General features: G+C 43.2%; 8 protein-coding genes, 1 long non-coding RNA gene and 1 other non-coding gene across 16 annotated transcripts; 6 read left to right on the top strand and 4 right to left on the bottom strand.

Annotated features, from left to right (window-relative positions):
- The first annotated feature begins 2,749 nt into the window (after positions 1 to 2,749).
- On the top strand, positions 2,750 to 5,310 carry LOC139581326 (mid1-interacting protein 1-like). The gene is made up of 2 exons (XM_071410948.1): positions 2,750 to 2,959; positions 3,934 to 5,310. Exon 2 carries the CDS (start codon positions 4,027 to 4,029, stop codon positions 4,519 to 4,521), a length of 495 nt encoding a protein of 164 aa, XP_071267049.1. The 5' UTR covers positions 2,750 to 2,959; positions 3,934 to 4,026; the 3' UTR covers positions 4,522 to 5,310.
- A 26,838-nt stretch (positions 5,311 to 32,148) lies between these two features.
- On the bottom strand, positions 32,149 to 55,671 carry LOC139581324 (BCL-6 corepressor-like protein 1). 4 transcript variants are annotated; one of them, XM_071410945.1, is made up of 13 exons: positions 55,501 to 55,671; positions 43,787 to 43,874; positions 41,198 to 43,659; positions 41,053 to 41,149; positions 40,584 to 40,719; positions 39,997 to 40,479; positions 39,382 to 39,590; positions 38,832 to 39,098; positions 35,415 to 35,581; positions 35,057 to 35,202; positions 34,866 to 34,943; positions 34,453 to 34,615; positions 32,149 to 34,238 (listed from the first exon to the last, which is right to left on the bottom strand). In XM_071410945.1, exons 2-13 carry the CDS (start codon positions 43,790 to 43,792, stop codon positions 33,842 to 33,844), a joined length of 4,611 nt encoding a protein of 1,536 aa, XP_071267046.1. In that variant the 5' UTR covers positions 43,793 to 43,874; positions 55,501 to 55,671; the 3' UTR covers positions 32,149 to 33,841. The 4 variants fall into 4 exon arrangements, with proteins under 4 accessions (XP_071267046.1, XP_071267042.1, XP_071267045.1 ...); XM_071410941.1 differs by having other exon boundaries at positions 41,053 to 43,659; XM_071410944.1 differs by having other exon boundaries at positions 39,997 to 40,476; positions 41,053 to 43,659.
- A 2,191-nt stretch (positions 55,672 to 57,862) lies between these two features.
- LOC139580229 (uncharacterized) lies at positions 57,863 to 63,985 on the bottom strand. The gene is made up of 4 exons (XR_011676007.1): positions 63,837 to 63,985; positions 60,599 to 60,687; positions 60,018 to 60,094; positions 57,863 to 59,554 (listed from the first exon to the last, which is right to left on the bottom strand). It is a non-coding gene; the product is annotated as an uncharacterized lncRNA (long non-coding RNA).
- On the top strand, positions 58,294 to 58,366 carry trnav-uac (transfer RNA valine (anticodon UAC)). The gene has a single exon. It is a non-coding gene; the product is annotated as a tRNA-Val (tRNA).
- Positions 63,986 to 64,242: 257 nt separating the features above from the next.
- LOC139581321 (cleavage stimulation factor subunit 2-like) lies at positions 64,243 to 76,477 on the top strand. 3 transcript variants are annotated; one of them, XM_071410938.1, is made up of 14 exons: positions 64,243 to 64,381; positions 65,805 to 65,883; positions 66,427 to 66,596; positions 66,762 to 66,898; positions 67,089 to 67,208; positions 67,421 to 67,543; positions 67,781 to 67,880; positions 68,640 to 68,699; positions 72,126 to 72,225; positions 74,374 to 74,870; positions 75,069 to 75,193; positions 75,273 to 75,347; positions 75,657 to 75,816; positions 76,343 to 76,477. In XM_071410938.1, exons 1-13 carry the CDS (start codon positions 64,300 to 64,302, stop codon positions 75,777 to 75,779), a joined length of 1,791 nt encoding a protein of 596 aa, XP_071267039.1. In that variant the 5' UTR covers positions 64,243 to 64,299; the 3' UTR covers positions 75,780 to 75,816; positions 76,343 to 76,477. The 3 variants fall into 3 exon arrangements, with proteins under 3 accessions (XP_071267039.1, XP_071267038.1, XP_071267040.1); XM_071410937.1 differs by having other exon boundaries at positions 76,173 to 76,477; XM_071410939.1 differs by lacking the exon at positions 68,640 to 68,699 and having other exon boundaries at positions 76,173 to 76,477.
- A 1,126-nt stretch (positions 76,478 to 77,603) lies between these two features.
- On the bottom strand, positions 77,604 to 87,220 carry LOC139581323 (cytochrome b-245 heavy chain-like). The gene is made up of 13 exons (XM_071410940.1): positions 87,063 to 87,220; positions 86,664 to 86,759; positions 86,299 to 86,409; positions 85,945 to 86,029; positions 84,124 to 84,269; positions 81,957 to 82,138; positions 81,740 to 81,866; positions 81,533 to 81,625; positions 81,184 to 81,425; positions 80,787 to 80,949; positions 80,363 to 80,509; positions 80,129 to 80,253; positions 77,604 to 79,956 (listed from the first exon to the last, which is right to left on the bottom strand). The coding sequence occupies exons 1-13, from the start codon at positions 87,105 to 87,107 to the stop codon at positions 79,830 to 79,832; spliced, it is 1,689 nt and encodes a 562-aa protein (XP_071267041.1). The 5' UTR covers positions 87,108 to 87,220; the 3' UTR covers positions 77,604 to 79,829.
- Positions 87,221 to 88,776: 1,556 nt separating this feature from the next.
- LOC139581320 (endoplasmic reticulum membrane adapter protein XK-like) lies at positions 88,777 to 98,949 on the bottom strand. The gene is made up of 3 exons (XM_071410936.1): positions 97,996 to 98,949; positions 91,544 to 91,803; positions 88,777 to 91,459 (listed from the first exon to the last, which is right to left on the bottom strand). Exons 1-3 carry the CDS (start codon positions 98,343 to 98,345, stop codon positions 90,621 to 90,623), a joined length of 1,449 nt encoding a protein of 482 aa, XP_071267037.1. The 5' UTR covers positions 98,346 to 98,949; the 3' UTR covers positions 88,777 to 90,620.
- Positions 98,950 to 116,813: 17,864 nt separating this feature from the next.
- On the top strand, positions 116,814 to 118,144 carry LOC139581319 (ADP-ribosylation factor-like protein 13B). Its single transcript, XM_071410935.1, has 4 exons — positions 116,814 to 117,055; positions 117,341 to 117,446; positions 117,643 to 117,850; positions 118,038 to 118,144. Exons 1-4 carry the CDS (start codon positions 116,823 to 116,825, stop codon positions 118,142 to 118,144), a joined length of 654 nt encoding a protein of 217 aa, XP_071267036.1. The 5' UTR covers positions 116,814 to 116,822.
- Positions 118,145 to 120,331: 2,187 nt separating this feature from the next.
- On the top strand, positions 120,332 to 123,229 carry LOC139581318 (novel acetylcholine receptor chaperone). The gene is made up of 2 exons (XM_071410934.1): positions 120,332 to 120,595; positions 121,757 to 123,229. The coding sequence occupies exons 1-2, from the start codon at positions 120,476 to 120,478 to the stop codon at positions 122,117 to 122,119; spliced, it is 483 nt and encodes a 160-aa protein (XP_071267035.1). The 5' UTR covers positions 120,332 to 120,475; the 3' UTR covers positions 122,120 to 123,229.
- Positions 123,230 to 123,705: 476 nt separating this feature from the next.
- Positions 123,706 to 137,050, top strand: LOC139581317 (centromere protein I-like). 2 transcript variants are annotated; one of them, XM_071410932.1, is made up of 20 exons: positions 123,706 to 124,000; positions 124,568 to 124,705; positions 124,853 to 124,971; positions 125,147 to 125,254; positions 125,355 to 125,403; positions 125,507 to 125,553; positions 125,893 to 125,982; positions 126,179 to 126,310; positions 127,122 to 127,259; positions 128,501 to 128,621; positions 129,188 to 129,282; positions 129,502 to 129,619; positions 129,833 to 129,897; positions 130,196 to 130,305; positions 130,801 to 130,936; positions 131,189 to 131,313; positions 132,519 to 132,567; positions 134,799 to 135,017; positions 135,485 to 135,526; positions 135,711 to 137,050. In XM_071410932.1, the coding sequence occupies exons 1-20, from the start codon at positions 123,832 to 123,834 to the stop codon at positions 135,858 to 135,860; spliced, it is 2,220 nt and encodes a 739-aa protein (XP_071267033.1). In that variant the 5' UTR covers positions 123,706 to 123,831; the 3' UTR covers positions 135,861 to 137,050. The 2 variants fall into 2 exon arrangements, with proteins under 2 accessions (XP_071267033.1, XP_071267034.1); XM_071410933.1 differs by having other exon boundaries at positions 134,802 to 135,017; positions 135,711 to 136,863.
- Positions 137,051 to 142,961: the final 5,911 nt, after the last annotated feature.

The following is a 142,961-nucleotide window of genomic DNA, read 5'->3' as shown; positions in this document are numbered from 1 at the left end:
AAGGGAGAAGGTCTCCGGAAATGGTCTGGAGAAGAGAGGAGGGGATAGGGTCAAGCGGGCAGGTTGTTGGGCGGCCGGCCGTCACAAGATGCGAGATTTCATCTGGAGAGAGAGGGGAGAAAGAGGTCAAAGCACAGGGTAGGACAGTGTGAGCAGAACCAGCGGTGTCGTTTGACTTAGCAAACGAGGATCGGATGTCGTCGACCTTCTTTTCAAAATGGTTGACGAAGTCATCCGCAGAGAGGGAGGAGGGGGGGGGAGGGGGAGGAGGATTCAGGAGGGAGGAGAAGGTGGCAAAGAGCTTCCTAGGGTTAGAGGCAGATGCTTGGAATTTAGAGTGGTAGAAAGTGGCTTTAGCAGCAGAGACAGAAGAGGAGAATGTAGAGAGGAGGGAGTGAAAGGATGCCAGGTCCGCAGGGAGGCGAGTTTTCCTCCATTTCCGCTCGGCTGCCCGGAGCCCTGTTCTGTGAGCTCGCAATGAGTCGTCGAGCCACGGAGCAGGAGGGGAGGACCGAGCCGGCCTGGAGGATAGGGGACATAGAGAGTCAAAGGATGTAGAAAGGGAGGAGAGGAGGGTTGAGGAGGCAGAATCAGGAGATAGGTTGGAGAAGGTTTGAGCAGAGGGAAGAGATGATAGGATGGAAGAGGAGAGAGTAGCGGGGGAGAGAGAGCGAAGGTTGGGACGGCGCGATACCATCCGAGTAGGGGCAGTTTCACATTTGTTGTTTTTGTAATTTGTAGTGTTCACGTTTATTGTCGTTATTAAACATGATGAACAATAACCGCGCTGCGCTTTGGTCCTCTCCTTCGTCCACAGAAGAAAGCCGTTACACTACTGCCATTCATTCCAATTAGACTGGTTTGGATTTCTCCCTGACCAATATGGCTGCCATTTTGACCCCATTTCAAAACGTTAAGGTTTCATGCCATAACCCCTCTAATAATTTTATTTAAAAAAAAATATATATGATATAACATATTTGTATAGGATGTCTATGGTATTTTAATTTAATTTTCATTTTATATATAGTTTTTATTATTGGAGAAAAATCAGTATACATAAGAAGTATACAAACAGACAATGATAACATATGCTAGGGGGTACAACAAATGACAGATTATACAAAGACCTTAAAAGAAACACATATTGATTGTTTTAACAGCTTTCTTATTAGAAGAATGTATAATGGTCTTAATGTACTGCTCGAATTCCTCATAGAAAACACAGAAGCGTGGTTTTTTATTAGGGAATTTACATTTATGAAAATTAAATTTTGCCATTAGCACAATTAGATTTATAAGGTAAAATTGTTTTTCTTTATCTTTATTATGGTTAAGGAAACCGAGCAGCACATTCTCCCATAAAAAACAAAAGTCATCAAGAATATTAACAATTATAAAACTGTGAATATCTCTCCATAATTGTTTTACATGTAGACAATGCAAAAATAAATGTGAAACTGTTTCTGAATGCTCAACACAAAAAGTACAATAAATGTTAATGTCTTTTTTAAGTTTCTTCAGGTAATAATTCGCAGGGTAATACGTATTGATCATTTTGAAAGAGACCTCTTTGACCTTGTTAATAAGCAAGTATTTGTGTGGTAATAACCAGACTTTTTTCCAACAGATATTAGTGACCACTGTATTCCAGTAATTTGTGACATAAGGAATGGATACAATATCCCTTTGAAATAAAGCACATAATGACCTATTGTTCTGAGGGAGCAAGGAGAAACATATTTTCCCTATTGGAGAGTCAACTGGATTAAGCGAGGGTAAGCCAAGAAGGTGAGGTCTGGCTACACCTCTAAATAACATGAGAGTTCCAGATGGAATAGCATCAAAGACTATGGCGAACTCTCTAGGTGTTACAGGGATATTGTAATGAAATAAAAATTCCTCATAATTGAGTAACAATCCTTCTGCATTAAAAAGTTGAATCACCAGTAGGATATGATTATTGAACCAGTTCTTAAAAAAGAAAGACTTGTTTCTATATAAAATGTCCTTATTGTTCCAAATGAAATACCTATGCGGGGAAAAATTATGTTTATATATTAACGACCACGCTAAGAATACTTGTCTGTGAAAAGCAGATAATTTTGCAGGAATCTTATCAATGTTATAGTTGCAAAGTAACATAAAATTGAGGCCACCAAAACGGGAAAAGATATAATGAGGGATGAAATTCCAAATTGAAGTAGGATTCTTTAAAAAAAATGTGGCCCAATTTATCTTAAAAGTATTATTCAAAGTAGGAAAATCTAAAAAATGGAGTCCACCATATTCATATGAGTTCATAACGACAGATTTCCTAATATAATGTGTACGATTTTGAAAAGTTGAAAAGCACCTGGTCAACCGCTTTACCTATTTTGTTGTCAAGATATAGGGACTGGGCTGCATAAGTAAGTCTGGAGATACCTTCAGCTTTAGAAAGCAATACTCGACCTTTCAAGGATAAATCCCTCAGCAACCAATGGTTCAACTTCTTTTTGTTTTTTTCAATAATAGGTATAAAATTTAAAGAGCATCTTTCCTGTTGATCCTTAGATATGGTAATCCCAAGGTAGGATGTCTATGGTAACAACATTACTGGGCGTCTGTTGCTGACGACAGTTGCAGTTTACTTTACGCCTGCTACGTTAGGTTAGTTGCAAACATGCTCACGAAATAATATGTGGTCTCTGATTGGTTTTTGTCACAGCCAATCATCTTAAAGTTAACGCCCCATTTCCTCAATACTATCCTATTGCACCATTGATAACGTGAAGGGGAAAATATCGTTTTTTTTTCTAGCCGGCGCCCCACACTATAAAGGCTCTAGTCTGTCAGCACTACAACCGAGGAAGTTTATACCTTTCTTCCAGGCTGGTGGAGCCTGAGCAAGTACTGGAATTGTCATTTTCCAACGCACCATCAAGAAAACATTTGCTCAGGTCACCGTTTGATTCAGGTCCGTATTTTGGTTTTAGACAGACTGTTTGTTTCAGATTTTTGCAAAATGGATGCTAGACAAGCGTTTACAGGAAGTGCTATATGATGCTTTGCTGGTTAGTTACATTGTTCCTGCAAAGTGCTTTCGATAGCGTAGGCCACCTTGCTTCGTTTTAGTGCTGACCAGAGCCATATCTAAATATGTCTCTAGTGCAGACGTTATATTCTGTATCTTTAGCAGCCTACGCCATAGCCTACTCTGGGATGCGGTAGTCAGGTTAAAGCTATTTATGAAGTGTATCTTCATTCTGTTCATTCCGCCGTCAACTAGACGACATGGGCTATCTCCTGTTTGACCAGCTGAAATTATCCTGCGCGGTGCACTAACTGCGTTCTCGGTAGGCGGATGCCTGCCTGTTATTTTTATCGTCTGTATTCTGACCAAAAGCCTTTTGTTTTAGTTCTAGGACGCAATTTGCCAAGACACTGATACATCTGGATTAATGTCATACATTTGTTTGGAAAATCCTCTCAAAATCTACGAGCCAGAATGTCGAAATAAAATGTAATTGAACTCTTTACCGGTTGGTCCTTTTGCATGGAGTAATGTGAGACTATGTATCCACAGGAAAGTAAAATTGGGCTACACCAACTTTACAAGACGCTGGTAGTGCGTTCAGACTTATCACCTAAAGCTTGTGCAGTACTGAAGCAAGTATGCAGTCTTCTCGTGCATATATTCCACCTTGTGCGCATTCTTCGGGTGACAAATCTGTACGCACTACTGTTAACAGTGCTTTGAGAAGTCGACGTAATTCTACTTTCCTGTGGCCATAGTCACATTCCTACCCATCAAAAGGACCGGTAAAAATATTTATATTTGGCCTTCTCGAGTAAAATTTACTGATCAAAAACGCTAATTTCTGCAATTTAACGTCGGGTTTTCATGCTAGGATGCAATGTTCTTTGTTCTCATGGTTTCTATTCCCATAGTGACATTTGGCTCCTCAGTCGGCCTTAACATCAAGAAACACTGCCTTACTCCACCTGTTAACTGCAAACCCAAGTCTACCCGAAACCTCTGCAATGATGCAAATTAGCAGTGACCCAGCCAGCAACAAGAACTCCCTCATCAATGTGATGCACCGCTTCATTGCTGCAACCAACAACATGGATGAAACTATCATGGTGCCCAGCCTGTTGAGGGATGTGCCTCTGGAGGAACAAGAGAGCCAGCAGGTTGAGGTGGTGGAGAACAACAATGAGCCTTCCTACCCTAACAAGCAGAGGGACATGTATGAGCACTACCTCCTCCTCAAGTCCATAAAGAACGACATGGAGTGGGGCCTGCTGAAGAGGGAGATGAGCGGCGGGGCCAGCTTCCTGGAAATGGCAGTCAAGCAAGAGGAGCAGCAGTCAATAACCAGGGGGCTCCCTGTCGATGAGAGCTCAGATCTGGAGGGTCAGTTCCACTACCACCTCAGGGGACTGTTTGGTGTCCTGTCAAAACTCACAGTGCAAGCAGACCACCTCACTAACCGCTACAAGAGGGAAATCGGAGGTGCTAACTTCATGAGATAGGGTCACATCTGCCTGAACCTGGTCTGCTTGACTCAAACAGTGGTGTCATGAAAGACCTCTTGCTCCTAGAGCAACAGAGTTGTGGACTGACCAGAGCAACTACCTTAGGATTCAAAGAAATCATGTCTTGAGTAGTAGCACTCCACCCCCCTCTGTCACTTGCTTCCCAAACCTCCACTAATCATAAATGTATACCAATCTGACACTTGCATATGTTCCTGACTAAGGTCATATCTGATTCTGTAAACAGTGGATTGTAAGTTCATCAGGTTGACATTTTATGATTATTGGCTGTTAGAGTTTTCTGATATTGTATTTGGAGTCTAGTTGATGCATGGCTCTGGTAGATGTACAAACTTCCCATAGTCTTCATTTCAAATCCAAACATTAATTTGTGGATTCACATGTATGTCAGTGGAACTGAATGTCTTTAACTGTCTCGAAGGTTTGACTAGGAGTATTTGGAATGCTGGTTGTTCTGTCCCTCCTTAAAATTTAAAGGACACTTTAATGTCTGTGCTTGTTTTAAGCGCCTTTATATTTCAAAAAATAGTTCATCGTATTGCTCATGATGAAACACATGGCGTGCCTTGAATTTTTATAACTCAAAGTCCTGCTCAGATGCCCCCTACGGTTTGGTCCACATTGTTTGAATGGCAACCTACTTTTTTTTTATTTGTGAAACTTCTGTAACACCACTTAATTTCTATGTATTGTCCTTGGATATTTCAATTTTTATATTGGGCAGAAATGCAGTACAACTAAACAAATAAACTTCACTTGTTCAAATTTGTGTTGCAATGTCTTTAAACCTCGGTGTATTGATTGAGTAATTGCCAAGGGTCTGTGTATACCTTTTTCATATCAGCCCTGGTTTATATAATTGTCTATATGTTTTAATGCATGATCTCACTTGTACTTTCTGTTGCATGTTCCTGGTAGGAATGTGAGGGTGACGTGCTCCAACATGAGCACTGATTTGTCAGTGCAGTACAATTGCATGATGCACTTTAAATCCACTACAGGCTCCTTGTGGGTGGAAGATTGGGCAAGTCTTGGCATTGACTTACCATTATGAAAGTGGTAAGAGCCCTGGCACTTGCCCTAGAGAATACCTTGGGTAAAAAAATAAAACCACTTGACAGTCAACAAAGATTGTCAATATTTTGGTAATATTTAGATGGGGAAAATATGACTTTCTTGCTTTGAGTTTGTAGTTTAATCCCTTAGTGATTTCTCATGCAAATGATGGGAACATTTCTGCTGAAGTGGACCAGGTTAAGGAAATTGAGCTTTATAATGGATTTAGTGCTTTTTTATGCCATGGAGTCAATATGACCGCTTTAATGAGTTCATGAACTTTGGTATACACTACAAGACCGACAGTATGTGGACACCTGCTTGTTGCACATCATTCCAAAGTCATGGGTATTAATATGGAGTTTTTCTATAACAGCTGCCACTTCTGGGAAGGCTTTCCACTAGATGTAGGAACATTTCTGCAGGGAGTTGCTGATGTTGGGCGATTAGACCTGGCTTGAAATCGGCGTTCCAATTCATCCCAAAGGCGTTCGATGCGGTTGAGGTCAGGGCTCTACATGCCAGTCAAGTTCTTCCACACCGATCTCGATAAACCTTTTCTGTATGGCCCTCGCTTTGTGCACGGGGCTGTGTCATGCTGAAATGGAAGGACCTTCCCCAAACTGTTGCCGCAAAGTTGGAAGCACATAATTGTCTAGAATGTGATTGTATGCTGTAGTGTTAAGATTTCCCTTCACTGGAACTAAAGGGCCTAGCCCGAACCATTATTCCTCCACCAAACCGTTGTTGCTCCTAGATTTTTCCACTTCATAATAACAGCACTTATAGTTGACTAGGTAAGAAATTGAATTGTTGGGATCCTATGACGGTGCCACGTTGAAGATAACTGAGCTCTTCAGTAAGGCCAGTCTACTGCCAATGTTTGTCTATGGAGATTGGATGGCTGTGTGCTCGATTTTATAAACCTATCAGCAACGGGTGTGGCTGAATAAGCAGAATCCACTAATTTGATGGGGTGTTTTACACTTTTTTATATATATATTGTGTATGTTTTTCTTTTTCCACAGTTAAACTAATAGCTGAATGTTTAAAAAGTAGGCTACCTCATAAGCCACTATTCAGCTAGCAATTGTTCAACCTGCACATCACATTGTGGGCATCTAGGTTGATTGAGCAGAGATCTGAATAATAGGTAGCTTGCAGCTATAAAGAAATAAATTAACATGGAATTTACCATAAATCCACGATAAGGTTTTTGACTTATCATTCAGGACACCATTCTCAAAGCTCTAAATCAATAACATTTACTTTCAGAATTTTCTTCAGAAAATATGGGTCAGTAAAGTAATTAACACTAAGCCATTAATTGCAATTATTTATAAAATCAACAGATAAGATCTGAATCTATGCATGACATGCATATCAAACACAAATTATAGCGTCCTCAAATGGCCATCTCCCATTCCCACCAGTCATCACTCTCTCAACCCCTCCCCTTAGCAACAGCTCCACCAACAGCAGCCAATAGGCTAACAAAGCTTTTTTTCTCTTTCAAAGGCACAGCAGTGATTAAAACATGGCAGAGTGGAGGACGGAGAGGGACAGGAGGGGTGAAAGAGCACTGCTCCAAGGGCAGCTCTGACCCAACACCAAGCACTTGGGGATGAATACGAGAGCACAGTTGTGTAAGGCTGGGTCCCTGAGTCGTCTTTGTAGATGCTCTCAATGTAAGCCGGGAAATATCCAAACAACAAAATCGCTGTAGCAAAGTTGGTCAATCTTTCAGCCCACTCAAGTGAACTGGGTTAACCACCAATTGTGGGACAGCTGGTCAGGCTCTTGATATGAATGGAAATTGGATTTCTACACATTACGCCCCACAACTGTTGGCTATCAGAGAGGATAAGTTGTCTGTGAGCGGGAGACACAGTTTAGCACCATTTATTTATATAATCAATGGACTGATCACTCATGTAGAGATTCTTTTTGACCTTTATCTGTGGAGCGTGACTGGATTAATCCATTGACCTTTATCTGTGGAGCGTGACTGGATTAATCCATTGACCTTTATCTGTGGAGCGTGACTGGATTAATCCATTGACCTTTATCTGTGGAGCGTGACTGGATTAATCCATTGACCTTTATCTGTGGAGCGTGACTGGATTAATCCATTGACCTTTATCTGTGGAGCGTGACTGGATTAATCCATTGACCTTTATCTGTGGAGCGTGACTGGATTAATCCATTGACCTTTATCTGTGGAGCGTGACTGGATTGATCTAAACAAAATGGGGTTAATTTCTTATTCAGTCAATTCAGGAAGAGAACCGAAATTCAATGAATGAATTGAAAATTACTTTAATGAATTGAAAAGGATTTTTAATAGCATAAATATGTGAATACCTTTTCCTAAATGGAATGAGGCCCATATAGTCACGTTGTTATGCACTGATCGTTGGGACCACCTACAGTGGCTTGCGAAAGTATTCACCCCCTTGGCATTTTCCTATTTTGTTGCCTTAAAACCTGGAATTAAAATTGATTTTTGGGGGGTTTGTATCATTTGATTTACACAACATCCTTAGCACTTTGAAGATGCAAAATATTCTTCATTGTGAAACAGACAAGAAAAAAAGAAAAAAACTGAACTTGAGCGTGCAGAACAATTCACCCCCCCAAAGTCAATACTTTGTAGAGGCACCGTTTAGTATCTTGGGGTATGTCTCTATAAGCTTGGCACATCTAGCCACTGGGATTTTTGCCCATTCTTCAAGGCAAAACTGCTCCAGCTCCTTCAAGTTGGATGGGATCCGCTGGTGTACAGCAATCTTTAAGTCATACCACAGATTCTCAATTGGATTGAGGTCTGGGCTTTGACTAGGCCATTCCAAGACATTTAAATGTTTCCCCTTAAACCACTCAAGTGTTGCTTTTGCAGTATGCTTAGGGTCATTGTCCTGCTGGAAGGTGAACCTCCATCCCAGTCTCAAATCTCTGGAAGACTAGAAGAGGTTTCCCTCAAGAATTTCCCTGTATTTAGTGCCATCCATCATTCCTTCAATTATGACCAGTTTCCCAGTCCCTGCTGATGAAAAACACCCCCACAGCATGATGCTGCCACTACCATGCTTCACTGTGGGGATGGTGTTCTCGCGGTGATGAGTTTGCCCAGACATAGCGTTTTCCTTGATGGACAAAAAGCTCAATTTTAGTCTCATCTGACCAGAGTACCTTCTTCCATATGTTTGGGGATTTTCCCACATGCCTTTTGGTGAACACCAAATGTGTTTGCTTATTTTGTTCTTAAAGCAGTGGCTTTTTTCTGGCCACTCTTCCGTAAAGCCCAGCTCTGTGGAGTGTACGGCTTAAAGTGGTCCTATGGACAGATACTCCAATCTCCGCTGTGGAGCTACGCAGCTCCTTCAGGGTTATCTTTGGTCTCTTGTTGCCTATCTGATTAATGCCCACCTTGCCTGTCTGTGAGTTTTGGTGGGAGGCCCTCTCTTGGCAGGTTTGTTGTGGTGCCATATTCTTTCCATTCTTTAATAAGGGATTTAATGGCGCTCAGTGGCATGTTCAAAGTTTCAGATATTTTTTTATAACCAAACCCTGATCTGTACTTCTCCACAACTTTGTGCCTGACCTGTTTGGAGAGCTCCTTGGTCTTCATGGTGCCGCTTGCTTGGTGGTGCCACTTGCTTAGTGGTATTGCAGACTCTGGGGCCTTTCAGAACAGGTGTATATATACTGAGATCATGTGACACTTAGATTACACACAAGTGGACTTTATTTAACTAATTTTGTGACTTCTGAAGGTAATTGGTTGCACCAGATCTTATTTCGGGGCTTCATAGCAAAGGGGGTGAATACATATACACGCACCACTTTTTTTTCCCTTCACTTCACCAATTTGAACTCTTTTGTGTATGACCATTACATGAAATCCAAATAAAAATCTATTTAAATTACAGGTTGTAATGCAACAAAATAGGAAAAATGCCAAGGGGGGTGAATTCTTTTGCAAGACACTGTAAATGTCTTCAGAAACTATACAGTGAAGGGGTGCAATCACACTCATTACCTCTGAGATTTGTGTAGGCTTCCCATGGTCTGGTTATGATACATTTCACCATGGTCTGTCAGCAATTTGCGGTAAACGATTATGAACCGAGAGTCGAGTTTAAAAATATCTGCAATATTTCTACATTTGACCAGTGAGTGTCCAACAAATGCAGCGACTGTTGAATCCAGTGACTGTCCAAATCCAAACAGGAGATTCATCATGATAGTGTCAGCTAAGAGTTAGGTATTTTTAGTAACAAAGCCATCTATCTATAAGTAACCCCAAGAAAATTGGCTAGATGTCCTTGATACTCTACCCTTGATACTGGTGTCGAGGTTATGGAGATGAGTGATTCTCAAACTCTCTCTCTCTCTCTGTAAAGGGGAATGGACACAGTGCAATGTGACCAAGGGGGAATTGGATGGGGGTGCGACTTCGGCGGACACGTGATAGTGTCAGAGTGTCTGTGTTGCAAGACCACCCTGAATATCTATGACTGGTGAATCTGCTGCCCATGCCGTGGGCCAGCGTGCGACGACGTGATCACTGAGACGAGACTTGGCAGGGAGCGGTTCAGTTGACTGGCTCATCTCAGCCAGCTGCCCCGGCCGTGCCTCCTTTGCCCTTCTGGCAGTCGCTGACGACGGTTGTTCAACTGTTTCAGCTGGCACGGGCTAGACATTTAAAAGCAAGGTAGCACTTATTTCTTAATGCCAGAAATGCATATACAGTGCCTTTGGAAAGTGTTCAGACCCCTTGACTTTTTCCACATTTTGTTATGTTACAGCTTTTTTCCAAAATGTATTAAATCGTTTTTTCCCCTCATCAATCTACACACAATATCCCATAATGACAAAGCAAGAACAGGTTTTTAGAAATGTTCAATCATTTATAAAAAATAAAAAACTGAAATATTATATTTACATAAGTATTCAGACCCTTTACTCAGTACTTTGTTGAAGCACCTTTGGCAGAGACTACATCCTCGAGTCTACTTGGGTATGACGCTACAAGCTTTGTACACCTGTATTTGGGGAGTTTCTCCCATTATTTTCTGCAGATCCTCTCAAGCTCTGTCAGGTTGGATGGGGAGCGTTGCTGCACAGCTATTTTCAGGTCTCTCCAGAGATGTTCGATCAGGTTTAAGTCCGGGCTCTGGCTGGGCCACTCAAGGACATTCAGAGACTTGTCCCGAAGCCACACCTGCGTTGTCTTGGCTGTGTGCTTGGGGTCGTTGTCCTGTTGGAGGTGAACCATCGCCCCAGTCTGAGGTCCCGAGAGCCCTGCATCAGGTTTTCATCAAGGATCTCTCTGCACTTTGCTCCGTTCATCTTTTCCTCGATCCTGACAAGTCTCCCATTTCCTACCGCTGACAAACATCCCCACAGCATGATTCTGCTACCACCATGCTTCACCGTAGGAATGGTGCCAGGTTTCCTCCAGATGTGACGCTTGGCATTCAGGCCAAAGAGTTCAATCTTGGTTTCATCAGACCAAAGAATCTTGTTTCTCATGGTCTGAGAGTCTTTATGTGCCTTTTGGCAAACTCCAAGCAGGCTGTCGTGTGCCTTTTACTGAGGAGTGGCTTCCGTCTGGCCAATATCATAAAGGCCTGATTGGTGGAGTGCTGCAGAGATGGTCGTCCTTCTGGAAGATTCTCCCATCTCCACAGAGGAACTCTAGAGCTCTGTCAGAGTGACCATCGGGTTCTTGGTCACCTCCCTGACCAAGGCCCTTCTTCCCCGATTGCTCAGTTTGGCCGGGCGGCCAGCTCTTGAAGAATCTTGGTGGTTCCAAAATTCTTCCATTTAAGAATGATGGAGGCCACTGTATTCTTGGGGACCTTCAATGCTGCAGACATTTTTTGGTACCCTTCCCCAGATCTGTTCCTCGACACAATCCTGTCTCGGAGCTCTATGGACAATTCCGTAGAGATTGAATATGTCCGTGAACACATCAGCCAGCTGGTCTGTGCATGCTCTGAGGACACGGCTAGGGATGCCATCTGGGCCAGCAGCCTTGCGATGGTTAACACGTTTAAATGTCTTACTCATATTGGCCACGGAGAAGGAGAGCCCACAGTCCTTGGTAGTGGGCCGCGTCGGGGGCACTGTATTATCCTCAAAGTGGGCAAAGAAGGTCTTTAGTTTGTCTGGAAGCAAGACGTTGGTGTCCCTGACGTGGCTGATTTTCTTCGTGTCTGAGCCGTTGAATTGTGACTACACTTTGTCTCTATACTGACATTTCGCTTGTTTGATTGCCTTGTGGAGGGAATAACAACACTGTTTGTATTCAACCATATTCCCAGTCAACTTTCCATGGTTAAATGCGGTGGGTCGCACTTTCAGTTTTGCGCGAATGCCGCCATCTATACACGGTTTCTGGTTAGGGTAAGTTTTAATAGTCACAGTGGGTACAACATCTCCTATGCACTTCCTTATAAATTCACTCACCGAACCAGCGTATAAATCAATATTATTCTCTAAGGCTACCAGGAACATGTCCCAGTCCGCGTGACCAAAACAATCTTGAAGCGTGGATTCCGATTGGTCAGACCAGCATTGAATAGTCCTTGTCACGGGAACATCCTGTTTGAGTTTCTGCCTATAGGAAGGGAGGAGCAAAATGGAGTCGTGTTCAGATTTGTGGAACGGAGGGCGGGGGAGGACCTTGTATGCATCACAGAAGTTAGAGTCGCAGTGGTCCAGAGTTTTGCCATTACCAGTGCTACAATTAATATGGGGATAGAATTTAGGTAGCCTTGTTCTCAAATGTGCTTTGTTAAAATCCCCAGCTACAATAAATGCAGCCTCATGATATATGGTTTTCAGTTTGCATAAAGTCCAGTGAAGTTCTTTGAGGGCAGTTGTGGTATCAGCTTGAGGGGGGGATATACACGGCTGTGACAATAACCGACGAGAATTAAATTGGGAGATAATATGGTCGGCATTTGATTGTGAGGAATTCTAGGTCATGTGAACAAAAGGACTAGAGTTCCTGTATGTTGTTACAATTACACCATGAGTCGTTAATCGTGAAAAATTTCAGACAAAGGATCCGCATCGGGAACGTCGTATTCCTGGTCGTAGTGCTGGTAAGTTGCTCTGATATCCAATAGTTCTCTCCGGCTGTATGTAATAACACTTAGGATTTTCTGGGCTAACAATGTAAGAAATAATACATAAAAAAACTAAATACTGCAAAATTTCCTAAGGACTAGAAGTGAGGCGGACTTCTATGTCGGCGCCATCTTGTACCGCCCCAATAGGTCCACAGACGATGCAATCACCATCACACTGCACACTGCCCTATCGCACTTGGACAAGAGGAATACCTATGTAAGAATGCTGTTCGTTGACTACAGCTCAGCATTCAACACCATAGTACTGTCGTGTCTTTGACTATGCCAGATTGATTGCTATGACATGCTATTCTATAAAATAATTTCTCCGTAATTATTATCACCTGATTGAACTAAATCATGTAAATATTAATTAACTAGAGAGGGACACCACGAAAGAATATTTATAGAGCTGTTATCTTTCGAATAAACTCTTAAAGATTTTGTAATATTTTACTGAATAGCCGTCACATTAATCGTCATTTTATTCAGTCTCATCTGAAAGTTGTAAGTCCTTGATTATCTGCAAGAATCCTGGCTAACAAGTTGAATCAGCAATACAAAATTGGGTTTAATTATTTATTTACTAAATACCTAACTAATCACACAGAATCACACATATACAATTAGATCATAACTTGATCACAAATTACGTCATACAGAAAACGTCCCTAGCGGGCGGAATAGATATGACAGCTTGTTACACAAAGGGAATGGGCTGAGTCTTAGTGAAAGAGCGGGAGATTGGAACATAGGCGAGCTGTGCTCTCGTAAATCAGTATCTGATGCATTCTAAATTACCACCCATTTGAGAAAGAAAATGCAATACATATTTACTCTGAGCTGCGCTTCAGTAGGTTGGTGGTAGATGGAAGAATGTATCGCCAACCCGAGTCCTCTGTCCTTTGGAGAATGTCTCTGGTTGTCACGGGATACTTTGTAGTAACGTTGTGTGTGGAAGACGGGATACTCGGACTGTCCTTCCTAACCTGCGTTTGTAGCAGCTGTTGCCAACTCAACGGCTAGGAGATATCACTTCTGTAGTGAACACGAGTTCAAAGTTCATACCATTCACAATCAAAGTCCATGCTGAGGTTGGCCTAGTTCTGTAGTTATTGTCTGAACCATCTTGACATCGGATCGTCATCCAAAATGTACCCGGAACAGGAAGTTACATTTTTGTCACTGGCTTTATATAGTGGAGGTAGAGGGGTGTGTCTGAAAAGTCTATTACCCAGGTCTCTTCACAGGGGCGGGCCCCTGGTTGAGCAGAAGCCAAATTTATGAAAACACAGATCTCTCATTTGGATGGTAAAATTACATTTCACCTCTTCACAAACAATGTCATATTCAAACATTTGAATTAAACAACAATTCCATGTGAATCCGATACCTCTGACGTTTAGACTTTTCACAGTAGCGTTTATGTCATTCTATCATTGATGAGAATGTGTCAGAGGGCAACCGAACTGACATAATATACCTTAAGTACCACCGCATATGTACAGTTGGTTGGATTACCAGAATATAGTTCATTTCCCCCAACTTCTGATGTTACCCAGAATCTCTATGTTAACCCATGGGTTTCCTTATGTCACATCAGTTATAGTGGGGAGAGAGAAAAAGGGGGAAAGAGGTATTTATGACTGTCGTAAACCTACCCCCAACCCAACGTCATGACAGTACCCTCCAAGCTCATCATTAAGCTTGAGGGCCTGGGTCTCAACCCCGCCCTGTGCAATTAGGTCCTGGACTTCCTGATTGGCCGCCCCCAGGTGGTGAAGGTAGGAAACAACATCTCCACTTCGCTGATCCTCAACACGGGCCCCACAAGGGTGCGTGCTCAACCGCCACCTGTACTCCCTGTTCACCCATGACTGCGTGGCCATGTACGCCTCCAACTCAATCATCAAGTTTGCAGACAACACAACAGTGGTAGGCTTGATTACCAACAATGACGAGACAGCCAATAGGGAGGAGGTGAGGTCACTCGGAGTGTGGTGGCAGGAAAACAACCTCTCACTCAACGTCAAGAAAACAAAGGAGATGATCCTGGACTTCAGGAAACAGCAGAGGGATCACCCCCCTGTCCACATCGACGGGACAGCAGTGGAGAAGGTGGAAAGTTTTAAGTTCCTCTGCGTACACATCACGGACAGACTGAAATGGTCCACCCACACAGACAGCGTGGTGAAGAAAGCGCAACAGCACCTCTTCAACCTCAGGAGGCTGAAGAAATTTGGCTTGTCACATAACACCCTCACAAACGTTTACATATGCACAATTGAGAGCATCCTGTCCGGCTGCATCACCACCAGGTATGGCAACTGCACCGCCCATAAACGCAGGGCTCTCCAGAGGGTGCTGCAGTCTGCACAACGGATCTCCGGGGGCAAACTACCTGCCCTCCATGACACCTACAGCACCCGATGTCACAGGACGGGCAAAAAGATCATCAAGGACAACAACCACCAGAGCCACTGCCTGTTCACCCCGCTACCATCCAGAAATCGAGGTCAGTACAGGTGCATCAAAGCTGGGACCGAGAGACTGAAAAATAGCTTTCATCTCAAGGCCATCAGACTGTTAAAGAGCCATCACTAACACAGTGAGGCTGCTGCCTACATACACTTGAAAGGATTGGCCAGTCACTTTAATAATGGCACTTTAATAATGTTTACATATCTTGCATTACTCATCTCATATGTATATACTGTATTTTATACCATCTATTGCATCTTGCCTATGCCGCTCAGTCATTGCTCATCCATATATTTATATGTATATATTCCATTCCTCTAATTAGATTCGTGTATATTAGGTAGTTGTTGTGGAATTGTTAGATTACTTGTTCAATATTGCTGCACTGTCGGAACTAGAAGCACAAGCATTTCGCTACACTCGCAATAACATCTGCTAACCATGTGTATGTGACCAATTTGACCTCATGACTTGTTTTTTTCTCTGATATACACTGTCAATTGTGGGACCTTATATAGACAGGTGTGTGTATTTCCAAATTATGTCCAATCAATTGAATTGACCACAGGTGGACTCCAATTAAGTTGTGGAAACATCTCAAGGATGATCAATGGAAACAGGATGCACCTGAGCTCAATTTCGAGTCTCATAGCAAAGGGTCTGAATACCTGTGTACAGTGGTTTGCGAAAGTATTCACCCCCTTGGCATTTTTCCTATTTAGTTGCCTTACAACCTGGAATTAAAATAGATTTTTTGGGGGGGTTTTATGATTTGATTTACACAACATGCCTACCATCCCTAACTAGAACATTTTCCGACAAGATAGAACTGCCAAAGGGGGCGGAGTTGCAATCTACTGCCTAGATAGCCTGCAGAGTTTTGTCTTACTATCCAGGTCTGTACCCAAACAATTCGAGCTTCTACTTTTAAAAATCCACCTTTCCAGGTAGAAGTCTCTCACCATTGCCGCTTGCTATAGACCACCCTCTGCCCCCAGCTGTGCCCTGGACACCATATTTGAATTGATTGCCCCCCATCTATCTTCAGAGCTCGTGCTGCTAGGTGACCTATACTGGGACATGCTTAAAACCTCTACCGACCCCCCCCTCCCGGATCCGGGATCATCCTCATCAAAAAAGCTGACTAGCATAGCCTAGCCTAGCGCCACAGGGATATCATATAATATAATTTCATGAAATCACAAGTCCAATACAGCAAATGAAAGATAAACATCTTGTGAATCCAGCCAACATTTCCGATTTTTAAAATGTTTTACAGCGAAAACACAATATATATTTATGTTAGCTCACCACAATAGCCAAACACACAACACAATTTTTTCACCGCAAACATAGCTTTCACAAAACCCACAAATAGAGATAAAATTAATCACTAACCTTTGAACAACTTCATCAGATGACAGTCTTATAACATCATGTTATACAATACATTTATGTTTTGTTCGAAAATTTGCATATTTATAGGTATAAATCGTAGTTTTACATTGTAGCCATCATCACAAATAGCACCAAAACAGCCAGAATAATTACAGAGAGCAACGTGAAATACATAAATACTCATCATAAAACATTTATGAAAAACACATGTTGTACAGAAAATGAAAGATAAACATCTTGTGAATCCAGCCAATATTTCCGATTTTTTAAGTGTTTTACAGCGAAAACACAACATATATTTATGTTAGCTCACCACAATATCCCAAAAAAAAACGCAATTTTTCCACCGCAAAGGTAGCTTTCACAAAACCCACAAATAGAGATAAAATTAATCACTAACCTTTGAACAACTTCATCAGATGACAGTCTTATAACATCATGTTATACAATACATTTATGTTTTGTTCGAAAATGTGCATATTTATAGCTACAAATCCTGGGTTTACATTGTGAATACGGCGCCAAAATGCACCAAATTGTCCGGAGAAATTTTGGACAGTCACGTAATCTAACCAAAAAACTCATCATAAACTTTGCTAAAAAATACATGTTGTACAGCAAATGGAAGATACACTGGTTCTTAATGCAACCGCTGTGTTAGATTTAAAAAAATAACTTTAGTACAAAGTACAGCATGCAATAATCTGAGACAGCGCCCAGCCATTCTCCGCCATGTTGGAGCCAACATATTCCACAAAAATACGAAATAACATCATAAACATTCTCTTACCTTTGATGATCTTCCATCAGAATGTAGTGCAAGGAGTCCTAGTTCCACAATAAATCGTTGTTTTGTTTTAGAATGTCAATTTCTTCTGTCGAATTAGCAACTTTGGCTAGCATGGTGGAGCACACATGTCCATGAACTCTTGGCGCATGGAACGAAAAATTCCAAAAGTCACAATAAACGTCGAATAAACTGGTCAAACTCAGTTGAAAATCAATCTTTATGATGTTTTTCTCATATGTATCCAATAACGTCCAAGACGGAGCATTTCGTTGTGTCTACCTAACGCATTTCAGAAAAGAATATGGTGCTCTCTGGTGCGCAGCTAAATACTGCCAATATGGCGGACCTGTCACTCCAAAAGCTCTTATTCGGTCTCACATCAAGCTAGACACCCCATTCAACATTCTACTGCCTGTTGACATCTAGTGGAAGGCGTATGAAGTGCATACAGATCCATCAATATAAGGCAATTGAATAGGCAAGGCCTTACACAGACACCCATTTTCAGAATTTTCACTTCCTGTTTGGAAGTTTGCTGCCAAATGAGTTCTGTTTTACTCACAGATATAATTCAAACAGTCTTAGAAACTTCAGAGTGTTTTCTATCCAATAGTGATAATAATATGCATATCGTATGATCTAGAACAGAGTACGAGGCCGTTTAATTTGGGCACGATTTTTTCCCAAAGTGAAAACAGCGCCCCCTATTAAGAAGAATTAACACCCCAGCCATCCTACAATCTAAGCTTGATGCCCTCAATCTCACACAAATTATCAATGAACCTACCAGGTACAACCCCAAATCCGTAAACACGGGCACCCTCATAGATATCATCACTGCCTCATTGCCTGCATCCGTAATGGGTCTGCGGTCAAACAACCACCCCTCATCACTGTCAAACGCTCCCTAAAACACTTCAGCGAGCATGCCTTTCTAATCAACCTGGCCCGGGTATCCTGGAAGGATATTGACTTCATCCCGTCAGTAGAGGATGTCTGGTTATTCTTTAAAAGTGCCTTCCTCACCATCTTAAATAAGCATGCCCAATTCAAAAAATGTTGAACCAGGAACAGATATAGCCCTTGGTTCACTCCAGACCTGACTGCCCTTGACCAGCACAAAAACATCCTGTGGCGTACTGCATTAGCATCGAATAGCCCCCGTGATATGCAACTTTTCAGGGAAGTTAGGAACCAATATACACAGGCAGTTAGGGAAGCTAAGGCTAGCTTTTTCAAACAGAAATTTGCATCCTGTAGCACAAACTCAAAAAGGTTCTGGGACACTGTAAAGTCCATGGAGAAGAAGAGTACCACTTCCCAGCTGCCCATTGCACTGAGGCTAGGAAACATTGTCACCACCAATTAAATCCACTATGATTGAGCATTTCAATAAGCATTTTTCTACGGTTGGCCATGCTTTCCACCTGGCTACCCCTACCCCGGTCAACTGCCCTGCACCCCCCACAGCAGCTCGCCCAAGCCTCCACCTTTTCTCCTTCACCCGAATCCAGATAGCTGATGTTCTGAAAGAGCTGCAAAATCTGGACCCCTACATATCAGCCGGGCTAGACAATCTGGACCCTCTCTTTCTAAAATGATCTGCCGAAATTGTTGCAACCCCTATTACTAGCCTGTTCAAGCTCTCTTTCGTATCGTTTGAGATTCCCAAAGATTGGAAAGCTGGGATCGCGGGATCACCCTCCTCTTCAAAGGGGGAGACACTAGACCCAAACTGCTATAGACCTATATCTATCCTACCCTGCCTTTCTAAGGTCTTCGAAAGCCAAGTTAACAAACAGATTACCAAACAGATTACCGACCATTTCGAATCCCACAGTACCTTCTCCGATATGCAATCTAGTTTCAGAGCTGGTCATGGGTGCACCTCAGTCACGCTCAAGGTCCTAAACGATATCATAACCGCCAACGATGAGAGACATTACTGTGCAGCCGTATTCATCGACCTGGCCAAGGCTTTCGACTCTGTCAATCACCACATTCTTATCGGCAGACTCAACAGCCTTGGTTTCTCAAATGACTGCCTCACCAACTACTTCTCAGACAGAGTTCAGTGTGTCAAATCAGAGGGCCTGTTGTCCAGACCTCTGGCAGTCTCTATGGGGGTGCCACAGGGTTCAATTCTCAGGCCGACTCTCTTCTCTGTATACATCAATTTGTATTTATTTTACCTTTATTTAACTAGGCAAGTCAGTTAAGAACAAATTCTTATTTTCAATGACGGTCTAGGAACAGTGGGTTAACTGCCTTGTTCAGGGGCAGAACAACAGATTTGTACCTTGTCAGCTCGGGGATTCAATCTAGCAACCTTTCGGTTACTAGTCCAACGCTCTAACCACTAGGCTACGCTGCCACCCCGCTTTTTCAAACAGAAATTGGCATCCTGTAGCACAAACTAAAAAATGTTCTGGGACACTGTAAAGTCCATGGAGAATAAGAGCACCTCCTCCCAGCTGCCCACTGCACTGAGGCTAGGAAACATTGTCACCACTGATTAAATCCACTATAATTGAGCATTTCAATAAACATTTTTTTACCGCTGGCCATGTTTTCCACCTGGCCATGCTTTCTACATCAATGATGTCACTCTTGCTGCTGGTGATTCTCTGATCCACCTCTACACAGACGCCACCATTCTGTATACTTCTGGCCCTTCTTTGGACACTCTGTTAACTAACCTCCAGATGAGCTTAAATGCCATACAACTCTCCTCCCGAGGCCTCCAACTGCTCTTAAATGCTAGTAAAACTAAGTGCATGCTCTTCAACCGATCGCTGCCCGCACCTGCCCGCCCGTCCAGCATCACTACTCTGGACGGTTCTGACCTAGAATATGTGGACAACTACAAATACCTAGGTTTCTGGTAAGACTGTAAACTCTCTTTCCAGACTCACATTAAGCATCTCCAATCCAAAATTAAATCTAGAATCGGCTTCCTATTTCGCAACAAAGCATCCTTCACTCACACTGCCAAACATACCCTCGTAAAACTGACTATCCTACCGATCCTCGACTTCGGCGATGTCATCTATAAAATAGCCTCCAACACTCTACTCAACAAATTGGATGCAGTCTATCACAGTGCCATCCGTTTTGTCACCAAAGCCCCATACACTACCCACCACTGCGACCTGTACGCTCTTGTTGGTTGGCCCTCGCTTCATACTCGTCGCCAAACCCACTGGTTACAGGTTATCTACAAGTCTCTGCTAGGTAAAGCCCCACCTTATCTCAGCTCACTGGTCACCATAGCAGCACCCACTCGTAGCACGCGCTCCAGCAGGTATATCTCACTGGTCACCCCCAAAGCCAATTCCTCCTTTGGTCGCCTTTCCTTCCAGTTCTCTGCTGCCAATGACTGGAACGAATTGCAAAAATCACTGAAGCTGGAGACTCATATCTCCCTCACTAGCTTTAAGCACCAGCTGTCAGAGCAGCTCACAGATCACTGCACCTGTACATAGCCCATCTGTAAATAGCCCATCCAACTACCTCATCCCCATAATGTATTTATTTATTTATCTTGCTCCTTTGCACCCCAGTATCTCTACTTGCACATTCATCTTCTGCACATCTATCACTCCAGTGTTTAATTGGTATATTGTAATTACTTCGCCACCATGGCCTATTTATTGCCTTACCTCCCTTATCTTACCTCATTTGCACACACTGTATATAGACTTTTTCTACTGTATTATTGACTGTATGTTTGTTCCATGTGTAACTCTGTGTTGTTGTATGTGTCGAACTGCTTTGCTTTATCTTGGCACAGTCGCAGTTGTAAATGAAAACTTGTTCTCAACTAGCCTACCTGGTTAAATAAAGGTGAAATAAAATAAATAAACTTTGAAGATGCTAAATATTTTTCATTGTGAAACAAACAAGAAAAAAGACAAACAAGTGTGAGTGTGCATAACTATTCACCCCCCCCCCCCCCCAAAGTAAATACTTTGTAGAGACACATTTTGCAGCAATTACAGCTGCAAGGCTCTTGGGGTATGTATCTAAAAGCTTGGCACATCTAGCCACTGGGATTTTTGCCCATTCTTCAAGGCAAAACTGCTCCATCTCCTTCAAGTTGGATAGGTTCTGCTGGTGTACCGCAATCTTTAAGTCATACCACAGATTCTCAATTGGATTGAGGTCTGGGCTTTGGCCATTCCAAGACATTTAAATGTAAAGCCCAGCTCTGTGGAGTGTACGGATTAAAGTGGTCCTATGGACAGATACTCCAATCTCCGCTGTGGAGCTTTGCAGCTCCTTCAGGGTTATCTTTGGTCTCTTGTTGCCTCTCTGATTAATGCCCACCTTGCCTGGTCTGTGAGTTTTGATGGGCGGCCCTCTCTTGGCAGGTTTGTTGTGGTGCCATATTCTTTCAATTTTTTTTGTAATTAGTAATGGATTTAATGGTGCTCCGTGGGATGTTCAAAGTTTTGGATATTTTTTTATAACCCAACCCTGATCTGTACTTCTCCACAACTTTGTCCCTGACCTGTTTGGAGCGCTCCTTGGTCTTAATGGTGCCGCTTGCTTGGTGGTACCCCTTGCTTAGTGGTGTTGCAGACTCTGGTGCCTGTCAGAACAGGTGTATAAATACTGAGATCATTTGACAGATCATGTGACACTTAGATTGCACACAGGTGGACTTTATTTAACTAATTATGTGACTTATGAAGGTAATTGGTTGCACCAGATCTTATTTCGGGGCTTCATAGCAAAGGGGGTGAATACATATCCATATGCATTTTTTTGTTTGTTTTTGAAACAAGTAATTTTTTTCATTTCATTTCACCAATTTGGAATATTTTGCGTATGTCCATTACATGAAATCCAAATAAAATCCATTTAAATTACAGGTTGTAAATCAACAAAATAGGAAAAATGCCAAGGGGGATGAATTATTTTGCAAGGTGTTGTATGGGCTTAAAATAAGATATATAGAGATGAAATGTATTCAGTTTTGAGTTTGCATCCCAATATTACACTTTATATACATCACAGAAGACTGAAATATAAAAAAAACCTTGGTATACAGTAGAAACACATGATCATGTTTATTAATAATGAAATTATGACAAATATTAACAACGTTCCACCCATGAGGCCTCTAGTTCATTTAACTGAAGGAAAGGGGTACACACTATTATTGCACACAGAGTCCATGAAAGTTATTATGTGACTTGTTAAGCAAATGTTTACTCCTAAACTTATTTAGGCTTGTCATAACAAAGGGATTGAATACTTATTGAATGAAGACATGATTTGATTAATAAAACAAAATGTCTAAAAACATAATTCCACTTTGACATTATGGAGTATTGTGTGTAGAAGAGTGACAACAAAAATCTCAATGTAAGACAACAAAATGTGGAAAAAGCCAAGGGGTGTGAATACTTTCTGAAGGCTCTGTATATATCTGTTGGGGTCCATTATCTTCTTCCTGGACTTTAACCACACGGCCACACAGACAGGTGTCTCAGATTACAATCTTTACGAGGTAGAGTAGACGAATGCATGGCCAAATTAAATGGATGGCCTGACCTGGATTGGTTCTGAAGGTCAGATTTTACACCTAGAGGCCGTTACTGAGTTGCAAAGCAGTGGTGTCTATCTTTAACTGATTGGCATGGCCACCACACCTCTGGCCTGTTTCTGGTTTTATCAGCTGCTTGCTCAGGTAGGTCCCCGCCTTGCTATGGCAACAGTGCTGCTCCAAGAGTACACACTTGCATACTGAATGTGTTTGCTTGAAACGTACTGGCACGTCTTAATGGAACTTTGAAGTTCACAGGGAGCAAAGAAACAAATCAGGTCTTTGGAGTACATTGGTCAACCAGCAAGTAAACAGGTCATTCTAGTTGTAAGTCATGTTTAGTGTTCCTGTGTACTGTAATGTATACAGGCAGACTGTCTACTCTTAGTGTTGCCAGGCATTACCATTACGTAAAATAATTTAGCTGGTTATAGAGTCAGTGACACAACAGCCCTGGCTTAGCCTTACAATACTCTGTCTTGTACTGCACAGTCTTATGAGAACCAGCATGCTCTATCAAGTCATTACTAACATTCCTGGCAATGGGAACATCTCGTAAAGGAAAATTCCACCCAAAAACTATATTTTGGTATTTGTTACATTAGTCCATTGTTGACATAGTCCCAAATGTAAATGTCAAAATGCATAATACGGGGATGATTTCTGTATTTTGAAAGTTGCATATCTTGATTGCTGACAAGCAAAACATTTTGGGACTATGTCAACAATGGACTAATGAAACAAATAACAAAAGACAGTTTTTGGGTGGACTTTTCCTTTAAATGGTGAATAGAGGAACAAGTTAGCATAAAATATAGCCAGGAAAATTGCAGGGCATTTCCCTCCCTTACAAGAGTGGATAGTTTTTCAGAAAGTCCATTCTACAAGTTATTCATCTGGATGATATCTTTAGCCATAAAAAGAGCCTGTCGTTGAGCAATGCACAATGGAGAACAATAACCATAAAATGACTTTTTCCTGTTAATGCATTTCAAGCCTTTATGCTCGAAATTGACTGGTAATTGTCTCAACTATCAGATTATGTTCATCAATTTAGCTAACTATGCATGTTGGTTGGTGATACAAAATAAATTCTGCGTAATAATGTTAACTCATGAATTGCTCAGAGATCTCATCTACTGTTATGCGTTCCTCAGTAATCAATATTTTTGTGTGGCATATTTATTTTTTTAAAGCAACCCAGCTAAGGTGTGCTTCCTGATTTGATTTATTTCATTCATGCTTGCAGTCGACAAGACTGATTTACATTTAGACAAAACACAAGATACTACATTCAAATACTTCCTTCAGCAAGTCAAGCAGCAGAAAACGGTCTACTTCATCGGTAAAAAGGTGGAGAAGGCCGTATTTGCTAGACTCAGATTGGTTCTAAATCTTTTGTTCTGGCAGCTTGGGAGGCAGCTGTGGAGTCGGGAACACTATGTTCTCCATTTGGGCAGATGCTTTCACACTGAGCTCCTTCAGCGCCCAGCCATGCCCCCAAATCCCCTCCCTACTCTCCCTCTGCCTTGATAGGAGCTGGGCTGGGCTGTTGTTTTATTTATTTTAGCAAAAAAACGGTATTGTTGGTTAAGGGCTTGTAAGTAAACATTTCACGGGAAGGTTTACACCTGTTGTATTTGATTTGAGTCGGTGAGTAGGAGCTTGGCCTCTCCCCTGCCTTGGACAGACTGAGCATGATCAGTATGCCTGCTCTGTGCAGAACGTATCAGAGCGGAGTGTTGGAGATTATATAACAGGCGAGTGGGCGTGAAGCCCAGCTGGCTATGCTAGGGGCCAGTGTCTGACACAGAGTGTCTCTCACAACATACTGGCAGCCCACTCAGTCCTGTGCACAATGACGGCCCACTCAGTCCTGCACACACTGACGGCCCACTCAGCCCTGCACACACTGACGGCCCACTCAGCCCTGCGCACACTGACGGCCCACTCAGCCCTGCGCACACTGACGGCCCACTCAGCCCTGCGCACAATGACGGCCCACTCAGCCCTGCGCACAATGACGGCCCACTCAGCCCTGCGCACAATGACGGCCCACTCAGCCCTGCGCACAATGACGGCCCACTCAGCCCTGCGCAAAATGACGGTCCACTCAGCCCTGCGCACAATGACGGCCCACTCAGCCCTGCGCACAATGACGGGCCACTCAGCCCTGCACGCATTGACAGCCCACTCAGCCCTGCACACATTGACAGCCCACTCAGCCCTACTGCTCTATCAGCTTCATCTAATTAGATCAATAAAATATCCATGTTCTCACTGGTATTGTGTACCTACGTTCATCCTATGTCAATTCTGTACTGCATGTGAGGTAAATATACCAGACTACAGTAGATACACATGGAATGTATTCTGCTGTTTAAACTCATTATTTTTTGGTATTTCCCAGGGTTATCTTTGCCCATCACATACAGTATATCATTAGCACAAATGTCTTTGTTTTCTACTAGGAATCAGCTTACAGTAATTGTCAGGTAAGTGTTAAGCATCAGTTTCTCTGGCCTTTCAACCCCCATGTAGAGGAGGCTTATTCTCAGTGACAGAACCTGGGGGATGCACAGACAGATTAATTGGCTGAGTTCTCCACAGGTCAGTGCTTGCATCCATCACTGGTGGGGCAATTTCATTTAATCTGATCTGCAAAACAAGGACAACACAATAGCAACGTGTGTGCTCTGTGCAAGTCAGTGACTCCACCATGAACTCTCCAACAAGACCTGAATTCTCACTGCACCCTCACTTTTCCCCTTGTAAGATAATCCAAATAGGTCATCAAGGGAAGAGTTGTATTCTAGTCCTTATATTCTAGGAAACACAATCAAGTCATTTAAAAGATTTAAACCACCATGAATAGGTTAGCTATTAGAGAATATAATGCTATAAGTAGCAGGTGAGATTTTAAACAAATGTGGGCAATTTGCTCCATCAATACGTGAATGAAATACAGTTCTAAAGTTCAACAGTGTATCTGTGATCCATGACCTGCTGGTGGTGTGTTGTAAAAATGTCTAGACTATAGACAGTCAATTGCCACGTGCACAGTAGGCTATCTGAATGCAATAGTCTGTCCAAGGCCGGTCAATTACAGTATGAAATCTGATGTGGAAATATATGTGACATGCCGTTACTCTCCCTCCTGAGTCTCCTGATATATTTAGCCCTCCGGAGCTTAGAGTATGTGTCCGTTAAGTCAAAGATACTGTTGCCGCAGATTAACTAGCTAGCATTGGAGGTCAGAGTATTAATACCTGCAATGATGAGCAACAGTGTCACCTGTGCATTGCTCAGCATAACTGTATAGTACAGATGTAGGATCTTAATTTGATTACTCTTTTGTTGCTGAGAATTTCCCTGCACAACAGGAAATGCAAACTTGCAGCGTATTTGAGGTTTAAAAAGGCTTCTAAAGACTTTGCCCTAACTAAAAATGTACCAACCCTTACAAAAAAAGTCCATTAATTAAAATCCACATAATAATAAAAAATTCTAGTTGCTGTAGGATTATTTCTCTGCTGTTGCAAACGGTCTCAAATTCAAGATCCTATATATGTAGTTGATACTCTATAATATTAAATATTTCTGAAACAATGAGGGTGATGGACAAGATGCTTTTTATGCTTCCATATGGCCTATACCTGTCTGGAAGTTCAAAACAACCCCTTCATACAAACCCTTAGATGAAATGGCAAAAGATTAAAGTGATGTTACAGAGGTTTTGTATAATTTTTGCCAGGGGTTTTGAAAGTAGCCCTCACAAGCTAAAACAGGTCCCTGAAATTGTCCACAATTGTGTACAACGTCATCCATTTCATATGATATGTTACATCCTGCAAAATGGTTATGTAACAAATGTGTAAGTGCTTAATGAGATAGTTCACCAAAATTACAAAATTACACCTTGGCTTCCTTACCGTGTAAGCAGTCTATCTATGTACAAGGTATGACAGCAATTCATGCTTTGGTTTTATTTCCCTGCCACTGTTTCCAAATGCTAATGTTTTAGCATTTGTGGCACAAATCCCATTCAAATTATGGGACAGATATTAGCATTTCTTGCGCATACTGTCTAAATCATCCGAAAGTATATAAAGTTGTTTGTGAAACTAAACCTAAGCATGGATTGCTGTCATACGTTGTCCATAGACTGCTTACAAGGTAATAATATGTAATTTTGAAATTTAGGTCAACTACCCATTTAAGATCCTGTTCAATCTCTTTAAGTATATTTTTAATTGGAATAATTCGTCATGTAATACATAAGAATAAGACAGCAATACGCAATTGCATTAGAAATCATGAGTCAAGGAATAATTTTGACTACAAATAGAACTTTCACTCATGTTCTCGTTTGCTAGGTTTTAACTTTCACATTCATGTTCTCAATTGCAGACTGGTAGAGTAAAATGAATGTCTGAAAACCAAAGAGAACTGTACAGTATCTTAATTAAAGTGTCTGCTCTGGCATATTTAAGATTCTGGGCAACATAGAGTGGTTCTCAGCAGAGTGATATGGTAAGTCGTTTTGAATAGGAAACGGGTGAAAAGGGAGTATCTAGGCTGAGTTCTGGAGACAAGCCAAGTGAATGGGACTTCCCCTTTGTGGCTTTCAAAGAAGACTGTTGCATAACCCAATGCTTGGTGAAAAAACTAAAGACAACCTCCTTGAACCTTGAAAAAGGAGGCAAAAGGGAAGGATGGTTTGGGTAGAGGAACATTTGGGGCAAAAATATTTTCTTCTAGTGTGGAAAAACATGCAAATGTTTCTGAAGGAATGGACAACAGGGCGCAGTTGCAGAGAAAGACTCCTAACATTATAATATTGTTCGCAGAGGTAACAGTAGAGTGAGTGTGTATGTTTTAAATGTAGTTAATACATAACTAATTTGTGATCGCCACACCAATTGGAAAAAGAACATGGGACCAGAGCCCTGTCTTTTCCTACCAGCAATGACTTTGCTGATAACTTCTTTAATGAGGAAAAATGTACTTACTATGACTGTGATGTGTGGTTGTCTCACCTTGCTATTTTAAGATGAATGCTCCAACTGTAAGTCGCTCTGGATGAGTATGTCTGGTAAGTGACTAAACTGTCAAATGTAATGTAAAGTGTTATTTTGATGAGTTTTTGATATTACCAACTGTTTTCTTAGTTGGAATCTCAGTTTAATTCTGAGTTTGAATATAAGTAGAAATTAAACAATTGCATTGATGTAACAGTCTGTTGTCTGCCTCCCCCTAAAGCTTGACTCATGTATCCCATCATCTTCTGTAGAAAAGCTATTTATTCTGCATGTCCTTTTGTGTCAACAAGGTCCGCATACAGGAACAATGCAAAAACACTGTGCCCTCTGCGCTCTCCATTCTTCCTCTTTACCATGTTACTCAGTCAGTTGGTCTTTGAGAGACTTGCCCTTGTTTTAAACCAATCAAAATCCACAGCCTTAAAACAGCTGGCCAATGAATGCAGCAGGATCCCAGGGGCTCGGTGAATGGGTGGTTCTCAAATCTGAATTCATGTATGTGTGTCATGAGGCTCAATTTACAGGGCTATAAGCAGCCGAGCCTTCCAACCTTGTCAAAACATTCAAATGGGTGTGATTTTTGACATCCAAATGACATATTTTTTATAATAATTTCCACAGTATGGCTTGTGTAAATAATTACAGTATGATTGTACAGAAAACCCCTTCAAATATGTTTTGAGCAGCTAAAACAACATATCACACATCATCATATCATTGCATGTACCCCAAGAAGCCTAGACTAGGGTTAACTCTTAATATCTGTAAGGAACGTACATTCTAGAAGGAATTGACTGATTCTAGCTCTGCCAGACTGTGAGTGCCTAAAAATGCTGAACTGTAGTAACCTTGGGGGTTGCAAAGAGTACTTAATGTACAATGGGGCCCACAAGGGCTGGCTCTTTTGGTATGTCCGTGTGTCATGTTTCAGCCACGCTGGTTGCTAAATCTGTGTGTTGAACATGTACACGCATGACATGTAGGCCTAGGCTTTCAATTCTGTTCCATATTATTATGATTGGTGTGTCTTGTAATTTATTTATATCTTGTAAAGATTATTTCATGTCTTCATGAAATATGCTATCGTGGCTTAATTGTAAGTCAATATTTCCTGTATTACATACTTGGAAACCTAAACAGGATGACATCCAGGAGGCTGTCAGCCGCTCCAGGCTTTTGGAAAAGCACGCTTGGAGACTGTGAGATGAACACGTGACATGACATGAAGCTATTAACGGGCAGCTATACCCTGTTACTAGAAAGCTTCCAAGCAAACATGATATATATAACTATTTACTTTCTGAAAAAAGTAAGACAGATCAGGTGAAGGCACACATTCAATTTATAGAAACACTGTCTCAATTGGCTATCCTATACTTTTGATTTCGGGGATCCCCCATTCTGCTACACCAGGGTTCTAACCAAATAATGTAAGAGCGCTGCGCTAACTTGTGGACTGGCTGCGCAACTGCGTCACTTTATTTATTATAATAAAATGCCATTTTTTGCACGATGTATTCAGCAGCACCACCTTGTTAAAAAATCCTGGGGAGAACCCTGTACACTAATGACAGAGTTAAATTCAGCCTATGGGACAGCTCCAGTCCGATCATTCTACACTGAACAAAAATATAAACGCAACATGCAATAATTTAAACAATTTTACTGAGTTACAGTTCATATAAGGGAATCAGTCAATTGAAATAAATTCATTAGGCCATAATCTATGGATTTCACATGAATGGGTAAGTGCACAGCCATGGTTGGGGCTGGGAGGGCATAGGCCCACCCACTTGGGAATCAGGCCCAGCCAATCAAAATGAGTCTTTCCCTACAAAAGGGCTTTATTAGAGACAGAAATACTCCTGTTTCATCAGCTGTCTGGGTGACTCGTCTTAGATGATCGGGCAGGTGAATAAGCCAGATGTGGAGGTCCTGGGCTGGCGTGGTTACACGTGGTCTGCCAAATTCTCTAAAACACCGTTGGAGGCGGTTTATGATAGAGAAATTAACATTAAATTCTCTGGCAACAGCTCTGGTGGACATTCCTGCAGTCAGCATGCCAATCTGTGGCATTGTGTTGTGTGACAACAATGCACATTTTAGAGTGGCATTTTATTGTCCGCAGCACAAGGTGCACCTGTGTAATGATCATGCTGTTTAATCAGCTTCTTGATATGCCACACCTGTCAGGTGGATGGATTATCTTGGCAAAGGAGAAATGCTCACTAACAGGGATGTACAGTGCATTCGGAAATTATTCAAACACCTTGACGTTTTCCACATTTTGTTACGTTACAGCCTTATTCTAAAATGGATTAAATCGTTTTTCCCCCGCATCAATCTACACACAATACCCCATAATGACAAAGTGAAAAATAGGTTTTTAGAATTTACTAGACCCTTTACTCAGTACTTTGTTGAAGCACCTTTGGAAGCGATTACAGCCTCAAGTCTTGGGTATGACGCTACAAGCTTGGCACACCTGTATTTGGGGAGTTTCTCCCATTCTTCTCTGCAGATCCTCTCAAGCTCTGTCAGGTTGGATGGGGAGACCTATTTTCAGGTCTCTCCAGAGATGTTCGATTGGGTTCAAGTCCAGGCTCTGGCTGGGCCCCTCAAGGACATTCAGCGACTGGTCCCGAAGCCACTCCTGCGTTGTCTTGGCTGTGTGTTTAGGGTTGTTGTCCTGTTGGAAGGTGAACCTTCACCCCAGTCTGAGGTCCTGAGAGCTCTGGAGCAGGTTTTCATCAAGGATCTCTCTGTACTTGCTCCGTTCATCTTTCCCTAGATCCTGACTAGTCTCCCAGTCCCTGCCGCTGAAAAACATCCCCACAGCATGACGCCCACCATGCTTCACCATAGGAATAGTGCCAGGTTTCCTTCAGACATGATGCTTGGCATTCAGGCCAAAGAGTTCAATCTTGGTTTCATCAGAAAAATAATCTTGTTTGAGAGTCTATTAGATGCCTTTTGGCAAACTCCAAGCGGGCTGTCATGTCCCTTTTACTGAGGAGTGGCTTCCGTCTGGCCACTCTACCAAACCTCATAAGGATCGGACACCTTTTTCAATTTTCGCCTAAAATGACATACCCAAATCTAACTGCCTGTAGCTCAGGACCTGAAGCAAGCATATGCATATTCTTGACACCATTTGAAAGGAAACACTTTCAAGTTTGTGGAAATGTGAAATGAATGTAGGACACTATAGTACATTAGATCTGGTGAAAGATAATACAAAGAAACATCTCAAGGATGATCAATGGAAACAGGATGAACCTGAGATGAATTTTGAGTCTCATAGGAAAGGGTCTAAATACTTATGTAATTAAGATTTTTCTGTGCTAGAGCACGATGAGCCAAGTAAAGCCCCCCTGGCCAAACCCTCCCCTAACCCTGAAGATGCTGGGACAATTGTGCGCTGCCCTATGAGACTCCGGGTCTGTAGTAACGCCTCAAGCACTGCCTTAGACCACTGCGCCACTCGGGTAGCAATGTTATGCAGAATTTGAGGAGAAATGTGTATTGAGCAAATATCATTAACAGCAGCAGAAAATACAAGTATTTTCAATTGTGAAAAACAAATCCCAGTTAAATAAGTGGTGCTACACCACGCGAGCAAGACGGCAGGGAATTGACGCACGTAGGCTTATACACTTTGCACCCCTCCGGCTTTACAACGTTATGGCACAAGACTGGGTCACTGGTTCCTTCTTGTGGACATCCCGTCCTTATCACCGCACCATGTTCGGGTTTGAGTCATGCTGTGTACCTTTGAATCTCATATGAAGATGGACATTTCCTTGACAGTGCAAATTCTGCACGACATTTCAGATTAGGTAATCTCTATTTAGGCTGTAAAGGTTTTATCCGTTAGTGGTCATCATGGGTATTATATAACTAATGATAAGATTGGATAGACTACATACATACCTGACACTGATGATCTCTTCAAAAGGTTGATTTATCACCAGTCTGAGTATTAAGATCAGCTAACATCTGTCTGCCTTCAGCCTTACATAATACGGTTTACAATGTAAAAGGTTTCGGTAACCGTTATCTTAAAGAGCACAGAGCAACCGACTGTAAATAGAATATGCTTTCTGATGAGCCTAATGAATACCCCACAAACAATACTTCACAATCATGCTTTATTCTGGTTGATTTAAAAATAAAATAAAAATTGAATAGAAGGTTAACCTGTTTTAACAGCACTCACACAAGCAGTACATTGTCCTCTTCTCCAGACTAGATGTATTCCACTTTCTTCATCATAGGTAATGAAACTATACTTTTTCTTTACATTTCTGTCACTTCATCTTAATTAAATATAATTTATTGGTTTTAACTTCAAACAAAAACTTCATTGATTGTCAACACAAATTCTAGCTTAGCACCAGTACAATAAAACTGTACTTTTGCTTGTTAAAATACTGTTTGCAATAAGGGGAGAAAAAAAAACATCTCAGGAAGGATAAAGGGATCCTGAATTGTACATTTCAAATGAAGCACCAACCATACAAAGCAATTTTTCATAAATTGTTTGTCAGATACACAAGAGGTCAAATATATTAATGACTATTAAATTAAACACAAACAACAGTGTAAATAAAACACACGCCACATAGCACGTTGGAGTCCGCCCATAGCCCCATGAGGAGGACAGAGGAGGGATGAGCAAGGCGCAGTAAAACCATACCTATCCTATCCCTCCTGTGAGTCACTCTTATGCAGCAAAGTGAAGGGTGGCAGTCAGAACAGAGGACGCTGGTCTCCCCACAGATGCTATGTGGCACTTCTATTCCCACTCCCATCATCTGGTAAGCAGGAGGAGGGAAGAAAACTTCAGGGACACCTTTCCATCTGTTGAGATCTGTAAACAAGTATTCATTCTCAAGTTCAACTAAATCAATCCATGATCTGGGGGTAAGAAGCCTACAGGTAGATGCTTGGTGAAATCATGTGCACTGCAAAATGAAAGACAAAAGAAAAGTAACACAAATCGAATGGCCATCTACTTAGAAACTTGAGAATGCTGTGTGGTTGAAATGGATCACTGTGGTTCTATGGTTCTGTTAGCTGGGCAGATTGTGTGTCTGTGTGTGTGGGTCCGTGGTCTCTTCTCTGTGGGTCTCTGGGTCTCCCATTTTAACAGAGGAACCATCTGGCTCTGGGGCCTTCCTGCCACTGTTAGCTGGCCTGGCTGTAAGCCTTTTAGCTGCACGCAAGAGTTCACCGAGATAAAAACCTTGGATTATCTCCCACCGAAAAATATTATCTTTCCTTCAGGAACAAACAAACTGAACAAAACCACAAAAATAAAATCCTAAACATAATCCATCCCTTGCCACACGAATACATTAATACCAAATGTGATCACTCTGATGGCAAGATATACATATAGTACCATATACATACAGAATCATAAAAAAAGATCTTTACAGAATATTTCTTGGGTCCTGAAAAATACCTACAGATTGGAACCTGAAATCTGCTCTCCAGCACCGAGCACCCACACCCATCCTCAAGGTGGTGCTGCCTTGACCCCCATTTCTCCTCAATGTGGAAGTCCCAGGTCATTAGTGAGGTGTGTTCTTCCCAGTGGCGTAGACCAGTGGAGGCTGCTGAGGGGAGGACGGCTCATAATAATGGCCGGTAAACGGAGCAAATGGAATGGCATTAAACACATGGAAACCATGTGTTTGATGCATTTGATACCATTCCACGAATTCCACTCCAGCCTTTATCACGAGCCCACCCTCCCCAATTAAGGTGCCACCAGCCTCCTGTGGCGTAGACATTGTTTGGTATTACCATACCACAACCACCATTACAATGGCTGCAGCCTCCCAACATTGTTAATTTTAATCTGCTGCTTGTGGGAGGTTAGGGTGAGACTGGGGACGTGTAAGGGAACAGTTGGGATGTGTGAGGGGCTGTGAGAGAGCAGGGGGGGCTCCTCCTCCCCCTCGTCCTCCTGTAGGATGTGAATGGAGGAACCCAGCAGTCCCTGGAGCTCGGGGACACAGCGGACCAGCTCCACCGGCCCCTCTCCCTCTTCCTGAGGCTGTGCGGAGGCTGTGCTCACCTGGCTGACAGACACCTGCCTACACATCTCTGTTCGCGCCAGGCTCACCACCTCCAAGTGCGGGTACCGCGCCCGGAATATCCGGGAAGACATCTTCAGCCGCTTCAGGACGTCCGTCAACAGGAACCAATTGCAAAAGCTGTCAGGGACAAACGCAGGGTTGGTATAAGAACTAGCTGAGCCTATCCAACAAGCTGATAGCTGAAGAGCGGTTTGAAGGATTTCAAAAGGTGCTTCGGGGTTTAAAATAGTAAGAAACAAAAAGCCCTAGATTATGGGTGGAAAAGCTGGGACTGTGTGTGTGTGTGAATGATTGTGTTGACAGGTGATTTTCTGCTCTGGTGTTGACTCACCCCTGGGTTAATGACACTTGGACATGGTAACAGGGTAAGAGGGGCTCCGAAGAGAATTCAAACATGAGACAGTCCCTATCAGAGTCTCTCTCCTTCCTCCCCTCGTCCTCCTCCTCCTCCCGCTGAGAGAGCAGGAAGTCCCAGCATGCCTCCTGGCCATTCTCTGAAAATGTAGTGACGTGAGCTCAGGACGGCCAGGAGAACTTGATTCACCTTTGTTCTAAGGACTATAAGCCTCTTGTTTCACCATGTGCTTAAGGCTCCCCCTAGTGGACTGTCCTGTTCATACCAACCACACTACGCATTATATTCACGGCATATACAAGTCATAGCACAGATAAGAGTGGATACATAGCAGTGGATGCAGAGGTCAATGGTGAGGAAAAGAATCCAATCAAACTAAGGCTTTTTACCAAACACGGAGCTGCTGTAGAAGTCCCATGGCAGACTGGGGTCCTGGTCACTTCTCCCCTCCAGGTCTGTGAAGTATTCTGAAACAAAGCAGATCTAGGGTCAGATTAAAACTCCACCAAGCACACCTCTGTGATGTTCAGAAAAGGACAGACTGATGTGTGTCACAAGTGAAGATGACAGGTTAGAGTACCTTTGAGGAAGGTCTTCATGCTAGGGCTCTGGGCCAGTTTGACCGCCGTCTGTCCGGAGTAGGTAGCCAGGGTGGGGTCAGCCCCGTGGTTCAGCAGCATCCACAGCTCAGGTAGGTTATCACTGGCTACTGCGTCATGGATGGGCCTGAAAATATACAATAACACGTGTTACTTTCCTCATTTCATCAACATACATATCAACTGCATTACAACGGATCTCATATAAGCCAAGCGTGAATGTCCAGAATGAAAGTCCTTTATTGCAGGCATAACCCTTCAGCTCAGGAGTGTATGGCATACAATATGCTCTCCAAGTCCGAGCCCTTATTAAGTGTTCAGAAGTCATTAGACGCCCACCGTGTTCCGTCCTGGGCGCTGCAGTTGACGTCGGCCCCGTGTTTCAGCAGCACCTGGACGATGTGGCTCCAGCCTCGAGAGCACGCCTCGTGGAGAGCCGTGTAACCTGCGTTGTCACGCCGATTGACCTCCCGCACATCTTTTTCCAGACAGTAGAGCACCACGTCCTGCAGGAGGGACAGCAGGGGTTTAACATCACAATAAATATATATAATATATATATACACTGCTCAAAAAAATAAAGGGAACACTTAAACAACACAATGTAACTCCAAGTCAATCACACTTCTATGAAATTAAACTGTCCACTTAGGAAGCAACACTGATTGACAATAAATTTCACATGCTGTTGTGCAAATGGAATAGACAAAAGGTGGAAATTATAGGCAATTAGCAAGACACCCCCAAAAAAGGAGTGATTCTGCAGGTGGTGACCACAGACCACTTCTCAGTTCCTATGCTTCCTGGCTGATGTTTTGGTCACTTTTGAATGCTGGCGGTGCTTTCACTCTAGTGGTAGCATGAGACGGAGTCTACAACCCACACAAGTGGCTCAGGTAGTGCAGTTCATCCAGGATGGCACATCAATGCGAGCTGTGGCAAAAAGGTTTGCTGTGTCTGTCAGCGTAGTGTCCAGAGCATGGAGACGCTACCAGGAGACAGGCCAGTACATCAGGAGACGTGGAGGAGGCCGTAGGAGGGCAACAACCCAGCAGCAGGACCGCTACCTCCGCCTTTGTGCAAGGAGGTGCACTGCCAGAGCCCTGCAAAATGACCTCCAGCAGGCCACAAATGTGCATGTGTCAGCATATGGTCTCACAAGGGGTATGAGGATCTCATCTCGCTACCTAATGGTAGTCAGGCTACCTCTGGCGAGCACATGGAGGGCTGTGCGGCCCCACAAAGAAATACCACCCCACACCATGACTGACCCACCGCCAAACCGGTCATGCTGGAGGATGTTGCAGGCAGCAGAACATTCTCCACGGCGTCTCCAGACTCTGTCACGTCTGTCACATGTGCTCATGTGCTCAGTGTGAACCTGCTTTCATCTGTGAAGAGCACAGGGCGCCAGTGGCGAATTTGCCAATCTTGGTGTTCTCTGGCAAATGCCAAACGTCCTGCACGGTGCTGGGCTGTAAGCACAACCCCCAGCTGTGGACGTCGGGCCCTCATACCACCCTCATGGAGTCTGTTTCTGACCGTTTGAGCAGACACATGCACATTTGTGGCCTGCTGGAGGTCATTTTGCAGGGCTCTGGCAGTGCACCTCCTTGCACAAAGGCGGAGGTAGCGGTCCTGCTGCTGGGTTGTTGCCCTCCTACGGCCTCCTCCACGTCTCCTGATGTACTGGCCTGTCTCCTGGTAGCGCCTCCATGCTCTGGACACTACGCTGACAGACACAGCAAACCTTTTTGCCACAGCTCGCATTGATGTGCCATCCTGGATGAGCTGCACTACCTGAGGCACTTGTGTGGGTTGTAGACTCCGTCTCATGCTACCACTAGAGTGAGAGCACCACCAGCATTCAAAAGTGACCAAAACATCAGCCAGGAAGCATAGGAACTGAGAAGTTGTCTGTGGTCACCACCTGCAGAATCACTCCTTTTTTGGGGGTGTCTTGCTAATTGCCTATAATTTCCACCTTTTGTCTATTCCATTTGCACAACAGCATGTGAAATTTATTGTCAATCAGTGTTGCTTCCTAAGTGGACAGTTTAATTTCACAGAAGTGTGATTGACTTGGAGTTACATTGTGTTGTTTAAGTGTTCCCTTTATTTTTTTGAGCAGTGTATATATATAAATAACACTTGTCTTTTCCTGCTAGCACTGACTGATCAATTTTTTGTTGTTGATTGATTTTATTATTATATTGTCCTGTATCTTCAGGATGCCCAGCACACTTGGACTTATAAGACACTGTATTTGCTGTGGCAAAAATAAATAAATGAAGTCTATTTATGTTCACGTACACTACATGGCCAAAGGTATGTGGGCACTTGCTGGTCGAACATCTTATTCCAAAATCATGGGCGTTAATATGGAGTTGGTCCCCACTTTGCAGCTATAGCCTCCACTCTTCTGGGAAGGCTTTCCACTAGATGTTGGAACATTGCTGCAGGTACTTGCTTCCATTCAGCCACAAGATCATCAGTGAGGTTGGGTACTGATGTTGGGTGATTAGGCCTGGCTTGCAGTCAGCGTTACAATTCATCCCAAAGGTGTTCGATGGGGCTGAGGTTAGGGCTCTGTGCAGACCAGTCAAGTTCTTCCACACCAATCTTGACAAACGATTTCTGTATGGACCTCGCTTTGTGCACGGGGGCATTGTCATGCTGAAACAGGAAAAAGCCTTCCCAAAATTGTTGCCACAAAGTTGGAAGCACAGAATCGTCTAGAATGTCATTGTATGCTGTAGTGTTAATATTTCCCTATACTGTAACTAAAGGGCCTAGCCCGAACCATGAAAAACAGCCCCATACCATTGTTCCTGCACCAAACTTTACAGTTGGCACTATGCATTCGGGCAGGTAGCGTTATACTGGCATCCGCCAAACCCAGATTCGTCCGTCGGACTGCCAGATGGTGAAGCGTGATTCCAGCCAACGCTTGGCATTGCGCATGGTGATCTTAGGCTTGTGTGGGGCTCTTTGGCTATGGAAACCCATTTCATGAAGCTCCCAACAAACAGTTCTGGTGCTGACGTTGCATCAAGAGGCAGTTTGGAACTCGGTTGTGAGTGTTGCAACCGAGGACAGACTTTTTTTTACGCACTACATCACTCTGCCGTCCCGTTCTGTGAGCTTGTGTGGCCTACCACTTAGCGGCTGAGCTGTTGCTGCTCCTAGACGTTTCCAATTCACAATAACAGCACTTACAGTTGACTCTGGCAGTTCTAGCAGGACAGAAATTTGACCAACTGACTTGTTGGAAAGGTGGCATCCTATGACGGTGCCACGTTGAAAGTTGCTAAGCTCTTCAGTTCGGGCCATTCTACTGCCATTGTTTGGCTATGGAGATTGCATGGCGGTGTGCTCGATTTTATACACCTGTCAGCAACGGGTGTGGCTGAAATAGCCAAATCTACTAATTTGATGGGGTGTCCACATTCTTTTGGCCATGTAGTGTACAACATACTGATTTTGCTGATAACTATTTAATTGAAAATGTCTTTACTATGATGACCATGATATATAGTATAACTAGCTATCTTACGATGATTACACTAACTAACTGTAAGTCGCTCTAGATAAGAGCGCCTGCTAAATTATTCAAATGTAATGTGTGATAAAGTGAAACATCATTGGGTTAGGTCTGGTATGGGGTATGGGGCCCACCACACCGGAGTAATGGTAGGGGGAAAAGCGCTGAGCATGAATGCAGGCAGGTGATTGGGTGGAGCAGCAGAGCAGTACCTGGTAGCCCAATCGGGCGGCTCTTTGTAGCAGAGTCTCCCCGGCGTTCTTGTTGACAATGAGCCGGCGAACCTCTGGAGGAACAGGTCTGCTAGGGGGAGACTCTAGTACCCCTCCCCTTCCTGAGGTCCCCTTCTTGCTGGGTGGAGGGGAGGACGAGCACTTAGGGGTAGCCTGGAGGCCTGCTGGTTTCTTAGCGTCGGGGCTGTCATCATCCGTTGCCACAGAGGCAGGGCGCTTTCCCAAGCTGCAACGTTTGGTCTTGAGCTGGTTAAAAAAAAATATATTTTGCAGGGTAATGAGAAAGTAATGTGTGACGGAGAGTCACAGCAAGGACGAACGGCCTCACACTCTGCGCTGGAGGAAATCAGCTGCCAGAGCACCAAAAAATTTAATATGTTGTAGTAACGATTTGCGCCACAAGGGGGAACCATGAGCTAAGCCTTTAGGCTCATAACAACACACTATATCTCACAACAAGGATCTGTTTGGCAGGAAACACAAAGTTCAGACCTATGGCCTCTGCGATGGATGCCGCCGAACTTCCTACCTTCTTGGGCTCATCTGTGTCACTCAAGTGCTTGCTCTTGAACTTCCTCTTCCCAGAGGGTTTGTCGCTGGGCTCTGGGGAGGCCTCTCTCTCCGGGCGCCGCACCGACCCTGAGCGGGTGAACGAGGGCCTCCTGGGATCAGGCTCTGGGCTGGCGCCACGGCAGGTCAGAGAGGCACTGAGGCGTGGGTACATGGCAGCCGTCAAATCTACAGAAACACAGCAAATATTTACTCAATGGTTCTAAGCAGTGTAATGGATGTTATTTAAACATGTTGTGTACCGACAGACTAATATGAAGCTACAAGACAAGAAAACAATGAGACCAGAACCAAAGCCCCATCACATTAAACATGCCTTCCATCTCTCATGAAGTGTGCCATGCAAAATAAACGGTGGGTTAACAGCACTTTAAGGATATATGGATGTTTTAACATAATAAGCTGCAAATAGCGGGAAGCTACTGCATACGAAACCAGTTACACTGTATACAGTTCTATTCAGTCATTCAACTCGTACCAACTTTGCCTTGTGTAAGGCCCACTGTGATATTAAAACCACATCCAGACAAACCTGCAGCTGCTTCTATTTGTTCCATTTCCAGGTGAACAGTACCTGATTCAGATTGAGTGCCCTGCCTGGTGGTGACAGATCTCTCCTCCCCCTCTCCGTCTCCATCCCTGTCCTTCCCAGTGATGTACTCCCCATTCTGGTATTTCCTGTTCCGGCAGCGGGACCGTTTCTTGTGTTTGAGGGCGTCTCCCTCAGTGCTGGGGGCGGGTCTGGCCTTGCCCTGGGCAGCCTTCTCAGGCAGGGGGTTGGTGCGCGGTCTGCCCCTGGGCCGGCGGGCAGGCTGGAGAGGAGGGGCTGTAGGGGAGTGGGGGAGATTTTGGGAAGGTGGAGGACTGAAGCCCCAGTCGTCCAGCCAAGCCTCATCACCCCTCCGTCGGCCCCTCCTCAGCCTGGGGGTGGAGCTCTCTGAGCACGCTGGCTCCTTATTGGGTCTTCCAGGACTGCTGAAGGAGACTGGGATCTCAGAGCACTGGGGACTGGGGAGAGGACTACTCCCATTACCTGTGAAACCTACTTCAAAACCTACTGCAAAACAACGTGGACAGAGGAATCATAATAAAGAATTTGTGATTAGATCTTTGGCTGATGTAGTATGTGAAGTTCTAATCTATCAGAAGAGACAGAAATACCTGGTTTGTTGTGAGCAGTCTGCTTGTTATCAGTGGGGCTGCTCTTCTCCCTGCTAGTGTTCTCTCCCTCCTCCCTGTGTGGGGATGGTACAGCCAGCGACAGACTGTGCTCCAGTACAGGTGCACATGGCTTCTTCTGTGGCAACACACAAGGGACAGAGTGAGAGCACTAAATGGGCCATTCAGGCAATTGATCGTAAAGCTTTGATGGTAACGGAGAGCATACGGATTGTATAAGCACTGAATTGCCTTTGTATTTCAATCAGTATACTTGAATCATAATACAGACAGGTAAGTTGATGGGTGGTTGATATTTCACATATTTTTTTCAATTCTGCTTCATTATAAATGCAGACAAGTGTGTGAATGTAATACCAACAAAAGAGAATAATGTCATTGTACAACACATAATCAAAACAACACACCTTGATGGAATTGTAAATATTACAAAAGCAGAATAACAACTTACCTTTTTGGGACGTGGTTCTTTCTTAACTGGAGTGGTCTCCTGGCCTGGCTTTTTCTTCACTGGCACCACAGCCATCTTTGAAGGGTCCAGTGATGACCTTTTCTTCACTGGCACCACGGCCATCTTTGAAGGGTCCAGTGATGACTTCTCCTTTGCCGGCTTCCTTGGACTAGGGGGCTTCTTCTGTTTGGTGAAGGCAGCTTTTGGTTTGGTGGGAGACTCCTCCTCTCCTCTAGTTCCATTGGTCTTCTTCTCCACCTCGGCTAACCCTGCACACTGGCCAGTGAGGATGGATAGGGCAATCCCCTCCAATTTAGCACGGGGATCGAGACCAGCAGTAGCCTTACTCTCCTCCTTCACTGTTCCTCCCTCCAACTCCTGGGCTAATTTGCTGGCCATCCTGTTTCTGTTAGCTGAACCACTACTTCCAAAGGCCTGTATCTCTTTTCCACCTGCCTGCTCCCCCAGTTTAACATGTTTCTCAGAGCTCTTTTCTCTGCACTCAGAGACACCCGTTTTCTCAAGTTTGTTCATAACTTGTGTGGAATACCCTTTAGAGGAAAGTGTCTCTTTGTTCTCCACAGATCTGATTGGTGGACATCCAAAGGCAGCAGTCTGACGGAACAATGTGTCCTGGCCCATTGTGTGGGAGCTCACCACAGCCTTTCTGGATGCCATAGGCGATAGATGGCAGTATCCCTCGCCGGTCAATGCAGTGGTCTCTAGAGCTTTTTGCTTCACTATGGACTCAAGGTTGGACAGTGGGGACATTCTGGACAGGCTTTGATGGGCACTCTGAAATTTGGGACCTTCTGAACCTGTGGCCCCCTTGACTTTGGGAGTCCCTTGACTGATCTTTCTTTGAACAGAAGCACCTTGGTAAGGAAGAAGTGGTGGTTGCTGCCATAATGGCTTGACGACAGTGAGGGAGTATGGGATTGCTGCTTTGACACTTGCAGATTTCTGATAAGAGTGTGAGTTGGTAGAGCCGGGCAGAGCTGTGGAGAAAGCCCCCTTAAAGGGACAGCTTTGTGTTACAGCTGGGCTGGTACTGTTAGGGTGCTTGATAACATGAACGTGCTGGTTGCTCTTCGTCATGAACAATGCCTTCTTTCCCCTTGTGGCCAGGTGTTCCCCTTGGTCAATGATAGAGATAGTCTCCTGTCTAGCGAAAGTCTGGAACTCGTCCTCAAAGGACCCCTTCCCATCTTTGCTACGTAGGGTGGAAGCAAGTATGGGGCTGGCCACACCTACATAGGTTCCTGGGAGGTTATTAATAGGGCCTTGAGAGCAACCTTTGACCCAGGATGATTTGGATTCCAAACCCTGGTGATTTAGGGGCCTGATGCTCTGCTTTTGATAAGCCCCATTTCTGTGGGTGTCGGGTAGGATTGGGTATGGCCTCTTTGGATGGAGGGCAACTTTCTGACATGCCTCGTTATGGAGATGCTCTGTGGTGGCAACTGTGTTTGGAGGGTCTTTGACCGCTTTTGGCCTCTTCGACTTGGCGGACAGGTCGAGGGGCACGTCCCTTGCTTCAGTCGGGCAAGTGACCGCATGGTCCTTAGCAGCAGACGAAGCCTTCAGTTTTAGAAAGCCTACAGATATCTTGTCTGCACTGCGGTGCGGAGGGCCTTTCTCCACATGGTTCAGCAGCCTGCCCTGAGTGGTGATGCTGGCCAGTGAAGGGCCACAGCAGATGGCAGCGGTGGGAGACAATGTGAAGAGGGGTGGTGGGGCAGAGCCTAATGCTGGGAGAGTGATAGTGGGAGAGGCCACCACTGAGGCGATGGAAGATTTCTGCTCCCCTCCAGCTTTGGAGCTCTTGCTACTGGACGTCGACTTACATTTGAGTTTGTGTGTTGCGGTGGGTGTTTTCTTTTCAAGCGCTGGACTTCGACCCACTGAGAAGTGATATGGATAGGTCCGCAGCAGTGGTGCCACGCCAGCAGCTGCGCTTTGTGGTTGACTCCCCTTCTGAAACTGGCTGCCTGTGGCTTCTCGCAATGCTGCGATCTGACCCAACGCGGGTGGAAGAGTGATTTTGCAGAGTGGGGATGAAAAGTTAGTGGAGGGAAGAAAAGCAACAGGCTGGCCTGGTTTAAATAGTGTTGAGCACTGAAAACCAGCTGGAAGACCAATCACTGGCTGGGTCTGAGTATGTGGTTTCTTATTGGACATCACACTGCTGTGACTTGGGTTAACTGGGTCCTCAGGGCTGTTCTTTGTACCACACGGCCACTGATGTGTGGGAACGACCCCAGCACCATCAGCCTTGGGTTTAGGGACCTCTGATCTCTTCTTGTCGGCTCTCTTGTCAGAGCTAATGAGGGGAGGGCCTGACGTTGGAGCATTGTTGTGTTCTTGCGGGGGATGGACAACTGGGCAATGGTTGAAGTTGCTAGGGTCTGAACAGACGTTGATCTGCGTTTTACAGTCTGTTGCTGCAGTGGTCTTATTTGGCTGACTGAGGAGCACATCTCCTCTGAGCTCAGGGGGCAGCGTCTGAAGGGGATTCCCCACCATGCTCGCAGACACTTTAATGGGAGCACCGATCTCTCGGCTCACCGTGCTTCCATCCCCTACATTCATTGGAGTGGGATCCACCTAGATAACAAGAAAGGTACATAAAGCCCATGTTCACTGCTCATGCAAATATCTCTCAGGTAAAGCACCATAGCATAATCTGTGAAGCTTACAGTTCACTCAGTCAGTGATCAGGCACAACAATTACCTGCATATGCGTTTTCTTAACACAACATTTCTTAGGTGTAGTTGACCTCAGGTCTGCAGCAAGGTCTTCCTCTGTATAGGATGCTATGCTGTTGAATGAGCATATTTTCATTAACATACAACAAAGCTGTAACTGCATTAGATTATAAAAAACAATGTCAAACATTCTGGAAAAGAGACAATTGTTCAGATATTGCATTAATTTTCATCATGGTAACATTGGCTCAATACAACCAATGGCTGATTATTTTTAGCTCATGAGTCTGGTCATAGAAGAGGTTAGAAAAAGATTAGTAACCTTGTAGTGTTGCGAAACCGTTTAGCCAGCCTACTGCTAACACTACCAAATATTCATAAAAGTAGTACACATTTATGTTAAGTTGGCACATTTAGGCTAGACATAATTGTTTAACGATTTTCGGGGGATTTGTTGAGAAAGTGCTTGATTGTTTTCTATGTGTAAAGGCTTGCACACGCATCACACCGAATGTGGCTGTAGCGTTCGTCTGCCGATCATTCAGCGCATTTAGGGACCACCCGCTGTAGACGTCTGACTGCCGACACTGAACACACTCAATTCGCAAATTACATTCAGAGGTGCTAAGTACTCTCAGCCAGCAAACGCTATTGGTGTATCTCAGCCCAAAGAGAAGCTTGATGACGAGAGATGTCACTGTCCTCAGTGACACACTCCAGGAAGGCTTGGATAAAAATATACGTTATATATTACTTTACGGTATGTTATTCTTATAAAGAAAAATGCAATATTGGTACAAGGCATATTTGCCAATAACTTTCACTTACTCTATATTTATATTTAGTAGTTCAGCTATGAGTATGCCTATTTGCATGAACATAAGAACATTGGCGTTGATGTTCTGCCCTCTTAACTCGGGCCGGGATGATACCAGTATCATAAAACTCGTTAGTATCGAGGCAAGGAAACAACGAAGCAGATTTTACTTCTTTAGGAGAACAGCCCTAATGTTGGAAACAAACATCATTATGTTGTCATCCAGAGTGACATGTATTTATTTTCCAAGCTACAGCACACAATATTTTACATACAGTGGTTTTATTTTTTTTAAATTCCATGGAAAGAATATTGCAATACTGGTATTGTCACAACCCTACTCTTAGCCAAGGAAAATTGGCACATATTGCTTTAAAGATGGAAACCATATTTTATGACATCTCTCACAGTTCTCCTTAGTGTTGAACGGATGGACTCGGTCAGTGCGGACCAAGTCATGCATGCTGCAGCACAGTGGACTGTCTGAGACCACAGAGAGAAGAAGAAACATGGGAAGCAGGTAGCGGTACCATTCTGAAATCCCTATACCAAACTCATTCAAGCGGCCTCAACCCTCAAACCATTTCCAGCTCATTTAAGAAATCAATCCAAGAGTCAAGGGGAAGAGAACCTGAGGAATAACGTCATATAATGTAATTCAAATTCTTAACTACAGATACTCTATTATCAAGAATGAATCCTATAGTTGATACATCTCAAAGCACGGGAGAGTAAAGAAGACTCAAAATTCAAGTCTAGCTTATGTTTCCCTGCCATGATGCCCACATTCCAAAGTAAAGAGAGCAGTTAGCAATGACATCTCATCAGATAGGCCAGGAGACTGTAACAAGGGCCGTAGACATATGTGAGGACCCCCCCCCCCCCCGAAAAAAAAAATATATACAGTACCAGTCAAAGGTTTGGACAAACCAACTCATTCAAGGGTTTTTCTTTATTTGTACTATTTTCTACATTGTAGAATAATACTGAAGACATCAAAACTATGAAATAACACATATGGAATCATGTAGTAACCAAAAAAGTGTTAAACAAATCAAAATACATTTTAGATTTTAGATTCTTCAAAGTAGCCACCCTTTGCTTTGATGACAGCTTTGCACACTCTTGGCATTCTCTCAACCAACTTCACCTGGAATGCTTTTCCAACAGTCTTGAAGGACTGAGCACTTGTTGGCTGTTTTTCCTTCACTCTGCAGTCCAACTCATACCAAACCATCTCAATTGGGTTGAGGTCTGGTGATTGTGGAGGCCAGGTCATCTGATGCAGCACTCCATCACTCTCTTTCTTGGTCAAAAAGCCCTTACACAGCCTGAAGGGGTGTTGGGTCATTGTCCTGTTGAAAAACAAATGATAGCCCCACTAAGCGCAAACCAGATGGGATGGGGTTACGTTGCAGAATGCTGTGGTAGCCATGCTGGTTGAGTGTGCCTTGAATTCTAAATAAATCACTGAGTGTCACCAGCAAAGCATCCCCACACCATCAGACCTCTTCCTCCATGCTTCACGGTGGGAACCACACAAGCAGAGATAATCCGTTCACCTACTCTGCGTCTCAGAAAGACACGGCAGTTGGAACCAAAAATCTCAAATTTGGACTCATCAGACCAAAGGACAGATTTCCACCGGTCTAATGTCCATTGCTCGTGTTTCTTGGCCCAAGCAAGTCTCTTCTTCTTATTGGTGTCCTTTAGTAGTGGTTTCTTTGCAGCAAATCGACCATGAAGGCATGATTCATGCAGTCTCCTCTTAACAGTTGATGTTCAGATGTGTATGTTACTTGAACTATGTGAAGCATTTATTTGGGCTGCAATTTCAGAGGCTGGTAACTCTAACTTATCCTTTGCAGGAGAGGTAACTCTGGATCTCCCTTTTAGTGTGGACCTCATGAGTGTCAGTTTCATCATTGCGCTTGATGGTTTTTGCAACTGCACTTGAAGAAACTTTCAAAGCTCTTGAAGTTTTCCAGATTGACTGACCTTCAAGTCTTAAAGTAATGATGGACTGTCATTTCTCTTTGCTTATTTGAGCTGTTCTTGCCATAATATGGACTTGGTATTTTACCAAATAGGGCTATCTTCTGTATACCACCCCTACCTTGTCACAACACAACTAATTCCACAAATGAACTTTTAAGAAGGCACACCTGTTAATTGAAATGCATTCCAGGTGACTACATCATGAAGCTGGTTGAGAGAATGCCAAGAGTGTGCAAAGCTGTCATCAAGGCAAAGGGTGGTTACTTTGAAGAATCTCAAATCTCAAATATATTTTGATTTGTTTTAACACGTTTTTGGTTACTACATGATTCCATATCTGTTATTTCATAGTTTTGATGTCTTCACTATTATTCTACAATGTAGAAAATAGTACAAATAAAGAAAAACCCTTGAATGAGTTGGTGTGTCCAAACTTTTGACTGGTACTATAAGTATTTCCACCCGAGTCAATACTTTGTATACTGAACAGAAATATTTACTCAACATGGAGTAATTTCAATGATTTTACTGAGTTACAGTTCATATAAGGAAATCAGTCAATTAAAAAAATGAAATAGGCCATAATCTATGGATTTCACGAGACTGGGAATACAGATATGCATCTGTTGGTCACAGATACCAGATACCATGGATCAGAAAACCAGTCAATATCTGGTGTAACCACCATTTGTCTCATGCAGCGCGACACATCTCCTTTACATAGAGTTGATCAGGCTGTTGATTGTGGCCTGTGGAATGTTGTCCCACTCCTCTTCAATGGCTGTGCGAAGTTGCTGGATATCCAGAGCATCCCAAACATGGTATATAGGTGACATGCCTGGTGAGTATGCAGGTCATGTAAGGACTGAGACATTTTCAGCTTCCAGGAATTGTGTACTGATCCTTGCAACATGGGGCTGTGCATTATTATGCTGAAACATGAGTTGATGGCAGCGGATGAATGGCACGACAATGGCCTCAGGATCTCGTCACGGTATCTCTGTGCATTAAAATTGTCATCAATAAAATGCAATTGTGGGCCTCCCGGGTGGCGCAGTGGTCTAGGGCACTGCATCGCAGTCTCTGGGTTCGCGCCCAAGCTCTGTCGCAGCCGTCCGCGACCGGGAGGTCCGTGGGGCGACGCACAATTGGCATAGCGTCGTCCGGGTTAGAGAGGGTTTGGCCGGTAGGGATATCCTTGTCTCATCGCGCTCCAGCGACTCCTGTGGCGGGCCGGGCGCAGTGCGCGCTAACCAAGGGGGCCAGGTACACGGTGTTTCCTCCGACACATTGGTGCGGCTGGCTTCCGGGTTGGAGGCGCGCTGTGTTAAGAAGCAGTGCGGCTTGGTTGGGTTGTGCTTCGGAGGACGCATGGCTTTCGACCTTCGTCTCTCCCGAGCCCGTACGGGAGTTGTAGCGATGAGACAAGATAGTAATTACTAGCGATTGGATACCACGAAAATTGGGGAGAAAATGGGATAAAAATTTAAAAATATAAAATGCAATTGTGTTGTGCCCATACCATAACCCCACCATGGGGCACTCTATTCACAACGTTAACATCAGCAAACTGCTCACCCACACAAGCCATACATGTAGTCTACAGTTGTGAGGCCGGTTGGACGTACTGCCAAATTCTCTAAAATTACGTTGGAGGTGGCTTATGGTAGAGAAATTAACATTAAATTCTCCGGCAACAGCTCTGGTGGACACTCCTGCAGTCAGCATGCCAATAGCACGCTCGCTCAAAACTTGAGACGTCTGTGGCATTGTGTTGTGTGACAATACTACAAAATATTATTTTTGCACATTTTGGAAAATGTCAGGGATCTTTAATTTCAGCTCATGAAACATGGGACCAACACTTTACATGTTGTGTTCATATTTTTGTTCAGTTTACATACACTGAGTGTACAAAACATTAAGAACACTTGCTCTTTCCATGACATAGGCTGACCAGGTGAAACTAGGATCCCTTATTGAGGTCACTAGTTAAATCCACTTCAAATCAGTGTAGACAATGGGCAGGAGACAGGCTAAAGAATGATTTTCAAGCATTGAGACATGGACTGTGTATGTGTGCCATTAAGAGGGTGAATGGCAAGACAAAAGATTGAAGTGCCTTTGATTGGGGTATGGTAGCAGGTGCCAGACGCACCAGTTTGAATGTGTCAAGAACTGCAACGCTGCTGGATTTTTCATGCTCAACAGTTTCCTGTGTGTATCAAGAATGGTCCACCACCCAAAGGACATCCAGCCAACTTGACCCAACTGTGGGAAGCATTGGAGTCAACATGGACAACCATCCCTGTGGAATGCTTGACAACTTGTAGAGTACATGCCCTGATGAATTGAGGCTGTTCTGAGGGCAAAAGAGAGGGTGCAACTAAATATTACAAAGGTGTTTTTAATGTTTTGCATACTCAGTGTATATTTTGTACCCAATAAAGAAAATCTATTATGGGTCAACATGTAAATATTTCTCCCAGCGTTGATCAAAGCTCATAATGCTTATATTATTGATCTGACTTGACTTTTAATTTCGCCTGCCTCGCCTGCCTCTATGTGTGCAATTATGCAAATTACACCAAACAATTTTACCACTACATAACTGATATTGATACAGAATCATAAGTAATATTCTAACAATTCATGTGAATGTGATAATATGATCATCTGTGTGCTCCATTGATGTCTGTTTGTTCCGACATCAATGAACATTAATGCCTCCCCCAACCCCTCCTTCTGGACCGCCCTAAAACTCAAACCCTGGATGTAAGTATCAAATGCACCCACAATCATATGAATCTTGTAGTATTCCTAAATAATGGCACCTTAATGAATATATATGACAGAAAGCAACACTTCAAATGCTTTCAGTCAACACACCCTGCGAGGAAAGGTGAGCCACCCCACCAGACAATAAATGAGACGACTACAAATGGGTCCGTTTATAACTATCCACCAGCAAATATGAGAGCAATGCATCGAGGTGTTAAGATCACTGTAGTTGCCGAAACATACCCGTAACGTAAAACGTGAGTGACAGCCCAGGTAGGCTATGTCTCTCCGCTGAAGTCGGCAAACGTGGGCTGGATATAGCTGCAAGTATATAACTGAATATGAGAGGCTTCTGTATTCATTATCGCATAACATCATGTTGCTACTTGCTAATACTGCTAGTTTGTCTTTGTGCTACAGTTAAATCGTCTCATCTGGTGAGTATCCAACTGGAATGCTATGGATGTATTTGATAAACATATATTTTGTCAGTCTGCACACCATGCTGGCAAAACAAAGTTACATCTGTCCCAACTATAATGAGGTGGCTATCCCAGAGTCAATCGGCTACGTCTAAAAGATAAATCAAATAATCTCCCTCGGACTCCAGACTAGGTACCTGCTCCCGGTCAATGGACTGCACAGCCCTCATGCACAAAAGAGACCCATCCGTGTGTCAAATATATATGCTTTTGATGATGCAGAAAATACAGTCGACGAGCGGGGTCGTTTTATTCCACTAGTTCAACTAATCGAAAAATTGGTTCAATCTCTATAAAAACAACATATCCACGCTAAAACTCGGGGCATCCCACTCGCCCAAAGAGCTGGAAAGCAGTCGTATCATAAAAGGAAAGGACGACACTATTGCCTCTCAGGTGATCAGTCAAAACAGACGACACATGATCAAAATGGAACCAAATGTGTCCTTGATTTTTGAAGGGAGAATGATGCGATAGCAACCAGCATAATAGGCTACAAAGCATGCATTTCCAATATCTAGAACGAAACCACTGACTCGAGAATTTATTTTGCCTTATCAAATACTTACATCGTTCATCCGCACTTGCACGATACCCTACTTGCACAATGTGGACAACTACCGTCACATAATCTTGCCAAAATCAATCGATAGCCAAATATCACGGAACAAACATTCCAAACTCCAATGACCATATTATTTAATCAATCCAAAGACCACGAGGTACAGTGTCCATGACGTATTTTACTGATAAATAACATCATTGAAGAAACGAGGTAAAGATATAATGTTGGACTGTATTGAATAGACTGAAATTGATTGTATGAGGGATACATCGCACTTTAGCTGACTGTTTCCTTTGCTCATTTTCTGACGAAAAGTATTTCAGAACTAACAGAGGGTAGGGCAACAATCTACACAGAACTTGTAGATTGCTACTGTAACGTGCACCATACACAATAAGGAAAACAAAATGTAACTCAGGTTCAAAATACCACGAAAAAATGTCAGATCGCTGCGCAGCAAAGTCTCCGCGAAGCCAGTATTGGTCTGCATTACACAGTGCTATGCATGTTTAGACAGGCTACTGTATTTATCTCCGGCCGTGCGACACAAAATGTTGATTTGACTGTCTTTCATCGGCCCTTACCGAACTGCTTCTGTGTTCAAAGACATGCATGAGACCGACCCGAACCGAATCGTCTCGTCCCTGATACTGAATAATTCGAAGGGTACTTAGCAAGCAAGATAACGATGTCAAATGGCACAAACAATTACAAACCCGTTCGTCCAGGGTGTAAATGAACAGTATATATCACGGCTCCAGCGAGAATCAAGTCTTTCGTTCTTGTCGGTTGCTGTTCACTAATCTCGACGGTTTTCGGTTCTGAAAGTCCGGGGGGTTTTGTCAAGACAGTCCGTACCGTATCTCGGTCTACGGTCTGGTGGGAGAGAAGGGGCAGAAGGTGGACTGATAGTCTGGGATTTGTAGTGTTTGGCTACCCACGCGCAAACTATACAAATCCTGTGGTGGGAGGAGTACGGACTGCAAGTACCAGCATGCAACGAGGTACTCCAGCCGCTCAAGGGGAAAGGGGGATCGCAGCGGTGCGCTAAACTGAAAAAGCTTACCGAAGTAACAAAGTGAAAATTGACATTTTCATCATAAAGACACCGATTTATAATGAATGAATGCAGGAATAACAATCATTCATAATCCAATGAATGGAAGTACCCCTGCGGATGGTTGCATTATGGACTAAAGAGGGCCAACAAAAAAAGTGAGAGAGGTATTGGTTCAAAGGAATTAACACGAGGGGGCCGAGATCCTGTCGGGTGTGTGAAGGGGAAATACTCACATTTCACGGTTTAGTTATGTTATGGAGTCCCCATCATTATCATAACAACTTACTGTATGTAGCCTTTATGGATTTGATGTATGGTCAAAGAATATAGCCTTGTTGTAGGTGGCAGAAATCTATTTGGACAGACTTTCATATATAGCATAAAACATTACATTTTGAGACAAGAATTAGGAAAAATACGACCACACTATATTATCACCCCTCGAGGCCCAGTTGTACACGCCCTGCTTACACTACTTAACCATGCACATTGCCCCTCACTGCCTCTCCTTTGACAACCAGGCCTCCAACCAACTTGTACTTCAAACATCCAAACACTGACCTTGATCAATGCCCTGAATACAACCTATCTCACCTATTCCAGGCATCCACCTTAAATTTCAATCCCCTCCCCAATCATAATCCTAAATGACTGATATCCAGAAATGCACGATTTCCCCAACTCACACCCCACATCTGTCTCCCCTCTTGGTACTTGGTACTGTTTCCTGTATGTTTATTTACCTGGTCTCTCCCCCATTCTCTTTACATTGACCTTTACTGTCCTCCCAACTTCTCCACTTCTTTAATGCCATTGTCCCTTCCTTCTCAAATTCATTCATAGTCACAGCACAGCCTATAGGGCCTTTAGTCCCTCTTTGACCCGTCTTGCATGGTTATTCATTTATTCATCACTGTGCTGATAGCTTTATCTGTAAGACAAACATTCTGAGATTAAAATACATTTCTGAGGATGAATGGTTCGAATGAATTCACACTGTGCTTCATGACTGAAACAGGGAAAATTCAAAATATACACTGTGTGTACAAAACATTAGCAACAACTGCTCTTTCCATGACATAGACTGACCAGGTGAATCCAGGTGAAAACTATGATCCCTTATTGATGTCCCCTGTTAAATCCACTTCATTCAGTGTAGATGAAGGGGAGGAGACAGGTTAGATTTGGATTTTTAAGCTTTGAGACAATTGAGACATGGATTGTGTATGTGTGCCATTCAAAGGGTGAATGGGCAAGAAAAAATATTTAGGTGCCTTTGAGCGGGGCATGGTAATAGGTGCAATGCGCCCAGGTTTGAGTGTGTCAAGAACCACAACGCTGCTGGGATTTTCACGCTCAACAGTTTGCCGCGTGTATCAAGAATGGTCCACCACCCAAAGGACATCCAGCCAACTTGACACAACTGTGGGAACCATTCGAGTCAACTTGGGCCAGCATCCCTGTGGAATGCTTTCGACACCTTGTTGATTCCATGCCCGATGAATTGAGGCTGTTCTGAGGAATGTGTTCTTAATATTTTGTACGCTCAGTGTATATGGCAAACTCTTTCTTTACATCGCTCAAGAGTAGTCAAATAAGACATGGGTGATTTCCTTTAGAGGTGCATCACATTTTATAATTTCAGTCTCTGATCAGTATTTCATCATTTGAAACACATGACAATCTGACCCTTCATAAATGTGCAATAGGCCTACATTTATCATGCTATAGGCTATTTCCTTCTGTTGGTGTCACTGATTTCTAGACAACCATGGACATCAATTTCTAGGTTGTAGGCCATGCAAGACGGTGTCATTCTAGAAATATACTACAGAAGGTGAGATTAATCACTGTTTTTTGTTTTTTTAAATGTGCATAATGTGTTGAGTAATTCTACCTTTATCTTATATAATATTGGCACCGTGTCCCGCATGAAGGCCTTTTAACTGAGAATTATCACGACGATCAATATATGTGCATACAATAAGACTGAGACAGGCTTGATGTTTTAGAAGTGTATCAGCCAAGAGATTATTATTTCAACATGTAAAGTGACCTACACATTTTTATGACAAAATATTATGTTAATAAGCACTCAACTCATATAAGCCTTTACAGGTGGTAATTAACAATTAACAACACATATATGAAGTAAACTAAAAGTTTTGGAGCATTGATTAATTGTTTTCATAGAGTTGTAAAGAATGCTGAGGTAAAATAGGTGTGAATGATCAAGGTTCAACCAATATAACACTGATTGCAAGTTTCAACGAGTGTCAGGTTATCTGGATACATCTTACAGTTAATTTGAACAGGCACCTGTCCTAAAAAATACATTGGAATGTTTGAAGACTTGGGCGATTTAATAAGGCTGAGAACCTATAAGTTATATTACCTTGCAAGGTCAAAACGGTTAGAGACAGGTCTCGAAGCCTGGGTTGTTTTGCTTAATGCAGAATAAACATAATAGCCTACCCCAAAACATTCAGCAGCCCACTCGCTCTTACAGTTGATATCTAGAGAAAAGCCTTTGGCACATGGCTTATAACAATTTCGTCTATCTAGAATCAGGCCGGCGCGGGACTGTTACCTGCATCATAGCTTATGCAGGTAAAAACGAAGTAACCTTCTGGAATAGAATGTCACCGACTTATGAATGACAGACATTGTAAATATAAATTCCGTTATAGCAAATGTCTAAATATCAGGTAGTCTAAAGGATGATGGAAGTAAACATTTATGTTGGTTGTTTAACAATGACCTATTTCTTCACTGTCTCCCGGCCGCAGCCGTTGCAGCACAGTGATGCACCCCCATCGGACGGACACACGTTCGTCTTTCAACTATTTCGCAGGCTTCATCTCGGTAAAGATAGCTTTCGGTGTGTAGGATAATTTGCCATTTCCCAACACCGTTCACTCGCGAACAGCAGTGAGTGCTGCATGTCGGCGGTCAGCCTAATATTGACATATAGCCAAATATCAAAATAGGACAAATACACACGTCACACCGCCCGAGCTACATAATAACACGCCTGATTTTGAATGTGCCTTCCTATAAGCGGAACCTGGATGTCGGCAGTGTTCACATTGCATTGTGTCGGAGCGGGGGTTACCCAGAGACCTCAACGACAGAGCGAAAGCAATCCCGGTAGTGACCGGCTGCTCGGGGCTTCTCCAGTTATCGACGAGTTTTAGTCACTGCCACTACCAGCGGACGTTTGAAGCTATAGGTTCAAACAACTTAAATACAGTGAATTACAGTATTCCAGTGTAAATCTGACTGGTGATCAAAAGAATCACACTTAAAACAGCAAGTTCACAGTGAATGAAGCCACTGTGTTTTGTTGAAGGCCTTGTGAAAATTACCGTCGTTCCCTAACAAAACGGGGCTTCCGCTACTTTGAGTAAATTTGGTAGATTTATGGAATTTTCTAACGCCTTATCCAAACAACCTAGGCCTGGGATACTGCCCCTACAGAGTAGGCCTAAGGCATGTCCTGTCACGTCTGAGTTCGCGGTTGCCATTACCTGGTATAATGTTTACGACGATAATGGAGTAAATCATCCTAGCCTATACCATGGAGGCAGAGAACAAGTTGGAGACGATGCTCTGAGTTGGCAGGTTGAGGATGCCACTGAGGTGTAAACTCATGGCAGATGGACAATAATATTATAATAAAATACAGTGTGAAACTATAATTCACTTTATATCTTTTTAGGGATGTAGAAGCCTTAGCAAAATATAATACGGACCACTGCCTACTGAGACAGGATTTCACCCCAAGAAACATGTGACATGTTTATCATGACACTTGAAGACGTCTTTACATTAACAATTGCACACCTTGAATACCTTTAGACAGGTTTGTTATGGTGTGTACATGTATTTACAAACTTTACTGTACACAATTATTGACAGCAAAGTTTGAGAGAGTTGACTGTTGCCCTCCATGGCGTAGTACCCTGCCCCCCTTAATGCCCCCTGCTCGCCAGTACGCCTTTGTTATTAATCGCATGGTATCGCACCGCCTTACCTTGCGCTCCAAACTGCCCTCGCAAAGCTTGCAAATAGAGCCTTTCACACCGCGACAAGTGATTGCTTGAGACTTGGTGACTTCTGTAGGTGTCACTAATATGATTTTTTGGTAGAATAATTCCGGAGTGAAATTTTGACTTCTCCTCGCGATCTTCCCTCATCGCCCGTTTTCAGAACGCAGCAGCTGGAGATGAAAATCGCGCACACTGGGTCCTAGCGCCGACAGAGGCCTAGAGGTGCATAACAGGTGGTGACCGTAGTCGAGCCTTTTATTATATAATTGTAAATTCCTTTTCAAAACATGGACATCTTTGGAATCATTCTTTTCCAATAATGAATAGGTCTACCACTACAGCCGAACTCTGGTGGCCAAAGTAGTGTTTTGGTCGCATGCTTCCAAGTGTGTGTTTTTCTGAACCATCATTAGATAGCTGACAGAGTGGTAGTCAAATTACAAATATAACAATCTAATTGTAATATGATGTCATATCATATTATCATATTCCTATCATAATATTTGGCTACTGGATATTTCTTTCTGAAAATGTTATGTATATTAGGAAAGTTACTAAACTATAACAATACAATAATTGTGGCACTAATTTGGGATTTTCTTCTCCAATTAAATGCACAACACATGACCATCATGATGATGAGTTAAAATACTTTTGGTGTAAAAGCATAGGCCTATTTCGTTATCATAAGGGTTTGTACATGGCTATATACTGGTACTCCCTGTATATAGCCATGTTATTTTCAACTCCCTGTATATAGCCATGTTATTTTCAACTCCCTATATATAGCCATGTTATCTTCAACTCCCTATATATAACCATGTTATTTTCAACTCCCTATCTATAGCCATGTTATTTTCAACTCCCTATATATAGCCATGTTATTTTCAACTCCCTGTAAGGGTTTGTACATGGCTATATACTGGTACTCCCTGTATATAGCCATGTTATTTTCAACTCCCTGTATATAGCCATGTTATTTTCAACTCCCTGTATATAGCCATGCTATTTTCAACTCCCTGTATATAGCCATGCTATTTTCTACTCCCTGTATATAACCATGTTATTTTCAACTTCCTATATATAACCATGTTATTTTTTACTCCCTATGTATACTATATATAACCATGTTATTTTCAACTCCCTATATATAGCCATGTTATTTTCTACTCCCTGTATATAACCATGTTATTTTCAACTTCCTATATATAGCCATGTTATTTTTTACTCCCTATGTATAGCCATGTTATTTTCAACTCCCTGTATATAGCCATGTTATTTTTTACTCCCTATGTATAACCATGTTATTTTCAACTCCCTATATATAGCCATGTTATTTTCAACTCCCTATATATAACCATGTTATTTTCAACTCCCTATGTATAGCCATGTTATTTTCTACTCCCTGTATATAGCCATGTTATTTTCAACTCCCTATGTATAGCCATGTTATTTTCTACTCCCTATATATAGCCATGTTATTTTCAACTCCCTATGTATAGCCATGTTATTTTCTACTCCCTGTATATAGCCATGTTATTTTCAACTCCCTATGTATAGCCATGTTATTTTCTACTCCCTGTATATAGCCATGTTATTTTCATGGCATTGTTGGAAAATGACCCGTAAGTAAGCATTTTACTCTTAGTCTACGAAGCATGTGACAAATAACATTTGATTTGGAGTGTCCATTTTCTTCATTTTCTGTCAAGTTAATATTGCTATTTCCTATATGTCAGCAGTCTAGTGCCCTCGATGTTGCATGTTTACACTAATTGGCGATTGCACAAAATTGCGATATTACAATGTGCTGCGAAGAGAGGACAGACACTTCGTTTAGTTACTTTGGATTAGAGACCCTCAACCTTAGACTCGCGCTGCAAGTGACTAGAGCGGAAATCGAAGAAGCCAGTCAAGTAGAATGTAGGCAGACAACCAGTTTTACCTCCCGGTAAACGCGAGCCCTTTCTATAGCCTGTGTTGTGGTCACGAGGCTGTCGCACTGTGCCCTGCTTTCCTCACTTGTACAAAACAGGCGACGGAAATGGATAACAGTTTTTCATACCGTATCAGCACGAGTTTGTCCGACGAACCTGTTATATAGAGAGCCTGTCAAATGTTCTCCAATTTATAAAACCGTTATTATAGGTAAATTCACAGTAAAATAAATAACCAAGTGCCTCAAATTATTTCTACAGATCCATAGCACAATCAATCAAAACCAATGCATTCCAGACATTCTGGAAACATGATGTCAGTTGAGTCCGTTAAAAGTTTCGGTTTTGCACAACATTGTAAACTAAAAAACTATGGATCCACCTCAAAGAGAGATACATCGGTGCGGATTAACTGTGTTTTATTATAGGCCAGCATTTTAACGTTCATGCAACGGTTACATTTTGTGATTTTTAGATCGAGTTCACATTTGGTGACTAGTGTCCCTTTCTATGCCGCAGGTGGAGCTGGATCAAAGCAGAAAGGTAGCTATAATACTAACATGACACAACTCAGCAGCGAACCAAATATCTTGCCATTGCAAATGCAGTTGCACACACGACTGCACTCCCCGCCATTATAGGCCTATACAGCTAATAGATTACAACAAGACTGACATTCCACGCTTGTCTTAAAAATGAATATATTAACATCACATAATATTTCTAACAGTTAAATACAGATAGTATAGATTAAACGATATTCATTGTAATGAAGACCATTAAAAACGGGCAAGATGTCTTCATCTATAATACCCTTGCATTTGACCAACGAATTCAGTTGGTTCCATAGTGTAGTGGTTATCACGTCTGCTTTACACGCAGAAGGTCCTGGGTTCGAGCCCCAGTGGAACCACAACTTTTTGATGACCCAAAGAAAACATTCAATGCTCTATACTGATACAATTTTTGACTGATAGCTTTTATGCCAACTGAACGTAATACACTCATCACAAACCAATATCTAAGATCTATTATCTAATGACAATTTAAAACTTATAATTAAAAAATATATCTCAGATGATTACAGATTTAGTTGTCAGTCACTAGTCTACATACCAGTTACCAAACCTACTATGTAATACATTACATGACCAAAGGTATGTGGACACCTGCTCGTCAAACATCTCATTTCAAAATCATGGGCATTATGGAGTTCGTCCCCACTTTGCTGCTAGAACAGCTTTCACTCTTCTGGGAATGCTTTCCACTAGATGTTGCAACATTGCTGCGGGGACTCACTTCCATTCAGCCACAAGAGCATCAGTGAGGTCGGGCACTGATGTTGGGCGATTAGGCCTGGCTCGCAGTCTGCGTTCCAATTCATCCCAAAGAAGTACGATGTGGTTGAGGTCAGGGCTCTGTGCAGACCAGTCAAGTTCTTCCACACCAATCTTGACAAACCGTTTCTGTATGGACCTGGCTTTGTTTCAACATTGTCATGTTTAAAAAGGAAAGGGCCTTGCCCAAACTGTTTCCACAAAGTGTTGGAAGCACAGAATCGTCTAGAATGTCATTGTATACTGTAGCGTTAAGATTTCCCTTCACTGGAACTAAGGGGCCTAGCTCGAACCATGAAAAACAGCCACAGTCCATTATTCCTCCTTCACCAAACTTTACAGTTGGCACTATGCATTGGGGCAGGTAGTGTTCTCCTGGCATCTGCCAAATCCAGATTCGTCCGTCGGACTGCCAGATGGTGAAGTGTGATCCATCACTCCAGAGAATGCGTTTCCACTGCTCCAGAGTCCAATGGCGGCGAGCTTTACACCACTCCAGCCGACGCTTGGCATCTGCTCGGCCATGGAAACTCGTTTGATGAAGCTCCCGACAAACAGTTATTGTGTTAACGTTGCTTACAGGGGCAGTTTGGATCCCGTAGTGAGTGTTGCAACCGAGGACAGATGATTTTTATGCGCTATCTGCTTCAGCACTCAGTGGTCCCGTTCTGTGAGCTTGTGTGGCCTACCACTTTGCGGAGCCGTTGTTGCTCCTAGACGTTTCCACTTCACAATAACAGCACTTATAGTTGATCGGGGCAGCTCTAGCAGGGCAAAGATTTGACAAAATTACTTGTTGGAAAGGTGGCATCCTATGATGGTGCCACGTTGAAAGTATCTGAGCTCTTCAGTAAGGCCATTTTACTGCCAATGTTTGTCTATGGAGATTGCATGGCTGTGTGCTCAATTTTATACACATGTGAACAATGGGTGAGGCTAAAATAGCCAAATCCACTAATTTAAAGGGGTGTCCACATACTTTTGGCCATGTAGTGTATCTCAATAACAAACAAGCTGCCTATTGTAAACTGCATTGTATTAAACTCTTGATTCATGATGAGATCGTTAATCATAGCAATTTATCTGATAAATGACACCTAAGATGTCCAGGCAGGTGACATATTTCAGAATGTAACATGAAATCTGTCATATGGCATAATACTGTAAATATCATGAGGTCAAGCTTTGACCTTGTGATATTTTAAAACAAACTGATAGCCTACTCACATCTCTTCTGTCCAGTGTGACCAATGTTTCTTCACTCCAGGTGTTTTGTTGCATTGCTGCAGTCCAGGTAACCTGCACTGAACAGAAACGCTGTTGTCAATTATTTCGCAAGAGACCACCACATTAATAGCAATTAAAATCGTAAATTATTGTCACACAATTATTGTCATCTCAAATATGTTTGCAAATATATTTAATTTCAAGAGGGAGAATACCCTATTACAAAGTTTTGCAACAATAACATTATACCCAAAGTAATGTATTAAGACTGTGGTTGTATAACTGTTTTTCCAATAGATAGAAAGTACCAGTACTTACAATAATTGAATCCTTGTGGACTAAAATAAACAACCAATGTCATGATCAAACAATGTTTGTTTTTCATCTTGTTTCATCCTGTTTTTCATCTTCAAATGATGGCGCCGGAGGGGATGCCTGCCGTCTTATCGGCTCTTAACCAACCATGCTATTTTTTGTATATTTTTTTTGCGTTGTTCGTAACTTGTTTTGTACATAATGTTGCTGCTACTATCGCTTATGACTGAAAAGAGCTTCTGGACATCAGAACTGCGATTACTCACCTCAGATTAGACAAAGAGTTATTCTTCAATGAGTCGGACGGGAGAGATATACTACAGACACCCGACCAAGCCCAGATCCCCGTCATTCACTGGAGAAGGAAACAGAAATTTAGCGGAAAAAGATCAGGGTGCCATGTGAGGATCAGGCGATGAGTGGCTAATCTGCCTTTTCCTTCTGTCCTGCTAGCTAACGTACAATCGCTGCAAAATAATGGGAAGAACTAAAAGCACTGATATACTACCAACGGGACATTAAAAACTGTAATATCTTATGTTTCACCGAGTTGTGGCTGAATGACAAACATTAAGAACATACAGCTGACGGGTTATACACTCTAATGGCAAGATAGAACAGCAACCTCTGGTAAGACATGGGGCAGGGGCCTATGCATATATGTAAACAACAGCTGGTGCACGATATCTAAGGAAGTCTCAAGGTTTTGCTCGCCTGAGGTAGAGTATCTCATGATAAGCTGTAGACCACACTATCTACCTAGAGTTTTCATATGTATTTTTCATAGCTGTTTACATACCACCGCAGACCGATGCTGGCACTAAAACCACACTCAATGAGCTGTATACCACCATAAGCAAACAGGAAAACGCTCATCCAGAGGCGGCGCTCCTAGTGGCCGGTGACTTTAATGCAGGGAAACTAAAATCAGTTTTACGTCATTTCTAGCAGCACACACAGACATGTACAAAGCTCTCCCTCGCCCTCCATTTGGCAAATCTGACCAGAATTATATCCTCCTGATTCCTGCGTACAAGCAAAACTTAAAGTAGGAAGCACCAGTGACTCTGTCTCTAAAAAAGTGGTCAGATGAAGCAGATGCTAAACTACAAGACTGTTTTGCTAGCACAGACTGGAATATGTTCCGGGATTCTTCCGATGGCATTGAGGAGTACACCACATCAGTTACTGGCTTTATCAATAAGTGCATCGAGGACATCGTCCCCACAGTGACTGTACGTACATACCCCAACCAGAAACTATGGATTACAGGCAACATCCGCACTGAGCTGAGCTAAAGGGTAGAGTTGCCGCTTTCAAGGAGCAGGACTCTAACCCGGAAGCTTACAAGAAATCTTGCTTTTCCCTCCGACGAACCATCAAACAGACAAAGTCCCAATACAGACTAAGATCAAATCGTACTACACCGGCTCTGACGCTCGTCAGATGTGGAAGGGCTTGCAAACTATTACAGACTACAAAGGGAAGCACAGCCGAGAGCTGCCCAGTGACACGAGCCTACCAGACGAGCTAAATAACTTCTATGCTCACTTCAAGGCAAGTAACACTGAAGCATGCATGATCGCATCAGCTGTGCGATCACGTGTCTGTGTGATCACGCTCTCCGCAGCCGATGTGAGTAAGACTTTCAAACAGGTCAACATTCACACGGCCGCAGGGCCAGACGGATTACCAGGACATGTACTCTGAGCATGTACTGACCAACTGGCAAGTGTCTTCACTGACATTTTCAACCTCTCCCTGTCCGAGTCTGTAATACCAACATGTTTCAAACAGATCACCACAGTCCCTGTGCCCAAGAGCACTAAGGTAACCTGCCTAAATGACTACCGCCCAGTAGCAATCACGTCTGTAGCCATGAAATGCTTAGAAAGGCTGGCCATGGCTCACATCAACACCATTATCCCAGAAACCCTAGACCCACTCCAATTTGCATACCGCACCAACAGATCCACAGGTGATGCAATCTCTATTGCACTCCACACTGCCCTTTCACACCCGAACAAAAGGAACACCTATGTGAGAATACTATTCATTGACTACAGCTCAGCGTTCAACACCATAGTGCCCTCAAAGCTCATCACTAAGCTAAGGACCCTGGGACTAAACACCTCCCTCTGCAACTGGATCCTGGACTTCCTGACGGGCTGCCCACAGGTGGTAAGGGTAGGTAACAACACATCCGCCACTATGATCCTCAACACGGGGGCCCCTCAGGGGTGCGTGCTCAGTTCAATCCTGTACTCCCTGTTCACTCATGACTGCACAGCCAGGCACGACTCCAACACCATCATTAAGTTTGCTGATGACACAACAGTGGTAGGCCTGATCACTGACAACGATGGGACAGCCTATAGTGAGGCCGTGTGGTGCAAGGACAACAACCTTTGTTGTTATTTACTGCTGCTCTTTAATGACTTGTTATTCTTATCCCTTAGCCTTTTTTTAAGGTATTTTCTTAAAACTGTATTGTTGGATAAGGGCTTGTAAGTAAGCATTCTTATCCCTTAGCCTTTTTTTAAGGTATTTTCTTAAAACTGTATTGTTGGATAAGGGCTTGTAAGTAAGCATTTCACTGTAAGGTCTACACCTGTTTTATTCAGTGCATGTGACAAATACAATTTGATTTGATCTTGTTAGTTAGCACCCCCTACTGTTAAATCTGTTCTTTACAGGGTCCCAGGGCTTTCCAAGAGGTGAGGTAAGGATACAGCACTTTCTCAGGCCAGTCTTGTAATACAGATTTGAGAACCCACTTCTAGCTGATGCAGGATGATATACTTGCCAATTTTGCTGCCACAATGCACATTCTAACTTTCTCAAAGACTTTCTCCCCTCCGCCCTAATAAATGTTATTCCATAATTAGTATAGCACATGACTAAACACTGACTTCACATTAAATCGTTTGAATGTGATAAATCTTGCAGGTAGTGACCAATTCTCCATTGCCAGGCATTTCTAAAATAATTTTGGGAATAAACAAACTATGAGGACATCCTTTTTAAAAGCCAGCCATTCATAAACTAAGCTCAACCCAAGTTAACATGTTTGCCCCTTTACAAAATTAAACAATGACGGAAACTAGCTTGCTAACTGCAAATAAGATATTTGCCACTGTCTGATACAGTAATGTTACTGTTAGTGTGATACTGACAGCTAGTGGTAGTCTGGCACTGTACTAGCCAGTCCACGTGGAGGAACCATCTAATAATTCAAAAGGTAAACTAATCTAGCTAGCTTGTTTGCAAAATTGGGATAGATACATATTGCTAGGTGTAGAATAGTTGACACAAGTGTTGAACTTAAGTCATCACTTCAAGCTCCTTGTCTCTACTAGGAAGATAGTTAGATAACGTTACCCCAAAGATTATAATAACTTTCATCTGTGATTGGACTGTAACAGTGTAACAAGTTAGCTAGTCAGGACTAAGCTTGATAACATATGCCTACACATATCATTCGTTTCAACTTTAGCTACTTACCAAATAATAACATCTATACATTCTGTATTCGCACACTTGACTTGTTTAGCTAGCTAAATAAACACTTGTATGAAGCAGTAAATAAAAAAATATTCGACACCAGAGGTCTCTGAAATAAAACTTTCGTGCGCATGCAAAACGTTACGCACTGCAACAAACGACGCCCCCTAGTGGACAAAGAGACTGCTGTGTTTTTCCCGCCAAATGTGAAGTCATGTATGCAAATGTGATAGTAAGATATTTGCGTTTATACAGTACTTTTATTGAAATCGTTTATTTTATGTGGACAACATTGGAAACGTTTAGCTCCTTTCATTCATTATATCAATGACTCCTCACTGCAAGGAGAAATGAAGGATGCGTTTGAAAATAGGTATTCAAACGAGGCCCACTCATAAACCGGATGGTGTTACACTTTAAAGTGTAGAATTTCATTTTGCTACACCGTTATCATTCCCCGAAAATGGCGACTTTAGCAGCTGCTGCTGTTGTTGCTGCCGCTGGCAGAGATCCCGCTGTTGACCGTTCATTGCGCTCTGTATTTGGTACGTTTATTTATAGAGTAATACTAGTTGTTTCAAAAGTGTATATATGTCGGAGAATAAGTTAGTACTTATGTGACCGCTAGTCTAGCGAGCTGGCTAGTTTGCAAAACGCGCTACAGTAGCGTTAGCTAGCTTCCTTTAGCCGACGCGTTTTCACTGAAATGTTTCCAAGATCTGTATCAACATTATTTTTATAGTATGCCTCACGTTAGCTAAACTAGTCATCTCTGTCAGTATCACGAAAGCTTAGCCAGAATCAGGGTTGACGGGAGTCGTTGACATTATATGGCGATTCCTCTAAAACCATAATCTAGTTCACACGAAACTGTGGCTAACTATACATGTAAGGTAATCAGTCAATTTAAATTAATTCATTAGGCCCTAATCTCAGGATTGCACATGACTGGGCAGGGGCATAGCCATGGGTGGGCCTGGGAGGGCATAGGTCCACCAACTGGGGAGCCAGTCCCAGCCAATCAGAATTAGTTTTTCTCCACAAGGGCTTTATTACAGACATAAATACTCCTCCGTTTCGTCAGCTGTCCTGGTGGCTGGTCTCAGACGATCCCGCATGTGAAGAAGCTGGATGTGGATGTCCTGGGCTGGCATGGTCACACTTGGTGTGGTTTTTAGTCCGGTTGGATATACTGCCAAATTCTCTAAAATGACATTGGAGATGGCTTATGGTAGAGAAATTAACATTAAATTCTGTGGCAACAGCTCTGGTGGATATTCCTGCAGTCAGCATGCCAATTGCACGCTCCCTCAACTTGAGACATCTCTGGAGTTGTGACAAAACTGCACATTTTAGTGGCCTTTCATTGACTCCTGCATAATGTGCACCTGTGTAATGACCATGCTGTTTAATCATCTTCTTGATATGACACACCTGTCAGGTGGATGGCTTATGTTGGCAAATGAGAAATGCTCACTAACAGGGATGTAAACAAATTTGAGCGAAATAAGTTTTCTGTGCATATGGAACATTTTATTTCTGAGATTATTTCAGCTCATTAAACATGGGACCAACACTTTTTGTTTATTTTTGTTCAGTATAGTTAGTTTGCAACACAGGTTTACACTTAGCTAGCTATGTGTATAGCTAGTTAGTTATATATCTTGCTAATGGTGTCATAATAGTCTTGGTCATAATTATATCACATAGCTAGCAGTGCTGTCTGCAGCAGGTGGTTAGCTAGCTAGCTAATTTGCTGTTTGTTGTTTCACAGACAACAGTAATGGGAACTAACAGGTCTGGCGCTTCCAAAATCGTTAACTAGCCAAAGTCCTGCGATCCAGGCTGTGTACGCAATTTTTTTCAGTTAACATTTATTGTTATCTAGGTACCAAGGATTCTTGTATTCTATAAGTTTCTCTACAACTCAGTCAAATTGCTGACTGGAACTCTTACTCAATTTCCCAGTGGGAAACATTCCATATGAGGCCACAGAGGAGCAACTGAAAGACATTTTTTCAGAAGTCGGTCTCGTTGTCAGCTTTAGGTAAGTGAGTAGTCTTAGTGTCACTCTGTCTCCTTTTTACCCCATTAAACACCAGCGTTAACCCCCAAAATATATTTACCAGCTTTCTGGTTGACCTATTTCTGAGAAACTTCCCATCACCAAAGGAGAATCTATAATCTGGAAGGCCTTACCAGTCGGTATGAGTTATATGTGTACGGTAAAATAAAAGTTGAGATCAGCATTTTACGAAGCGGGCTCTCACAAGTCCTGGTTCTCCGTAGTAGTTGCCAGGCGAGATGAATGCGCTGTCCCAGATTTTTGTTAACTATGGAAATGTTGGATATAAATGCTTATTTTCACACATTTTGTAACCTGTACCAACTGGTAAGGCATTCCGGATGGTAATTTGCCTTCTGTGACGGTAAAAGTTTATCGGAAGTAGGTTAACCAAAGAGCTGGTAAATGTTTTTGGGGATACGGGACCTAGCCTTCAGCGACATGAGCCCAGGTCTCCCCCGGGGGGAAGGGGCTGGCTTTTATGATACCTGTGAAAATGGTTTGTAAGCCTAGACTCTCTTCTAGGTTGGTGTATGATAGGGAGACAGGCAAGCCAAAGGGATATGGCTTCTGTGAGTATCAGGACCAGGAGACGGCCCTCAGTGCCATGCGGAACCTGAACGGAAGAGAGTTCAGCGGCCGAGCTCTCCGTGTCGACAATGCTGCTAGTGAAAAAAACAAAGAGGAGCTCAAGAGTAAGTATCCACTGTTGAGCGCTATTAACCACACTGCAGTGCACTATTAACCACTAAGAGAATTTGAAGAGCAGATGGGCCATGTTTTGCTGCTTCTCAATAATTGGCAGAGATGTTAGCTCTCAGCACGACTCTTAGGACATATCTTCTGTTGTCGTCCCCCAGGTTTGGGGACAGGAGCCCCCATTATTGAGTCTCCCTACGGGGACAACATCATGCCAGACGAGGCTCCGGAGTCTATTAGCAGAGCTGTGGCCAGTTTGCCCCCAGAGCAGATGTTTGAGCTCATGAAACAGATGAAAGTGAGTCTGTTCTCTCTATAGACTCTATGCACAGTGACTGCTGCTGTTTTCCCAGTATCCTTGTATTGAGATTGTATATAATCACATTATAGCAGGATAGTCCATGCTCAGACGGTCATTTGTGGATAATCCAAAGACAAATTAATTGGAATACATTGGACTCACATTGTGGTGTAATTACCCCCTCCAGCTGTGTGTGCAAAACAGTCCCCAGGAGGCCAGGAACATGCTGTTGCAGAACCCCCAACTGGCCTTTGCTTTGCTGCAGGCCCAGGTTGTCATGAGGATCGTAGACCCTGAGATTGCCCTGGTGAGACTTGGTTATTCTGAAGTATTGTTCAACTTGGGGTTAGGTGGAAGCACCAGTGTTGTGGATGTCTTACTGACTTTAGAGCATAGCTGGTCAGAGGCTTTTCTCTTTGAGCATGAAGTCATTCAGAGCTGATATTGGTTGCACATGTTCTCGTCGAGAGAGGTGTCAACGTGTAACCTGGATGTTCCTTTGTTTGACCCCCACTGCAGAAAATGCTTCACCGTCAAACCCCAGTGCAGCCATTGGTTCCCAACAGTCAAGCTGGGCCAGTGCCTGTGGCAAACCAGCCTATTCCCCCGGCCAATGCTCCAGTCTCCCAGTCACAGCCCATGGTGAATCCACTTTGATGACACCTTCACACACTGTCATATAGCTAGCAAAATTGTGTCATTTAATTAGAATTTAGATCAACTTAAGTCATCTGGCTGTTTTCTACATCTATTAGATCAACCTACACAATCTCTAAAGCTAAATCTAGGATCCAGATTTAATATTTATTTTTTGATAATTGTTACACGATGCATGTCTGCTGTTCCCTGTGCTAATGTCTGGTTGTGTGTGCTGGTCAGCCGGGCATGCACATGAACGGAGCTCCTCAGATGATGCAGCCCCCTCCCATGGGTGGGGGACCTGGGCCCATGCCAGGACAGGGACCTGTGGGACCACCAGGTAAGGAGACACACACAGCCTCTCTGTATCTGGAAGTCAAAGGAGCACCCCTGTTGTGCTTCCCTTTGCCATTTCACCCCAGGCGGGATACAGCCACGTATGAGAATTCCTCAGGGAGGTCCGTTCTTATCGATAGGGGACAAGGTAATCTAACATACCTGTGTCTACAATTTAGGCTATTTAAAAATAAAAATAAATGTTTGGCATCACCATCCACCCACCCACCCATCCATTCCTGGTCAGTGGTCCCAGTGCTTCAATTTATATATTTTCCAATTAAGTCTTTGCTTTATCACATTTTGCCCTCTGATTTTATTTTCATGTCTTCCTTTTCGCCATTGCTCTTTGTTGACACTAGGTGGCAGTGGGAACTAGTGGTTGAAGAGCTTCAGGCCTGGGGTTACCTCGGGTGGCGGAAATGCTCATAGCATTGCCATTAGAAACATAACTTAATGGATCAGATAGGATTGTCCAACTATGTAGATATCAATGAGACTTTTTTTTTTTTGGAGGGTGGTACTGAGGTATATTTCTTTCTGCAATATATTTGTTTAACATTTTCACCACTAAATGCACCTCATCCACTTCAGCCATCCATATCAGTTACGATTTAGTGCTGCTTTCTGTATGCTCTGAACTGTTGCTGTGAAGTCTGGTCTTCTCTCTGTCAGTGTGACATGTGATGGTATGCTCCTATGTGTTGCTGCTTTGCTCTCTGAGTTGTGTGTCTCCTGTTCTTTTCACTTAATGCTGGCTCAGGAAACCTCCAGCACTCACCCGTAGGATCATCTGGGCAGGCTGCTATCGAGCGACCTCAAGGTATCACCCTAACCCTAGGCTCCGGCCTGCCTCCCGAGACTCCAGCCAGGCAAACAGGGCTGTTATGATCTGGCTACAGCCTGACGACCGGGGCTGGAGCGCTCTTATGTCTTATATTTGCTATGTAAAACACAAGGAACTTTTGAGGGCAGAAGTTGCACGTCGAACTTGAGGAACATCTCACAAGAGCAGTAGTTGAGTAGGCGTCCTGTCAGAATAAATGCATTTAGGTCATTTATAAATGTTTTATTAATCTGACTGGTCATGCATAGGGCTGTTGCTGTGACCGTATTACCACCACACCGGCTGTCATGAAGGCAGTCAAATTCCACGTGACCATTTAGTCACAGTGATTAGGAATCTCCAAGCTCTGATGCTGCTGGACATTAGTAGCATACCAAACTTGCTAACTGCCTGCCTGGTACTCAGCACTCTTGTCCCTCTAATCACTCTGACATCAATGCAAAGGTAGTCAAATCTAATCAATCGCTTGATGAGAGCCCATGAGCTCATGTGGCGCAACATTTCTATATGCTATGCAAATGCATGAGAACAGAGTGATGGCCTCTAGTAAAGAGAGGAGCATCCCATCATCTTTCTATAGGCTTTAATATTTTTCAACTTTCCTAATATTAAGCACATTGCTTATTTTCATGATTATGAACCACAGGAAAAGCATCTCCATTCGCTATTTACGTCCATAGATTACACATTTTTTCCCCCGCTGCCCCTGTTTTGATACAGGTGCATAATGGTACATTCTATAAAAAATAAATATAAAAAAAATTCACACGTGTATATGCAAAGACAAGATTAAATCAAGATTAGTCTGAGGGGTGACAATATTAGCCTATCCCTTGTGAATTATATATTATCACCTGTGAATGATGCCCATCATAAGAAACAATGCCTTTAAAAAATATATATATTTTTAAATCAATTTTTTTTTTTTATTATTATAAAAAAATCTTCCGAATCATAGTTGCACACCTCATGTAGCCTAACTCATGGGCCTTTATGTTTGGTTAAGGTTTGTATCAACAAAAGGGGCCAGAAAATGTCTTAAAATTAATCACTTTAGGCTTTACACCCCTTGTAAAGCGGATTAACTGGCATACATAAACAGCGCGTGAGTTTAAAGTTTGGGGAAGATCATTTTCACCATTAAAAATGCACCTTTTTATAATAAAAGCATTACATGCATAATTGCATTTGCGGTCACTTTTGATAATAGTATTTTCCTGCTAATGGAATATTCACGTTTATAGCCTACTACCATGTGCGCTTATAATGTGAAGAAATAGCCTAATAGTTTATCAAAATTTTTAAGCTAAACGTTCTGATCTGTTGCGTCGCCCACATTGCGTAAATGGTTTTTGGATGCTAGTGGTTGTATCAATGTGGGATCTATTGCATCCCACAACTGTCCCAGACTATGTTTGGAATATTTATTTCTTGAATAGAATAGGTCAACTTTTTTGTATTATGGGGGATAGTAGATTGACATAGGCTAGAGCTTTTGCTCTTCGTTAGGCCTGCCAGTGTTGCAGTGGTGGTTCTGGGGGGGGGGGGGGGGGGCAGTGCCCCTGTGACAACAATTTTGGACCCCCTTGTGGCCCCCCTAAATGTGGAGTATGAAATCATTTTTACATACCTAATTTTTGCTATCGTTCTTTTTTTACATCCGTTATTAGACAGTGGCAACGATGATGATTATAAACATCGTCTTTTGCCTGCTAATGCCTTCAATGCAGTGAAGAAAACGTTGACAACAATAACGTCTAATGTAACTGGCCCCTCTAACAGTACAACTGGCCCCAGCTTGGCCACTGCGGTGTTGGCTGACAAAGTAAATGTGGACAGTTCTTCCAAAATCTTCAATATGCACCTCGGAATTGGATAAGGACGCGCGCAGTTGCGTCCCGGATGTCTGTCATTTGTAGCCTATGAGAAAGACCCGATCACGCGATGTGAGTGAGAGGTGATTGGGAAAGCAGGGAGAAGGACACAAAGGCCACTGGCTGCAAAAGTAATGTTTTTTTTGGGGGGGGTGCATTACGGCCACAAAGGGGATGCCGCAGTAAACTTCTAGGTGTTATCAAGTGCTTGTCAGATTGTGACTGGTGTAGTTTGTACACCCTGCCCAAAAAAACTAAGTAGAGCTCATGCCTTTCAAGCAACTTTTTCCAAATCCTCATGAGTCGCATCATGCAGCCTTACAATGTATAAAAAATCTAAACGTATAGCCCAACGTTTGTAGCGCAACTAAAGTTACATTAATAACTTTAAATTAAGCATATATGAGTACCTGTTTCTTTGTTAACCACTCAACACAGAATAGCACATCGCACTCCCTCAAATCGTTTTGGAGAAAATATCCTTTCTATTTTATACAGCTTTGTTCAATTGTGTTCTTCATACTATAAAATAATGCCATGGAATTCTAAGCAAATATTGTCTACTAAATGAACTAGTATATGGCATAGCCAGATCAGGACCTAACATAAGGACAACTGAGTATGCTATTCTGTTCTTCTGAAATAGACTACATTTTCTTCATATCGTGTTTCTTTAGACCTGTCTAATATAATTAATGGATTTATTGTGAAGGTGTAGGCTATAATTACATTGATTTATTAGACTTTTAAAAATGTAGATGTTCCAAAGATCTGTATCAGGGGCTTGTAGGTTGTGTAGATGCTAAATATTATGTTAATTAACCCGCTAAATATTATGTTAATTAACCCGCCACAACCATAGTCATGCATACAGTTACAGAAATATGGGTTTGCTTCAGGCTAACAATACCCATTGTTATAAAAACCTGTCATGTCATAGTTTGGGAGATGAGTTTGGTGCAACTGCAAATTATGACTGAATAGTCCCAAGGTACAAGGGTGATTTTAATGACTTAGGTGATTACTGTAGTTGCACAATGTTCCTTAGGCCCGTATGAACAAATATAAATTCCATTTGGAGGAATAGGATTAATGCATTTTTTTCTAGCACGTATCTGTGTTGTAGACGTTGACCTGCTGTTTTTGTAATTGCATGAGAACACCCCCGTGGTCTGTTTTATGTCACTAACGCATCTTCTGTTGACGTGACCAGACGTACAAGTAGCCAAACCACTTGAATGCAGATCATTTTCAAAGATGTGCCGTGCTCCTTTTGTGCGAGACCTCCCTCTTTGGTAGAGTACTACCCTGTTCCGCTGTCCCTCGGTCCTCTCTGTCTGTGGTGTGATGATGAGCGGTGTCGCTGCTGTGGTTAGTGTGACCTGTGGTGTCTGTGTCTGTCTGTCTAGTGTGACCTATGGGAGGGATGTGATATGACCATAGAATGAAGCATTAAGGTGTAGTGAGTGATGTCGTGTGGTGTCCCTCGTACATGTCTATGTTTGACTGATGTGTGTTCCCCCCTCAGGACCAGGTGGTATCCCTCCCAGAGGTCTGCTTGGCGATGGCCCCAACGACCCCAGAGGAGGAACCCTGCTCTCTGTCACAGGAGAGGTCATCGAACCCAGGTGAGGGAAGAGTAGGGCTGTGGCATATTCTGAGTCGTCCTTATGCTAGTCGTCCTTATGCTAGTCGTCCTTATGCTAGTCGTCCTTATGCTAGTCGTCCTTATGCTAGTCGTCCTTATGCTAGTCGTCCTTATGCTAGTCGTCCTTATGCTAGTCGTCCTTATGCTAGTCGTCCTTATGCTAGTCGTCCTTATGCTAGTCGTCCTTATGCTAGTCGTCCTTATGCTAGTCGTCCTTATGCTAGTCGTCCTTATGCTAGTCGTCCTTATGCTAGTCGTCCTTATGCTAGTCGTCCTTATGCTAGTCGTCCTTATGCTAGTCGTCCTTATGCTAGTCGTCCTTATGCTGTCGTCCTTATATCTTTAATACATTATAAGGCTGCATGTTTCAACGAATGGTGATTTTTTTTTTTTTTTTTTAAGTGTCATGAAAGGAAAGCACTTCGCACTGTTTCTTTTGAAGGCTGCACACACTACATCAGTCTCTCATTCACAATCTGACAAGCACTTGATAATATTCCCACGCACTATTCTCAATTTTAATCTGGTCTTTACATTAGCCAACTAATGTGTGGAATTATTTTAGATTTAGTGGCCAACCCCTAAAAAAAGTCTATAGCCTGCACTCGAATAGAGGTTACCTGGAACTTTTTCAATATGCCATGTAGGCTACACCGTTTTGTCATTCTGAATGTAATAAATATAGCAGCATGAGAAAGCTGGGATCCACTTATTATATAGTGGCTAATTCAAAACTGTTTTCACATGCGTTTGTGCAATGACTGGCTTATAAGCACACATTTCACTAGGCTCTGTAGGCTATGGGCTCTCAATTGGGATCTTGGGCCTATAGGCTACTGGTGCGTTCAAGACATCTGGAAAAATAAGAGGTCAAATCTTCAGGTCGGAGCTATAGAAAGAGGCCCGAGTTCCCAAGTTGAAATTCCGAGTTGGATTACCCCAGTTGTCTTGAACGCACTGAAGTCTGATATTTCCTAGTTTTGAAAGCAGCCTAATGTCCATTGCTCGTGTTTCTTGACCCAAGCAAGCCTCGTGAGACCTAATTTCATCATAGTGCTTGATGGTATTTGCGACTGCACTTTAAGGAAACATTCAAAGTTAATTTCTTAAAGTAATGATGGACTGTCATTTATCTTTGCTTATTTGAGCTGTTCTTGCCATAGTATGGACTTGGTCTTTTACCAAATAGGGCTATCTTCTGTATACCACCCCTACCTCGTCACAACACAACTGATTGGCTCAAACGCATTACGAAGGAAAGAAATTCCACAAATTAACTTTTTAAGAAGGCACACCTGTTAATTGAAATGCATTCCAGGTGACATCATGAAGTTGGTTGAGAGAATGTCAAGAGTGTGCAAAGCTGTCTTCAAGGCAAAGGGTGGCTATTTTAAGAATCTCAAGTATAAAATATATTTTGATTTGTTATTAACAATTTATTTTTGTTACTACATGATTCCATATGTGTTATTATATAGTTTTGATGTATTCACTATTATTCTACAGTGTAGAAAATGTAAAAATAAAGAAAAACCCTTGAATGAGTAGGTGTGTCCAAACTTTTGACTGGTACTATGAGTATTCACTCTCCTGAGTCAATACTTTGTATACTGAACAAAAATATTAACGCACATGTAACAATTTTACTGATTTACAGTTCATATAAGGAAATCAGTCAATTGAAACTTTTGACTGGTACTGTATGTAGTAGGTCTAGCCTATAGAAAGCTGATGGATCCTCTTTTTAATAGAGGTCATCTCAACTCTGTTTTCTCACGCCATTGCAGAGCATAGCCTATAGAAATGTTGCACAACAGGAACACTTTATTCCATGCATCAACTAGCTGAGGTGCTGACTCTCGCTGTGCAACAGGTCATCCTATTATTCTGAATGCCAGGGCTCTCGTGTTTTGATTTGATTTTCGATTTAATTTGTATTGAAGTCGGTGATTTAGAGAGACAATAGAGCGCTGAGTACCGGCGGTAATATGGTCACCGTAACAGCCCTAGGGAAAAGCCATAGACTCAGAAGCACCATTGTGTAGTTCGTCATTTGAATTGATCTGTTGCATTCTTATAGCACCTCTCAATGTCTGAATGACTCTTATTCCGTGTTCTTTGTGTCCAGTCGAGGAGGAGGCTTCATCGGGGCCCCCCCACCACACCAGGGGCCCCCCATGCACATGAACCAGATGGCTGGCGGGCCTCCTCTGGACATGAGGCCACCCCATGACATGAGGGGACCCCCCATGGGTGAACCCAGGGGCATGATGGGAGAGCCCCGGGGACCCCCCATGGGTGAACCCAGGGGCATGATGGGAGAGCCCCGGGGACCCCCCATGGGTGAACCCAGGGGCATGATGGGAGAGCCCCGGGGTCCCCCCATGGGTGAACCCAGGGGCATGATGGGAGAGCCCCGGGGTCCCCCCATGGGTGAACCCAGGGGCATGATGGGAGAGCCCCGGGGACCCCCCATGGGTGAACCCAGGGGCATGATGGGAGAGCCCCGGGGACCCCCCATGGGTGAATCCAGGGGCATGATGGGAGAGCCCCGGGGACCCCCCATGATGGAGCAGCGGGGACCCCCCATGATGGAGCCCAGGGGACCCCCGATGGAGAACAGAGGTAACCAAATCACAGTATTAACAAGTCCAATTAACAACTTTTTTTCTTTTTCCTCTTAGCAGACATTTTATAAAGAGCATTTTTGCCATCATTTAGAACTATGTACAAAACAGGTGGACAAGCGCCTGTGCTTAAACTAGTTAGGTCTGATCAGCAATGAATGAGTAACCTGGTGAGGAATGGCTGTTGTTTCTCAAGGTCGGGACCCCCGAGCGGTGGACCCCCGTGGACCAGTGTCGGGCCAGAGGGTGCCCACTGCACAAGGAATGCAGGGGCCCCCCCCTCACACCATGAATACTAATGCCCCTCCACCTGCCAGACCGGTACAGACTACCTACAGCTAAGTCTTTACTACATTAGATGCTATGTCAATGAAAACTGCTCTAATAACTGTTTGTTCAGGGTCCTGGTACACCACAGTCCGGAGGTAGCTTCAGCCCAGGGCAAAGCCAGGTGACCTCACAGGACCATGAGAAGGTGGGTGTGGCTTGTCACTGGTTCACAATGACATCAAAATGCCTGGATAGATGGTAAACGATAATGGTTGATTGTCTGCTGTCTAGAGAAACTGGACTATCAAGATTGACAAGGTCTGCACTACATTCTGTAGTTATTCCATGGAAAAATCTTAACATTTTCACTGTAAACTAGTTTTAGCTGATAACTATTTTTAAAGATTGGACTTTCCATCTCATCATGCTTTTTGCGGTCTTTTGTTCTCACATTACTGTTATTATCTGATCTGAGAGCAGTGTGGTTCACCAGTCTGTCTATGATGTTCTTCAGGCCGCCTTGATCATGCAGGTGCTGCAGCTGACCCCAGAACAGATCGCCATGCTGCCCCCAGAACAGAGGCAGAGCATCCTCGTCCTCAAAGAGCAGATCCTGAAGACCACCGGGGCACCCTGAATAACCCCACCCACACACCCACACCCATAGGCTCAAGGTAACACATGGGGTTTGTTCACAAAGATGTAACATTGCAGAACGTTCAGATGGAACTGTATGATGTAGAACATATATGCTAGACGGGCATTGTGGCATCGCTAGTCGTTGTATTTCTTTCTGAACTATTCAGAACAATTTTACATCACTGAACGCACTGAATTACCTCTCAAGTGAGGTAATTCCCCCTTTCCATGACGAGTGACGTGAGATTCCATTTTCCTTGATTAAGCGTTCTGTCTTCTCAGTGGCGATGTCAGCATGTTTTGCATTGTGGCTCAGTTGTGGAACACCCTCTAATTAATCTACACATGATCTCCCTGGAGAATACTGACCCTTCCTGGTTGTGTTTTCAAGACTGTCACAGGACCCCGACACCCCTGTCCCCCTGTAACCTCGCCGTTGGATTGATCAGAAGACGTCACCTCACTTCAAACATTTTGTAGATTGTTTTGTATTATATGGGCTTTTTTTAATGGAAGTTTGAAGTGTTAGTGATTTGAAAAATGTCTGTTATTCTTTTGAAGGGGAACACTTCATAGTCAGTTCAACTGAGAGAAGCGTTGCTGGATGTTACGTGATGCCCAACCCTTTTCATTTTGTGGCTGAAACCTGTTGCCTGTCTGGATATTTGTTCAATTAAATAAACTTTTCAAAAGATACTGTTCACAAATTTTTGCATGAATGTATTTATTCAGATGAGCTGTTGGTATGTACAGAAGAGAATTAAAGTGTCATTTTAGACTACAAAGTGATCTATTTGCTTATAAAAGCGACAGAATCAAGACAAAAAAGAATGTGAAATAATTGTGTAGGGTCAGAGAGAACATGGAGTCTTCCCTGTTACATAATTGTAAGGGAAGTACACTTCATAAGAACATCATTCCTATCTGATTTGGAACACATTCCCTGGCTGACTGGCAATGCCTCACCCTCCTTTCCTTCCAGTCATGTCATTGACAAGGAAATGGAGATTGATTATACTATAGGGCTTTAATGTAGGAGTATTGTGTCCTTCTGTGGCCACACCCCTTGAAAGCACAAAACAACACTTAAGCATCTAAGGTGGGTGTATCAGTTATCTTGCCCAAGCTACCATTTCTGTAAAAGAAAATTAAAAATATTCGGTACATTGGCAGTGTACATTTTGTTACACCCCCATAAAGTAGTGTAGAAATTGCCCCCAAGAAGAGTGACTTTGATTTCTCTGCTATCTAGAGAAATCTTATTTCCCTTATCAAAATCTCCAATATTTAGATAATGTGGGGGGCAAACAAAATCCAATGGTTAGCCTGGGCCACATGTAACACCACTCCATCACAGGTAACCTACCAAACAACTCCCTACACTTTAGTGAATATCTTACTCATCCATGTGTCATTTAATGGCAATCATTTTAACAAGATGAGCTATTCTGTACAAAGGTCTTCGATTATTAACAGTAAGTGACTTCATACATCATGATTCATTGTGAAAAGCGGGAAGCAAAGGAGCCAGCCAATCCCTGAGTAGTGCAGATATAACAAAGCTTTTGTCTCTGTGTGCAAGGCTTGTTGGTTTTCTGTAGAAGAGGTAGAATCTAAAAAGGTATTCAAGTTATGTAACACACCCATATAGTCACTGAGGCAGCCAGCTTTCAGTCCAAGATTTATGCCCCCAACTTTTTGCAGACTTTTCTGAAAGGTATCAACTCCACCATGGCTTGTTGACCAAAGCCTGTAGGGAAATGAAAGGGGTTTTTCTAGTAAAGTTCTGGCTAGCCAGTTCAAATAATTACTAGAACATATCTGACGTTTTGAGTTCAACTGTAGCCAACTTTTTATTAACCATAACAGGAAAATTTAACACATTACAAGGTAATTATTTACAAGTATGGCGAGTTTCTAACTTACTGTTTGTCAGTGGTGTAAAGTACTTAAGTAGTACTTTCAAGTATTTTTATTTAAGTTGTTTTTTAGGGTATCTTTACTTTACTATTTATATTTTTGAGTACTTTTACTTCACTACAATCCTAATGACAATTATGTACTTTTTACTCCATACATTTTCCCTGACACCCAAAAGTACGTGTTACATTTTGAATGCTGAGCAGGACAGGAAAATGGTCTAATTCACACACTTATCAAGAGAACATCCCTGGTCATCCTACTGCCTGTGATCTGGCGGACTCACTAAACACATGCTTCGTTTGTAAATGATGTCCGAGTATTGGAACGTGGCCGTAGCTATCCGTAAATTTAAAAAACAAAACAATGCCGTCTGGTTTGCTTAATATAAGGAATTTGAAATGTATACTTTTTGATGCTTAAGTATATTTTCACAATTACATTTACTTTTGATACTTAAGTATATTTAAAACCAAATACTTTGAAACTTTTACTCAAGTTTTGACTTTTACTTAAGTCATTTTCTATTAATATATCTTACTTTTACTCAAGTATGACAATTGGGTACTTTTTCCACCCCTGCTGTTTGTGAATGTGAACAAATGAAAGCAGTGCATTGCAGTTTGTCCTATCGGAGAAATGTAAAAATGATCAATAGAGCGCAATAGTAGTGGTGTCTTTTGTAGGCACTAACAGAGGCTGAGTCCACCATGGCTCGTTGGCCAACACCTATGGGGAAATGTTTTTGGGGGGGATAAATGCTGAAAAGTCTGTGGTAAACACAGGCTTATGAGATCGTATACGTTTTGTTCTATGAGATAACTTTCATCAGCAAACATACGTTTTTGTGAATTTTGAAGCATTTATGTAATAAAAATTACAACAAAGCACATTAAGGCTGCAAGATGCATAAAGGTCATGTTAACTGACTGATAATATATCATAGAACAAAATGTATAAGATCTTCTAAGCCTGTGTTAACCTCAAACCTAATTTCTGGCATTTATCCCAAAGCCCTATTCTTTCTCCATTAATTTTCCCCATAGGAATGACTGAATGAACCAGAAGTTTAACAAAGATTTTTTAAACTAACCCAAGATGGACCACAGCCTGTCATTTCCAATGGGAACAAATGAGTCATAGTGGGCAGAACAAGGAAGGAGGTGGGCAGAGCCAAGCACGAGCTAGTGAGATCCTATTGGTGCATTCTAACAAACATTTGCATATTTCCGTTAGGGAACGCCTACTCTGTGAAGTGCGTGTGTGCAATAACTCAATTCACCTTTGCGCTCCTTCTAAACAACACCATTTTTTACAACTTTGGCAAAGGGTAAAATCTACAAAACTTAGTCCACTCAGTTCGTAACAGATTATCTTTTTGGAACATAAAACTGTATTGAGATCAAATGTTTCATCGATGTGAAAATGCGAGAGAATTTCAGACAAAATCCATCTCATTCCATCTTCTCCCACTGATAGCCACTGGGCGTGGAAATGCCAAGGGGATGCTTACACTACAAACTGGCGAGCTCAATGCTGCTTGCTGCACCAGGTTATCATGACAACGGTCGCAACAACAAGGTCAAAGTTGAATGTGTCTTGCTCAGTTGCTGCCTAAGTAATTCCTATAATAAAATATGAATGCCGACAAGAAACGTGGTAAAGATGGGGCTGTTTGAAAGGGGATCATATAAACATTGTCCAATTGTTTTTACAGGCAACATACTGTGGTGGGCTCCCAAGTGGCGCAGCGGTCTAAGGCACTGCATCTCAGTGCTAGAGGTGTCACTACAGACCCTGGTTCGATTACAGGCTGAATCACAACCGACCGTGATTGGGAGTCCCATAGGGCGGCGCACAATTGGTCCAGCGTCGTCCGGGTTTGGCCGGGGTAGACCGGCATTGTAAATAAGAATATGTTCTTAACTGACTTGCCTAATTAAATAAAGAAATAAAAAAAATACTGTGAATCCTATGTGAAAGAAATATTAGACAACGTACCAGGATTGGTCATCGTTCATTGTGTTCAGATGAATGGTCTAAAAACATCTCTGTTGCCAACATTTTGGAAGACCAAAGATACAGCTTTTCCTTCAAGTGGAGCAGATTGTTTTGCTCATTGTTTTGCTCAGAAGTTCTCCTTGTTGAAGTAGAATTTGGTCTTTCGGGGATCGACATCCGTGTATTTGACACATTTCTTTGACAAGACAGTAGCCAAGACTGCAGGGCCACATAAGAATGTGCCCACCACTGACCTGTGGACATTGATAAGAGACCAAAATATATAGTCATTTAGTCAATGTAGGGTACACACCAAGCTATATGTTTTAGAAGTAATACCACTGCTATTAACTACCAACTGCAATGTCCAAAATGGATTTATAAGGGGAATACTGTCATGTCAAAATGTGTTGTAAACAAACTTACGTTGGATTCTCTTTGCGCACTTGTTCAAACTCCTTATCCCAGTTGGGCCTGCCGTAGTTGGTTTTCTGCTTCAGACCAGTGACCACATCTGTGTCCGCATCCGCATGAACCATCACATGGTTTGCCTATGGGGAAGAAAGATAGTGAACAGACGCTACCACAACTACTGCATGTCTCACAGTGGAATATGGTAATACAGATTGTTGGTGGGTGTATGTATGCTGCCTCACGTACATGGCTCTGATCCCATCCAGTGAGGTAGAGTTTGTAGGTGAGGAAGCTTCCCATGCCTCTTTCCTCCATCTCCCTCTCCAGCAGCTGCAGCAGATCTGCAAACCACTCAAAGGCATGCGTCTCTCTGCACAACCAATAGAAGTAGATCTGCAACCAGGAAGTAAACATGAGAATGTGATTTCAAACAAAGGCATGACATGCCATGCTGGCAATAGTCCATGAAAAATGAGCATGTTCACATAGAAATAATCCAAGGTTTACGTGACCCTTTGCTTAAGAAACAAAAAATGCTTTGTGTCAGACAACATTCAGGTGCATCATGGAATCTTTCCACTTTGTAAACGTGCTAGACTGGTTAGCAGCATTAAAGCTGTCTGGTTAGTCACTTCAATGGAAAGCCATAGAGTATCAATGTGTTCCCTACCTTTCTGGTGCGTAGCTTTGGGTTGGAGTCTTTGAATTTGTACCAGATGGACTTGAGGATGGAGGCGAAGGGGGTGACTCCAATGCCAGCGCCAACCAGCATGGCAACCTCGTAGTCAAACACATCCTCACTGGCCGTACCAAACGGTCCGTCTACACCCATTCTGAGGGACAGGTCAAAGGTCGAGCAATGGCAAACAGGAAGGGAGGGCAGAAAGAATTGACCAGCTAAGCCTAATTCCTATGCATTCAGGAATGGTTTCCAATTTAAAATCTGTGCATGTAACTTTATCACAGAAATGCTGCATTGATGCGCCTTATCCTTATCCACTGAGCTGAGGATCTTGCTGCTACAGAATAAGCCATTGTCTGCTTTTCTATAAAGAGGAGTAAATTACTTGGGTCCCTCAGCCCCCTCAGGAAGCTGCTCCACAATGCTGATTAGTTTCTGGGTCCAGTCGCCCACGGAGCGGATGTGCACACTGAAGAAGTCCTCCTCGGGGGCCGATGTCATGGTGAAGGGGTGCCACTCCAGCTGGGAGATGGCTGGGCAGTTGAGAAAGACATACTGACCCACATCCATCTTGAAACCGTTCTTCACCAGCTGCAGCTCCAACACTTTGGATGGTCGAATAACTATCTAAGAGAGGAGAGTTGTAGAGACAGATGTTGATTATCTGTTAATGGAATGGAAAACACAATTATTGTCAATTACAAAGAAAATGTACTTGTTACTGCAGTGCACACCTTTCTGTATTTGACGGTCTGCATGTAGCGGATGAAGCGCAGCAAGCGCTCGCACACATAGAGGATCATGGGACCGATCACCCACATCCAGGTCTGTAGGGACAAGGGAACACAGGATATACAGTTTCTGAGACAATTCTCTTACCATGAGGCCTGGTATTCACAGAAGTTATTTTGGGTTGTAGGTGTCATTGAGGAATCTCTTACCTGTGGGAACCCCCCTGCAAACTGGGGAACGGGACACTCCTGAATCTTCCCCCAGTCATCTATTCGATCTTTACAGAAGGTGGCATTATGTGGTGGATTGGTGGTGGTCTGACTTCGCACGATGCGTCTGTAGACAAAGGACAAGGCCATTTACTCTTGATCTAAAACAAATATTTCTACATTAAATTAATGTGAGCTGGGACTGAGAGAGCCTTACCCGGCTCCATGGATGACCAGCCCAGCGAAGAAGACGATGAAAAGGTGGTGTGTGAACCAGAAGACCTCGAAGTAGCTGCGCCTGATGACCTCCATGGATGAGGTGATCATGAGGATGAGTGACAGCGTGATGATTACGCCTGTGATCCCCGCGACGGTGGTGAACACCAGGAGGGTCGGCGTCTGAGACAGAAGGAGCCAATCAGAATACACTCAAGTCAGTTACATTACCTCTATGCCTATATAAGACATCTAAAATTACTCTGTGCCAGGTGTTTTTTTCTGATGAACAGACCTGACTAGTAAAACCTCTGTGCCTTAGTTATAATAACATTGTTTTGGCAAGTCGGTTAGGATATCTACTTTGTGCATGACACAAGTAATTTTTCTAACAATTGTTTACAGACAGATTATTTCACTGTATCACAATTCCAGTCGGTCAGAAGTTTACATACACTAAGTTGACTGTGCCTTTAAACAGCTTGGAAAATTCCAGAAAATTATGTCATGGCTTTAGAAGCTTCTGATAGGCTAATTGACATCATTTGAGTCAATCGGAGGTGTACCTGTGGATGTATTTCAAGGCCTACCTTCAAACTCAGTGCCTCTTTGCTTGACATCATGGGAAAATCAAAAGAAATCAGCCAAGACCTCAGAAAAAAATGGTAGACCTCCACAAGTCTGGTTCATCCTTGGGAGAAATTTTCAAACGCCTGAAGGTACCACGTTCATCTGTACAAACAATAGTACTCAAGTATAAATACCATGGGACCACGTAGCCGTCATACCATTCAGGAAGGAGACGCGTTCTGTCTCCTAGAGATGAACGTACTATGGTGCGAAAAGTGCAAATCAATTTCAGAACAACAGCAAAGGACCTTGTGAAGATGCTGGAGGAAACAGGTAAAAAAGTATCTATATCCACAGTAAAACGAGTCCTATATCGACATAACCTGAAAGGACACTCCGCAAGGAAGAAGCCACTGCTCCAAAACGCCATAAAAAAGCCAGACTACAGTTTGCAACTGCACATGGGGACAAAGATCGTACTTTTTGGAGAAATGTCCTCTGGTCTGATGAAACAAAAATAGCCATAATAATTTGGCCATAATGACCATCGTTATGTTTGGAGGAAAAATGGAGATGCTTACAAGCTGAAGAACACCATCCCAACCATGATGCACGGCTGGTGGCAGCATCATGTTGTGGGGGGTGCTTTGCTGCAGGAGGGACTGGTGCACTTCACAAAATAGATGGCATCATGAGGGAGGAAAATTATGTGGATATATTGAAGCAACATCTCAAGACATCAGTCAGGAAGTTAAAGCTTGGTCGCAAATGGGTCTTCCAAGTGGACAACGACCCCAAGCATACTTCCAAAGTTGTGGCAAAATGGCTTAAGGACAACAAAGTCAAGGTATTAGAGTGGCCATCACAAAGCCCTGACCTCAATCCTATAGAAAATTTGTGGGCAGAACTGAAAAGGCATGTGCGAGCAAGGAGGCCTACAAACCTGACTCGGTTACACCAGCTCTGTCAGGAGGAATGGGTCAAAATTCACCCAACTTATTGTGGGAAGCTTGTGGAAGGCTACCCGAAACATTTGACCCAAGTTAAACAATTTAAAGGCAATGCTACCAAATACTAATTGAGGGTATGTAAACTTCTGACCCACTGGGAATGTGATGACTGAAATAAAAGCTGAAATAAATCATTCTCTCTACTATTATTCTGACATTTCACAAGTGGTGATCCTAACTGACCTGACAGGGAATTTTTACTAGGATTAAATGTCAGGAATTGTGAAAAACTGAGTTTAAATGTATTTTGCTAAGGTGTATGTAAACCTCTAACTTCAACTGTGTGTGTGTACATATATATATATATATATATACAGTATATATATTCCAATGGCCAATAGCTGCTAGGGTAAAATCTATGGTGGAAAGCTATTTAGGGGGCTGTCAATGTTTTGACCTCTAGCTGAACCAATCCTCCCATAACAATGTGTAAACTGATATTTTAAACTGTAGTACTTTGTGTTTTAATTGTTTGAAACTTTATATACTGCTTTTTTGACCAGGTCTCTTGCAAAGGAAATGTTTAATCTCAATGAGACCAACCTGGTAAAATAGAAATCAAATCAAAAAAAAAATTGTAAGCCGTACAGTGGTTGTAGAACGGATTGGGTTCAGGAAGGTGGTGTTTCCTGAGTCATCCAGGCTGGACAGGGCCGTGCTGAGGTCATCATACTCCCCAAGCCTGCTATTATAGTACCACTCCACATTCAGCAAATGGGCAATGGTGTGAACAGCTGCACCAAAACGAGGAAAAGAAACAGCAACATTTCAATTAGGACAGAGAATAGAGATTCATCATATTTGTTCAACAGGATAATACACACCCAAATTTGACATCCATTTAGGTCAATGAAGGTTAATTAGTTGGTCTCCGCAGCAATGTTCCAACATCTAGTGGAAAGCCTTCCCAGAAGAGTGGAGAATGTTATAGCAGCAAAGGGGGGACCAACTCCATATTAATGCCCATGATTGTGTAATGAGATGTTCGATGAGCAGTGTCCACATACTTTTGGTCATGTAGTTTATCTTGAGTAGTACATCTAAAGATACTGGAGGAATAATGTTCACATGTTCTATTGAAAGTGTCACACACAGTGCTGTGAAAAAGTATTTTCCCCCTTTCTAATTTTCTCTACTTTTATATATTTGTGATACTAAATGTTATCAGATCTTCAACCAAAACCTGGTATTAGATAAAGGGAACCTGAGGGAACCGATAACACAACAATTACTTACTTATTTCATTTATTTCATAAACAAAGTTATGTAACACCCAATTGACCCCTTACACACATCCAGGTCCTGAGACAGAAAAGCATCCCCAAACCATCACACTACCACCACCATACTTGACCGTTGGTGGAATGCAGTGTTTGGTTTTCGCCAGGCATAATGGGACCCCTACCTCAGGATCTGGACGACTTGCCTTAATAGAAGGATCCATGAATTCTGCTCTGTATCAGATAATTCTACAGGAGAATGTCAGGCCATCCGTCTGTGAGCTGAAGCTAAAGGGCAACTGGGTCATGCAGCAAGACAATGATTCAAAATACACAATCAAGTCTACAAGAAAAAGGTTAAAAAGCAACAACAAAATATATGTTTTGGAATGGCCTAGTCAAAGTCCAGAACTTATCCCAATTGAGATGTTGTGGCAGGACTTGCTTGAAAACCGACAAATGTCACTGAGTTAAAGCAGTTCTGCATGCAAGAGTGGGATAAAATTCCTCCACAGCGATATGAGAGACTGATCAACAACTACAGGAAGTATTTGGTTGGAGTCATTACAGCTAAAGGTGGCACAACCAATTATTGAGTGTAAAGTGGCAATTACTTTTCACGTAGAGGCATTGAGTGTTGCATAACTTTGTTAATTAAATAAATAAAATAAGTATATATTTTTTGTTATATGTAAACTCAAGTTCCCTTTATTTAATACTAGGTTTTGGTTGAAGATCTGCTAACATTCAGTATAAAAAATATGCAAAAGTAGAGAATCAGAGAGGGGGCAAATACTTTTTCACGGGACTGTATGTTTTCTAAAGGCTGGGCTGTTTCCTTTGTCCTTCTTGAGACAGACTTTGTGAGAGCTCTAGTCTCTCCGAGGTCAGGACTTTCCCATATAATACAATACACCCTAAGTCAATATTTAGCTTCAGTATCCCTTTATCTAGCATAAGTCAAGGGGTGAAAAAGACAAAGATAGATTTATTATCGCATATGCCTTCACCACAATGAGAAAGTGTTATATTTTGTGGTGACTAAATAAAACTGGTAAAAATGTCACATAAATCTTGCATGCTTCATAAGTACTGTTGACTAAAATTGAGTAGAGTATGTATCTCTGCAAAAGGCTTCAGGTTAGGGGTTTTCAGCTGGTTATCTGACCAGCAAGCAAGTGTTCCATACCTGTCATCAGCCCAATCATGTAGGCCACCAGCTTGTGGAAACTGATATTTTTGTCCAACTGTTTCCTCATAGTTCGCCCACAGCACTAAAACAGCATCACAAGAACGTTCAAGAAAAATCATAATGAAGATTACAATCAAAGTCAATTAAAGGCCATGAACCTTTATCATCTATTAGAAAAACAATTCAACTATATAAGTCTGTTCCATTATAGGTGGCATCAGACAATATGACTACACAGTCATTTACAGAACACAGGGAATTACAGCCACAATATTCTCTAATGACAAATTAGACACTTGCACAATGAATGTCCCCACCCTTGGCCCAGCCCTTGGCACTAGAAAGTCTTACCATGAAGGAGCCGCGAATGAGAGACAGCAGGTTACGACACACGGGCAGCAGAATCAGCAGGCAGTTGAAGTTGAGGACGGCTGCAGGGGCTCTGGCCCAGGCCAATGCAGACTGAAAGCCCAAAGACACCCATGTCAACTTGTGTAATGTGTTATCCTATACATACTCTCTTTGACATCTGTCCTATCATTAGGAATGGTGTAAGCTACAGGTAGAACTCAATTAAAACTGCAATTATATAGAATTAAAAAACTCAACGGACATCGGAAAATTGCATATTTGTCCTATTTAAGTCAAATGCATGGATCATTGAGCACGTACTATGTTTATACTACCTAAGGCCTAAATAGTATGGTAAGACTCACCCCTAAAATGTGGCGTGTGTAGAAAAACTGATCCCCCAAGTCGTAGAAGAAATAGAACCAAAGGAACAGGAATATGTTGATGGCCATCCAGACCACCTGTAAATCCAGCCAGGAGGAGGTCATTACCCAAACAGCAGGATCGTGACTATTGTATGTTATTTAATTGTATTTTTTACTCTTAAAAATAACATATATTTTAGGGTTTCAGTAAGGCTAACCCTAGTTATATTATATATTTTGCGCATTTGGAGAGATATTGCGCATCTGGGTCATCATTCAGATGGGCTTTGTCTGGCAGTCCAGATAACAGCCCAAATAAATGTATCTCATTCTTCTACCTTATACAATAACTATAGACTACACTGTCGAAGATGATTAAGGTAATAGTCATGTTCTTACCAGTATGAAGGATGACAGTCCATGGTTAATGATCCAGTTGCCCATTTTGAAGGACTTTCGCCATCCACCAGTGACGCTACTGGTCTTTACATCGTTACCTGTTGTTTTTATACAGCGTATGTTCACACCCCGCCTATTTAACGTCAGTCACTAGTCCAAGTTATGACATGAGGAAAAGTACAGTCCATAAAATTGCATTACTCAAGGAGTAAAGTAATCCTTTGTGTTTGTTGAAAGCGAAATATCAGCATGCCATTCCTCACGTCTGTGGAATGAGGAAGAATTGTATTTTTTTGACTGAATGTAGCTGGCTCTTGGGCTCCAAGATGAGGGCGGTTTTTTGAACAATTGAGAAAGAGCCAGACCGCCCAACTATATCCATCTCTGTCTGCATCTATAGGCCTCACGTTAACTTTCCCATGGCTCTATATGTTTTTTGGAAAGCAATATCAAGGGTACTAGTACATTTTTTAAAGACAAAATATGATTTATATTACATCATTTTAAAGTAAAGTAACAATGCAGTGGTTAAGGCACTATCTTCATATATTCTATAATACTTTCGAAAACAGTGGCGTACCGCAGTCTCGTGGGCCCAGCCAGGTCTGGTTCATCCCTATTGTTTAAGTGAAAGACGGACAATTTATGTCAGCCGGGCAAGTTGAGCCTGCTGTGGTTGTCCCATTAGGCAGGGGATTTTTTAATACGTTTTTTTACCTGTTACACTGGAATAGTAACTTTTGGTCAGGGTGAACAGAGCGCGAGCCATTTAATCCTATTGCTCCGGCCGAGATACTGTACACTGGGCTGCCTGTGTAAACGCAGCCAAAGTGATAAATCAGTTGCGAAACGGTTTAATATGGGCTATGATGAAAACAGAGTTTTACAATCAGGTCATATAGTTTTAAAGTCCTGGAAAAACACCTTGCCCTGTAGGGAGGATGTAAACCCTGTAAAACTGCATAAACCGTGCACTTTTTCATATGAATTATATTTTAAAACTAGACTAACAGGGGACTTTCCATTACACAGGCAACTGTGATTAGTCAACTAACAGGGTTGTGCTTGCATCATGTAGGCCCAGGAATGGGAATGACCTGCGCCCAAAACCCTTAAGTTGCATCCCTGTGTAGGCCTATATACAGTCTAGCCTGTCATTACTATTTGTTGATTTGATTTATTCGTCAATAATTTTGGATTTAAAAGGCCTAGGTATCCTAGCCAACCGAAGTTTGAATATAAACCACATTTTATCACATTCACATTTGATCTTAACACAGATCAATTGGCTTAGGCTATAAATACAGTATGATTGATTTGCAGTTGTTTTCAGGTTTAATAGCCCATCTGCCATAAATTGTCTGTCTTTCTCTTAAACAATGGGATGAACCAGAAAGATAAGTTCCAGGCTAGGTCTACTGGAATTCCTTCTAGTTTTTCACCAACAAAACAAAAATATATCTCTCTCAACTGGGCAACTTTAGAGCAGGCTCAACTTGTCCAACAGCTCAGTTCACTTGCCCCAGGCAATAGTGCAACCCTTAAGGTCCCTGCTACAACTTGGTTCAGGAGTTTTGCTTAGTTACCATCAGGAGAAAGAAAATTGTACAACTGACTAGGTGTCCCCCTTTCCTTTCAGGTTTACCTTCCTATCTATACGTTTTTTTGGAAAGCTATACCATAGGCTACTATTATAATAATTAACGACAAAATATGATATATATAACAGCATTTTTTATTCAACAAATTTACATTCAAGTAACAATGCAAAAGATAATGCACTTAAACATACTATTGAAATAGACCATACAAAACAAAAGCAGGGATTAAATGCACTTCAATGCTAGACATAAGGTACCAATAAGGCATCAAGTTCTTTATATTAAGTCATCATTGAAAGTAAAAAGATATGTTCTGAATTGCATTTAAATTACAATATATTTACAAGGACAGTGTGATTACATAAGATCTATTGGCTCTTTAACCCACTTCAAAATGATCACTGTCTTGAGACTCAATTTGCCTTTTAACCACTGTGTTTGCAAAGGGAAAAAAAGAAGCGCAAACTGAGCAGCCAGATACTACACTGAAAAAAAATATAAACGCAACATGTAAAGCATTGGTCCCATGTTTCATGAGCTGAAATAAAAGATCCCAGAAATGTTCCATATTTCTCATAAAATAAGTGCACAGATTTGTTTACATCCCTGTTAGTGAGCATTTCTCCTTTGCCAAGATAATCCATCCACCTGACAGGTGTGGCATATCAAGAAGCTGATTAAACAGCATGATCATAACACAGGTGCACCTTGTGCTGGAGACAAACGGCCTCTAAAATGTGCAGTTGTCACAACGCAATGCCACAGATGTCTCAAGTTGAGGGAGTGTGCAATTGGCATGCTAACTGCGGGAATGTCTACCAAAGCTGTTGCCAGAGAATTTTATGTTAATTTCTCTACCATAAGCCACCTCCAATGTCATTTTAGAGAATTTGGCAGTACGTCCAACCGGCCTCACAACCACAGACCATGTGGAACCACGTCAGCCCAGGACCTCCACATTCGGCTTCTTCACCTGCTGGATCATCTGAGACCAGCCACCAGGACAAGTGACGAAACTGAGGAGTATATCTGGTCTGTAATAAAGCCCTTTTGTGAAGAAAAACAAATTCTGATTGGCTGGGACTGGCTCCCAATGGGTGGGCCTATGCCCTCCCAGGACCACCCATGGCTGTGCCCCTGCCCAGTCATGTAAAATCCATAGATTAGAGTCTAATTCATTTAGTTAAATTGACTGATTTCCTTATATGAACTGTAACTCAGTAAACCCATTGCGTTTACATTTTTGTTCAGTATAATACAAACCATTCATTACAGTGGGTGGAGTGGGGTATGAGGAAGGTAGCTCGGATTTCATCTAACCTTTTATTTCCCCCCATCTTACATATGGGCGTGCAGATGAAAAAGGGCCCTAATGCAACATCTGGAGTTTGTTCATTAAGTAAACCCCCGAGAACGTAAGCAGGGGAAGTCCCAGTTTAAAGGGCAAGTCAGTCCTCTAGGGCCGGAGACACTTGGCATGCTTCCCACACACCTGGCCCCACTGTATCTGACCCTGTGCTGCTCTCTCAAGGCTGCCTTTGTGCATCACACCGGCATATCTTAACAGAGTACATTCTTTGGACTCCCTTGACCCACTGTCTCTCTACCTGTACAGTAGATGTTCAGTACAAACGGTGCACTCGTCAGTAACCCATTTAACAACAGTGATGTAACATTGTCTATATCATGGCTTATCTTTTAAAGTCCAAGACTCTGCGTGCCCGTGTTATTCTAAAACGAGAAGCATTGATAAAATCATGGCACCAATTTGAAATGCGCTTAGCTAACCACTTGAGACCAACTTGTCCTCTGTGCACCGCAGTACAGAATGAGCTGCTCTGTCCATCTCCTAATCTGCACCACTCACAGTATAACAGTCCTGAGTGTACATAGCCATTAGTTCAGTAGCTGCACCAAGCAGTGGCCCCATATCATCAAATCACCATGTGGGGCCTTCTCAAGCCGCCTCCGTGTCTTCAACGATTGCCGTCTCGTGCTCCCCCAGCTGGCTGGTGAGGTCAGGGGGTTGCAGGTCTGGCGGCTCCAGCGGTACCAGCACCATGGTGGCAGTGGTGGAATAGGAGTGGGGATGCCCCTCCCCCGCTCTCCCCACACCCCTCCGACAGCAGCAGACGCAGGCCAGGCAGTCGTGCACATTGTGCCTGAAGAGGCGCCGACACGGGTGGCAGAACTGGTAGAAGAGTAGCATGAAGAGCACGGCCAGGCTGTAGCAGATGAGCAGCTGGGCCACCAGCAGCGGGGCGCACACGTACGAGTAGAAGTCTGACTTGTAGAAGTACCAGAGGGCGATGAGCGCGCTGTTCTCCAGGAAGCGTCCGCCGTAGTATGCGGCCAGGCGGCCCCAGTGCTGCTTCATCTCGATGAGGTCGCGGTGGCCCAGGTCTAGCTGCACGGCCGACCAGCAGAAGACGTTGATGCAGGCGTACAGGAAGGTGACCAGCGACAGCACCACCGTAGTGCCCAGCTTGCTGAAGTTCTTCTCCACGTTGTCGGGCAGCGAGGCGCGTCGAGCCCAAAACTCGGCCCAGGGCTGCAGGAAGAAGAATAGCAGGTTGCCCAGGCCCACGAGGATCACCCAATAGGTGAGCGCGGAGCTGAACAACACCAGGGAGGTGACGCGCGTGGCGATCTCCAGGCCCCGCCACAGGATCATGCAGAGGTAGGCGGCTGGGCGCAGCCGCACCTTGTAGTCGTCGTAGCGGATGTTGATGGCCAACACGCTGCACACCAGGGCCCCGTAGGTGATGGAGAAGAGGCAGATGACCATCAAAGTCACTGGAATGAACACAGAGACAAAGCACTCGTTAGACCCTCCAAAACAACAGCATTCACCATGAATGCCATCAAGAGGACTCTTACGTCTGATAGGGAGGAAGTACTTCTCCTGGATGTTGGCGTACAGCTGCAGGGTGAGCTGGGGGGTGGATCCCAGGAAGGCCTGGATGACGGCGGTACGTTTGAAGGCGTTCCGATGGGTGGCCAGCTTGCGCTCCGAGTGGCCGATCTCCCACTCCATGGGCGTGGCCTGGTCCTTCTTCAGCTTGATCTTCCTGGAGATGGTCACATAGGGCTCCTCCTCTTTACCCGCTTTGAAGTAAACCACCAGAGCCTCGAAACACCTGAGGAGGAAAGGAGAGCATGGAGTAATACCACAGCCACCAGAGGGCAGTACAGGCTGACAAAAAAAACTAAGATTGAAAGTAAAGAAACAATCACGTGATTTGCATTATCATTCAATATTTTCATCAATAAATATTACATTTAGCTTCATATTTAAAAAATGCAATATTGCTATATGGCTCCACCAGAGGGCAAAAAATAAACTGACAGCCTTTGACACTGCATGTACAAAACATTAGGAACACCTGCTCTTTCCATGACAGACTGACCAGGTGAATCCAGGAGAAAGCTATGATCCCTTATTGATGTCACTTTTTAGATCCACTTCTATCAGTGTAGATGAAGGGGAGGAGACCGGTTAAAGAAAGATTTTTAAGCCTTGAGACAATTGAGACAGATTATGTATGTCAAATGTGTGCCATTCAGAGGGTGAATGGGCAAGACAAAATATTTAAAGTGCCTTTGAACAGGGTATGGTGGTAGTAGGTCCAGACATCCAGCCGACTTCACACAACTATGGGAAGCCTTGGAGTCCACATGGGCCAGCATTCCTGTGGAACGCCTTCGGCGCCTTGTAGTCCATGCCCCAACAAATAGAGGCTGTTCTGAGGGCAAAAGGATGAGTTGCAACTCAATATTAGGAAGGTGTTCCTAATGGTTTGTACACTCAGTGTATTCAGTACTGAAACCTAAGAAGTGTGTTCCCTTCACAGAGGTAAATGACAGAAAGACGTTGACACCGCACACAGATAGCACCAACATGTTGTTTAGCACTCCTTTAATCTGCTTATGTTGAGTAGTACCAGTGCAGTGGATAGCTGTTTACAAGGCAATACATAACTTCTAAGCCAGGGATCAGCAACTAGATTCAGCCGCGGGCCGTTTTTTTCTTGAGTGGATAGTCGGTGGGGCCAGAACATAATTACTAATGATTTGTAGACTGCAAACTGATTGTAAGAAGCCCAAACAGATATGTTAGACTAAAACATCATAATTTCAAACTTTGCATACGATCACGTCGTGTCTCTATTATGCATGGGAATACTTCGTAAGAGATTTCTTAAATTAAAATCACTTGGAGCTGATTTCCTGGTTGTTGTTTTTTACAACAATGAAAATTCCACACAATATTTTCTATTTTTTGTTCAGAAAACTAGGGAGGCCAAATAAAACCACCCGCTAACCAAATTTGGCCTACGGGCCACCAGTTGGGGAACCCTGGTCTAAGGTATTCACACTCAACCAAGTAAATCACAGTGTTTGTCTTGTCTTTCAGACCAAAACATCTACTTTGGACATGGGCTTAGGGGAGAGAACACAGACAGGCTAGCTACTAGGATTCTCTTCCTGCTAGCTCAGCTGTGGGCTGCTACAGGACACCACATTCAGCCGTCAGCCATTTAGGGAGGGGCACAAGCCACCCCTCATCTCTCCAGTGGTATTACTGGTAGCCTATGCAAAAAACTGTCTGAGAGTTTTATGACTGGTCTACAGATGGGAGGTGGTAGCGGTCACAAGACTATGATTTTCTCATTGATTTCCAGGGAAGCTTGGCATCATAATGCAGCTAAGAATGCGTGCTGTCAGTCCAGCCAGAAATTCAGGTTCTGAATGACTAAGAACCAATGTATTTCACTTTGAGGAAAAAGCACAGCTGGGGAAAAGGTTGGTTGACAGAATCAATATGCCTGATGTCCACAGCAGCATCTAAATGGTACCATCAGGTGAAGCAAAAAGTGCCTACTGCCGGGTAATTACTCCCTGGCCATAAAAATCACTGTGCTCTCTGCTTAGGCTACCAGTACTTGTAAAGAGTACAAAGTAAAACACACATGCAATATAGAACTAACTTAAATCTGTAGTAGCTTCATCCATTTTTGGACATAAAAATGAATGATATGTAGCCTACCCAGTGATTCTTGAAGAATATAACTTACAAATGCCTCATGAGCTTAGTTCAACTGTCATACCCCATCAGAACCCCAAATATAAGCTTGTTTAACTCCAATGTAAATAAACACTGTATAGCTTTATAATTTTATATCATGGATGGTCAAGTCCTGGCATCCATAGCTCTGTCTATGAATTTGAGTGGTTACATTTCTTCAGCCTCATTCCTCAGCTTTTTAGCAAAACAGTGGCGGTGAGATTGCTTGTTATTGTTCCAACTGCTGATTGCCACTTTAAGGCATGGGCTGCAGTTCAAGCAACCGTTGCAGTTGTCTTTCATCAAAAAAAGCCACAAGGGTAGTTTCATCATCAGGAAATCCTCTCAGCATGCTCCTTGAGAGACAGCAGAGATTCTCACCTCGTTCTGGTTAACAACCATGATTTGGCATAACACCCACAAGATGCATTGGGGCTAAGGATATACAGATGCCAACCTTTCTTCATTGTCTGTAAACATGGTTTCAGTGCTGCATGCTGGGAAAGGGAGATTGCTATCAGCTAAGTATGTAGCTACTTCTGCCTCAGGGGAGGAATATATTCCCTCAGAGACAAGCTGTGACAAGGTCCACTCAAGCAGGGAACCAACCTGACACCACAGAGATTCCCAGTTGGCCATGTTTCACAACATCTTGTCAACAGATTATCTAAGATATAGATTGCAAGACACATTCATATAGTGAAACTGTACTTTGTGTTAAATTTACAGATATGCGAGTAACAAGAAAAACACTACCCTGGGAGGTAGAGTCCTTGCCTATTACAAGGCAAAGCAAGCCGTGCAGCCAGCAGCATTTCAACCCTTGGTCGGAGTTGCTAAGAAACCTGCTATATCGAAATGCGTCAACACCGATAATGATCTGTGATTTTATCATCCACCAAACTCCACAGGAAGTGCACAGCTGATAAAAAAAGAAAAAAAAGTGTTATTGTCACATACACTGGAGAGGTGCAGTGAAATGTGCTGTTTTACAGGGTCAGCCATAGTACTACCCCGCCCCTGGAGAAAATTAGGGTTAAGTGCCTTGCTCAAGGGCACAGAGATTATTTTCACCTTGTCGGCTCAGGTATTCAAACTAGCGACCTTTCGGTTACTGACCCAACACTCTAACCGCTAGGCTACCTGCCGCCCCAAGATCAGCGCAAAGCTCAGAGGGGATAGTGGGAGTAACTGTAACTAATGCACAGCTGTTTCTCTAGTGCAGGGGTCTCCAACAGGTCGATGGCGAGTTACCAGTACCTCGCAGCCCACCTAGGAGTAGCTCGCCAAACAATTCTGAAGTATATGCAATTTTCACATGTTCTACCGCAAACTGACAAACAAATATCCCAAGTAGGCTATCAGACACCGCAAGCAGAAGAATGTGCCTATTTGAAAACTATATTAAAAAAAAGTGTAGCTCGCAAGATCATTTTTTTAAAGTAGCTCTCATACCACAAAAGGTTGGAGACCCCTGATCTAGTGCCTCTCTGTTTGACACAGTTAACCATCCACTAAGAAATAAAATAGGGTTTGAGGCAGGAAGTTAATGATATGAAGCTTCCTGCCCAAGGGAACCACATCTCCAGACAAGGCAACCTCCAGAGTATAATTATAGAACTGTGTAGCTGTAGCACAACAACCCTGAAACGAAACCTTGATCTGGTTCTACTGGAAACTGAAGGGCTGCTTCTCACTGGTTAGCACTGCTACAGTGAGGGAGTGGGGGAGCAGGGCTGTTAACAGTGTGCCAATGTCATGTCATGTGCTAGCTTGGCAAATGCCTGCTAGTCAGTCACTTGATTTGTCATAAAGCAGGGGTGCTCAAGTACTATTTGAGGAGGTCCGGTCACAAATTTCCTAAGTATTAAAGGTCCGGACGGATAATGTAATTTATCGACATAGCAACAAACCTTGTAACCTCAAACTGTTCACACCCCTTTAGCTGGGAGAAAATGTTGCAGTTTTAAAGCTAATTTCCTGCAACTCAATGCATTCTTCCATGTCTTATGTGTGTTTATATGATACCATGGGTCGAAGCACAACCAAGTAAAATAAATTACATTATCTTCCTTGTCATATTTTCTTTCTTTTTTTTTTCTCTCGGGACCCGCGGTCCTTATTGACCCCATTCTGGGTCCGGTCCACCAGTTGAGTATGGGGGCCATAAAGGGTGCAGCCAAAGAGATCATGCCAAAAATGACCTTTGAATTGACGAGATATGCGCTGTAAAAGTAAGGTATTCTGGGATGTATTCTAATCTTAGGATATAGAAAATCTTTAAAACATTTAACAATTTTAAAAACATTGACAGTGTGTTTTCATGCAGTAAATCTGCTACTCTAGAAGAATCTGGAGGGATATGACACAGGTCACTGCTTCCACATCCCAGTCAGAGGCTCCACTAGAAATTTGAATACTTGAAACAGTGGTTTCTTCCACACATGGCTGATAGTCACACTTGACTAAATGGATCACATTCACCTCACAGATTCAAGGCAGTTCTTTGTTGTGGAAAATATTCAATGCAGATCGACAATAATGGATTATAGGAAACACTGCTATTCTGCTTTTCTGGGTCTTTTGTTATCTGTAATGTTATCCATTGTACACCATATGGAATGGTAAGCCACGCAGAGCTAAAGCCAACATGCCAAAGGCCTACTTCTTGCGGTGTTAAAAGGGCCACACCCTCAGCTATCTACAAGGCCTACAGTGTAGAGCTGGGACGATAAACCGACAATTATCAACACCGACCACTTATCACAGACATTTTGCTGATATTGTTTATTGCGATAAGTAGAGAAACATGACGTTTGAGATTAAATAAGATTGCTAATATGGGTGATTGTTAATGTGACAATTTATGGCTACAACCATCAAACTACTAGTAATTTAAAAGATAAATACAATCTTTGCACATTAATGTTATATACTTATCATTAACACATCAATTCACAATTATATGGATTTTTGCCCATATCGTCCAGCTCTACTACAATGGATCAAATATTATTAAAATTCAAGAGTTAAATCCAAGGTACAGTTGACAAACCAAAGTTCACCAACAGTGTCACTCAAGACATGCCCAGTTTCTAAACAGCTACCAAAGACTCCCCTTTAACTTTATTTTGCAAGTGACAAATGGCTCACGGTTTGTTCAACAGGTCTAGTTAAGAGTGATTTGTATTTAAAGAATTAAGTGAGGGGACTTTCAGTGTTTGAGCAGCAATGGAAGCCTTCAAAGTGTGGGCATTTCACACCAAAGCAAAATGAGAGAAGGTTCTCTAATTTCAGCCAATTAGATATGTGAAACAAATTAAATAAAAAGTGTCTGATCAAAACTAAGACATGCCCATACATTTCTGTATACTAATGGTATTGACCTCAAATGGGGTCCCACTCCTTATAACTTGTCACTTGGCAGTGACAGTTCAAACCCAATTAGAAGTGGGTTGACACAAAGAAGCAGCTGTATCTACAGTAGACTACATGACTCACATGTCTGACAAAGGTGTAAATGAGAGGGTCCATCTGAACACTGACCCACTTCACATCTGGTCAAACAGGTTTGAAGAGGCAGGAAAACACACTGCCTAATTTATAGGATAACTGAGTAAACATTGTAGAGCGTTTCTTAGTATGCCTGCAGTACTGTAGCGGGATATAAAGTAGTTTCGTGAGGGCTCAACTATATGAACCAATTATATGGCACTTACAAAAAAAGATATGCTGTCAGAGTGCAGTATGTTGCAAAAACTGCATCCAAATTAAGTATTTTTTTACTGCAGTAATTTTGCAGTACACTGCAGTTATTGTTTAATTACTGCATCCAAAACACCACAGTCAACTGCAGTTACTGCACTTTTACTACAGTGTCAAAACTGAAATATTTTTTGTAAGGCGGGGGTATAGTGTTCTACACTATGTCAGGCAGTAAAACGCTCATATATAAGCCATTTTACACATTACCCTCTCTCCTTCGAGAAGCATCTTCCCGCACAGTCCCACCTGACAACAGGTACGCTTCCCCAACACCCTGCCCGAGACCACCAGATTGGAATGATCCCACCAATGTAAACGGACAGCTGATTGGGGGCAAGATTCTGCTGTGCAGAGGTGAGCGCTCTACTGCCTGTACCACGAAAGCCTGGGCGGCAGTAGACAACTCACATTACAGTACAACTGAGCACTATGCTTCAAGTCATCCTAGTTGCGGTCCGAAGCTACTCAGCACTGTGATTACTTGTGGTACTATACCTACCTAATGAGTGGGCCCAGGAGTAGTAGATGCAAGAAGAGAACAAAGGGGCGGTCTCTTCCTAAGTCTCTATGAATGAATGTCAGCGCCAACTGAGTCAATACAGCGGGCACCAACATGAAGGTGATGGTTGACCCCATCCAGATGTCGTCATCGCTCTTGTGGTAAACGTTGCAAAGCACCGCTGCGCAGACGAACTCAGCACAATACAACAATGTGGCTAACACCACGCTGAATGGGGGCTGAATGTTACTGTGGTTGACAACCAACATGACTCCGTTTTCAGAGGCGGATTCATGGTGGGATTGCTCGACGTCAGAGATATTTTCGACTTGGTCGCCCTCTTCTTCCATGGCTCTCTCACTGAACAAAACAACGTCAGACAATTGAGAACTGTAGGGCGGATGGATGGCTCAGTTTTAGGCAGGAAAGTAGGCTATAGATTGCAGTGTCACATTGTATCCTTATTCAGACAATGTATCAATTTCTTCAAACAAAGCAGGTAAGTTGTCATTCATGCACATATCAAGTTTGTTAAACAACGTCTACAATTGTTTCCTCGTGAAATGTTTGCTTCGGTAGGTCCTGTGCTTTCGTCAAATTTCAACACACAACAACAATAACTCGTTACAGTTCAGCATGACGCGCTCTCTTGTGCTTATTTTCATTCCGTTTACAGACAGTTTCGACACCGTGGCCACTATAAAATTAAAACAGCATCGTATCTCTCCGGTAGCCTTCCAAGTCAAGACCGGGTGGTTGTACGTGTAAACACCAGTCAATGTCAAAGATTTGCATTGCGCTCGAAACTTTCTTTGCCAAAGAGATGCATGCCGCTGATGTCCGCCTGCAAATGTTGTACTCAGTGCCCCCCATTTACGCCCAACGCGATGTCAAATGTTGAATCCTTATCAACACCGAAACAATCCATCCACTGTAGTGTCCCATTGCAAATTTGAATGTTTTCGTTAGCTCCGCTAGTGATCAAGAAAGCAAACCAGGTGTCTGAACAGCTCCTATTTTTTTGTCTATGGACGTGTTTGTAGGGTAGGGCCCTCACAGCTCCTGGGTCCTAGGCCCCGTTAACTCCTTCTTCTATGATATAATGGAGGTTCCCAAACAATCGTGTAAGTGTATGACGCCACCTACTGTGTTGGGATGTACGATCAATCATGATCTGCCCAATTCTGCACGAGCAAAATTATTTAAAACGTTTTAGAACACCTTCAAGGGTTTTTCTTTATTTTGACTATTTTCTACATTGTATAATAATAGTGAAGACATCAAAACTATGAAATAACACATATGGAATCATGTAATAACCCAAAAAGTGTTAAACAAATAAAAGTATGTTATATTTCAGATTCTTCAAATAGCCACACTTTGCCTTGATGACAGCTGTGCAAACTCTTGGCATTCTCTCAACCAGCTTCATGAGGTGTGGAGAACTTCCGGCGCCGACCGAGATGGCCGCCTCGCTTCGCGTTCCTAGGAAAATATGCAGTATTTTGTTTTTTTATGTGTTATTCCTTACATTGGTACCCCAGGTAATCTTAGGTTTCATTACATACAGTCGGGAGGAACTACTGAATATAAGAGCAACGTCAACTCACCATCGTTACAACCAGGAATATGACTTTCCCGAAGCGGATCCAGTGTTTTGCCTTCCACCCAATACAATGGATCTGATCCCAGCCGGCGACCCTATGCGACGCCGTAAAAGGGGCAAACGAGGCGGTCTCCTGGTCAGGCTTCGGAGACGGGCACATCGCGCTCCACTCCCTAGCAGACTACTCGCCAATGTCCAGTCTCTTGACAATAAGGTTGATGAAATCCGAGCACGGGTAACATTTCAGAGAGACATCAGAGATTGTAACGTTCTCTGCTTCTCGGAAACATGGCTCACTCAAGAGACGCTAACGGAGTCGGTGCAGCCAGCTGGTTTCTTCACGCATCGCGCCGACAGAAACAAACATCTTTCTGGTAAGAAGAGGGGCGGGGGTGTATGCCTTATGATTAACGAGACGTGGTGTGATCATAACAACATACAGGAACTCAAGTCATTCTGTTCACCTGTTCTAGAATTCCTCACAATCAAATGTCGACCGCATTATCTACCAAGGGAATTCTCTTCGATTATAATCACAGCCGTATATATTCCCCCCCAAGCAGACACATCGATGGCCCTGAATGAACTTGATCTGACTCTTTGTAAACTGGAAACCACACACCCTGAGGCTGCATTCATCGTAGCTGGGGATTTTAACAAGGCTAATCTGAAAACAAAACTCCCTAAATTCTATCAGCATATCGATTGTGCTACCAGGGCTGGTAAAACCTTGGATCATTGTTATACTAACTTCCACGACGCATATAAGGCCCTCCCCCGCCCTCCTTTCGGAAAAGCTGACCACGACTCCATTTTGTTGCTTCCAGCCTACAAACAGAAACTAAAACAACAAGCTCCCTCGCTCAGGTCTGTTCAACGCTGGTCCGACCAATCTGATTCCACACTTCAAGACTGCTTCGATCACGCGGATTGGGATATGTTCCGCATTGCGTCCAACAACAATATTGACGAATACGCTGATTTGGTGAGCGAGTTCATTAGAAAGTGCATTGACGATGTCGTACCCACAGCAACGATTAAAACATTCCCAAACCAGAAACCGTGGATTGATGGCAGCATTCGCGTGAAACTGAAAGCGCGAACCACTGCTTTTAACCAGGGCAAGGTGACCGGAAACATGACCGAATACAAACAGTGTAACTATTCTCTCCGCAAGGCAATCAAACAAGCGAAGTCCCAGTATAGAGACAAAGTAGAGTCGCAATTCAACAGCTCAGACACAAGAGGTATGTGGCAGGGTCTACAGTCAATCACGGATTACAAAAAGAAAACCAGCCCCGTCGCGGACCAGGATGTCTTGCTCCCAGACAGGCTAAATAACTTTTTTGCTCGTTTTAAGGACAATACAGTGCCACTGACACGGCCCGCTACTAAAACCTGCGGGCTCTCCTTCACTGCAGCCGAGGTGAGTAAAACATTTAAACGTGTTAACCCTCGCAAGGCTGCAGGCCCAGACGGCATTCCCAGCCGCGTCCTCAGAGCATGCGCAGACCAGCTGGCTGGTGTGTTTAAGGACATATTCAATCAATCCTTATCCCAGTCTGCTGTTCCCACATGCTTCAAGAGGGCCACCATTGTTCCTGTTCCCAAGAAAGCTAAGGTAACTGAGCTAAACGACTACCGCCCCGTAGCACTCACTTCCGTCATCATGAAGTGCTTTGAGAGACTAGTCAAGGACCATATCACCTCCACCCTACCTGACACCCTAGACCCACTCCAATTTGCTTACCGACCCAATAGGTCCACAGACGACGCAATCGCAACCACACTGCACACTGCCCTAACCCATCTGGACAAGAGGAATACCTATGTGAGAATGCTGTTCATCGACGACAGCTCAGCATTTAACACTATAGTACCCTCCAAACTCGTCATCAAGCTCGAGACCCTGGGTCTCGACCCCGCCCTGTGCAACTGGGTCCTGGAATTCCTGACGGGCCGCCCCCAGGTGGTGAGGGTAGGTAACAACATCTCCACCCCGCTGATCCTCAACACCAGGGCCCCACAAGGGTGCGTTCTGAGCCCTCTCCTGTACTCCCTGTTCACCCACGACTGCGTGGCCATGCACGCCTCCAACTCAATCATCAAGTTTGCGGACGACACTACAGTGGTAGGCTTGATTACCAACAACGACGAGACGGCCTACAGGGAGGAGGTGAGGGCCCTCGGAGTGTGGTGTCAGGAAAATAACCTCACACTCAACGTCAACAAAACAAAGGAGATGATTGTGGACTTCAGGAAACAGCAGAGGGAGCACCCCCCTATCCACATCGACGGGACAGTAGTGGAGAAGGTGGAAAGTTTTAAGTTCCTTGGTGTACACATCACGGACAAACTGAATTGGTTCACCCACACAGACAGCGTTGTGAAGAAGGCGCAGCAGCGCCTCTTCAACCTCAGGAAGCTGAAGAAATTCGGCTTGTCACCAAAAGCACTCACAAACTTCTACAGATGCACAATCGAGAGTATCCTGTCGGGCTGTATCACCGCCTGGTACGGCAACTGCTCCGCCCACAACCGTAAGGCTCTCCAGAGGGTAGTGAGGTCTGCACAACGCATCACCGGGGGCAAACTACCTGCCCTCCAGGACACTTACACCACCCGATGTCACAGGAAGGCCATAAAGATCATCAAGGACAACAACCACCCAAGCCACTGCTTGTTCACCCCGCTATCATCCAGAAGGCGAGGTCAGTACAGGTGCATCAAAGCAGGGACCGAGAGACTGAAAAACAGCTTCTATCTCAAGGCCATCAGACTGTTAAACAGCCACCACTAACATTTAGTGGCCGCTGCCAACATACTGACTCAACTCCAGCCACTTTAATAATGGGAATTGATGGAAATTATGTAAAAATGTACCACTAGCCACTTTAAACAATGCCACTTAATATAATGTTTACATACCCTACATTACTCATCTCATATGTATATACTGTACTCTATACCATCTACTGCATCTTGCCTATGCCGTTCTGTACCATCACTCATTCATATATCTTTATGTACATATTCTTTATCCCTTTACACTTGTGTGTATAAGGTAGTAGTTGTGGAATTGTTAGGTTAGATCACTTGTTGGTTATTACTGCATTGTCGGAACTAGAAGCACAAGCATTTCGCTACACTCGCATTAACATCTGCTAACCATGTGTATGTGACAAATAAAATTTGATTTGATTTGATTTGAGGTAGTCACCTGGAATGCATTTCAATTAACAGGTGTGCCTTCTTAAAAGTTCATTTGTGGAATTTCTTTCCTTCTTAATGCGTTTGAGCCAATCAGTTGTGTTGTGACAAGGTTGGGGTGGTATACAGAAGATAGCCCTATTTGGTAAAATACCAAGTCCATATTATGGCAAGAACAGCTCAAATAAGCAAAGAGAAACGACAGTCCATCATTACTTTAAGACATGAAGGTCAGTGAATACGGAAAATTTCAAGAGCTTTGAAAGTTTCTTCAAGGGCAGTTGCAAAATCCATCAAGCGCTATGAAGAAACTGGCTCTCATGAGGACCGCCACAGGAAAGGAAGACCCAGAGTTACCTCTGCTGCAGAAGATAAGTTCATTAGAGTTAACTGCACCTCTGATTGCAGCCCAAATAAATGCTTCACATAGTTCAAGTAGCAGACACATCTCAACATCAACAGTTCAGAGGAGACTGTGTGAATCAGGCCTTCATGGTCGAATTGCTGCAAAGAAACCCCTACTAAAGGACACCAAGAAAAAGAAGAGACTTGCTTGGGCCAAGAAACACGAGAAATGTGTTCTTTAGTCTGGAGTCCAAATTGGAGATTTATGGTTCCAACCGCCATGTCTTTGTGAGATGCGGTGTGGGTGAACGGATGATCTCTGCATGTGTATTTCCCAATGTAAAGCATGGAGGAGGAGGTGTTATGGTGTGTGGGTGCTTTTCTGGTGACATTGTCTCTGATTTATTTAGAATTCAAGACACACTCAACCAGCATGGCCATCACAGCATTTTGCAGCGATACTCCATCCCATCTGGTTTGGGCCTCCAGGCTGTGTAAGGGCTATTTTATCAAGAAGGAGAGTGATGAGTGCTGCATTAGATGACCTGGCCTCCACAATCCCCCGACCTCAACCAATTGAGATGGTTTGGGATGAGTCGGACCGCAGAGTGAAGGAAAAGCAGCCAACAAGTGCTCAGCATACGTGGGAACTCCTTCAAGACTGTTGGAAAAGCATTCCAGGTGAAGCTGGTTGAGAGAATGCCAAGAGTGTGCAAAGCTGACATCAAAGCAAAGGGTGGCTACTTTGAAGAATCTCAAATATAAAACATATTTTGATTTGTTTAACACTTTTTTTGTCACTACATGATTCCATATGTATTATTTCATAGTTGTGATGTCTTCACTATTATTCTACCATGTAGAACATAGTATAAATAAAGAAAAACCCTTGAATGAGTATGTGTTCTAAAACTTTTGACCAGTAGCGTATATAATAATAAATAATAATAATTCAAAACCAAATAAATCCCTAACTTCTACCACCCCCCCAACCCCATTAAACTTTATCTATATGATACTGAAACACCACCCGTAGGATTGTTCAGCATATAAACAACCATTTCAACATTAACATCTGTTACCCACAATATCTATTTTGCCGTCTCCACAATAACCTTCAACCTGGCATTTTGATATTGATAACCTTACCAATAGAAGCTATTTAATCAACTTTATTCATTATTAAAGTGTCATTTGACGCCGCACATTCATGAGCACAGCATTTCTGAACAGGCCTCAAAACCCTGCCAGGACCATGAGAAGCATCAGCCCTGACAGTAGGTCCACTAACTACAGGTACATCCATGTAATCTCCATCAGTCCCCACTGTAGTTCTACCAATCTGTTTCACGGCCTCTGCATATGACACATCATGACTGATCCTATATCTTTGAGCTTCTCCAGCCTCTCTCTGTACCTGGCATCCACCAAATGCTACACTGTGTTCTCCCCCACATGTACAGCACTTAACCTTCACATTGCGTCTACATTCCCACCTCTTTAAGGAATACCTAGGATAGGATAAAGTAATCCTTCTCACTCCCCCCCCCCTTAAAAGATTTAGATGCACTATTGTAAAGTGGCCGTTCCACTGGATGTCATAAGGTGAATGCACCAATTTGTAAGTCGCTCTGGATAAGAGCGTCTGCTAAATGACTTAAATGTAAATGTAATTCACCATAATCATGTTCCCATCCACACTTGGCACATCTTTTCTTTCCTTTACAATGAGCAACTACAGTACATGTCCCATTCTTTGACATTTAAAACATTGCAGTGCATATGGGACAAATTCTCTCACATTGAAACTAAGGAATTCTATCTGTACTTTTCCCAGCAAGACTTTTTCCTACCTCAGCATCACTGATAAGCTTTCACTTCTTTGACCCTCTTTCCTACTGATGAACCCTTTGGCCTCAATCACTCTGCCTCCCTTCACATTTTCTTTAATATCATCTGTGGACATACACTACCGTTCAAAAGTTTGGGGTCACTTAGAAATGTCATTGTTTTTGAAAGAAAAGCTACTTTTTTGTCCATTAAAATAACATCAAATTGATCAGAAATATAGTGTAGACATTGTTAATGTTGTAAATGACTATTGTAGCTGGAAACGGCTGATTTTGAACAGAATATCTACATAGGCGTACAGAGGCCCATTATCAGCAACCATCACTCCTGTGTTCCAATGACACGTTGTGTTGGTTTATCCAAGTTCATAATTTTTATAGGCTAATTGATCATTAGAAAACCCGTTTGCAATTATGTTAGCACAGCTGAAAAATGTTGTCCTGATTAAAGAAGCAATAAAACTGGCCTTCTTTAGACTAGTTGAGTGTTTGGAAAATCAGCATTTGTCGGTTCGATTACAGGCTCAAAATGGCCAGAAACAAAGAACTTTCTTCTGAAATTCGTCAGTCTATTCTTGTTCTGAGAAATGAAGGCTATTCCATGCGAGAAATTGCCAAGAAACTGAAGATCTCGTACAGCGCGGTATACTACTCCCTTCACAGAACAGCGCAAACTGGCTCTAACCAGAATAGAAAGAGGAGTGGGAGGCCCGGTGCACAACTGAGCAAGAGGACAAGTACATTAGAGTGTCTAGTTTGAGAAACAGACGCCTCACAAGTCCTCAACTGGCAGCTTCATTAAATAGTACCTGCAAAACACCAGTCTCAACGTCAACAGTGAAGAGGCGACTCCGGGATGCTGGCCTTCTAGGCAGAGTTCCTCTGTCCAGTGTCTGTGTTCTTTTGCCCATCTTAATCTGTTATTTTTATTGGCCAGTCTGAGAAATGTATTTTTCTTTGCAACTCTGCCTAGAAGCCCAGCATCCCGGAGTGGCCTCTTCACTGTCAAGGGGTCTGAATAGTTTCCGAAAGCAATGTACATATCAAGTAGTACAATAAACCTAGGAACTGGTTCAGTCATAGATTGTAAAAACACTTTTTCATATGTGTCATGCAGTACTAGGCTGGCTGCTAACGTTAACTACAGTAATTGTCAGTGCACAATATTTGTTCAACAGTTGTGGAAGGATTGTTAGAAAATGGTTGCAGCTGTATGTAGCCTAATAAACCTATGTCATCGAGAGTGCATTCTTATAGCCAATTTCCTTCACTATTTTCAATAAGAGTGTCATACTTTTCACTGTTTTGGATTATAGAAAACTCAGTGGCAATGAGAGGTTATCACAGGGTAGCGTGGCGACAGGCAGCCTCATGGTTGAAGCGTTGTGCCAGTAACCGAGAGGTTGCTAGATCGAATCGCCGAGCTGACAAGGTAAAAATCTGTCGTTCTGCCCCTGAACAAGGCAGTTAACCCACTGTTCCTAGGCTGTCATTGTAAATAAGAATTTGTTCTTAACTGACTTGCCTAGTTAAATAAAATAAATAGCAAAGAGTAGAACTCTTGGGCAATTAATTTCAGAGGGTTGTTGAAGCAGGTGAGGCTACTATAAATCCTACACTACATTACCAAAAGTATGTGGACACCTGCTCATTGAACATCTCATTCCAAAATCTTGGGCATTAAGATAGAGTTGGTCCCCTCTTTGCTGCCATAACAGCCTCCACTCTTCTGGGAAGGCTTTCCACTAGATGTTGGAACATTGCTGGCTCGCAGTCAGCATTCCAATTCATCCCAAAGGTGTTCGATGGGATTGAGGTCAGGGCTCTGTGCAGGCCAGTCAAGTTCTTTCACAACGTTCTCGACAAACCATTTCTGTATGGACCTCGCTTTGTGCACGGGGGCATTGTCATGCTGGAACAGGAAAGGGCCTTCCCCAAACTGTTGCCACAAAGTTGGAAGCACAGAATCGTATAGAACATGGGTAGGCAACCCTGGTCCTGGAGTGATGCAGGCACTTCATATTTTGGATTTAACCAACCTGGAAGACCAGGTGTGTTGAATTTAGGCAATCACTGAACTGATCAATTAGCTCAGTTGGTCAGGTGTGGTGCCTAGTTGGAACAAAATCATGCAGTACCTGTGGCACTCCAGGAACAGGGTTGCCTACCCCTGATCTAGAATGTCATTGTATGCTGTAGGGTTAAGATTTCCCTTCACTGGAACTAAGCCCGAACCATGAAAAACAGCCCCAGACCATGATTCCTCCTCTACCAAACTTTACAGTTGGCACTATGCATTGGGGCAGGTAGCGTTCTCCTACCATACGCCAAACCCAGATTAGTCCGTCAGACTGCCAGATGGTGAAGCGTGATTCATCACTCCAGGGAATGGGTTTACACTACAATAGAGTCCAATGGCGGCGAGCTTTACACCACCCCAGTCGGTGCTTGGCATTGCACATTGTGATCTTAGGCTTGTGTGCTGCTGCTTAGGCCCATTTCATGAAGGTCCCGATGAACAATTCTTGTGCTGTGCTGAGTTGCTTCCAGAGGCAGTTTGGAACTCGGTAGTGACTGTTGCAACCGAGGACAGATGATTTTTACGCGCTTCCGCACTCGGCGAGCCCATTCTGTGAGCTTGTTTGGCCTACCACTTCGCTGATGAGCCGTTGTTGCTCCAATATGTTTCCAGTTCACAATAACAGCACTTACAGTTGATTGGGGCAGCTCTAGCAGGGCAGAAATTTGACAAACTGACTTATTGGAAAGGTGGCATCCTATGACGGTGCCACGTTGAAAGTCACTGAGCTCTTCAATAAGGCCATTCTACTGCCAATGTTTGTCTATGGAGATTGCATGGCTGTGTGATGGATTTTATACACCTGTCAGCAACAGGTGTGGCTGAAGTAGCCAAATCCACTAATTTGAAGGGGTGTCCACATACTTTTGTATATACAGTGCATTGAGATCAGTTTAAAAAGATGAAGAATGAAACGTGTACAATGATTAACTGAATGCTTTGATTAACTGAATGCTCTCTTTCACAGTGCCTGTGTGTTGTACAGGGCAGGAGCAGAGAGAGATCGGTTGTCCTCGGTTTCTCTTTTTAGGCTCCACTACAACTACTAAGACAGACTTGGCCTGTTACAGCACCAGAGCTACAGTGGGGAGAACAAGTATTTGATACACTGCCGATTTTGCAGGTTTTCCTACTTACAAAGCATGTAGAGGTCTTTAATTTTTTATCATAGGTACACTTCAACTGTGAGAGACGTAATCTAAAACAAAATCCAGAAAATCACATTGTATGATTTTTAAGTAATTCATTTGCATTTTATTGCATGACATAAGTATTTGATACATCAGAACTTAATATTTGGTACAGAAACCTTTGTTTGCAATTACAGAGATCATACGTTTCTTGTAGTTCTTGACCAGGTTTGCACACACTGCAGCAGGGATTTTGGCCCACTCCTCCATACAGACCTTCTCCAGATCCTTCAGGTTTCGGGGCTGTCGCTGGGCAATACGGACTTTCAGCTCCCTCCAAAGATTTTCTATTGGGTTCAGGTCTGGAGACTGGCTAGGCCACTCTAGGACCTTGAGATGCTTCTTACGGAGCCACTCCTTAGTTGCCCTGGCTGTGTGTTTCGGGTCGTTGTCATGCTGGAAGACCCAGCCACGACCCATCTTCAATGCTCTTACTGAGGGAAGGAGGCTGTTGGCCAAGATCTCGCGATACATGGCCCCATCCATCTTCCCCTCAATACGGTGTAGTCGTCCTGTCCCCTTTGCAGAAAAGCATCCCCAAAGAATGATGTTTCCACCTCCATGCTTCACGGTTGGGATGGTGTTCTTGGGGTTGTATTCAACCCACTCGCCGTGTTTGGAGGAAGAACTCTGCTATGTAGAAAACTGCTATATGGAACCCTGCTATATGGAACCCTGCTATGTGGAGCGCTGCTATGTGGAACCCTGCTATGTGGAGCGCTGCTATGTGGAATCCTGCTATGTGGAACCCTGCTATGTGGAACCCTGCGGTGTGGAACCCTGCTATGTGGAGCGCTGCTATGTGGAACCCTGCTATGTGGAACTCTGCTATGTAGAACCCTGCTATGTGGAACCCTGCTATGTGGAGCGCTGCTATGTGGAGCGCTGCTATGTAGAACCCTGCTATGTGGAACCCTGCTATGTGGAACCCTGCTATGTGGAACGCTGCTATATGGAACCCTGCCATGTAGAACCCTGCCATGTAGAACCCTGCTATGTGGAACGCTGCTATTTGGAACCCTGCTATGTGGAACCCTGCTATGTGGAACCCTGCTATGTGGAACCCTGCTATGTGGAACCCTGCTATATGGAACCCTGCTATATGGAACCCTGCTATGTTGAACCCTGCCATGTAGAGCGCTGCTATGTGGAACCCTGCTATGTGGAACCCTGCTGAGTGGAACCCTGCTATGTGAAACCCTGCTGTGTGGAGTGCTGCTGTGTGGAGTGCTGCTGTGTGGAGCGCTGCTATGTGAAACCCTGCTATGTGGAACCCTGCTATGTGGAACCCTGCTATATGGAACCCTGCTATATGGAACCCTTCTATGTGGAGCCCTACTGTGTGGAGCCCTACTGTGTGGAGCGCTGCTATGTGGAACCCTGCTATGTGGAATGCTGCTTTGTGGAACCCTTCTATTTGGAACCCTGCTATGTGGAACCCTGCTATGTGGAACCCTACTATGATGAACGCTGCTATGTGGAACCCTGCTATGTGGAGCGCTGATATGTGGAACCCTGCTATGTGGAGCGCTGCTATATGGAACCCTGTTATGTGGCGCGCTGCTATGTGGACATGTGCAGTGGGATAGCCAGGCTAGCTCATATCCAAACATTGAGGGGTTGCAGGTGTCCATGACTTACTTTTACTAGTGTAACGAGTGCGCTGAGACTCAGGAAGCAAGTTCAGGGAGTGAGTGTTTTAAGAAATTAACACAACTAAATACAAAACAAGAAACACAAACAACGCACAGACATGACACTGGAACAGAAACAATAACATCTGTGGTAGGAACCAAAGGGAGTGACATATATAGGTCAGGTTATCAGGGAGGTGATGGAGGCCAGGTGAGTCTGATGACGCGCGGGTGCCACGTAACGATGGTGACAGGTGTGCACCATAACGAGCAGCCTGGTGACCTAGACACCGGAGAGGGAGCACTAGGTTATGTCTAGTCCAGGGGTGTCGAACTCATTCAATAGAGGGCAGAGTCTCTGCAGGTTTTGTTTTTTTCCTTTCAATTAAGACCTAGAGAACCAGGTGAGGGGAGTTCCTTACTAATTTGTAACATTAATGAATCAATCAAGTACAAGGGTGGAGTGAAAACACACAGGCACTTGGCCCTCAGTGGAATGAGTTTCACACGTGGCCTAGTCTATGAAACCAGTCTGGTTGTAGACTTAGGACAGCCATGACACGCATAGTGTTGCATTTGGTTTACATTTCCATTTGGAACTATGTTTTACTAAACAAAAAAGGACAAATGAAGTCACATCCTTTAAATGAAAGGGACCCCAGGGGACCGTTTATTGTTTGCTCAGGCTGAGAGGGATCCCCTCTGCTTCTTTTGGCTTTGTCTTTTGGTCAGTGCTAAAGCGGTGTCTTAATTTAATGTTGTCTTATATCTGGCCAATCATTTGAAACTATCTCTAAACTTGGAATTAAGATGTTGTGCTCAACAACAGAGAACTTAAAATGCACACTGTTGTAGATGGTTTTAATAACATTAGTTGTGATGATAAATCTATCTCATTTTTGTATTCGTATTATGACCACAGTGCACTGTTTTCCATATGAAAGCCCAAACCCAGATTAAACATTCATGTTTTTTTCCAGAGCAGCACAATAACAGCTCAAAGGCACAGTGATACCCATGATGAGTCAACCCAAAATATGAGCATCACTCCCCAGTGTAATCAGATGGGTCCCAGGCAGGCAGTGCTGCATTGTGTATGGGGCTTACAAAGTCTGCTGGAGGCCCTCCTGCTATTAATAATGAATGTGTGTGGCGAGACAGCGCTGTGGGTCAGTGGCTGGAGACTGTAGAGGTTGTTTACCATGTACCAGGTCTGAGGCCCTGTCATTAGTGGCCCAGCAGGTTTTTATACCCAGAGAGGGTTTAAGATCATTTACTTTGCCCAAAATCTGTTCATGTGAGATAAGCCCTTTTTTGTATGGAGGTCTATGAGAGAGTGTTGAATTACGTGATGCTTATTTGATCGAATAGAAGTTTAGTAATGTTCAGGCTGTTACAAATGTACTGATATAACAACTTAGTTGTGCCTGTTGTTCATGCGTGTATCTGCCCTCTCATTGGCTAGAATGACCTAATGAGACTCTTAAGGGAATGTTCTCTAAAGTTGTGGGAACATTTATTGTTAGCTGGGTCTAGCCAATCAGATCAGACGAAACAAACTCCCTATTCTGTCACTGAACAAAAAGCTGAAGACAGTTTTGGCTCAGATTCAAACCAATTAAACAGTCTTAAACAATACATCCCACAGCCATTGGAGGCATAGAGGTTAAAGGGTGTACTATTCTGTCATTATAGTCACTAGTTAGTAGAACAATTTAAAGAAGCGAGACTTCAGAGGGAACATAACCCTCAGACATTCAGCTGTCAGGTCTCTCAGAGATATGTTAGGTATGTGGAGGGAATGACTATATACGGCATGGTGTACAGCTGTTGTGTCAAGCTTTTGCTGCTGCTTTTGCCGCTGCTGCGATGTGTGTGCACGTGCCTAAGTGTGTGTGCTGTGGTCAGAGCCTCGGAGGAGTCTAGTCAGCAGGTGAAGCTCATGCCTGATTGGATACAGGGGTAACGACTTAATGAAATGAAGCATGTACACAAAACACAGTTCCACGATATGTTCTTCCTGTTATGCGAAACAGTTAAAGTAAAACAAATCTATTGACAAAAAAATAAATACCCCGCAGAGTGAAAAATATTTGTCAGTCACATTTTAAGTTGACTGCCTAATACTGGGACTCACTGTTTATAAACATGTTATGTTGTGTAATCTGTAGTGTTGTAGTTAAAAAGGTTGGCTGTAAAAAATGATGCATTTTCGTCATGAATAGACAGACTGATTTGGCTGCACTGCAAATGATTTCCTGCCCATGTCAGCTCATCTGTAAGAAAACCAAACAGACACATAATCACGGCCCCTTGTAGTGGGAACGGTTCCATAGACATCAAGGCCATCTAGTGGCCATTGTGATGATGTATCAACTTGTAAATATGTTACAAGGCAGCAATAAAATTGTAACAAAAAATGTAACAGAGCTACATTTACCTCATATTGCATGTTTGATTCCCATGAAACATTATTGTGATAAACCTCTGTCATTGTTAGATTACATGAAACATTATTGTGATAAACTTCTGTCATTGTTAGATTACATGAAACATTATTGTGATAAACCTCTGTCATTGTTAGATTACATGAAACATTATTGTGATAAACCTCTGTCATTGTTAGATTACATAAAACATTATTATGATAAACCTCTGTCATTGTTAGATTACATGAGACATTATTGTGATAAACCTCTGTCATTGTTAGATTACATGAGACATTATTGTGATAAATCTCTGTCATTGTTAGATTACATGAGACATTATTATGATAAACCTCTGTCATTTTTAGATTACATGAGACATTATTGTGATAAACCTCTGTCATTGTTAGATTATATATTTTATAACATCAACTGTCTGTTGTCCGGGCCTCTGGCAGTCTCTATGGGGGTGCCACAGGGTTCAATTCTTGGACCGACTCTCTTCTCTGTATACATCAATGATGTCGCTCTTGCTGCTGGTGAGTCTCTGATCCACCTCTACGCAGACGACACCATTCTGTATACTTCTGGCCCTTCTTTGGACACTGTGTTAACTACCCTCCAGGCGAGCTTCAATGCCATACAATTCTCCTTCCGTGGCCTCCAATTGCTCTTAAATACAAGTAAAACTAAATGCATGCTCTTCAACCGATCGCTGCCTGCACCTGCCCGCCTGTCCAACATCACTACTCTGGACGGCGCTGATTTAGAATATGTGGACAACTACAAATACCTAGGTGTCTGGTTAGACTGTAAACTCTCCTTCCAGACTCACATCAAACATCTCCAATCCAAAGTTAAATCTAGAATTGGCTTCCTATTCTGCAACAAAGCATCCTTCACTCATGCTGCCAAACATACCCTTGTAAAACTGACCATCCTACCAATCCTCGACTTCGGTGATGTCATTTACAAAATAGCCTCCAATACCCTACTCAATAAATTGGATGCAGTCTATCACAGTGCCATCCGTTTTGTCACCAAAGCCCCATATACTACCCACCACTGCGACCTGTACACTCTCGTTGGCTGGCCCTCGCTTCATACTCGTCGCCAAACCCACTGGCTCCAGGTCATCTACAAGACCCTGCTAGGTAAAGTGCCCCCTTATCTCAGCTGGCTGGTCACCATAGCAGCACCCACCTGTAGCACGCGCTCCAGCAGGTATATCTCTCTGGTCACCCCCAAAACCAACTCTTCTTTTGGCCGCCTCTCCTTCCAGTTCTCTGCTGCCAATGACTGGAACGAACTACAAAAATCTCTGAAACTGGAAACACTTATCTCCCCCACTAGCTTTAAGCATCAGCTGTCAGAGCAGCTCATAGATTACTGCACCTGTACATAGCCCATCTATAATTTAGCCCAAACAACTACCTCTTTCCCTACTTTATTTATTTATTTTGCTCCTTTGCACCCCATTATTTCTATCTCTATTTTGCACATTCTTCCACTGCAATTCAACCATTCCAGTGTTTTATTTGCTATATTGTATTTACTTCGCCACCATGGCCTTTTTTTTGCCCCCCTTCCCTTATCTCACCTCACTTGCTCACATTGTATATAGACTTATTCTTCTACTGTATTATTGACTGTATGTTTGTTTTACTCCATGTGTAACTCTGTGTTGTTGTATGTGTCGAACTGCTTTGCTTTATCTTGGCCAGGTCGCAATTGTAAATGAGAACTTGTTCTCAACTTGCCTACCTGATTAAATAAAGGTGAAATGAAATAAATAAAATAAAACTGACCAGCTGCACATTTATCAAACAAAGTGAATACTCTACTTTGCATCTGGGCACACACTGGTTGAATCAACATTGTTTCCACGTCATTTCAATGAAATTACATTGAACCAACTTGGAATAGACGTTGAATTGAAGTCTGTGCCCATTGGGAACCTACGTGATGTCATTATGCGCTGTGTGTCTTCATGATTATTTCCCATTTTAGACACTTGAAGGCAGGGTGTCTATCGCTACTGGATGTCCTGGTAAATCACATAATACACATCTTTGTTCAATTTGGCCATGCATGGGCAAGAGTTCTAATCTGGCCCAGTTAAAGTACAGCACGCGATCCAATGGGGGAAGGTAGATCTCACAAACACCAGTGTGATTGGTAGAGAGGCTAACACTGTGTTTCCTAGGTTGCACCACCCACATGAGGTGACCACAGGATTACCAGAATAATTGGAGCCCTGATTGGTTGTTAGCTGTCCGGGACAAGTTGCAACAAGAGAAACACACACAAACAGATGTATGTATGCTGCCATCCTAATGTATGTATGCTGAGATGTCATTTACATTTATATTCTATCTAGAATTTCATGTTGGTTCTGTTTTCCTAGGCTTTCACCTGAGAACACTGGTGGACATGTTCTACTTGTGAACTGAACTGCTACTCTGAGAACACTGCTGTGTGAATTGGATATTCTGTCATGGACTAGTACAGCTTTGCATCATTTCTATGGTGGCCAGTGCATTTAGGTTGTTGAACATTGTTTACATAACCATGTGCACAGTAGCTACAACATTTTACCACTGTTAACTGATAAAGCTCTCTCTGTCGTCTTCAGATTCAACCATATCAATATTTTTTATTGCAGTCAGTGACCTGTCTTATTGCACTTTTATGGTCTAGTTGTCTGAACTCAAAATGGCCTTTTATTGCTACATTTAAATTTGTATAGAGAAAGGCAATCTTTTTTAATTTTTTAATTAAGAAAAGTGATTCACCTGAAACAGGAAAACTTAGCAATAAAAAAATATGGATATTGAAAAGCTCTACCGTAGGTGGAAGTCTGGTTCTAGTTCAACCAAGCTTGAGGGAAGAAAGCGGGCCAGCATGTTCATGCTCTGACTGACTCAGTCTGGGTGTATGCAGCTTCATGGAGACTGAGCAGATGCAGAAAGCTGAGACCTGCAGGAGTTGTTAAACACACCTCAGACAGACAGACGCTCACACACCTGCTGTCTGTGTAGAACCAGACTGTGGCAGACTACACACAGGTCTAAAGATGTCAGGCAGCTGGTAGGCTACTGTGTCTGAATGCCAGCCAGGTCAGTCACATAGTTCCATGACATGTAGTTAAGAGTCCATATGCATTTATACTGTGTATTGTAAAACAAACCCAATGGTGGAGACCATATGGGCTTATGGACATTTTATGGGGATAGGAAAAGAGAAAGGGGGATACCTAGTCAGTTGTACAACTGAATTCCTTCAACTGAAATGTGTCTTCCACATTTATTCCAACCCCTCTGAATCAGAGAGGTGCGGGGAGCTGCCTTAATCGACATCCACGTCTTTGGCACCCGGGGAACAGTGGGTTAACTGCCTTGCTCAGGAGCAGAATGACAGATTTCTACCTTGTCAGCTCGGGGATTCGATCCAGCAGATACACAGTATACAGGCAATTCACAGACCCAATGAATAGTGCTTCCCCAAAGGGATAGGAATGAACTATAGATACAGCCCATGTTCCTTGGTAACCAGGTACCAAAGCCCAGGTTATATAATCACACAGATAACACTAACCTTTGTCCAAAAGATTTCAAAGAGTAAGACATTATCAACTTTTTTCATCTGATTCTAGGTAAGTGTAGATGTACTTTTAGACAAACTGGGTGCAAAAATATTGGTTTGCAAGTAATCTGTGGTGGCCATCTGTAAGTCTGACTTTTTTTACATAAGGTTATGTATTTTATTGGATTTTCTCACACAAAAAAGTCACACATCCATATGACAGGATTACAGCAGTAGTTGGACAGGCATAACAATTTCGTAAACAATGTCAAGTTGTTAGACAGCTGTACATTGGTGTTGATATAAAAACATGTTCTATATCTAAACTGATGCTAATGAGATGTGTTTACACAGGCAGCCCAACTCCAATCCGTCTGCTGTCCTTTAATACCCATGATCTAAATGGCTCTGGAGTCTTCTGGAGTTTATTGACCCGGGTCACCTGACAGTGACCTTGGCTAACTTGACACTGTTCGATATATAAGTCTATGGTTTGCACGTTGGCTCTGTATCACAATGAGTTGTTCTTTCAGGTGGGAACTGAGGAGAAGATGGTGGCCGCTGTGCTCACCTTGTTCTGTTTCACCACAACTGATGACCAACTTCTGCAGCTGGGTCTCCAAGATCCAGCAACCCATCAGGCAAGAATGACTCTCTCAAATGGATTAACTCAGTCTGCAATTACTTGCGATTGCAAATATATAATACTGTCACTTAAATTGCTCCAGGACTATATCTCACATTTTCACGCAGGAATGTTAATGCACTGGTGGTCGGTCTTGACAAAGCAGGAAAAACATCCACAGTCAGTGAATTAAATACACACCAATAGAAATATAACACAGTAATCTGGGTTGGCTGACGTAAATTGTTCTGTCTCTATCTGCAGTGCCCCCGGTGGATGAGGGTTTCGACTCATGGGTGTGTCCGGATGGAGCTGAGAGTGGAGAACTTCCTGGTCACCCTGCTTGACATTGGTGGGGCCCCGGAGGTGCGGGGGTCCTGGAGGGATCTCTATGGAGAGGTCCATGGGTTCATCTTTGTGGTGGACTCCAGTGACCGGCAGAGGATTAAAGAGGTCCAGGAGCTTCTGACAGACCTGCTAAAGTGGTGGGAAAACCACAACTGTTGGAAGTACTACTTCTTATATGAAATTTGAATGAATTTAAATAGAATATTTGATCAATGCCAAAATAAAAGTTACAGCTGATTTTATAACTTTGTTATACAAGGTTCTACGAGGTGTATAGAACCCATGAGGTGACAGACGATCTATATTACCTAAACCCATTAAAACCTCAGTGTTGCCATTTACAGTGGGCAAGGATGGACAGCAGCGAAGCTGATTAGTGCTTTCAATCTAGTTTTTCCTTTTTTGAACCAACTGATGAAATGTTTTGCTCTGTTGTTGTGTTGTAGGCTGGCCAGCAAGCAGGACAAGATGAACACCCTGCTAGGAATTGAGATAATCGAGATCCTGTCTCTGGAGAGACTGGTGAACCAGAGCCGCTGTCTGTGCCACATTGTGAGTCTAGTCCTCGTACACACAACTCTCCACACAACTAGACAGAGAGACAGACAGCCAGACAGCCAATCAGCTAGCCAGCCATCCAGCTAGCCAATCAGAGATACAGATTATGTTAATTATGTACAGGAGACCGATAGATACATAGACAGACACAAATCCATAGATTTGATTATGTTGTGCTTTTCTGCTCAAGAAGCCCTGCTCAGCCTTCATGGACCAGCTGAGGTGGACAGACAGAAAGACGCTGTGGGGTCTTTGCTGGCTGCTGCATGCCGTCAATCTGGATTACCCAGAACTCTGTTCTTTCATAATCAGGAACATAAGGGACAGGAGACCTCTGGCACCAGATGAGGGACAACCGTGGGAAGATGGAGAGGCCGCAGCTAGCCCAAAGAGGAAAGGTAAGAGAGAGACTATAACTCTGTGCCTTCAGTTAGACTCCTAGAAAATCATCTGTCTTGGTCAATGTGTTGAGATTGCAGTGACAGAATATGTATCCATTAACTATTTCAAAGAAATTGCTTAGCTATGTTAGCTAAAGCATTGTGGCATTGATATTTTTTCATGTAAAATGTTGTCTCTGTGTAGGATACATGGCAGCAAAAATAACCTTGGTAAAGTACAACACCTTCAAGAAAAGGACCAAAGGACCAAAGGCCCAAGACCCCCTTACTACTACCCATTTGAGACATTGACAGTTTTAGTTGCAGATCCATTTGATCTTGATAAGATTCCTATAGTTTCAGTACAGTAAAGGTGTTATGTGTGAACTGATACACATTTTGTAATGTAGGATCATATGAAGAAAAAGAAGGGAGGCCTGCCCTGCCTGCAAACCCTCCACAACCTCGTTCTATTACCTCACATCTTAAACTTATGGATTACAACTGGAGTTTCCATCGGCTTTTGAAGGACAATTTAAAAAGACCTGACAGCACATTTTTCTTAGTAGCCACTGTGTAGGACTTACAAAGCCAATACACCTCTGAGAAATGTGTGTTTACAAAGCTCATCACTAAGCTAAGGATTATGGGACTAAACACCTCCCTCTGCAACTGGATCCTGGACTTCCTGACGGGCCGCCCCCAGGTGGTGATGGGTAGGTAGCAACACATCTGCCACGTTGATCCTCACACTGGAGCTCCCCAGGGGTGCGTGCTCAGTCCCCTCCTGTACCCCCTGTTCACCCACGACTGCATGGCCAGGCACGACTCCAACACCATTATTAAGTTTGCAGATGACACAACAGTGGTAGGCCTGATCACCGACAATGACGAGACAGCCTATAGGGAGGAGGTCAGAGACCTGGCCGGGTTGTGCCAGAATAACAACCTATCCCTCAACGTAACCAAGACTAAGGAGTTGATTGTGGACTACAAGAAAAGGATGACCGAGCACGCCCCCATTCTCATCGACGGGGCTGCAGTGGAGCAGGTTGAGAGCTTCAAGTTCCTTGGTGTCCACATCAACAACAAACTAGAATGGTCCAAACACACCAAGACAGTTGTGAAGAGGGCACGACAAAGCCTATTCCCCCTCAGGAAACTAAAAATACTTGTCATGGGTCCTGAGATCCTCAAAAGGTTCTACAGATGCAACATCGAGAGCACCCTGACTGGTTGCATCACTGCCTGATACGGTAATTGCTCGGCCTCTGACCGCAAGGCACAACAGAGGGTAGTGAGTACGGCCCAGTACATCACTGGGGCTAAGCTGCCTGCCATCCAGGACCTCTACACCAGGCGGTGTCAGAGGAAGGCCCTAAAAATTGTCAAAGACCCCAGCCACCCCAGTCATAGACTGTTCTCTCTGCTACCGCATGGCAGGCGGTACCGGAGTGCCAAGTCTAGGACAAAAAGGCTTCTCAACAGTTTTTACCCGCAAGCCATAAGACTCCCGAACAGGTAATCAAATGGCTACCCGGACTATTTGCATTGTGTGCCCCCCCAACCCCCCTTTTTACACTGCTGCTCTCTGTTTATCATATATGCATAGTCACTTTAACTATACATTCATGTACATACTACCTCAATTGGGCCGACCAACCAGTGCTCCCGCACATTGGCTAACCGGGCTATCTGCATTCTGTCCCACCCACCACCCGCCAACCCCTCTTTTACGCTACTGCTACTCTCTGTTCATCATATATGCATAGTCACTTTAATCATATCTACATGTACATACTACCTCGATCAGCCTGACTAACCGGTGTCTGTATGTAGCCTCGCTACATTTATATTCTTGCTACTGTATGTAGCCTGTCCTTTTACTGTTGTTTTATTTCTTTACCTACCTATTGTTCACCTAATACCTTTTTAGCAATATTGGTAAGTAAGCATTTCACTGTAAGGTCTACCTACACCTGTTGTATTCGGCGCACGTGACAAATAAACTTTGATTTGATTTATATGACTGTTGAAAATATTACCCACAGAAAATAAAGTCTGTGAAAGGAAAATAGCATTATGAGAGATTACAACACCAGGTCAATTTGAGGAAATAACAAGTACAAAATTGAACTGCACAATGGGCATGCTTCCTTCACAGTTTACCATATGCCTTAAAGTGTTCTTTCTCACTGTGCTTGTTCACCTTGAAGATGATAATGCTTCATTGCTTGACCTGGACTGCTCCCTGCAGTCCAAACAGTATTAGGACAAGCTCTAAACTATTAGCCATACAGGTATGTTTCCATGTTTCCTATTTCACTACTAGGCTATTAGGTATTATTTATTTATGCATGCTAACTTTGATGTTACATTTTTGAGGATTTTTTTCTTCTTCTTGTTTGCCTATGATCAAATAATATTCAGATGACCTGATAATATTGCTTGGTATAGGGGCACCATAAATGGGCATTTGGACCCTGTGTACAAATTTCCTGTCGCCATTTTTGTCGCTCTTCCAGAAGCCCATCCCCCCTAGCATCTTCACAGGAAAGAATAGTCAGTGTTTCAGTGAATACACTGAATAGCGGCCGCGGAGAAATTAGCTTGGTGGCGAGACCGGGACATACAACACCGAAGATGGCTTCACCGAGGACGATAACCATTGTGGCCCTCTCTTTCGCTCTTGGTCTTTTTTTCGTCTTCATGGGCACCATAAAGCTCACACCAAGATTAAGCAAAGATGCTTATAGTGAGATGGTAAGTAAAACCTTTAGCCACCATAAACTGCAGCTGGAAGCGAAAGCCATTGTTCTGCCAATACGGACGCATTCAGGCTCTAATAATGTGCGCTGCTGACCCACATTTGTAAAAGATCATGAAATAAAATAGCCTATAATATCTAACTGATAAATAAGATTTGATTGTATGTATCGTTTCAATCGTGGAAATGAATTTACCCAAGCAAGCAATGAAATGATGGAGCCCGCTGCGTTATTATAGCCGATAATACATTCTTTATTGAAGTATAATGATAGAAAAATATTACGTTTGTCTGTTATTCTACGAAATATTACATAAAATAAAAGATTACTTTTAGGCATAATTAAAATCGAATGAATAGGCTACAGTTTATTCGACTACAAATACATAGGCCTGTTTATTTTAAATAGCGACTAGGCATATAACAGTAGCCTACACGTTTGTCCAGTACTAGGCCTATTTTATGGCAAATTAACTGTTATTATTAGCCTAATAGGAATTTTTTTAAACTGTTTGAAGGTACATTTGTATCTAGGCTATGAGCAATGGCGGCGCGATCGAGCAAATTCTGAGGTGCACCTGCCTGTTTTGTGCGGATATTGACTTTGCTTATTAGGCTACCAGCGATGTTAAGGCTCATCTGTGCTCTGCTCCTCATCCATGTATGTTCTACTCAAAATTCTGATTCCATGGCGAATAGGCCTAATCATTACATTTAAACGTTTTGGTTGATTTAGTATTTTAAGGAATATCAAAGACTGGTTTTGGTGGTGTTACTGCAGTAGGCCCACAACAGGCCCAAGCCCTTCCTTATTCCACATTTTCCATCCGATAGGAAAAAGGCATTTCGGTGATGCTTGTATATACTACTTACAGTTATAACTCTTAAAACTGTATAGGTCGACTATTTTGTTAAAATCAACAACAAAAACGTATGTGTCAGGGTCATGATTATAGACAAACTGGTAGGCCTAGACATATCCCTATTGGCTCCGAATGTATTGTCTCATGAGGAACTGAAACTTCCTTAGAACAAGGTTCTACAAATCTGAGAAATGATATACTGTAGTCTATAGTGCGCCACTAATAATAAATGAAATTACCTCTTTTGCATCTATGAAAATGAATGCTGAAATGTTCTCTCTCCTCGCTTTTCAGAAACGGGCATACAAGAGCTATGCCAAGGCTTTGCCAGGTCTAAAGAAGATGGGCATCAGCTCGGTGCTGCTCCGTAAGATCATTGGCTCACTGGAGGTGGGCTGTGGTGTGGTTCTGACATTGGTGCCAGGGAGACCCAAGGATGTGGCTAACTTCCTGCTCTTGCTGGTCATGCTGGCGGTCCTCTTCTTCCACCAGTTAGTAGGAGACCCCCTGAAACGATATGCCCATGCTCTGGTCTTTGGTATTCTGCTCACCTGCCGACTGCTCATTGCCCGCCAGAGTGAGGACCGACCTGAGAGGGAGGAGAGCAGGGAAGAACACATCAATGCCCAGGAAAATAACAAAGTCAAGCAGTCCTAATCAGGTCCAACCATCCAGTCTGGGCAGTGACAGCAAAATGGAACCTTGTGCATTTCTTTGAATTGTAGCAATTCAGATTCAAAAGAAACACAGTCGCCACAAGGAGTGATATATACACCCAGTCAACCACCCACCTGTCCCTTCTCCCACCCTTTTGGCTGACTGGTTATTGGTTTCACCTGCTTCCCTGCACCCTCATCCTAAAACTGATTTTCCCTTGTCCTTTATCCCAACCTTGACAGTGGACAATCATACTTGTGGCAACTGTAATCAGCTCAACTCTTTTGACAAAATATAGGACCTTTGTCTCACCAGCCAATTGGTCCTTTTTCTCATTCCCCCCATTTTTATTTAGCATCTATCAAAACATAAGATATAGCATGCCTATGTTTTTAGTTCGTTTTTGGCACATACCAATTTGAGGGACTTTGTTGGCTATGAGAACGCTGATGTTTTCCACAATTGAAGATTGGTACTTTTCTATTTATTTTTTATTTTAGGTAGGAAGATAATGATATCTCTTGAATTCAATTGTTATTTTACAGTAATTAAGCATGGTTCATAATTAAATGGCTTAAAATAAACTCATAGCTTATCAGCACTGTTCAGAGATATTTTGTAGTTGAACATTGACTCACATTTATTTAAATACATTATACAGTATCACATATTTCCATAGGTATTAGTAAAATAAGTATCATTTTTGTGAATTCATATTAGTTTCGTCCAAGCTTTTTCCTGATGATTAGATTTTCTTGTAACTACTCTTAGGCATGACAATGTACCCCTTTTCCCGAAAGAAAAACCGAACTGTCAAATGGCAAGTCTTTCACTCATCTCAAATTGATTAATCACTTTGTTGGACCCAACACTGTTGTTCAAGAACTCATGTGGAGGAGAGACCTATGGGAAGGCATTTTTCTAGCAATTATGTTTAAACATACGTCTATGGTTGCTAACCTAGTGCTCTCTATGTCTCTGGACCACAATCAATAGTCCAGCTGCTTTGTCAAATGACATATCCAATAAAGGACTTGATCTTTGTCTCTTAATAAAGGACTCTGTCTCTCTTTACATCCAATGACAATAAAGGCTTATGTTTATCTGTGAGTCTATTTTTATGTGGGATTTTTAACAGTATTCTGTTGAATTACTATGTTAGAAAAGTATTCCTATGAGTATAACCATTACCACTGGGCTATTCTTGTAATAGAAATGTATTTGATTAATATATACGTGATGATGAGTAGATAAAGGGGAAGTTTTGGTCAGATGAGCATTTGTTCAGTTGGTCTTTAACATTCATAATGCTTCTCTAAAACAAAATGAGCTAAATAAAGAAATGTATGGGTGAGATCTCTAAGCTGTGTCCATTATGTATCTTTTTATTCAGTTCAAATTAGCAGTTATTCTCAAAACATTCAAAAAATACAGTGTGTAGAAAGGAGAATGAATGCTTGGATTGCAATTCAGTTTATTGCAAAATGAGAGTACCTGAACTAGGCTCCTTGAGATGAATGAGCAGTTACACAGTTTATATGTAGTCCTGCTGAGGCCGTTGCACTACAATGCCCGGTGAACTACGCAAGACACTCTCGGAAGTAGTAAGTGCGCATGCGCAGAACAAACGGTCGCGCGCAAGATTTGAGTTTTGTTTGAATGAGTTCGTGCCTGAGGAAAACACAATACACATTTGTTTTAGCTATGTAGCAATGGCAAAAGCTGCGAACCTGTCGAAGTCAGATTTGGACTCATCATCTGGAAGCGATTTGTCAGTTTCTAGCCGAACTTCAAACAGAAGTTTGCGAGTTGTGGAGAAAGAAAGAAGAAAGAACGAGGCTGGGGATCCATTTCTGCTTGCGCTGAAGTACTTCTCAGAAGGTAGCTAACTAGGAAGCTGTTAGCTTGCTAGCATATAGCTACTAATGCTTGCAGAAGTCAAACGTAGCGAATATTTTGGCTACTTTTTAAACTCCAACGTGAACTAGCTGACTGTAATGGCAGCCCAGGTTATTTTCTGTCAACATATGTAAACTTTCAAGGCCGCTCAGGCTTCTTCTTTTGGAAACACCTTTTTGCTGTAACTTATTTTGCTACCTAGCGAGCTAACGTTAGCTGATTTACAAACGAATGCATTACAAGTGTGGGCGGGGTAACGTTATGGCTAGACATGCCTGAAGTACACGCACAATTTTGCTAGTCATCATTTAACTAGAATGTACAAATGTATATAACTAATCCACAAACAGAAGAGGCAGCCTAAAGAAATTCATATAAAATGGTTAGAAGCATGTGACTGGAAATGTTACTAGCTAACAGTGTTTGTTATGAATGCTACTGTATACATTGGAATTTAATTTCTAGCTAAAAGTAACCAACTAACGTTAACTAGCCAAAGGGCATCCACCAGTGTCTGAATTCACAGTGAGTTGTCTGTTTGTTTCCTAGTGGAGGCGGGTACCCCATGCATAGGAAACGATGTGCTGGAGAGAAACCTGGTGCAGGTGGAGAGAGTGGGGCTCAGTCGAGGACTTCCTCCTGAGGCGATCTCTGTCATGCTGGACTACGCAATGAGCCTCCGTATGGGTACAACAACAACCAACTCTCACACTTAATGGAAACTGCCGCCATTTTCTTAGACAGACTGACCGGAAATACCAATTTACACTATGACAAATTAATTTGACCATACATAACATTTCAGCTTTCCTATCTATTTCTTGCCCTGAACAGGGGGTATGATGTGTGTTCGGGTCCTGAAGTTTCTGATCCCCGCCACCATGGTGCCACAGGAGGCCGTTGTTCGAGCGGTGGCGTGGTTATGTGTCAGCAAGATAGCCATCAGCACACAGGTAAAGAGCTCCTCTGTCAAAGGTCTTTGCAAGTCACACACACTCACAGATTTAAAGGTTGACACTGGAGACCGGACATAACATTACAATCATACTGTTATCAGAATTGCTCTGTCCTCTCCCTCCAACTGAATGAAACAGGTGTTATGGGTGTTGTGTTATGGGTGTTTTCCAGGTGCTTTTCCTTCGGTGGGTGCTAACTGTTTTCGACATGATCGACTCCAAGGACAATCTTCGAGCCATCTATGGCTTCATCTTCCACTTTGTGACAGAGGAGAATTTGGTATGTGCAGGAATCATATTCCCCTTGCTCTAATGATATTTTTACATTGGCAATGAATTGCATTGCTATTTAAGTCATGATGGTTTGTTTTGTGTTTCAGTCTCCTTACATCTGCCATTTGCTCTACCTTTTGACAAGGAGGGAGAGTGGTAAGTGGCATTTTGTTACTCAATGAACCTTTATGATGCGGTACACGTTGTTTCTGCAGAACAACATTGCTCTTACCCTTTTCTTGGGTTTTCCCTGTCATAGTTCGGCCATTCAGAGTCAGAAAACTGTTGGACCTCCAAACAAAAATGGTAAACAAATACAGCATTGTCCTGTTTAAGTGTTTTTGGTCAATGCTTGTAATATTTTAATGCAATTCAATACAAGTGTGAATGCATTGGAAACATCTAATCATTGTATTAGCATTATGAAATACTTGGTGATAAATGGCATGAGGAGAACATACATACTTACATATTGTTTGAAGCTTTCTCTACATAATTCCCATCAATAGTTTATCCTCAGTACTATCATCTGTAGTTACACTCTGTGAATGGTTGTTACAGCCATCAAACTGAGAGTGGAGTCCCCACTGTGAGCATGTTGCACTGAGAGTTCCATTATTTTCCTCTCGTCTACTGTCTCCCCAGGGCAGGCAGCCATTCCTGTTGCTCTTGCTGTCGTTGTACAAAGTGTTTTGCCCTGAATTGGTGGCGCTTGCTCTTCCATCACGAATGAGGGTTAGTATGATCGATCACACCTAGTGACTTTTGTCCATTGCACAAAACCACACATTGTCGTTCACCAAACATCAGGGTTGGGGTCTATTTTGTCCGTATCAAATCTGGAAGTAAACTCTAATTCCAATCCAATTGTCTTAATTGAAACCCTGACAACATACTTCATGTCACGTGTGTGTTTTCTGCTGTCGTTCAGAGTGGGTTTAAGAATCACAACTCCACGTGGAAGGCAGCGCTCAGTGCTGTCCAGAAGAGGAACAACAGCCAAGTGTCATCTGACATCAGCCTGACCCTAGGAGTGAAACACAAGACCAACTCCAGGAAGAGGGTATGGAGATCAGATGAGCTGTGGCATAACAGCCAGACCAATGATCTTGAACGGTGTCTTTTTTGGGGGGTCTTAGTGCTAATTTATAGCATTTAGAAGAATATTTCTGCTTGCTAAATTCTAATTATTATGGGGTCAGTCACTATTTATTGCATTCAAAGTCTAACTGAATATACAAAACATTAAGAACACTTTCCATGACAGACTTACCAGCTGAAAGATATGATCCCTTATTGATGTCACTTGTTAAATCCACTTCAATCATTGTAGATGAACGGGAGGAGACAGGTTAAAGAAGGATTTTTAAGCCTTGAGACATTGATTGTGTATATGTGCCGTTCAGAGCGTGAATGGGCAAGACAATTGATTTGTCTTTAAACGCTGTATGGTAGTAGGTGTCTGACGCGTCGGTTTGACTGTGTCAAGAACTGCAACGCTGCTGGGTTTTTCAGTTTCAACCGTTTCCCGTGTGTATCAAAAATGATCCACCACCCAAATCACAACCAGCTAACTTGACACAACTGCAGGAGACATTGGAGTCAACATGGGCCAGCATCCCTGTGGAATGCTTTTCACACCTTGTAGCGTCCTAACGAATTTAGGCTGTTCTGAAGGGAAAAGGGGGTGCAACTTAATATTAGGAAGGTGTTTCTAATGTTTGGTATACTCGGTGTATGTTAGACTGTAAACATTTTATTAACTTTTGTCCTACATAGATCAGGCCCTTGTTTTGTTTCTGTAGCTAATGAACTGTTTACAAATCGATAATCAAATGTCGTACTGATATTCCAATCACTGATCCATCTGTCAGAAATACCATCACCTGGAGGTGCCATCGCTGAGCTCATCTGTCCAGAGAAACTCCCCCTTCTCCAGCAGCAGGAAGGTTTTCCCCCTGGAGCAACTCCACACCTTCCCACAGCTGCTGGACAACCTCCACCGCATAGAGGTAACCCTCTCCTCCCCTCTCTCTCTCACTGTCTTTTTTTGTATGCCCCCCCCCCCCCCCTCTCTCACACACCTCTCTCCGTCTCTCTGTGGTCTGATTAGTCACACAGCTGTATAGCCTAGAGGTACTTTGATTTGAAATAGATGGAAGGTGTGGATTTAAGCAGGATGGAAAACACTGTGTTTTAGAGGTGCCCAGCACTGCCCGTTTCACTTTAGTGTCATTCTGCAGCCACATGGGGGTGCTATGTCACCGGCACAGTTTTGTTGGATAACAGAATAGACCAAGGGCTCAACCTCGTCTGCCACTCAATTTGACTGCTGGCAGTGTCGTGTTTATTACCCTGAGCCATAAAACCGATTCATGAGCGCTCTCCATGTCGTTTGTTTTTTAAATTTGTCATTGCTCTGTTTAGACTTCATCAGGGTGTTTTTGTCCCAAACGAGTCAACAGAGATGTATAACTTGGAGCCACATTGAAAAAGTTATAAAGCGTTGACAATTACAAAAGTGCTGCACGCAAATACTGTTTGCTTGTTAGATCCATTGACCTGATCAACCCAGATACATTTCTTTAAAAGGTTTAAGGACATTTACGGTTCACGCTACATAAATTCCCCACACGCAGCCAACGTTTGCAACAAGCCATTCTACCAGCACTTTCTACTTTTTATGGCTGTGGGTGGACAGGACAGATCAGCTAGTACCTTCCATCATGCAGCTCAAACAAATCAGAGGAACGATGCGTTTGCTCCTTATAATTATGGGAAGACTCGGCCATGTCCGTTGACAATCTGTCTCTCTTTATTTATTAAGTTCCCATATTGCCGGGCAGCTATTCACACAACAGACAAACAGGCCAGTCCGTGTGGGGAAATGTCTGAATGCTGCCTGCCACAGACATGGCCATGATTACTGTATTATGAGTATAAGTAGATGTGACAGATTTAGTACAGTCACTCAGTGACAGATTGATTGCTCACTCATTGAAAACAAGGACACGGGCAACAGATTCTCTCCTTCAATAGGGGCTGTGAATATCCTGACATTAAGCTATTTAGAACATGATGCTGAAGCTATTTAGAACATGATGCTGGCTTGGTGTTAGGTGGCCCCTCACTTTGTATGCTGAATTGTATTTATTTGTGTGTTGTGGGGGATGTGTTTGAAGCGTGAGCGGGTGGTGGGGTTTGATGTGCGTACCGCATATGTGTGTCTAATAATCATGTCTCCCTTCCACAGCTCCCATCCCAGATGGGTTCTCTGCTGGGCTCCAGTCTGGCCCTGTGTTACCTGGACTACGTACAGGATGACTCCGCCTTCCTCCGACTCAACTTCTGGCTGGGCCACGCCCTCCATGAGGGTACAATCACTAAAAAAAACACTACGTCTTCCTCAGTTGTCTCTGTTGCTGCGGAAATGTGTCAGCGGGTAGCCTAGCGATTAGTGTTGAGCCAGTAACCGAAGGTTGGTCATTTGAATCCCCGAGCCGACTAGGTCGATCTTCCCACTTAACCCTAATTGATCCAGGGTCGCTGTCAATAATGGCTGATCCTTGGCTGTGACCCCACTCTCCGATGGTGTCTCAGTAGGATATGCAACAAAACAAAAAACACTTCACACTAGAGTTGCACGGTATACCTGAAACGTAGGTACTTTTTCTATAATGGAACATGAAAAATGGTTCAGTAGTAGAATTTTTGTAACAGGGTACTTCTGTCAATGATTGAACTGATTGAACCCTCATCCATTCCCAGTAGGCATTGCAAAGCAACGCTCTGTAGAAAAGCTTTTATGAAAATAAAAAGGCGAGATTGTACAAATCCACAATGTAATTGTCATCACCCCTTGTTTTTTGTTCTCTTCCTTCCCCTGACCTTTTCAACATTTTAAATATCTTTATTTTCCTCTCTTTATTTTGGGTTTCAGAGTTTCTGTTCTGCAGTGGGGACGGGAGCTCCGGGAGTTCGTCCGGGGCCCTGCACCTCCTCAACAGGTTGCTCTCCACGCAGCACTTCCTCCAGGTGAGCCCCCCTCCAGGCTCCTCTCACCCTGTCACCCCCAGTTCCCATCCCCGCCTCTCCCTTTTATGCCAGATTTGGATCTGTCAGAGCGTGTTAAACTCTTCTCTGCTCCCACTCTCTTCCCCCTCGCTGCTCGTTAATAAATGATGCCACAGTCAAACGCTCATTTGAGATGCGTATGTTTTGTCTCTCTCCATCCCTCCCTCCCTCTCCCCTCAGGAGGGCTTCTCCAGCACCGAGGGCTTCCTCTACAAGTTCCTGAATGTTTGGGACGGTTCACTCCTCCGCCCCCAGATTCTGGGCCTGCTGAGTGGCATCCCCGTGGTCCCCAGTTCCTGTGAGTAGGCCCTGTTCGCTTGGCTGCCTTGCTCTCCTCCACTCTCTCTCCCCTAATTAAACTGCTGAACTGTAACCGCGGGAAGACACGTGACTATGCAATCCCCAGCACATGGCTGGCTGGCAGCATATACCAGGGAGCCTGGGAAAAGTAGTCAGGTGGTCGAATTAAATGGTTTGTGCAAATTTCCTTGCTCTACCTCATCTCTCTCAGGTATCAACCAGCTTCTGTTTGAGCCTCTCGTGCAGCTGTTCTTCACCTCCACGCTGTTCTTCAAGGTAATAGTCACCAGAATGCCTCCAGATCCCACTTTCAATTAATTATAAGAAGCTTGCATCATACCACTATATCCATTTACAGTCCAGGTATCAGCTCCCTTTTAATCCTGGGTTGTATTCATTTGGCACCAAATGGAAGAAAACTTACTGAAACAGGGAGAAACTACTTGTTCAGTGAGAACCATTTTGTTTTCTGATGAGACGTTTTACACCGTTTTTCTACGGTGTGCCCTGTTGTCGTTGTAAATGTATTTTTTCCCCACTTTGAATAAGTACCACCCCTCTGTTCTCTGTCCAGTGCAGTGTGATTGACTGTCTGAACAACATGCTGTTGAAGTGGTTGACCTGGCACTCTGTGTACGCCCTGGAGGACGGCCTGGACATCAGTTTCCACAGCCACACACCCGTGTGAGTCTCACTGTCCGTTCAACACTTCCAACACCAAAGCCCTGTAACTTCCTTTAGTTGAAGACACATTTCACTGTCTTCCTCGCCGGTATTCTATCTTCACAAACGGCCAATCCTTGTCAATACATGTTTATTCCCTTCCCATTTCAAACTTCACCTCTGCAGAGAAACTCAATGAAAGCGGTGCCGAAATCAATGTCTGAGGTGTGTGGTTGTCAACCTCCTCAGCGCTGTCCTCTGGAACGCAACAGCGTAATGAACTGCAGTGTGTCTGTGTGTCTCCGCCCGGCCTCATTGCTGCACACTCAGCGCTGATTTGGTTATTGTCTTTTATTGCATTAACTGGGGTGGGCGGGGCTGCTGAAGGAGAAATTAATATGATCCAAGGACAAAGCCCCCCGTTTGAGCTTCTCACTAGTCCCATGCATCATTACCATTCACCCGTTTCCTTGTTATTATGTTCCGTTACGTGACCATTCTTCAACTCCTTCCCAGGAACATGACTCTGTCTGGCTTCATGGACTCTGTCGTGGAGCTGGTGCGTTTCGTGGGCCGCCTGGCCGCCGTGGGGCTGCAGCTAGAGGGCTGCCACTCCCTGCTCCTCAGCTTCATCCTGGACTTCTACGAGACGGTAATCAAGCTGGATGAAGCCAGTACATTTCGTTGAATACATAAAGGGGGGGAAAAGTCCAGTGATCCCTTATAGTGATCCCACCCATGCAGGACTGTTAGAACCCTGTAAGTGGTTGATCACCATAATCATATTCACTTTAACCAGAGTGCACTGGATCAGTTGTTCCATATTCATGGTCCGTTTAGAAAAGGGGACAACCGTGTTCGTTCTGGGGGTGTTGACGTGTGTGCCCCTGTGCGTGCCATTCAGGTGTGTGACATGTTCCTGAAGTACGGGCTCCCCCTGGTGGTCATGCCCCCCGTGGGCGTGTTCTACCCAGCCCTGTTTGCCACCGACCCCGTCAGCCTGGACCGCCTCGGCTACATCATGTACAGGTGAGGAGGAGTGGTGACGTCAACGCCAGTATTATCATGTCAACACCGGGCCTGTTGGAAGTCAACACCGTCACGTCAGTGTCATCTTTTCACAAAGTGCGGTCACTGCGTTGTCGTGTGCAAATCATCTGCATGTATGTCAAACTTTCTCCTGTATATATTTGACTACGCAGGTGAATGGTAAGCTGTCTTGGTACAGCTCGCCAGCCAGGACATTACATTTATGATTCATGATAATGAAGGGTCAAGGGCGCAGAATTGCGCTAAGATCCGTTTTCCCGGATAACTTTTCAGGCATATGAAGAGTGCAAACGGCATGCATTACTCGAAGCACGAATGTCTTGTTGTACAAATACTCAAAGCATACATCTATTGCGGGGGTCCTCTAGTACTAGTTAAAGCATGCATCTATTGCGGGGGTACTCTAGTACTAGTTAAAGCATGCATCTATTGCGGGGGTCCTCTAGTACTAGTTAAAGCATGCATCTATTGCGGGGGTCCTCTAGTACTAGTTAAAGCATGCATCTATTGCGGGGGTACTCTAGTACTAGTTAAAGCATGCATCTATTGCGGGGGTCCTCTAGTACTAGTTAAAGCATGCATCTATTGCGGGGGTACTCTAGTACTAGTTAAGAAGGTCCGGTCACACACATTTCCTAGGTCGCAAAGGTCCGGATGGATATTGTCATTCATCGGCGTAGTAACAAACCCCCACCTCACAACCCATGCAACCCCAAACTGTTCACACCCCTCTTGTTGGTGGAGATTTTCAAAGCTAATTTCCCTCAATTCTACACATTTTGCATGTGGCGGGGAAATATTTTTGCTGGGAATTTTTTTGCGTTTCCCGCAATTCAACACATTTACGTTTCTTATGTGTTCATATAATACTAGAGGTTGAAGCCCGACTGGATCCGTGGTCCATGTTGACCCCCTTCTGGGTCCGGATCCGGACTTATGTCCGCCAGTTGAGTATGGGGGAATCTATAGCATGACAAAAGACCACTGCTTTTTTATTAAAACAGGCCAAACATCTGGTCTTTGGTGGTTGTTTTTACTATGGTGGTTGTTTTTAAGCTTGTTATTGTAAAATGTTCTGTTCACAGTAAATGGCCTTTAGGACAGATGTTTACATAACATGGAAAGCAATGTGGTTGCTTTTCCACCCTTATACAGATCACTAAAGTTATTTCTCATTTTTCCAGGTACAAGAAGAACCTGACCTCTGCTAAGTGCCAACAACAGGAGACCAAGGTAATAGAAGGACTCCCTCTTTAAGATATGTTTTCTGCTTTGCAAATCTAACAGTGTTTTTGCAAAATCAAGCAATTCAAGGCTCCTCGTGAGGCCACTTCTACCCGTCCACATGATGAACAAAACTATTAGAATTAAGTGCTGATTAAAGAATTGCAATTTTGGTGGTTACTCGTTCAAACAAAAAAAACAATTCTAGTGTATGAAGGCAATAGAATTTACAAGTAGGTACTGCCATTTGTATACAGTGCCATCAGAAAGTATACACACCCAATGACTGAGATTTTGTGTCACTGATCTACACACAATACCCCACAATGTGAAAGTGGACATTTTTACAAATTAATTAAAAATGAAAAGCTGAAATGTCTTGAGTCAATAAGTATTCAACCCACATACAATTATTTGTAAGGTCCCTCCGTCGTGAATTTAAATTTCAACCACAGACCAGTGAGGTTTTTCAATGCTTCGCAAAGAAGGGCACCTATAGACAGGTTGGTTGTTTAGCAAAAAAAACGACACATGCGCAACCATGGGGCAAAACAGATGAGGTTGGTTTAGATTGTTTACAATGTAGAAGCTTTATTTCGTCTCCAATGTTTATTGAAAACATAAATACATTTGCACATAAGCACTAGTTGTCTCTCAAATACATCGTTACAGTTGTATGTTAGATAGCTAGCAAATTTTTGCCATATAAGAGCTGTCATGAAATCTGTCAAAACACCTCAAAACAAGACACCAGTCACTACAAAGATACAGGCATCCTTTCTAACTCAGTGTCCAGAGAGGAAGGAAACCACTCAGGGATTTCACCAAAGGCAATGGTGACTTTAAAACAGTTTAATGGCTGTGATAGGAGAAAACTGAGGATGGATCAACAACATTGTAGTTACTCCACAATACGAACCTAAATGACAGAGTGAAAAGAAGGAAGCCTGTACAGAATAAAATATTCCAAAACATCCATCCTGTTTGCAATAAAGCACTAAAGTAAAACTGCAAAAGATGTGGCAAAGACATTAACTTTTTGTCCTGAATACAAAGTGTTATGTTTGGGGAAAATCCAACACCGTACATCATTGAGGTACACACTGCATATTTTTAAGCATGGAGGTGGCTGCATCATGTTATGGATATGCTTGTCAACGGCAAGGACTATGAACTTTTTTTAGGATAATAAATGGAATAGAGCTAAGTACGGGCAAAATCCTAGAGGAAAACCTGGTTCAGTTTGCTCTCCAACAGACGCTGGGAGACAAATTCACCTTTCAGCAGGACAATAACCCTAAAATACAATGCCAAATATACATGACTTGTTTACCAAGATGATATTTATAAAATTGTTTATTAAATGTAACCTTTATTTATTATTATAAATTCTTATTTATAATGACTGCCTAACCCGGACGACGCTGGGCCAATTGTGCGTTTCTTAGGGCTCCGCACAATCACGGTCGGTTGTGATACAGGCTGGAATCGAACCAGGTCTGTAGTGACGCTTCTAGCACTGAGATGGAGTGCCTTAAACCGCTGCGCCACTCGGGAGCCCATATTGAGTGGCCTAGTTACAGTTTTGACTCAAATTGGCTTTAAAATCTATGGCAAGGCTGTCTAGCAATGATAACTTGACAGAGCTTGACTAATTTAAGAATAATGTGCAAATGTTGCACAATCCAGGTGCGAAAAGCTCTTAGAGACTTAGCCAGAAAGAGTCACAGCTCTAATCGCTGCCAAAGGTGGTTCTACAAAGTATTGATTCAGGGGTGTGAATATTTATGTAAATGAAAGAATTCTGTATTTCATTTTCAATAAATTTGCTAACATTTCTAAAAACATGTTTTTACTTTGTCGTTATGGGGTATTGTGTGTAGATGGGTCAGGGGGAAAAATCGATTTAATCCGTGAATACAGGCTTTAACACAACAAAGTGGAATAAGTCAAGGGGTCTGAATACTTTCCGAACGCACTCAGTACGAAACAATATATGTTTACCCCATATTTCCGACAGCGTCTTACCAAGAGAAATGGATCCGGTAAGCGGAATGCAAATTGGTCAGCGCGGGCAGACATTATAGATAATGGACCTGGGTTTTAACCACCCAACACACTTTCCCTGGTGATATTATGTGAGAGAGCCTATTTATTTAGCATGTGTCATACACTTATTCAGTGTTTAAACTACATCTCCATCGCTCTTTTTTTTTTTTTTTGTCATCCCTCCATTGCAGCAGGCGTTTCACATCAGCAGGCAGACGTACCGGGAGTTTAACCACTACCTGTCCTTCATGGTGAGCTGCCTGTGGAACTCCAAGATGTTCCTTCCAGGCATGGCCATCGAGGTGGACCAGGAGCTCCTGTCTCTCAGCAAAGTGGCCGAGCCCTGGACCAGCTTCGACCTCATCCACCACCCTGCCTTCCTCGGCTACGCCCTCGACTTTCATCACAAGGTGAGTGAGAATTTTTATGTAATTTAGAAACTGTTGCCGATCTATTTACTTATTGCATTCTTTCAGGCATTATATAAAGTCCAGATCCGTGAAACTAATATTGTATATCATTTTCATAAATGTCCACTAAATGTTTGTGCTCAGTTTATATATGAAGTCTAATTTTCAAATTTCAAGAGAAACACCTGACGCAGAAGGGAGCAGCCAGCCTCTTCAGTTGAATGAATATATTTTAAAGCTGGACAAGGAGATGAATGTGGTATTAATGTATCTTTTATACAAGGTCCATTAATACAGAATCACATTTTATTATTCATGGGCGCTGCATGAGACTTGATTTTTCATCATGTTTAATTATCCAAGTACTTATTTTTGGTCAGAATCACTGCAACATCCAGTACACTGTTCTACTGAGATTAACTGGGAGGGGGGAAACTGTTGAATATTAATGCTTCTCTCTTTATCAGTGTTGGCCAGAGAGGAAGGAAATGGATCTCAATTCCATAAAGGTACCGCCGTCTTACCACTTATTTCGTTTTAATGTCTGTACGCACGTGCACTGATGTGCATTTTAAAGTGTGCCGTTTGATTTTTTAAATTGACCTCATGCTACTGATCAGCGAGCTATAGGCAGTCCTGGATGGTCCTTTTTTAATGGAAGGTCTGTAACGCTGTCCGTCTGTCTGTCTGTAGGCCGGAAAGCAGTGGGACTGGTACCTGGAGTTCCTCTTCTCTCAGGGCTTTCAGGGCCTCCAACAGTTTGTTCAGAGTAGCATCACCCGACGCTCTGCGGCTGGAACCAATGACCAGGGTCAGGGAGACAGGCAACCCACAAACAGTTAAACAACAGAGGACAGAACACAAGACAAACTTCTCCTTGTTGTAAAGGACGTGTACATGTTTTATCTCTCGCCATCTTCTCCAAGGCAAGATTCACAAGAGACTAGACTATCTCTGTAAATAGACACTTTTTATAATTTTGATGTATTTTTATTATGTCTTGTCCATATTTTAATTCCGCTTGGTGCTCATGTGTTGTCTGTTCTCTTGTATAGCTTACGCATCTATCGATTTATTTCTGTGGAACTTGCACATTAATAAGAATAGGATTTTATGATTTTCTTTTAGACTAAAGCATCCCCCCTGGTCTTTTACTAAATTACACCAATGCTCCTAAAAAGCAAACATTAAACATGCTGGAACATAGTGAGAATTATAATCTATTTTCTATTAAAAGCCATTGGTATAATTCATTATGGGGAAGTCATCAGTATCTTTTGCAGGTAATGGCTCAACCTTCTGGAAAACATTTTCCCTTAGTTGAAGGATCCATCTGGATAGTTAATAGGCCCTTGGCTTTCCAGTTAACTTGGAACATGCTGGGTGCAGGGAAACACATTGCACGCCAGACACACACTCCATTCTCAGTGCCACCATAGACTTCCCCTCTGAGCATCACCATTACTGACAATTGGGTCCACAGATATGCTTTGGTGTGCATTCTATATGTATTATGGCTGTATTCATGTCAATATGTCGAGTCAATTCTTCAGCCCATTGTTCCTTTTCAACGTAGTGGTGCGTGGGTCAGCTATTTGTGCGCCCACCTGCAATTGCGAATAACACAGCCGCAACCGCCTGACTACAGCCAATGTGAAAATTTGAGGCCCGCACCTGACCCTAACCCGCTAATATAGAAGAGACAAGGATTTTTGTTGCCTGATTTAGATGTTTCTGACATTTTGGTAGGCTATTTGTAAGTCAACTTGTCTATAATTAGATGGGCTACATGCAGTTTCTCTTGTCATTAGCCTATATGTTGCCCTATTAAACTAAATAAACCCTTGCTCGCCACTATGTCAAATGTCAATACAATGAATGCTTCAAACTATACTTGTGGGGAGAAATGTATTCTGTGTGGCTGCACCCCTGCCCAGGCATTTGAAATCCATATATTAGGCCCTAATGAATTTATTTAAGTTGACTGATTTCCTTTATATGAACTGTAACTCAGTAAAATAGTTGAAATTGTTGCATTTATTTTTTTATTCAGTATAGTTGACATCGGTAAAGTTTTCTGTCATCTTGGCTTCTTTCGCGGAGCAAAGATGTTTAGGGATCGGGGATCAAATGCAATATTTTTTTTAAACAGGAAAGATTTTCTGTAACCTAGGCAACTGTTCAGATGGACATGGAAACTGAAATCTGGACACTGACTTGATGTAGTCTATAACCCCTCAGTCGTAATATTAACTCCTCCAGAATTAAACATTTCTTGCAGTGAAATGATACACAAAATGTAGGCTAATTTATGACTTCGAGAACAGGGGTGGAGAAAAAGGATTTATTGATAGAATGCAAATGTCTGGAGGTGCTGTCTTTACCAGCATCATAAAAGCTGATAGTATTTCAACCACATAAAATATCCATCCAAGCCGAACTGAAATCTGTTCAGAAACATTTTGGGTCGTTTTCACAGCTTTCTATTTCCTTACAACCAGTCAAACTGATGTCATTTGGACCTTTTGCACACTAGGCCTCTTTGAAGTCCCCATCTTGTGACTGTTGAATTTGTGTAGCACCTCAATCACACTGCTATCATCCTCTTTTACCACTTCACCAAATCTTTCCCAAACATTACTTTTCTGGCCCTCCCTTCTCTTTAGTATTCAACTCTCCATTTCACAGCATTTCTCTTATTGAATTAAACTCCAACATGGTCCTTTTGGCCTCGAACCTTAACTTTTCCTGCCCGTTCCCAAAAGCATTTAGTGCGCATACAGTTATGCAATAGGCTTACGCACTAATGCCAGTTAGCATGCAATAATGAAAGAAAAACCTCAGTGTAGCCTGTAGATATAAATTGCTCAATAATTATACAGTTATGGATTTTTTTACAGGTATTTTCTCTTTATTCAACCACACCCGATGAAAGATTATTGTAATCTGTGTGGGTAGCTGGACAGGTAGGATGACTGACAATAGTGAAGGTGAACACGGGTCAGGTGTTAAAGGAATAGATTAGACCTGAGGCAGGAATTCCTTTAACCACAAAGTGGTATATTTACTGGGTAGTTTGTGCTGCATAACAAGGAAACAGAACATGTATCCAATCAAATTCATAATCAAAAGTCATCATTCTCATTAACAATTATATAATTCAGCAATTCAGTTCAATAAGAATTCAACAGGAATCGTAATTTAGGCTCATAACTATTCATCATAACCTTGAGAATAATAATACAAATAAATAAATCATTTATTCAATCTACAATCAACTTGATATCAGAATTTATCAATTCAGTAAGTAAGAATGATTCCGATTTCATCTGTCCAGGTTTGTCTTCATATATACATGTAATTTCGTTACATTTCAACCATATGTCAATGGTATAATTGGCCTGTGATGATCTATAGGGCCGTGATCGTTGTCCATTGACATAACACAATAGGTTTGAAGCGTGTGCTCCAAGCCGCGCGCCGTGGTAATAACTAAATAACTGATGGCCCGCACTCTCTCAATCGCAACAGATAGTTCAGATGAAATGTAACTGATTCGGTGGACTTACATTGATTAATGTACGCACAGAATGTCTGGATTAGACGGAGTTGAGGAAGAGAAAGCAGTGAGGTAGGGCGGTGGCGATTTCCTCCTTTTAATGAGTTGAGATCTGTCGGACATTTCCACCTGACCTAATTAAAGCGCCCCCAAGTGTCCATGAATTAAAGGACGATTCCACCAACTCCATGGGCCTTTCTACAGCCACCCCGGAAATGTGTTAAATTCCACACTCCTCAAAAGGCTCATCGTTCCACGTCCTCTGTCTTCTCAGGGAGAGGAATTAGTCGGGCAACTGACTGGACATATGTCTGGTTCTTTACCTGGATCTCCACTGATCTAACTTGACCGTCAGTCCCAGGTATGGTCTTGGTGATATGGCCCGCCGACCAGGAGGCTCAAGGCAGTTGAGGGTCCACTATCATCACTACTTGGCCAGTGTCCAGGCTGGCCGTTTCTTTCCGCCATTTCCCTCTGTGCTGTAGGCTTGGTAGGCAATCCCGACTGAATCAGGCCCAGAAATGATCAGCCAAGATCTGGCTGTGTCACCAACGAGGTTGGTATCAGCATATATGGCTTGAGGAAGTGAAGCATCCCCATCAAGAGCAGATTCGGTGTAACCGGATCGGGGTCAGCGATGTCTGCAGAGAGATATCCCAAGGGTTTGGAGTTCAGTATCCCTTCCACCTCTATCAGGATGGTCTGCAAGACCGTTTCAGTGACCGTTTGGTCCCCCAAAATGACTCGTAAGGCCGTCTTCACAGATTTGATCTCTCCCATGTTCCTCCAAAATGAGGAGCTCCTGGAGGGTTACATTTGAAGGAGATTTGTTGGTCCATCATTTGATCCTGGAGGCTTGGTTCCATTGCTTGGAAAGCTTCCTCCAACCTGGCTTCTCCTGCCTTGAAGTTTATGCCCCTGTCAGCCAGGATCTCCTAGGTTTTCCCCTGTCGGGAGATAAACCGCCGTAGGGCCTTGAGGAAGGCTTCAGTATCCAAACTCTCCAGTAGGTCCAGGTGGACACATCTAGTTGTCAAACACTTGAACAGAATGCCCCAGCGCTTTTCCACTTGATAACCTAACTTGATCACAAAAGGGCCAAAGCAATCTACTCCTGTTGACCAGAAGGGGGGTTTGAGGAGGTGCAAGCGAGCAGGGGGTAAATCTGCCATTTTGGGCACAGTTGCTCCGGCCCGCCATCGCTGACATTCCATGCAGCCGTATTTGTGCTTACGAATGGCTCCTCGTCCTCCAAGTATCCAGTACTTCCGCCTCATCTCCCCATAGACTCTCTCTGGCCCTGGGTGGAGAAGCCTCTCATCATAACTCTTGATGAGGAGGCTGGTGAGAGGGTGTCTGAAGTCAAGGATAATTGGGTGGATAGCATCAAGATCCAAGACTTCTGCTTGGGCGCTTCCTTCCTCTGACTCTAATCACTCTGAGGATTTTGTGTTACTCTGGGGTAAGAGAGAGAAGACTGTTGTCCTTAGCCACTTCCCTACCAGCTTTCAGAGCTTTTAGCTCCTCAGGGGAGCTGACTGCTTGTGCATGCTGTAGGAGTAGGGTTTCTGCAGCAGGTGAAGTGGGTATGGAAGCTACCCCATCTGAGGTCTGGTTTGTGGCGGCGATCAGATCCTGCAGTGTCTGGGATTGTGCCGGGTCAGGGAGAGCTGTTGGCTTCGTAGAGATGCTGTAGCATTGGGCAGACTTCTTTAACTCATGAGCTTCAGTTGGTTGCGGCCTGGGGGCTGTCGGCCACTCTTTCTCTGGTTGGGACAAGAATGGTGGTCCCAAGCTCCAGCGATGTGGTTGAGCCAGTTCCTTAAGGGTTTTACCACGAGTGATGTCATCAGCAGGATTGTTTACACTGTCAACATACCTCCAGTCCTTGACTTCTGTTTGGTCTTGGACTTACGCAATGCAGAGTTCAGAGGAACACCTTATACCTGCAGGACTCCGACTTGAGCCAGGTCAGTACAGTGGTCAAATCACTCCAGTAGATGACCCTTTGGATTGGTAAGGTGAGCTCGGCTCACAAGGTGGTGGCCAACCGGGCTCCGGAAAGGGCAGCGCTGAGTTCCAGCCTAGGCATTGACAACTGCTTCTTGGGTGCGACCCTGGACCTGGCCATGACAAAATAGACATGGGTGTGGCCTGCCGTATCCTCCACTTGCCCCATAAGCGCGCTCCGAAGCGTCACAGAACACATGTAGTTCCAGGCTTGATCCCAGTTGGTCAGCACAGGGTGCCACATACACCTTGGCATCTGGACATTAGATAGCTCTGACAACTCTGTTTCCCAACAGAGCCATCGTTCCACTAGGTCAGCCGGGTGGATCGGTTCATCCCAGTCCCTCTTGGTCTGCTACAGGTCCTGGACTAAGACTTTGGCCCAGGTTGTGTATGGCAGGATATACTTGAGGATCATATTGACTGGCCAGGGTCCGATAGATTTTGCGCAGAGTGGGGGTTTCGGTTCTCAGGGCTGAGCGGTGCTTGTACCCCAGGGTATCCGGTACACAGCTCCATCTCAGTCCTAGAGTGGGCTCTTGTGGGCTAGCACCAGACTGCGATAGCCATAGTTCACTGCTACTTGACCTGGCTTGTGGCGGGAGGTGCTGGATAACCTCCGCTCTGTTGCTCGCACACTGTTTGACCTTGAATACCCCTTTGGACAGGAGATTCCAGACTTTATCAAGGAGTGCTTTCGCTTCCACAGTGGATGGAACGCTCTGTAAGCAGTTATCCACATAGAAAGCATTCTCCACTGAATCGGAGACTTCTGCGTCACTGTCTTCGTTCTCCCGTGCGTGTCTCTGCAGAGTGTATATGCACAGCAAGGACTGCATGTGGTCCCAAATGGGAGTACTGGCCATTCATAGATGTTGAGCTCTGCTTCTCGTTCCATATCTCGCCATATGAACCGGAGCAATGTGGTGTCAGAAGGCAGCAGATGAATCTGATAACATGGCTTTGATGTCTCCACTGATGGCTGTGGAGTGCTGCCGGAACCGGAGAAGGACACCGAACAAGGAAGGACCTAAGGTTGGTCCGGGGAGTAGACAGTCATTCAGGCTTTGACCAGCGGCTTGGAATGAACAGTTGAAGACAAGTGTGTACTTCCCACTGTGTTGCTGGATAACATGGAGAGGGAGATACCAGGATTCGCTGAGTGGGTTTCCCTCTTCATGAGCTGTCATTTTGGTGACATAGCCTGCCTTCACAAGGTTATGAATCTCTCGGTTATGAACTTTAGCAAGCTCAGGATTCTTCACCAGGCGCCGCTCTGTTCCATGGAGTAGTGGGAGTACAGCCCGTGTCGTGGTTGCCAGAGGAGGATGGTTGGGCACCCGTAGCAACGGGGTTGCGTACCTCTGAACGCCATCCATTTCAGTGGTGGTGGTGCGCTTCTCCAGGAGGTCTAATGCATAGGAGTCATGTTTCAAACGGGTGACCTCCTGTAGCTTCCGGTTTGAGAAGGTGTCCATCTTTCAGAGCATCGCCACATTCCGTAGGAGGTCAGTGGCTGGACAGGGAGATAGAGCTGGACTGCTTCTGGTGAAGAGGACTTGCTGTGACTACAGCTTGGGTGGAGAGAAGTAGATGGGCTGGACCTTGCACAGCCCCACCCAAGGATGTATGGACAGCAACGAACCCTCCTTCTGGTCCAGCTTGTATAGGCTCGGTCGGGGTGACGAGATGTGGGTGGTCTGACCCAATCAGGATGAGTGGCGCAACCCTGGCCAGGTTAGAAAGAGGCAATCCTCGGAGATGAGAATATTGCTTCTGTAGAACACTCACCAGGCAGGAGTGCTCTGCGAGATTCAGGACATCTGCCGTGAAGGAATTGGTGATGTTATAGGCCATGTCCCTCTGTCCTGAAGGTGAAATGCAGATGATCATGGCAGATCTTTTCACTTGGATAAAATCATGTCGCACCGTTCTGAGGTTAAGGGTCTCGGGGGTCCCTTCCAGGTTGAGCTGCCGGGCGGCAGCTGGGAGAATGATTGTTTTTTTTAGACCCATCATCTAGAACGGCAAATGTATCCATGCTCCTCATTTCGCTTGCAGAGTGACCTTTACCACCTTAAACATGACCCTTGGAGACCGGTTCTGCTGGTTGAGGTAGCGCTCCTTTGCGGCTCCTACCATGAGCATACTCTGCTCCTTTGGTGCTTGGGGAATTACATCATGCAACACTGTGAGATGGATTTCCTCACAGCGATTGCAGGGCTTCCTCAATGTGCAGGTCTCCGCTTTATGGCTATGAGCACACTTGTAGCATCGCTCACCTGAAGTTATCCAGGCCTTCAATTGGGGTTGAGTGAGCTTTTGTACCCTGGGGTATGAGCCAAGGAAATGCCCCTTACTATTGCAATAGGGGC

Source organism: Salvelinus alpinus, chromosome 7, assembly GCF_045679555.1.
Source record: "Salvelinus alpinus chromosome 7, SLU_Salpinus.1, whole genome shotgun sequence".
In the NCBI taxonomy this organism is placed as follows: Eukaryota; Metazoa; Chordata; class Actinopteri; order Salmoniformes; family Salmonidae; genus Salvelinus; species Salvelinus alpinus.
Note: the sequence above shows the minus strand (reverse complement) of the source record. Positions and strands in the feature narration are given on the sequence as shown.

What these genes read in the sequence shown, in the direction of transcription:
- LOC139581326 (XM_071410948.1), top strand. Translation starts at nt 4,027, where the DNA reads ATGATGCAAATTAGCAGTGACCCAGCCAGCAACAAGAACTCCCTCATC.
- LOC139581324 (XM_071410941.1), bottom strand. An exon ending in GACTGCTCACAACAAACCAG is followed by an intron (nt 40,480 to 40,583) that starts GTATTTCTGTCT and finishes GTTGTTTTGCAG; the next exon opens with TAGGTTTTGAAGTAGGTTTC. An exon ending in CATGAAGACCTTCCTCAAAG is followed by an intron (nt 34,944 to 35,056) that starts GTACTCTAACCT and finishes GCTTTGTTTCAG; the next exon opens with AATACTTCACAGACCTGGAG.
- LOC139581321 (XM_071410938.1), top strand. Translation starts at nt 64,300, where the DNA reads ATGGCGACTTTAGCAGCTGCTGCTGTTGTTGCTGCCGCTGGCAGAGAT. An exon ending in TTCATTGCGCTCTGTATTTG is followed by an intron (nt 64,382 to 65,804) that starts GTACGTTTATTT and finishes TCAATTTCCCAG; the next exon opens with TGGGAAACATTCCATATGAG. An exon ending in TGCTATCGAGCGACCTCAAG is followed by an intron (nt 68,700 to 72,125) that starts GTATCACCCTAA and finishes TTCCCCCCTCAG; the next exon opens with GACCAGGTGGTATCCCTCCC.
- LOC139581323 (XM_071410940.1), bottom strand. Translation starts at nt 87,107, where the DNA reads ATGGGCAACTGGATCATTAACCATGGACTGTCATCCTTCATACTG. An exon ending in CATGATTGGGCTGATGACAG is followed by an intron (nt 84,270 to 85,944) that starts GTATGGAACACT and finishes GTTTTGGTGCAG; the next exon opens with CTGTTCACACCATTGCCCAT. An exon ending in GTGCGCAAAGAGAATCCAAC is followed by an intron (nt 79,957 to 80,128) that starts GTAAGTTTGTTT and finishes CAATGTCCACAG; the next exon opens with GTCAGTGGTGGGCACATTCT.
- LOC139581320 (XM_071410936.1), bottom strand. Translation starts at nt 98,345, where the DNA reads ATGGAAGAAGAGGGCGACCAAGTCGAAAATATCTCTGACGTCGAGCAA. An exon ending in CTCCTGGGCCCACTCATTAG is followed by an intron (nt 91,804 to 97,995) that starts GTAGGTATAGTA and finishes TTTCCTCCTCAG; the next exon opens with GTGTTTCGAGGCTCTGGTGG. An exon ending in GTACTTCCTCCCTATCAGAC is followed by an intron (nt 91,460 to 91,543) that starts GTAAGAGTCCTC and finishes TGTTCATTCCAG; the next exon opens with TGACTTTGATGGTCATCTGC.
- LOC139581319 (XM_071410935.1), top strand. Translation starts at nt 116,823, where the DNA reads ATGAGGGTTTCGACTCATGGGTGTGTCCGGATGGAGCTGAGAGTGGAG. An exon ending in GAAAACCACAACTGTTGGAA is followed by an intron (nt 117,056 to 117,340) that starts GTACTACTTCTT and finishes GTTGTGTTGTAG; the next exon opens with GCTGGCCAGCAAGCAGGACA. An exon ending in GCCGCTGTCTGTGCCACATT is followed by an intron (nt 117,447 to 117,642) that starts GTGAGTCTAGTC and finishes TTTCTGCTCAAG; the next exon opens with AAGCCCTGCTCAGCCTTCAT.
- LOC139581318 (XM_071410934.1), top strand. Translation starts at nt 120,476, where the DNA reads ATGGCTTCACCGAGGACGATAACCATTGTGGCCCTCTCTTTCGCTCTT. An exon ending in AAGATGCTTATAGTGAGATG is followed by an intron (nt 120,596 to 121,756) that starts GTAAGTAAAACC and finishes CTCGCTTTTCAG; the next exon opens with AAACGGGCATACAAGAGCTA.
- LOC139581317 (XM_071410932.1), top strand. Translation starts at nt 123,832, where the DNA reads ATGGCAAAAGCTGCGAACCTGTCGAAGTCAGATTTGGACTCATCATCT. An exon ending in AGATAGCCATCAGCACACAG is followed by an intron (nt 124,972 to 125,146) that starts GTAAAGAGCTCC and finishes GGTGTTTTCCAG; the next exon opens with GTGCTTTTCCTTCGGTGGGT. An exon ending in TGGACCTCCAAACAAAAATG is followed by an intron (nt 125,554 to 125,892) that starts GTAAACAAATAC and finishes CTGTCTCCCCAG; the next exon opens with GGCAGGCAGCCATTCCTGTT.